The 122,797-nt window shown below is 49.1% G+C and overlaps 2 protein-coding genes across 2 annotated transcripts; one reads left to right on the plus strand and one right to left on the minus strand.

Annotated features, from left to right (window-relative positions):
• Positions 1–896: 896 nt before the first annotated feature.
• CAPN8 (calpain 8) lies at positions 897–53,692 on the minus strand. The gene is given in 23 exon segments (XM_066360142.1): positions 897–920; positions 1,962–2,020; positions 2,290–2,406; positions 2,955–3,033; positions 12,050–12,118; positions 13,229–13,256; positions 13,258–13,297; positions 14,066–14,138; positions 15,458–15,526; positions 16,405–16,441; positions 17,393–17,498; positions 17,501–17,603; positions 19,795–19,806; positions 20,810–20,974; positions 23,862–24,027; positions 25,103–25,177; positions 27,536–27,621; positions 29,136–29,219; positions 30,226–30,394; positions 31,674–31,807; positions 32,323–32,423; positions 49,909–49,978; positions 53,456–53,692. Coding segments are annotated over 23 exon segments (2,103 nt in total).
• A 19,383-nt stretch (positions 53,693–73,075) lies between these two features.
• On the plus strand, positions 73,076–120,339 carry CAPN2 (calpain 2). The gene is made up of 21 exons (XM_066380862.1): positions 73,076–73,456; positions 78,145–78,214; positions 98,203–98,321; positions 99,150–99,283; positions 100,331–100,499; positions 101,569–101,652; positions 103,068–103,153; positions 103,989–104,063; positions 105,016–105,176; positions 106,018–106,187; positions 107,564–107,575; positions 108,169–108,380; positions 109,458–109,494; positions 110,398–110,463; positions 111,470–111,527; positions 114,425–114,489; positions 115,445–115,513; positions 116,000–116,078; positions 116,928–117,044; positions 117,273–117,331; positions 119,405–120,339. Exons 1-21 carry the CDS (start codon positions 73,220–73,222, stop codon positions 119,426–119,428), a joined length of 2,103 nt encoding a protein of 700 aa, XP_066236959.1. The 5' UTR covers positions 73,076–73,219; the 3' UTR covers positions 119,429–120,339.
• Positions 120,340–122,797: the final 2,458 nt, after the last annotated feature.

Consider the following 122,797-nt stretch of genomic DNA (forward strand, 5'->3'; position numbering starts at 1 on the left):
TCCTCGCGGCTTGAATGAACGTCCCTGCGGTAGCTTCCTCCACACCCTCGTCTCTCAGATTCAAATGATAACAGTCCTTTCGCTTTCAGTTTGTGTGGAACTCCGGAATGCTCTGAGGATAAATTTTCCTGTTTCTAGTTGATAAATTTGTTGTGATTTTGGGGAGATCTGTCGGACGCGCCGCTCACGGCGCCATTTCCGTGACGTCACCTCGACATCTACTTTCTTACCAACAAGAAGATCCTTGTGTTCAGCTGTGAGCAAAATAAACCTGAATTGCATTTCCACTCTAGCTATTTGTCAGGTAAGGATTCCCCTCGGCAAGAATTTTCCTTCAGACTCAGCAGATGCTGACGCACATAGCACAGCGGTTTCTCCCGTGTGAATGTGAGGACAAACCTGTTCTCCTGGCAGCCCCCTACACCCCCTTCCCCAGGAAGGCTGGAGTGTACGCCCTTCCAGAAGGCGGCCCCCAGAAGCAGCTCAGTCTATAAGAACCTCCCCTCCAAGAAATTCACCCACATTTTCCATCTTTCCGCAGCTTTGAACACATCATTTCTCAAGAACATCTTCTTCCCTAAAGTACGAAAAGCCCAGGGCACTGCCCAGATGGTCTATCACAAGAGAACGGCAGAAATGGTTCTGGCTCCCAACTTTAATCGATTTCTGTTCCTCCACTGGGCCTCAGGGTCAACTTCAAAGCTGCTGAAAGAGTCCCAGGTCCCTCAAATGCTCTGGTGGACAGGCCAGGATCTCAGGGGACAATGACAAGGCAAGGCAGATATGAATGACCACTGAATGTCATTTGAGGATAAATAGCCACAAAATTGTAAAAATGGGGGAGAAAAGAGGCAGGCAGGCTGGCAGGGAGTGTCACCGATGTCCAAAACCCTAGGTCAGACCAACACACAGCACAGCCACTGCAAAAGAAAAACACCAGGTGAGCGTGCTGCTCCTTTGGGAACTGGTGTGACTTTTCCAGTTGTTCTCCTGCCCCCTCATGAGTATGAGCTTGCTCTATCTCTGTCCCCTAGTAAGCACCTTGCTCAATAAGAGGCAGTCCTTAACTAAGTCACCAACTCCTAAGCCAGAGCACTGTAGAAAAGTGACTTAGGAAAACCTTAGACACAAAGGGACTTTCAAAACCAGGTGTGTTTGTGTGTGTGTGTGTGTGTGTGTGTGTGTGTGTACCATATATATGGTACATATGTACACACAATGTCAGGTTCAACAGTATTGTCCAGTACTTACATGCACCCATAGATACGTTTCTAGGAAGGCCTTCCCTAGATCACTAGAAAGGTGTCAATGGCATTCACACTTTAGAGAAGAACTAGTATCCACACAACTTGGCAGAGCCAAGAGCAACCTGGTCCTCCAGTTCCTCTGCCTCAAGAGCAGGTCAAGGACAAAGCCTCCCCCTTGGCCTGGACCCTCAGGGCATTCCCTCACCTGCATCCCTGCAGGCAGTTCAAGGCTGCTCCCATATAAGGATGCAGCCCCCATGGGGGAGGTGCTATGGTGTGGTTTGCACAAGACATTGTGGAACTTGCACACAGTAAGACACTCTTTTATTTTGCATTTGCATTCTACTCCATTGCAATTAAACATTTGTTTCTGATGTCTTTCTATATGTCAGTCTAAGACATCTGGTCCTAGAAGTCTCACACTTTCCATTTACCCACCACCCACAATTCCATTCAAATTAACAAGGGCTTCCAGCCTTGAAACGATTTGAAATATAGGTGTAGGTTTATAATAATAATAAGTAAATAAAAATGTTTAGAAGATTGCATGACAGACAATCACCCAACCAGCAACGCCTGCCCTAGAACATATATTGTACCCACATGGAAATAAAATGGGTCAATATGAATAAACGCCACTCAGCACCTATACTGTCCAAGAATTTCAAAGCACCATCAGCCAGCAAGCGATTCATCAGAGCTCAAGTCACATACTTCAGCCAGAGAGAGCCGGACGACGCCATTCTGGTCCTTGTCTAGAAGTCAGAACAGTTCTAAAACACCAGAAAAGGAATGAAATTCGATAGGAATGTTCCTGGACATCAGTCCAGTCAGAGAGCTGCCTCTGTCTACCCCATACCCACCTGGTACCCTCTCCCTCCCCTATAGCTGGGCGTGGCCAATGGAAACTTCCTCAGCCCCTACAGTTTCTGCCCCCCCCTGCCCACAAGTGCCACAGTTACCAAAGCCGGTCTGTTGGGCCTCCTGCCCCTCCCTGCCCCTTGGGAGGAATGGGATGGGGTCATAGGAGAGAGTGACTCACTGAACAGGGTCTCCAGACAGATCATATGAGCAACGAAGCCATCAAAGTCAATGCTGAGTTTGCTGCAGGCATACCGCATGGCGATGGTCTGCTGTACCTAGTTGTTGAGTGTGAAACCTGTGGGCAGAGCGGCCTGGGTCACAGCTGGTCACAAGGGATGCGGAGGGCTCAGCACTGCCCCCACTAAAACTCAAGGTGCTGAACTTCCAGGGGCCATATCTGAGTCTGCCTCCCTTCAAGGGACACCAGATGGGTCTAGGAGTCCAACTGGTCTCTTTTGACAGAATTCTCAAAGGATTAGCCTCTTCTCTGGTCCAGGATGAAGTCAGTAGCTCCAACACTAACTGGCTGGGCATCACACTAGCCACAGCGGTCAAAGTAGAGGTGAGGGAACTGTGTCTTCTGCCCTCCTCCTTCACAGCCTAGCTCTCTAAGATTGCTGTCACCCCCAGTGATAACATCCATGGAAAATGTCTAGTGTTTCACTATACAGACCACACAACATTTCCTTCTCCCTCTGCAGGGAAGCTGCTCAACAAAACCTCGTTGTCACACTGATGTCTGGTATAAGGTAACCACCACCAAGGATTACTAGCAATCGTCACAGAAAAACTGAAATGGGCACATCAAGGTCCCAAGACCTTGTCTACAGTATGTGTCCTCACTTGCTTTCTTGAGGGCTGTCCTCATCTTGTGGGCATCTATGGTCCCCAAGTGGTTATGATCAGTTTCCAGATAGATCTCCTAAAAAGAAAGAGAAAACAGCTGTTCGTAGCTGCTTCCAGTATTATCTCACTCCAACCCACCACTTCCTTAGAAGGCCGGGACAGACTCAAGAGGAGACCTCACCAACACCTCCAAGAACTGTTCAGAGCAAAGACAAGACCTTGGGCTGAGGGCCGGTATGCACCCCTTAAGCCTGAATGGTAGGGCTTCCAGTGAAGGCATTGGCACAGTCTCTCATTGCCTAGTCTTAGTGCTTCCTGAACAATGCATCCAGGTTTTATGCTGGTTTTGACCATGATTAAGAACCTACTCAGTTACCCTCCCACAGCCAGTGTTTCAATTGGTTCAAGGGTAGGCCCTGGGCACCGAGGACAGCTCCACTGATTCCAACATCAGCCACAGGTGGGGGTTGTTGGGTCAATCCTAGTCAGGGTACATGTGGGAGTCTGTCTCTCTATCTCCCCTCCTCTCACTTAAAAATAATAATAATAAAAAAAAAGACAAGATGGAACTGGAGTAGGCGGATGTACCAACATCTACCTCCCAGAACCAAAGTGGAATACAAACTAATTTTAAGAACTATCATCTGGAAAAACCAACTTTGGACTAAACTAAGAGGACTCTTCAACCAAGGAACACTGAAGAAGCCACACCGAGAATGGTAGGAAAAGCAGAAATGCGGAGAGGGCTGCCCAGCTCCCCAGAGCGAACGGCAGCAGGGAGAGACTCGCGTGGCGGGAAGTGAGTTTAGCAGAGGGGAAAGGGTCCTGAGCCCCAGGAACAAAGCCCCAGCCTGCAGCCCCAGAGCCCAGAAGAGGCGTAAGGACAGTATTTAGCTGGAAACGAGTCAGGATACTGTTTGTGAGAAAGAGTCTGATTTCTCAGACCCAGGATCCTTCTTAAAGGAACCACGCAGAATATCTCTCTCACAAACACTCACCCGGGGCTCCTGGGGATGGAGGGAGAGAGGAGAGGACCAGAGTAACAGGAAGAGAGTATAATCTAGGAGGCACGGGGAGAAACATTTTGGGAGATAGCCACCCTAACCCCTGGGACGAGTCACTCCCCAAAGCTGAAGTGAATATTTCCCCTGGAAACAGCAATACCAGCAAAGGGAAGCAGGAGAGCAGCCAAACAAGCTCCCCTGCAGCACTCAGAGCAGAGTTGCATAGAAGGAGGGAGCTTTTGGGTCTACAGCAGTGAGTCTTAGGGTCCAAGCTGCAACGCCCCCACCCATGCGGCTGAGGGCTCGCCGGAGGGCCGGCGGCAGCGGGAGACAAAAGCGTGGTTCTGCTGGCAGGGGCGGAAGCCAGCTGGCCACGACTGGGCTCAGGTGTGAGCTCAATCTTGCCTGGCTGGGGGAAGGGGGTGTGCAAAAACGGTCAAACTCAGCTGCCGGCAGCCTGTAATCCAGCCTGCTGGAGAAGGGCGGGAACCCCGGAAAGGGTGGAGACAAGCCCTGGGGCAAGGGCAGAGGAGCACAGCCTTGCCCCGCCCGTGCAACCCAGGCTTGCGGTCTGACTTGGTAGCCGGCTCCTCCCGCGGGGGTGGAGCCAAGGCTAGCAGCCATTCCTCGAGCAGGCTCCTCCTGCAAGGGCAGAGCGAAAGCCCAGAAACAGGCGGAGAACCGCAGCTGAGCAAAGGTGCTCGCCAGTGCCCTCAGGACCGAGCATAACATCACACACGGGGGTGGGGCAAAGGCCAAGGTCACCAACGCTTGTGCACTCGCGCAGGATCACAGCCACTCCCATGAAGAGAAAATGCGGAGGCAGAGAAATACAACACAAATAAACCAAGAGAAATCCCCACAAAAGGACCTAAGTAAATCAGATATAACCAAATTACCAGATGCAGAGTTTAAAATAACGATTGTTAGGATGCTCAAAGATATTAGAACAACCATAGATGGCCATTATGAAAACCTAAATAAAGAGATAACAAATATAAAAAAGGACATTGAAATAATAAAAAAGAATCAGTCAGAAATGACAAATACAATATCTGAAATAAAGAATACAATGGAAGGAATTAAAAGCAGGATGGATGAAGCAAAGAATCGAATCAGCGAGTTAGAGGACACGATGAATAAAGGCACGGAAGCAGAGCAGAAAAAAGAAAAGAGACTCAAAAAGTCTGAGGAAACTCTAAGAGAGCTCTGTGACAACATGAAGAGAAACAACATCCACATCATAGGGGTTCCTGAAGAAGAAGAGAAAGAACAAGGGATAGAGACTTTGTTCAAACAAATCATAGCAGAAAACTTCCCCCAATTAAGGCAGGAAAACATTTCATATGTTCAGGAAGCGCAGAGAACTCCATTAAGGAGAAACCCAAAGAAACCAATACCAAGACACATCATAATTAAAATACCAAAGCTAAGTGATAAAGAGAAAATATTAAAAGCTGCTAGAGAAAAAAAGACTATCACCTACAAAGGAGCCCCCATAAGGATGACTTCTGATTTCTCAACAGAAACACTTGAGGCCAGAAGGGAATGGCAAGAAATATTCAAAGTAATGCAGAACAAGAACCTACAACCAAGACTACTTTATCCAGCAAGACTAGCATTTAAAATTGAAGGAGAAATAAAAAGCTTTACAGACAAAAAAAAAACCTCAAGGAATTCACTGCAACCAAACCAAGGCTGCAAGAAATGCTAAGGGACCTGTTGTAAACAGATCAAAGGAAAAAAAGAATACAACAAAAGAGGAATACAGTTTTAAAGAAAAAAAAATGGCAATAAACTATTACATATCAGTAATAACCTTAAATGTTAATGGATTAAATGATCTGATCAAGAGACATAGGGTTGCTGTGTGGATAAGAAAACAGGACCCATACATATGCTGTCTACAAGAGACACACCTTAAATCAAAAGATGCACACAGACTGAAGATAAAAGGATGGAAAAAAATATTTCATGCAAATGGAAATGAAAAAAAAGCTGGGGTAGCAATACTTATATCAGACAAAATGGACTTTAAAACAAAGACCATAGTTAGAGATAAAGAAGGTCACTACATAGCGATAAAGGGAGCAATCCAAAAGGAAGATATAACCATTATAAATATCTACGCACCTAATATAGGAGCACCTAAATATATAAAGCAGACTTTAATGGACTTAAAGGGCGAGATCAACAGCAATACTATAATAGTAGGGGATTTCAATACCCCATTAACATCATTAGATAGATCCTCAAGAAAGAATATTAACAAAGAAACAGCAGACTTAAAGGACATATTAGATCAACTCAATTTAATAGATATCTTCAGAACCTTTCACCCTAAAACAGCAGCATATACATTCTTTTCAAGCGCTCATGGTACATTCTCTAGAATAGACCACATGTTAGGGCACAAAAGCAGTCTCAACAAATTTAAGAAGATTGAAATCATATCGAGCACTTTCTCTGATCACAATGGCATTAAACTAGAAATAAGCCACAATAGAAAAATTGAAAAACATTTAAACACTTGGAAACTAAATAGCATGTTATTAAATAACGAATGGGTTAACATTGAGATCAAAGAAGAAATTTAAAAATTCCTAGAAACAAACGATAATGAGCATACATCAACTCAAAATTTATGGGACACAGCAAAAGCAGTGCTGAGAGGGAAGTTTATAGCATTACAGGCATACCTCAAGAAGCTAGAAAAAGCTCAAATAAACAACTTAACCCTGCATCTAAAAGAACTAGAAAAAGAACAGCAAGTAAAGCCCAGAGCTAGTAGAAGGAAGGAAATAATAAAGATCAGAGCAGAAATAAATGACATAGAGGCTAAAGAAATAATACAGAGGATCAATGAAACCAGGAGCTGGTTCTTTGAAAAGGTAAACAAGATCGATGAACCTTTAACGAGACTCACCAAGAAAAAAAGAGAGAGGACTCAAATAAATAAAATTAGAAATGAGAGTGAAGAAATAACAACTGACACAACAGAAATACAAAATATTGTAAGAAAATACTATAAAGAACTGTATGCCAAAAAACTAGACAACCTAGATGAAATAGAAAAATTCCTTGAATCATATAATCTTCCAAAAATCAATCTGGAAGAATCAGAAAACCTAAACAGACCAATTACAACAAATGAGATTGAAACAGCTATCAAAAAACTTCCAAAAAAGAAAAGTCCTGGGCCTGATGGCTTCACAAGTGAATTCTCCAAATATTCAAAGAAGAACTTACTCGTATCCTTCTCAAGCTATTTCAAAAAATTCAAGAGGAAGGAAGACTTCCAAACTCCTTTTATGAGGCGAGCATAATTTTGATTCCAAAACCAGGCAAAGACAACACAAAAAAAGAAAATTATAGGCCAATATCCCTGATGAACTTAGATGCAAAAATCCTCAACAAAATATTCGCAAACCGGATCCAGCAATATATGAAAAAAATCATACACCATGATCAAGTGGGATTTATTCTGGGGAGGCAAGGCTGGTACAGTATTCGCAAATCAATCAATGTGATTCATCACATAAACAAAAGAAAGGAGAAAAACCACATGATAATTTCAATAGATGCAGAAAAAGCATTTGATAAAATCCAGCACCCATTCATGATCAAAACTCTCAGTGAAGTGGGAATACAGGGAACATATCTCAACCTGATAAAGGCCATCTATGAGAAACCCACAGCCAACCTCATACTCAATGGGCAAAAATTAAAAGCAATCCCCTTAAGATCAAGAACAAGGCAGGGGTGCCCCCTTTCACCACTCTTATTCAACATAGTCCTGGAAGTCCTAGCCACAGCAATCAGACAAGAAAAAGAAATAAAAGGCATCCAAATTGGAAAAGAAGAAGTAAAACTATCATTATTTGCAGATGATATGATATTGTATATAGAATACCCTAAAGTCTCAGTCAAAAAAACTACTAGACCTGATAAATGAATTCGGCAATGTGGCAGGATATAAAATCAATACTCAGAAATCAGAGGCATTTTTATACACTAATAATGAACTGTCAGAAAGAGAAATCAAGGAATCAATCCCCTTTACCATTACAACCAAAAAAATAAAGTACCTAGGAATAAATCTAACCAAGGAGATTAAAGACTTGTACTCATAAAATTATAAAACATTGATAAAAGAAATCAGGGAAGATACGAATAAGTGGAGGCATATACCGTGCTCATGGTTAGGAAGAATAAACATCATTAAATGTCTATATTACCCAAAGCAATTTATAAATTCAATGCAATACCGATTAAAATACCAATGACTTACTTCAAAGATATAGAAAACATATTCCAAAAATTTATATGGAACCAAAAGAGAACACGAATAGCCTCAACAATCTTGAATAGAAAGAATAAAGCAGGAGGGATCACACTTCCGGATATCAAGTTATATTATAAGGCCATTGTACTCAAAACAGCATGGTACTGGCATAAGAACAGGCACATAGATCAATGGAACAGAACAGAGAACCCAGAAATAAACCCACAGCTCTATGGACAACTGATATTTGACAAAGGAGGTAAGGAAATACAATGGAGTAAAGATAGCCTCTTCAACAAATGGTGTTGGAAAAATTGGACAGCTACCTGCAAAAAAATGAAACTAGACCACCAACTTACACCACTCACAAAAATAAACTCAAAATGGATAAAAGACTTAAATGTAAGTCGTGAAACCATAAGCATCTTAGAAGAAAACATAGGCAGTAAGCTCTCTGACATCTCTCGCAGTAATATATTGGCTGATTTGTCTCCACAGGCAAGTGAAATAAAAGACAGGATAAACAAATGGGACTTTATCAAACTAAAAAGCTTCTGCACAGCTAAAGACAATAAGAACAGAATAAAAAGACAAACTACACAATGGGAGAATATATTTGACATTGCATCTGATAAGGGGTTAATAACAAAAATTTATAAAGAACTTGTAAAACTTAGTACCAGGAAGACAAACAATCCAATCCAAAAATGGGCAAAAGAAATGAATAGACACTTCTCCAAAGAGGACACACAGATGGCCAAAAGGCATATGAAAAAATGTTCAACATCACTAATGATTAGAGAAATGCAAATTAAAACCACAATGAGATATCATCTCACACCAGTCAGAATGGCGCTTATCAATAAAACAACACAGAATAAGTGCTGGCGAGGATGTGGAGAAAAGGGAACCCTCCTGCACTGCTGGTGGGAATGCAGACTGGTGCAGCCACTGTGGAAAACAGTATGGAGATCCCTCAAGAAATTAAAAATCAAACTGCCTTTTGACCCAGCTATACCGCTGTTAGGAATTTACCCCAAGAACACCATAGCACTGTTTGAAAAGAAGAAATGCACCCCCATGTTTATGGCAGTATTGTTCACAATAGCAAAGATCTGGAAACAGCCCAAGTGTCTGTCAGAGGACAAGTGGATTAAAAAGCTTTGGTATATATATACTATGGAATACTACTCAGCCATAAGAAATGATGACATAGGATCTTTTACAACAACATGGATGGGCCTTGATAACATTATACTGAGCGAAAGAAGTAAATCAGAAAAAACTAAGAACTAAATGATTCCATACATAGGTGGGACATAAAGATGAGACTCAAAGACATGGACAACAGGGTTGGGGTTACAGGGTGGGGGGAGGAGAGGGAGGGGGTTGGGGGAGGGGAGGGGCACAAAGATCATGGCTTTTCAGCATTTGCCATATTCCCCTTTAATCTATAGACAGACAGTAAATATTTATTTATGGTGTTTCCACTATAAAGACTGCTGTCTTAGGGACAAATGCTGATGAACTATTTCAGCAGTTCCTCCTTCTTCAAAGACTTATATGTCAACATAGAGCTCCATGTTTCATAGGACATACTCAAGCTCACTCCATGCTCCCTGGAGCTTTAGCACAAGGGAATGCCCCCCCCCCCTTTTTTTTTTTGTAGTATTTTTTCTTTTATTTATTTATTTTTTTTATTTTTCTGAAGATGGAAATGGGGAGGCAGTCAGACAGACTCCCGCATGTGCCTGACCGGGATCCACCTGGCATGCCTACCGGGGGGGGGGGGGAATGCTCTGCCCATCTGGGGGGTTGCTCTGTTGCAACCAGAGCCATTCTAACAACTGAGGCAGAGGCCATGGGGCCATCCTTAGGGCCCGGGGTGGCTTTGCTCCCGTGGAGCCTTAGCTGTGGGAGGGGAGGAGAGAGACGGAGAGGAAGGAGAGGGGGAGGGGTGGAGAGTAATAACACTGTTTTGTCTTTTTCCAAATAGCTCCAGATATATGGAAAAGATTTATATAGGCAGATGGGGATCCTCAAACCCCTCAGCGAGATCTTCTGAGCATGGCTTTTAAGATACCTAGAGGCAGAAAAAGCCCAATAGAGATCAGGGGAACTACCAGCTTTTAGGATACACCCTTAAAGGCTCCAATGCCCCAAAGGGGTCTCCTAGGATGCCATCTGGGTCCTGCTTCAATAGTGGAAAGGAAGGTCATTGAGCTAAAGCCTGCCAGGCTTACATGCCTCTGCTGTGAGGAAACAGGGACACTGGAAGGTAGGCTTCCCCCTCACTCCTCTAAGGGAGGGTTCAGTCTCTTCCAGCCCTGCTCCAGCCACCTATGACCTAACCTTGCCCAGAAAGCTGGGTTTTGCCACTGAAGGCTGAAGGTGCCCAGGGCCGTCGGCCCCATCTACGACACTGTGGACGAGCCTAGGGTATTTCTTCCAAGAAGCAGGTAAACTGATCTCATTTGCACAAGGGCCACTTAACTATGTTTTGCCTGAATAGTCAGGGTTTTTTATCCTTCCCTCAAAGATCTGTTGTGGGTGTTGATAGTCCTATTTTCTGCTGCTTTGCTTAATATATAGTGTTTCCTTTATCCCTCCTATCTCAATGCCCCGCTCATATTTCAGGCTGGGACCTACTCCTAATTTAGAGCTCTCTTTCCCCCTTTTGCCAACTTCTACTATGAATCTACCTTTGCCACCCAGCTTAGTGTATCCCAAGGTTCTCTTCACCATGCCACAGTCGCAGAGCTCCAGGGAAAAGCTACCTGGTCTCATCTCTCCAGGCAGAGGAGAACAGAAGCTCCATATCCACGCATGCTGCAAATGGCTTCTCCAGTCTACCTGAATCATTACCAGCTAGAAGCAGCAGTCACTGGGACTTGGACATGAGCTGCAAAGTATAGAATGGTGACAATTCCGGTGCCATGCGGACTTTTCCTGGATGTGGACTTTTCCTGGACTCCTGCTCCCTGTGACAGATCCTAACAGACTGAACTGTGGTTGGGTTGCCTTTTTCAGGGATTTGGCATGATGATGGGGCCAACTTGGACTTGGTGAACATGTTAAAGACACTACTCTTTTATGGATTCTTGCTGTATTGGCCAAGAGTTTGCTTAAAGGCTTTTAATTACTGTAAAAAAAAAAAAATAGAAGGCTGGATAAAGAAGATGGGGCACATATACACCATGGTATACTAGTCAGCTAGAAGAAATGATGATATCGGATCACTTACAGCAGATTGGTGGAATCTTGATAACATTATGCGGAGTGAAATAAGTGAATCAGAAAAAAACAAGAACTGCAGGATTCCATACATTGGTGGGACATAAAAGTGAGACTAAGAGACATGGACAGGAGTGTGGTGGTTACGGGGGGTGGGGGTAGGGAAGGAGGGAAGGGGGGAGGGGGAGGGGTACAAAGAAAACTGGATAGAGGGTGACAGAGGACCATCTCTCTTTGGGTGATGGGTATGCAACAGAACTAAATGACAAAATAACCTGGAAATGTTTTCTTTAAATATATGTACCCTGATTTATTGATGTCACCCCATTTAAATAAAAATTTATTTATAAAAAAATGAATAAATAAAATCTAAAAAAAAATTAAAAAAAATAATAATAAATAAATAAAATGAAATTTAAAAAATGTAAAAAAAAAAAAAAAAGAACCTACTCAGAGGAGGGCATGTAATAAACTAGGAAAGAGTATTAGGGAGGATGAGAGGCTAGAAGACACAGAACAGGGGAGAGGACCAGAGCCCAGGGGATGCCCAAGAGGGACAGAAGAGTTACCAGGTATCTCTAAATCTTCGACCGCAGCATCTTGAATTCCGCCAGTCCCAAGGTGTTCGTCCTATTGCTCTAGACACGTTAAAGACCAACATGATCGAACCCAAATTCTACACGGATGTTTTTTCTCTTGTGGCCTTGTACAATGTCCTAAGACCTCAGTGAACTTCCATATCTGCAGTAAGGAGGACCACTGGGAACAACGCGTGGGGACCACAAGGCCACTCTCAAGTCTAAATGGGAGTCTAGGTGCAAGTTTGAAAAGAATGATTCAATCAAGGAATCATTTGCAGCCAAGTGGACCCACAGGATCCAAAATTGAATTGTTTACCATGTAGGCCTAATAGGACACAGCTGAAGAGCCCCAGCATTTGAAGGTCTGAAACCAGAAGAATAGCATCGTCGCCCCATTGCTGATAACCACAGCAGAGGTCCACATACATGCGCTGGCTCTCCAGAACCCTCTGCGTGTCCCCACACAGATCAGTCATCCCTCTCATCCAAAGGTCATTAGAGCGCATCATGATTGAGCCCCTAAGAACTGAGGGGAGCCCTCCAAGGCTCCAATTTTTTAAGAAACCGCCTTTGCCATCAGATCTGTGGAGCATGGTGACCTGAACTTACACTAGGCAAAGTGTTCAGGAAGTAACACGGGACTCTTCTCTGTGCCTTTATTTAAGCTGCTCTGTCCACCTAGAAAATGCTGGCTGTATCCTTCAGTGTGGAGTGAGAGTTAAACTGGGCCAGAGGAAACAAACAGGTTTTATCTCATGTGATAATTCTAAAATATTGGAGGGCTGTGTTAAGAGTTGGTGTCAAAGACCAGATAGGGATGGGGACAGGTGGGGGAGGGGGGAGGGGGAGAAGGAGGAAGGTGGGAGCACACCCCAGAAGAAAGAGCACTGTGATTAACCAGAAGGCTGGGCACAGATGCTCCATATTTGCTAAAGTTAAGGTGTTCAAAGAAGTCACTTAAACACTATCCACCTCAGTTTTTTCCATAAAAATGGAGATCATCTTCAGCCTATTGAGGAGCAAATGTGAGATGAGATTTTTCTTTAGCGCTCACGCAGGACACTGACATCTATTCAGCAAGTGCTGGTTCCCTTCTCCTTCCTTCTTTTCTCTGCCCATCCCCCCTCCTCCCTGGGAAAGGTGGAAACACCGCCATGGAAAGGATATATCCATTAGGCTGACCATCTCCCTGCAAGTTGATGTTGAATCCATCGAATTTTATGTCGGTTTCTAAAACTGTAAATAGGAAAGGGGGGTGGGGTGAGGGTCATTTGAAGACAAGGTAACAGGCAGGAGCCAAGGGTGGGAAGGCCATGCAACCATCCAGCTGGGGCTCTGAGCCCTGAGCTGCTCCACCCCAGCTCCGGGGGAACTTGAACTTGGCTGCTCAGCTTTGCTCCTACATTCTCACTCCTGGTCCAGCTACAGAGGGTGAACATGCCTGTCACTCAGCCAGCTGGGAGACTTCCCCTGGCCCATCGCTGGGCCAGACAAGAAGCCTGCTCCATGCCACCTCATGTGGGACTGGGGTTCAGATGGGAGGAACGAGGCTTTGCTCCTGGGTGTGGAAGGAGGACTCGCAACAAAGCCTGAGATGGGGACCTACCTTGTCTAGGACAGACAGAGCATCCCTCCCACACACCTCCCCAAGGGTACAGTACAGAGCACCATCTTCAATCTGCAGTTTTCCATGGCATCGAAGTCATGAGTTTTGTGGGAGAATTTCACGCAGGTCACTCTCAGCCCAGCTTGCTTTCTCCCAAGACTCGAGATTCTATCCCACAGGGCCCAGAGGCTCTAGCATCAGCCTCGCCTCCCACCTTTCCAGCACCCCCTCCCAACCCCTTGCTGGATGCTCTGTCAGCCCAGAGAGAACCTGGACCCCTGGGGTCAGAGGCCAAAGGTCCCTTCTTCCCATCTGCAGTGATTCTGACCCAATACCCACCCTCACACTCACCCCCAACCCAGCATCTCTGTGACTCCCATGGACTTTCTGAGAAGCACCAAGAAAGAACTTAAGTTTGGAAAACACCTCATTCATGCCAGTCCTGAGTTCATAGGCACTGATCGCAGAATCCTAGAAAGGGAACGCAAATGCATGTCATGTCAGGCCCTGACAAGCTTTCCAAGATGTTAAATTAATGTAGAGTCCAACAACCAGTGCACAGGCCCTGTGATTTAAAAAGGCTGTGACGTCTTTGAAAACTCCAGTTCTGTTTGTCTGGGGTTCCCACAGCCTGGGGGGACGTGTGCATTAATGATGTGATGTGAGTGTGGAACACACCAAACAGATGCTGCCACATGGGGAGCTTGCTTAAACTGACAGCCAAGTTCAGTGGGTCTCTGATAATAGAAGTAACAGTGGTGGGCCACACCCCGATGTAGAATAGCCTCAAAATTTCAAAACACTTCTGCATTCACTTTAGAGTTAAATAAGCCGTGATTTTGCAAACTCCTGAGCACCCTGTGCATATGCAATGTAATCTGTCATTTCCATGGAATGTAATTGCTTGGGGTTCACAGTTCCCAAGTGTCTCACCCCTGAGTACCCACTTTTCCCACTGCACATATGGGTGCTTCCCTTCCAAGCAGGGGCTCATCTCACACTGGAAGTAGGCATTTGGGACAAACACTGAACCAGAGAGAGGATGTGTCCCTTAACTCTCAGCTGGAGGACAGACATCAGAGAGGATGATAAGTGACGTACAGAGAACAGGTGTTGGCTGGACTGCGTTCCAATCATTATCCCTTATTTGCCACGTGATGTTAGCCAAGCCACGTCTCCTCGGGAAGTGTGGCTTTATCATTTGCCCCCAGGGTGGTCTCACTTCTCCCCTCCTCTCCACCAATCCAGACGGCAATTCTATTACAATCGAGTAAGATAAGAGCTCCACAGAGCAGTGTCTCCTGGGAAGACAACTGGTCCTTTCAGGCATAAAACAGTCCCAGTAATAAGACCAGAGGGCCCTCTAACAATCCTCCAGGATGGGAATAGCGCTTCTATCAACTCGCCAGGAATGAAATGGGGTGTTGAGAATCTACATCCAAACCTTGGCCTGCACCTCACAAGGCCTTGGACCCAGCCAGCTCCTTAACCGCCCTGTACCTTCCCCTTCACCAGCAGAGCAGGGAGAGTGCCCCATACTGCCCCACACTTCAGGAGAGAAAAGATCAGCTACGTGAAGAATTTGCGTACAAATATGAGCTTTTATTTAGTTAGTTATTTTTACTATTTTTGATGTTCTTAATAAAACATGCCCCCTTGGCAGCTAAGGCAATGGTGGAAGGGGGGAGGGGCCTGACACCTGTGGCCTCACCATTTTTACTCAGACACTCAAGGGATACAGACTAAAGTGACCTGAGTGTTCTTGGCCATTTTCCCACTCATCCACTCACCTCCCCAGTGAGCTTCTCCAGCAGGCGGTGGAACTGGCCATCATTCGGATCCCCCTTGCCGGGATGTGGCTAAGAAGCAGGACAATTGCGTAGTTAATGTGGGAATCATATTTGGCTCGGGCATCCACAGAAAGAGGAGCTTACAAGCTGGACATATGCAAAACAATTCAATATGTCTGCCCACCACCCATTCAGCCAAAGATTGGCAGCCAGGGGGTACCCCACGTGGCCTCTGCAGAGATACCTCAGTCTCTTTGGGTAGACAGAATGGGATGGTGAAAGCTGGACCTGTGCCCTGCAAAGGGAGTCCTGTGCCACCCCAGCCAGTGCCCATGTGGCCACATGACCCTACCCCTCAGGGAGCAGCCACGTGGCCACCTCAATGCACATCATCTGAAGAAAAGGACAGGAAATTGAGGACACGAGGGAGGAGGACAAGAAGTGAGGTGAGTGAACCTACACTTCAAACCCTGTGCATTTCTTTTGCCAAAATCTGCCCTGAACACCTCCTCCAGGGATCCTGCCCAGAATAGGCACTCACTCCAGCACCCCTAGACTGTACACTCACAGGTTTAGATCCACTTCTGCATGAGCGTCCTGTCACCTTTTTCATACACTTCCATCATTTGTCCCCTGAAAGACTAAGAGCAAGGGACTGGATCACTTTCACCCATTGCCTTCTCTGCCTGCATAACTGCCTCAGTGTTCTAGCTAAAGGTCCAGCTGACTGGATGGGGGGGACACTGAGATTCCCCCCCTTCAGAGGATAGGAATGTGTCCCAGTACTGCTTCTATCTCATCTTTATCAAGAAGAGCCATGTGGTCCTCAATGTATAAAGTATAAAGGACCATCCTCCATATATAAAGAACTCTCACGAATCAATGAGAAACCCTGAATAACTGCTAGGCAACAGTGTCAGAGCTCAGTATACTAAAAGGTTGCATACCTCATATGGGTTTCCAGCTACCACATCCCCAATTTCCCTGAAATATAAAAAGAGAAATAAACCAAATATCAGTAAGTAAAATGACAGCTAATGGCTAGGTCCTTTTAGGAAGTTTTTGACCCTTCTGAGATATTGTCTTCCTATACAAGACCCTCATTCTGTTTCTACCAGCACCAAACTGCTTAAACCTAGTATTTAGCCAGGATCCCTCCCCACCTCACCATGAGTTGTTGGGTTTTTTGGTTTTGTTTGTTTTTACCATAGACAAGTACTGCCAAGTTTGGTTGGACCTTGATGGAATCTAGAATATTCTCCCTGGTAGACAACCCTTCTAAAGTACTCTCTCCCTCTTTGCCCCAGTTACTACTGTTCTCTCTTGAGAACCCACTCTGTGAATCTCTGTTGAAGGGCCTCTGGGGAATGAGCCATCAAATCCCAGTGTGCATGCAGACACATACATGATATGTAGTGTTGTGTCTGTATGCAAGCTGTATGCATGTACGCATGGTGTGGGTGGGTGGTGTGTATACATGCCTGTGTGTATATGTGTGTGTGGTATGTGTGGTGTGGGTGGATGGTATGAGTATACACATGTATGTATATGTGTGTGCATGTGTATATGTGTGTGTGGTGTGTGAGTGATGTGTATGTGTGTAAGGGGAGGAGGTGGTGCTCTCTAGAGCCCACTCTAAGGGCCTCAGGTGCCCGCCCTGCTAGGAGGAACACCCTCTAACCAGGCTGTTACTGTTGTGTCTTCTCTCCTGCCTTGACTGTTCTTTAAAGAAAATTCCACAGCATTCTACAGACCAAAGTAGAGGGGCAGGAGGGAGCACCCAGTGACGGCCTGTGGGAACCATGGTGTTCTACACAGTTCTTCTGGGAAGCATCAGCTGGGAGCCAAGGGTGGGTCACACATAGCCCCAGAGCCTGTCCCTCCCTCACCCAGGCATTCAGACCACCCCAACACCACGGGGTGGGGGGCACACACAGGGCCTCGGCCTTCTTCTCTGAGAATACCCGCAGGCAGAAGTCGCCGTCCTGGAAGGGCTCGAAGGTGGACAGCACCACCAGGTACTCCCCCAGGGGCAGCTGGGCCGGGCGGAGACCTCCCTCAGGTTGACATAGGTGCTGGAACGGGTCACGGGCTGGTGGCCCAGGAAGAAGCGCTGGTCCAGGCGCACACCCGTGTGATCCTCCAGCTGCAGAGAGAGCAACGTCAGAGTCAGTGCCACGGAGGCCCCAAGACAGGGGCCAAGAGGCTCGGCTTTGCTCTCCTGTTTTGGGGATGGGTAGTCGTTGACCCTGGGTGAAGAGCCAGCGGGCCTGCGTTCTGCCGTGAACTCACAGGGAGCCAATCAAGTGTATTTAGAGCACCTTCTGGGTGCCAGGCCCTGTTTCGGTCACTGACCTTGACTCTGTGACCTCTGCCAGACCCTTTGCCCTCTCCCTGGTGAAGTGAAGAGTCTGACCGCAGGGTCCCCAGGGAGTGCTCAGCTTCAATCCGGGCATTTGTCCGCACGAATCACCCACTCACTGAATCCAACGCTCCTATTCGGTGGCTGTGCCTGGGGTGTGGCATCGGGCACCTCAGTACAGTCCCAAGGCTAGAAAAGTAACTTTAAATTCTGGTCCTGGAGCAAAAGCAACCAGAGGGGTTTGCCCATCTAGAAAAATTGCTCTGCAGGGTGACCAGGGCCAGCAGGCTGGGAGGGCAACGAGGCAGCCCCTAAGGAGGCAGGAGGGCCTTCGCTGTCCTGGGGGGGGAGAGGTGTCCTCCAGGACCTATCTGTCTGCTGGAGGAAGAGGGAAGCTGTCAGTGTGTGGCACAGGCTAATTAGGGACTGCGGAGTGATTCGACAACACAGGTGCCAATGTTATTATTGCAGTAATTAAGCCTCTCAGAGGACTGTATCTTTATGACCAATCCTCATCAAGATGCCTGTGACAGAATGCAATAAGCCACAAGGGCTGCAACTTCTTTGTGACCCGGAGCCAGAATGGCCACCCCGCAGTAGACAGTGTCCATTCATAATCACTAGATCCTCTTTGGGGTACCAGTCTGCTAAGCAGGGAAGAAATTAGGGCCACCTGCCCCTCTGCCCTGGTCAGGACTCCACGGGGATCCCCAGCCCCTGCTGAGACCTGGGTACAGGGGCAGCCACGGCTCTGGGTATCCCCTTGAAAATGTTGACATACCAGACCGATAATGCTAGGTGTGGCCAGCAAGGCCACGGCCAAGGTCTAAGTGTCATGGCATCACCCTTGCCATCCCTGAGGACAGCAAGGGGAGGAAACAGGGAGCCAGCAGGAGAAAGTACCCATGGAGCTGAGGTAGGGAAGCAAACTAATTCAGGTTGGGCCAGGAAAGGGGCAAAGTGAATTCTAGCAACAACCCAGGGATGGGACAGACTAGAGAAGGCCTGTTCAGGAGTCCAGAGTGGGAACTGAAAGACACAGAGGCAAGACCAGGTTCCCTCCATCTTCCCTCCCTCCCTTCCTGTCTCTCTCTCTCTCTCTCTCTCTCAGATCAATGAAAATATAAATAAATAAACCATGAAACTCTCTTATTGAAGTAATAAAGCAGTTTAAAAAAAAGACCCAAATCCCTACTAATAGTACATATTGGCATAAATGTGAGTGCTGTATACATTTCAGAAAGAGGAATGAATAAAAGCAAGCGAGACCATTATTTTCCAATCCTCTGATTCCAGTTCAAGGTCAGGGTGGCTGGAGGAGCCGCCCTGGGAAGTTCAGGGTGCCAGGGAGGACCCACTCTGGGTGTACGTACACCCACACCTGCTCACACACTGAAAGCTCCCTCCTGTTCTCAGCTTGCAGCCAAGGAGAGGAGGCTCCAGGGGCCAGCGCGACCTGGGACCTGACATTGCACTGGATGCTATTGAGCCATGCCAGTCCCCTGCACTGGGAATGTAAGTATGGCAGTGATGACATGTCTCCCCAACCTAGTTATAAATCAGTGAGGAGGCTCAGGAGAAGCCGGGAGCCCAAAAGATAAGGCAGGTGCTTCCCTCTCTCATCATAGATCAGAGCATTTACTCTGTTGGCTAGATAAAGGGGAGCCCAAGCTGTGCTATAATCATCTTATTCGGATCAGGCCACCGGGCACAGAGTGGGCAGAGGTCACTGCTCCCCCCTTCCATGGTGGCCGGGCAGGTGGGAGCATCTTCGCTGGCTCTCTGGGTGACCAGCTCAGCAGGTCCTGCAAAAGCGGGTCCTGGGTGACCAGCTCAGCGGCTCCTACAAAAAGTGGTCTATTTGTAGGAGCAGCAGCCGGCCGCAGTCAGAGGAAGTGCAGACTGCTGGGTGCCCGTCGTGAAGGCAGCCACTGTCCGAACCAAAAGAAGGAAATCTTTGTTGGCACTCACATACCTCTTTGGGGACCTACAGGGCAGAGGAAAACAGCAGGTCACCTGAGAGTGTCATGTCCCCCCCCCTTCATGCCTTTCTGTCCTTCCCCACGTCCTGCAGACAGACTGTGTGATCCTGGCCCACTAGGGACGTGGTCCGTGCTAACATGAGACACTAGCCAGCGATTGAAACTGGAAAGCCATTGATGAATTGCAAGGCTGTCCTTTTTCTATCAACAACTGCAGTAATTTATACGGAGACATCGGGCCTCCGGCCAGCTCTGGGTCTTCCTAACTAGAATTGAATTTTTTCCAAGAAAGTTCTTTTTACCAAAACTGTATTAAAACAACCACCACGAACCCCTCTGGTATTTGTTACAAGGAGTCTCTTTGCCTATATACAAAGTGGATTCCCATCTGTTCCTGACCAGGCTCATCCAGACCCGGAGGTCTTGTTTTAACATATCTGTGAGGCTATGAGCCCCACAGAAGGGTGTTGACCACTACCAACTGGCATCTTGGCACTGCAGCCTCAGACCAGAGTCAGTCGTGGTCCCCAGTCCAGAGACCTCAGAACTGCAAATGGCCAGGTATGCGGCTTTTCTCCCTTCTACCTATGCCCTGCATGATCCAACAACTGTCTAAGGTTGTCAGAGGAGGAAGGGGTGTTTGTCTTTGACTCCTATGTCCAGCCTTCCTTCCCCTGTTCTGTGTTGCCCCCTCGTATTCCTTATGTTACCTCAAATGCCTTGTGCCCCATGCTCTTGGCTCCTGTCCCCTGCGAAGCCTCTACTGGGAAAGAATCTAATAAGCTCCTTGACACTGAGCCCTCAGTGACAGGTGAAGTTTAATGAATCACATGTCTCCATGTTAATGGCAGAGACTTAGCCACACTGGAAAAAGCATTTAGGTGAGCAAGGAGAATGCTTGATGAGGAATATTCAAACAATAAGAAAGATGTGATTCAATTACTGGCCAAAATATTCCAACCCAAGACATCGAGCGTGCAGTAGAGGCTGGGCCCAGCTCAGGAGCACCTTGTACACAGGCGTAGCCAATGCTCAGCTTGCCCGCCCGAGCCTCTTCTGACGCCAGAGGTTCTTCTGCATCAGCCCCAGCAGCACGGTGCAGCAGGGTTCGCCAGCACCTTCCTCCCAGTGGCTGTCCACCTCATCCAATTGGATCTTGAACTGGGGATTGGTCTAGAAGTCCCAGGAGTGGGTAGAAGTCACCAGGAGATGGTGGTTCTCCCCACAGGGAGTGAGGAGACAGGGGAAAATAAAATGAAAGGGGAGAACCTTGATCATCCCAAGAAAAGCACAATTCTAACCAAACTCTGTCTGGTTTGCAGCCTCAGCGAGTTTCCTTTACAAGGTGATGAGACATTTTCTTCTCTCTCCCTACCCCACGCCTGCAGACATACCCCATAGCATTCGGAAGCTTAGCACATGTCCATTTGACCAACCAGGAGCCCAGGCGTGCTTTCCTAGGGATAGTCAATGTATCCCACAATCCCAGGCTATATTGCCCACCCCCCTAAGAAATAATTTCCAGGTCTTCCCAGAAATATAGTGCATATCTCCTTGGTCTCAGCCCCTGGTCTGTGAAGACAAACTCACCTTCTAGAGGAAGGCAGACATCTGGGTAGCTGGCATGTCCCAGAGACAGATGAGGACACAGTCTGGAGGAGACTAGCTACTAAAAGGCCCCTGCAGACAGGCTCTAAAGACAACTACGCTCGCTCCCCAGAAACTGCCACCCAAAGGCCACGTGCTCTCTCTCAGACAGGCCCCAGCTCCAGATCACAGCTCGAAGCTGTCCTAATTGCCCATCCTCTGTCCACCAGCCCGGGGACCTCCCTTGATTGCTTCAGTGTCACAGCCCACTGATGAAACACACTCCCTTCTGGTGTAAGTCACTGAATAATGCAGGAGAAGTAATAATTGGCATTTAAGAAGGATGCCTGTCACACCACCCAAGGATATTTTAAAAGACTGCTTTGATCCAAATAGATTTTTTTTTTATAATCTCTCAACATAAATGACTACACTACCCCCCTGCGGCTCTGAGCTCCCAAAATGGTCCATGCAAATTTCCTACACATTTTCTAAGAGCTTGCTAATGGTGAGCATATTTTAATGTCTCCTACATGCCACATGAGTGCCATCTCTGCACTCTTTGTTTACTCCTCGACAGAACTGGAGGATGAGAATGGGCCAAGGCATAGAGAGGTCAGATGGGTCATCCCCAAGCACACAGCCATTCTATGAGTCAGGTGTCATAGCCTAATTGTGAAAGACGGGGCCTCACTAATTTCAATAATGATGTGCCCTGTGCGGTGGAGGGGGTGGGGGGAGGAGTGCAGAGACTGGGAGTTCTTACAGCCTTGAAATAAGGGTGTGACTTGATGAAATAATGAGGCATTCACAGGTGACAAAGAGCCACTGATTATTATTTCTTTCTTACCAATCAGGTTGCTTATTCTGATTCACCTGCCCAGAACCTCCACTTCCTGATTCAGGCACAAGGGTGTGTATTTTATAGCCAGATATGTTCAGGGTCCAGAGGAGGCAGAGACAATTCTGTAATCTTCTGTATTCACATGGTTAGCAAAGAGCAGGGACCCTCCATCTCTCCCCGGCAGCTAGTTGGCGGCACAGATGGGCTAGTGATTTGGCGCAGACAGGTGGAACCTCAGGTACCCCCCTGCGGCTCTGAGCTCCCAAAATGGTCCATGCAAATTTCCTACACATTTTCTAAGAGCTTGCTAATGGTGAGCATATTTTAATGTCTCCTACATGCCACATGAGTGCCATCTCTGCACTCTTTGTTTACTCCTCGACAGAACTGGAGGATGAGAATGGGCCGTAAAGATAATGCATGCCATTTGGATAGCACTCCTCGTCTACAGAGCGTTTCCAAAGGTGCGTATTATCACGCCATTTCAAGGACTAGGAAACTAAAAGCTGGGGAAAGGAACCCTTTCAGGGTTGCAGAGCTGACAGGCTGAGTGACAGTAGCAGAAAAGGATCTCGCCTCCTACCTCTCTGCTCAGCACCCATTTCTGCCACCAGAGGTCGAAGCTCAGGTTAGATGGGGAATGCAGGGTCCAACCAGTCTAGACCCAGACCTGCACTCACATGAGGTTTCATGGCAACCTGCTGCCATAGCGCAGCCCCACAGTGAGCTCAGCATAAGAAGAAAGCAGCCAACCCCGCCCTGGAAATAGTCTAAGTCAATCAACACATCACCATAGGCCGGGAGGGAGCATGCGCCGGGAAGGGGAAGGTGGAGAAGGTGGAGAAGGTGGATTTTGCCTTCCTTCATTCTCCTTAAAGATGGAGGGTTGATTTTTTTGGAGTTGCTTCCTGGGGTGCTGCCTCAGCAGATTCGACCTAGGAGGAGCCTATATATGAGTGTATTAGTGATCTCTTGTGAATGGGCAGGCTTCCCCTGTTTTTAGTAAGACGAGGGTTAGTGCAGAAGCAATGGTTTTGCACCAGACTAGCCCCACCAGGGATGGAGCTCCCGAGACTCCCATGAGAGTGGGAAGTGGCCACTCAAGGGCCCTGGGTGTGGCCATGCATGACCCACAAGGTCCAGCCCCTCCACCTCGGACTCAGGCGCTGCTGTGATGGGTGCAGCCCATTGAGACAGCACAGGAGGTACCCGTGTTTCCCTAGCATGCCATTAGCTGGCCTGTCCCAGAGCTCAGCGGGACAGGGACCTGCCACCTAGGTCAGGTGGGAATGGATGGAGGCCTCAGCGCCAGGTGCCACGACATGGTTAGTATTAAGAAGCACATCCTTGGAGGGTAGGGGGCGGGTGGGTGAAGCAGGGCCAGTTTGGACACACAGAAGCTGGAGAAGCTGGAGAATGGTATCACTTGAGATCAGGCCTCAGGGGAGGGGCTGCAGAGGCACTGCCCATTTTTTCTGCCCTGGCCTCCAAGCCCCAGGGGACAGTGGGCCTCCAAGTGGTTCCAAAAGCCAGAGAACAGAGTGCACAGGCACTGCCCAAAGGTGAACCTCTAAGGACACCCGGCTCATGAGGGTAAGTCAGAGGAGGCGGGCCCAGGCAGCCCCTCACCTCACCTGGGTAACTCTGGCAGCCACTGGCAGTGGAGCCCCGTGTCCAGCAGCCATTGAACAAGACCAGGTTCCATTTGTGTACCTCCTCACTGCTCAGGGAATCCGGGGACAGGTTGCAGATCTCCAGCCGAGAGAACTGCCTCAAGAAATCCGAAAAAGACATCCTGGGGCAGAGGGATGGGGTGGGGGGGGGCTCTCGGTTATGAGAGCTGGGCTGGGAAGGTGACAGAAGGCATCCCTACTGGGCACAATAAAAGGCCATGGGCTGGTGCTCCACTTTGCTACAACCCACGTGTACAAAGACATAGGAGCCACCGTATTTCCCCATGTATAAGACGCTCCCATGTATAAGATGCACCTTAATTTTGGGGCCTGAAATTTGAAAAAAAAAAAAATAAATGTATTACCTAAAGTTATTGAACTCAACTTTTACTCATCATAAAATTCATACAACTCCTCATCACTGTCAGAACTCCCTTCCATTAGCTTGTCCTCATCTGTGTCTGATGACGAGTTACTGTCTTCAACGAGTGCAAAAACAAGCGTGAAAAAGCCAGAAATCCAAATAAAATAATCTACAATCACTGTATAAGACGCACCCAGTTTTTAGACCCCAAATTTTTCAGAAAAGGGTGAGTCTTATACATGGGGAAATATGGTATTGTCTAACTTTCTCACTGTTGATAGCTTCTCTGCTTACCAGAGAGCCCTTCAAACTGGCTAAACAGCACAGCAAAGAGAAGAAACCATAAACTAGAAGAGACCCCAGGAGGTAATCTGAACAAAGCTCCTGCCTCTAGGGTGAGTCTCATCTAAACCTAGAAGAGGTTTCATCCTATTTCATTCTGACCGATGTCCAGCAGAAAGATGTTCACTAAGCCACATCGTAGTCAAGGGATGTCCTTATTACCTTCCTTAGCCCACCCACAATGGAAGTTATCTCATTTAGATGGTAGGCTACATCCCGGATCAAAGACATAGAAGGACCACTCTTATTTCATTGTTAAGATACAGAAAGTGAAAAGGACAGATGGGAGCTAGCCTGTGTTCAGGGCCTGGATCTCATGATTCCCAGGCTTTGGACGTGTTGGCATAGAGGCAGAATCATACCAGGGTACAAGGGGGTGAGGAATGAAAGCCCCCCTGGCCAGGAGCCATGTCAGATTTCTGGAACACCCAGAGATACGCTGCCCTACCGAACAGGGGGATGAACCCACAGCTACGGGCCAGCTTGCTCACCAAAACTCTCCATCCTCGGCTCTCCTGTCCAGCTCTTCTTTCTGCCTGGGATCTATGTAATTCCACTCCAGTGCACTGGGGGGAAGAGGGAGTAAATAAATTTTAAAAAAATTTGTTCCTGAAGGGTTTGTTGCTACACAACCTGTTTGCTACAGCTGAACTTCCCCCAAAAGGCCAGAAATGGGGGGGGGGGGGAATCTTGGGGAAATGGCAGGACAGACCATGTAGGGGGAACACACAGTGTGAGGACAGGACACAGGCCAGGGACACGGACTCCGTGGTCATTAACAGGGTGACCCCACACATGTGGCAGGAATATCATGCCCTGGCTTTGCCCAAATTACACTCTCCAGGTGAGCTTCACATTTCTAACGAGACTCCCAGGCCCCTGATCACAGAAGTGGGGAAGTCCGAGAGAGGTGTGAGAACACCCGCCCCAGAATGGCATGCCCGCCCATATCAATTAACAAGCTGTCATTCTGGCTTATCTATAGGTCTGGGGGGAAGACATTGTGGGAGGCTCTGACCATCTCTGGGCACATGGCTCTGGTCCACTTCCTGAGCCCGCAAGAATGACAACCAGGTTTTATGGCAATTTCCCTAAGCAATGTCACCCTGTGAAGCCACCTGCTGATGGCCTTTCCGTGACAATACCCACAAACTTTGTTCAAATGCCATCTTCAGCTACCTGACCTTTACAGAGTTAGAGGTTTCTGAAATATGTATGCATTGCCTAAATGATGGAGCAATATCAAGACCCCATTGCTATGAAAAATCTCTTTCCCGAATGCTTTTGGCAAAATGTGAACACCTCCCTTTCCTTCATAAAAGCAGGGGTACACCCAAGCGCAGCCTCTGGGAGTCCCGAGCAGCCAGGCAGGAGAGCTAGGGCCTCTTTAATTCATCGAAACATGAATTGGATCAGATCCAAGTCTCAGAAGGTGCTTGCTATACACAAAGATTTGGGGACAATTTGCAGAATTCTAGATCGGATTTAAGTCTCCCTCTAATCTTAACTAGACATTGGGCTGAACCTAGAGATGTTACTTTAGTGACACAGCACCCTCCACCCCCAACAGCCAATGCATACATACCCCAGGCCAGCCATCACCTCCCACCCTTGGACCTGTCCCAGCCTGTTCAGGGGGGGCCTTTTACTTAGTTTGGCTTACTATATTTTTTGCTCCATAAGACTCACTTTTTTTCTCCCAAAAGTGGATGGGAAATTGCCCATGTGTCTTACAGAGCAAAAAATACGGTATTTTATTAAATATTTTAATATTTGGTTCAGAATATTTTTTTTCTTATTTTCCTCCTTAAAATCCTAGGTGTGTCTTATGGTCAGGTGCATCTTATGGAGCAAAAAATATGATATATTAAACAGCTGTTGGTTTGAGTAGCCAAAGTTCAAGGTCTCAATTTCATTCGGTCATGACACTTTGGGGGCAGTTGGTGGAACTGGAGTCTGGGGTTTTGCTCAATCTTAGGCAATATAGTAAGAAATATTTAATACAGGAGGTGATCCTGGGCCTTCTAGACACATGTTTCTTCATTGACACCAACCTGAGGGGAAGTATTACAGTTCTGGGCAGTAACAATGTGTGATAAAATATAATCAAGTTCCCTTCAGAAGCCCGAGCTGTATCATAGTTTGAAGGACAGCATGTGGGGTATGCACAGGCATAAGGATACATTAGGAGGGGGGAATTATTATGACTATTCCCATTTCTGATGGCTCTTCATCAATGACATTGACGAATTCTATTTCCTTTCCCAGTGACTACCTGCCACGCCCCCTCCCTCCCACCAGCAGTGGTAACTAGAAGGAAACCAGGGGAGGTCTTGGTGTCCAGTCACCATCTCATACTGACTTCTTCACCCCAGCAGAGAGGCCTGCTCAGGCAGAGCCTCTGGTCATTAAAGACTTTGCTGGACAAGATCAACACCTGCCCCATCAGGAGCTCCCGGAGAGTGCATGCCACCCCATTCATCGCAGTCCGCTGCAGCCAGCTGGCTCCCAGGATAGAGTTCCACTTTCTAAGTGTCATTTCCTGTTGGCACCGAGGGGTTCAGCCTTTGTCAAAGTGACCAGAGTTTGTGAAGTGGGAAGAACCCAATTATAACTGATCGATTTCACCTCTGGATCACCATGGTGTGGCAGGCAGAAAACAGACAGCCCGCAGCGTGCAGCCAAGTCCAACGGAGTTGCCGAACTTGCAAATGCCGAGCGGGGACCAGGAATCAAAGACTCCGGCCACGTGGGTTTTGTTCCCAGCTTGAAGCCATTTACTACCCTTTTCGGAACAGGCTGTGTAATTGGAGGACAGTGAGCACTACCACGCTCACTACACCATCCTTGTCATTGTGACCGAGTGTTTGCATGATGCCTTCCCGCCAGGGGGCAAGGGCTGGGGGAGAGAGGACAGCACCTACTTGTCACTCCAGGCTCCTGTCCACTCCACCTCGCCCCACGGATTCCTGAGTCTGATCAGCTTCTCTGGATGGCCACAGAAATCCACCTGTGAGGTATACACACACACACACACACACACACACACACGCACACACACAATGGCACTCGTGGCCCCTGGCTGCCCTGCATTCATGTCTGCACCTCAGGCTGCCATTTTGTTTTTCAAATGTCCCCCAACTGCCACACTTTGATTTGCTTTTAACATGTGTTCTCAAGCCTTGGCCAGCTGCTCCATTCCTCACAATTCGGTTGAGCAAACTGACAAAATCAAGTTCATGTCTGCTTCAACTTGGGTGTAGAGTTTACAGTTGACTCGGTCCTTAATGCATGAGACATAATGATAATCTCTGCCTTTCCAATAAATACCGATAACACAGCGGTTAGCAGGTATGGAGCACAGACTATGGACTAAGCATGGGGCTAAGCAGTTCAGATGCATTATTCCCTCATTTGAACCTCACGACAATCCTGGGAGCTGGGTCTGTTACTACCTTCATTTTACAGCTCAGAAGTGTGAGACTCGGAGAGGTTAAGTCATCTACAGTTACCCAGCTACTAAGAGGGAAACGGAGCACAGGCACCGAGACCCTCTATCTCCAAAGCCCATACTCATAAATTCACACATACTCCCTCCCCTGTGACTATTGACTGAACGGTCACTATGAGCCCCACACAAATTTGAGTTGTGGGCTCTTCAGTGTCTTACTTACCTTTATTGTCTTTTTCATGCCCTAGCTCAGTGTTTACACCTATTCATACTTGGGAATTGACTTGATTAAAGAACATCTTCATGAAACACAGACACGTGTATTGAACATCCATGCCGTTTTAACAAATACCAAGAGCTGAGACGCCCCCTCATTTCCCCTTTTGCCTTGGCCATTGGGAAACCCAAAGCAAAGTTCATTTGTGTTGCTGCAGTTTTCAAGCCTAGATTTTAGCCTGAATTGTCTGGCGTCTTTTTCTTTAGTTATAAGGTCTTACTGTGTCTAGTTTTCCATTGTAAGCCCCATCAAATCCTTCTGGGGTATAGGCAGAATACAGTAAGTAAAAATAATAAAAAGTACAGCCCACCCGCTCCCCTTGGGTTGGAAAGTGAGGGACACCTGTATTTATTCCCATTACTATACCCCATCCTGACAGTCAGAGCAGGTATCACTGCCTTTTTCCTCTTTGGGAACCTGTGGATTTCCACTGCTTGACCTCCACAAACACACTTCTTGGCATGAGTGTAGAATCTAATTGACAATTTCTCCAACCTTCCTCTATAGCCTTCTGCCTCTTTCTGGCCACATCTCAGAGGAGAGCCTGCATTTAGTGAGAACCCATCTAGCTGTAGCTCAAACAGGTCACACTCCCCATCATGAGTGGGTACAAATCAGTATGAGGCAGAAATGACTGCGCATGTGTAGTGTCAGGGGCTCTGTGAAGCCAGAGAGAGGCCTCAGCCAGGCAGCAAAACTCTTGGTGGTAATCCCCTTTCTTTTTCTCTCCTGGGTGCCCTGGACTTAGGGTCATATCGTGACTTATTACCCTCACGTTCCCCCAGCCCAATAGTACCTCCTCAACTCCGGTGACGGAGTACGCATGACTCTTAACCAGCTTCTGGCTGGTGATGGCTTCTGTTTCGGCTGCACTGGAGACCTGGGTTGAGAAGAAAGTCCACTCAGGGTGGCTGCCCCTGACCTTGTTGGGACTGGTCCTACAAGGCTTTCCAAAGACATGCTACACAACCATGGGGGCCTCAGTGTGGGGCTGGGGGTGCAGGTGCAACCATGGACCTCAAGTAGATGGAGCCTCTCCATTCGACCCCTCTTTAATCAGGCCTATAGTTCCAGGCAGGGTGCTGTGTGACTGCCACACCTAGAATATGATTGCTGGCCTTTAAAATGTCACGGGAAACTGGGAAGTCATTTATTCTCCAAGAGTGACCTCATGCTGCCTGAAGACTAATTATCCGTGATGACTGCCCCAGACAAATGCTGGTTCTCTACTGTTTTCACTGACCGAGCTTTCCAATCATCCTTCCTGGTTCACAGCCTCCCTCCCCCAATGCCCATGTCACTCTTCCACCAAAACCACACATGTCCTGCTGGATTTTCATAGATGCGCCATTCACAGGTCTGAGGGCACCAGGTATGGGCAGGAGAAAGGGAAATAGCAGGTGATAACAGACCACAGGGTTGATGGTCTCCATGCTACCTCGGCACTCCCTACAGCCAACCCCCCCCCCAGGTAGGGTGTGGCCCCTGGCTTCAGAACCTCTTGCTTTTTCAAAGTCCATCAAGTATTGTCAGTCATCACATTTGTTTTCTAAAATCCCAAAATTACTTTGCAAAAAGTCACAGCAAAGGTAAGGGCTAGGATGCAGGGACCAGGGCTATACTCCTAGGACAATTCCTGCAGAACCAAAGGGGCTCTACTGCTTAGGAGAAACTGGAGGTCCTACCATGAGACCAGCCCCAGTTCCCGCCCACTTATTAGGTCTTAACTGGTTCCTATATGCTGGGGGCCAATATGTCACTGGACTTTCGCATTACATCCCAGGCTCTGCTCTGACCCTACACCTTCCTGGGCTCCCCGCCCCCCTGCCCACTCCCTCTCCTACCCCATGTGGGGAAGGGAACAGAGAGAAGCTGTCCTGGCTCACATCAATGGAGCATGAGAGCAGAGAGACTGCGCGAAGAGCCTTCCGGATGGTCTGATACAGGTTGGTTGGTGGCTTCTTCAGGTCAAAATACTCAGAGATGTCACCCGTGAAATCCTCAAACCCCTCCATGGTGGACCCTCCAGCAAGAGCCTCATAAGATCCATTGAGCCTGTTGAAAAAGAAAACAGGCACTGTCCACAGACATTAGCAACCTCGTGGGTTGGGGACAGGGACAATGCTAGGACATGGGGTGGTCTGGAAGGTGTAAGAGGAGCCTTTGCAGATGTTGCTGTGCACGGGAAGGTGCTCAGGCCACAGCTTCGGTGGCCAACTCAGTACTTTGCCAGGAACAAATCTCAGATCACCTTCTACCAGGCCCCCACTTCTAGTATAACCTTTCTAGTGCTGACCCTAGCTCCATGGGTTTCTGAAGGTTGGGGGCCATGAATAGGGATGAGGATCCTTTCTCAAGCCTGAGAGGCACCCTGTGGGACCTGCTATAGGAATAGGATGGGAAAGGAACTGGAGTTACAGAAAAGGGTGCCAGGAAATGAAACTAGTTAAAGGCTTTGAACCCTGAATGCCAATGAGAAGCAGAATGGCTCTTAAACAAAGGGTCAGTAGACTCTGTTGAGTTTAGTATCTAAGTATTTCTTCTTCTTCTTCTTCTTCTTCTTCTTCTTCTTCTTCTTCTTCTTCTTCTTCTTCTTCTCCTCCTCCTCCTCCTCCTCCTCCTCCTCCTCCTTCTCCTCCTCCTCCTTCTCCTCCTCCTCCTCTTCTTATTCTTCTTTCTCCTCCTCCTCCTCTTGTCTCCTCCTCCTCTTCCCCTTTTTCTTCTTCCCCTTCTTCTTCTTCTTCTTCTTCTTCTTCTTCTTCTTCTTCTCCTTCTCCTTCTCCTTCTCCTTCTCCTTCTCCTTCTTCTTCTTCTTCTTCTTCTTCTTCTTCTTCTTCTTCTTCATCTTCTTCCTCTCCTTCTCTTTCTCCTTCTCCTTCTCCTCCTCCTCCTCCCTCTTCCTCTCTCTCTTCCCCTCCTTCTCCCCCTCCCCTTCCCCCTCTTTCTCCCCCCTTCTCCTCCTCTGCTGCTTCTTCTTTTTCTTCTTCTTCTCCTTCTCCTTCTCCTTCTTCTTCTCCCTCTTCTTTATCATTCGCTTAAAAATCACATGGACCTAAGAAATGCCCTTGGGATTTCAAAGAAGAGAAAACTAAGGAACCAAGTAGGTAAATGGCTTGACCCCATTCACACATTCATGTGGGACAGAGCTGAGCTTTTAAACTCCTAGCTCCAATTTTTGTTTGCCTTGGTTACTGGGTTACTGAGGGATACAGCACATGGGGGTCCAGGTACTGGGAAAGACTTGGGCATGATAAACTGAGTTTGAAGGGTGAGGGGTCAGGTGAGATCCTCCAGGAAGACTGTGGGATCTCCTAGTGCCTCAGTACCCACTCACTTGGCATAGGCTTTCTCCAAGAGAGCGCTCCAGAACTCGCTGCCTTCTTTGGAGTGCAGGAAGAGCAGTTCCCCGTCCTTGGTGGGCAGCCAGTCATCCACCACCACCTCCACCCACTCGCCGTACTGCCAGAACTGCCATGGGAAAGCACAGAGAATAGGTTGATGGGTGGAGAGAGCCTCTTTGGGGTACCCCAGAAGGAGCCTCTGTGGTGATCCATGTGCAAGCCTTGGACCTTTAGTGAGTCCTAAGCTCCTTAAGAGCAGGGTTTCTGTCTTACTCATTCATGCATACAGGAGGTGCTGAAGAAGTCAGGAAACATCGAATCCAGGGTCTGAGTTTGTGGGGAAGAAAATTCACCCAGCATCAGGCAGTGGTGACACCATGTGACTTGCACCCACATCTCTTGACACTCACTCCAAAGTACTTTCCTCAAGTACACAGGGGAGACAGCAGGGGGTGGATGTGTAGGTGATTGGATGGGTGCTTAAGACAGTGGTCCTCAAATTCAGGTGTGCATCAGAGCCACCTGGATGAACTGTTAAATCACAGGCTCGGAGTTCCAACCCCATAGCTCTGATGCAGTAGATCTGGGTGGGACCTGACTGTATGGAAAGTAGGGTCAAGGGCCATGAACATCACATAATACCTGAAAATGAAAGATCCCTGCGTAGTTACTGGGCACCACCCGGTAAAGCAACTCTTCATTCAAGGTGAGGGAAGCGATGGCCGCCAGAAGCCAGCAGTCACCTGCACCGGGTCAAGGGGCACACACTGGTCAGGCCAGGCCTTTAGGGCCCCTGATTTCCTTGACCCTCACACCACTCCCTTCTCAGTCAGATAGTGAGGCTCTCTCTTCCTCCCGAGTCTCAAGGTCACAGGCAGCGTCTGCTCCTGCTGCCTCCCTGGAAGCCGTGTCCTCGGATGGAGATTTCTCTGCTCCTCCCTCTTGTGTCCTGAATGCTGACCATTTCACATCTCCAAAGCACTCAACCAGTAGGAAAAAATGGAAAGAAAAAAAAAAATAAGTCTTTTTGGCTCCTTATTAGCTACTCAGATAAAACATTTGGTTGAGGGAACATTGAATCCATTTGCCAGCGCGGGATGTGTGGGTGTGAACGTGTGTGTGTTCCTTGCCTGTATGATAGAAGATGACAGAAAGCTGGCTCTCCGTGCTCGTTTATAAGTCTGCCCTTTGTGTTTCAGAGCTCGCCATGACAGCTGCCATGCCTCACTGCCCATCACAGCCTTGAGATATCAATTAGCATCACATCATCATAAATTGAGGCAGAAGAAATAAAAAGTCGAGAGGTTACAAATCTGAGGATTGAATAACGGTCACTCAAAGATCCAAGTAAATGCAGAAGAAAACAGAAAAGCCCTTTCTGTGCACGGTGGGACCTCCCCGACCTGTGCCGCCGAGCAGGGTTTCCTCGGAAGGCGTCATGCCCTTCCCGGGGCTGACATGCAAGGATGCCCCTTTCCTGCCTTCCTACCCTGGATGCATCCATCACCCTGGAATGGATGTCGACTTTCCTCCCTCCATGTAAGTGCTTGTCCTACACCGACTCTGAGATCTCATTGTCCTTATGTGGGCTTCTCACTGTGTGAGAGTGTTTCCTCTTACTGGCCCAATAGTGGCCTCTTTCTAGTTGCTCTGCCGAGTTCTGCCTCTGGGCTTGGGGTTTGATGAACAAGTTTCTTTCACTCATTCTATCCAAATGCTTCCAAGATCCTAACTGTGTGTCTCAGCTGTCTCTTTTTCCAGATTAAAAAACAAACAAACCCAAAACCTGAATCATTCAACATATCTTCAGATGGAAGCCCCTTCCACCTCTTAGAGACCCTCTGAGGACCTCATCTAGCCCCATATTTTTCTTTAACACAATGGCCTAAGTTGTGCACAGAGTCTGGGTTGTGAACCCTCGGGTTGCCTGAGAAATCAGGAAGGAAACTGAGTCCCAGAAACCCACCTCTAAGGATCTGTCATCTGCTCAGAACAACTCTATGAGCAGATCATCTCGGAAAGCCCTCTGCTCTATCTGCCCTTCTATCAGCAAAGAGATTCATGATTTGGTCACAAATTAATTCCTTTCCCCAACCAAGCTCATATTCATTCATTCATTCATTCTCTTTCTCTCCCCTCCTTTCTCTCTCTAAAAATCAATAAATAAAAAACTTAAGAAAAAACTAAAATAAATAAGCAAATGACCCAATGAGTCAACGAACCATATTTTGTTCCTGTGCACACCTCCAACAGCACCTGACACATTTGCACCTGAATCTCGCTGCTGGTGGAGCCCAGCCAGGACATACAAGAACCAGAGAGAGTCCATCTTCACCACCATTGGGGGCCTTTGCCTGCCAAGCTCTGGGCGGAGGGAGATAACAAGGGAAGACAATGACAGGCCCAGGCCTCTGGGGAATGAATGGGGCCACTGCTCTGTCACGCTCTCTGAGGCCTGTGGCCTCCCCCCCCCCCCCGAGATAAAAGCAGCCACATGGCCCTCATGACTGGGCACAGCCTGCCTCTCATCTAATACAGACATTCTTGCTGCCAGTGCAAGCTGCTTCCAATGGCTAGCCCGCCTAGAACACTCCTTATACATTATAATTCAAGGCACGCCAACAAAAAGTCTCTCAGCTGCTGATAGCAAATGGGGCGGCCCAGCTGCAGGAGATTTTCATTTTCTCTTCATCTGCCTCAGCCCTGGCTTTCCAGCGCCCACCTGGCTCTCACAGTGAGCACAGAGCTCCCAGGACCTGCAGCGGGCACGCACACTCCTGGATTCCTGCCAGCGACTATATGAGGTGCGAATGGTTTGTTATGACAAATGTGCTTTTTCTAAGGAGCACGTCCAAATGAGTGTGTTCCCCTTCAAAGAGTCCTCTTGAGAGCATCAACATTTATTCTGTTGCTTAAAATATTCCAGGAGCTTGTTTTGGGGACCTGCCTTGAAGCCTGTGGCACATGGCTTGGGTTCTTCTCATTGGAGGACAGAGCTTTGATCTTTGAGCATAGTTTTAATTTTCAAAAGCAGCCAAGAGGCTTTTGGAGCCAAGTTGTGTGGTAAATAAGGTGGACAAAAATGCTGGGAAATAATCTTGATGGACAAGTCCCTCCCCGCAGTCACCTCCAACATGGACTGGTCACGGGTTGGGGATTTGGCCAATCAGGGAGTGGTCTCCTGGGTCACTGACTTCACGGGAAATTGGGAAATCACCTGAGCTTTGTTCGTCCTACTCCTTATTTAGGTTACATGTGTAATGGGTTTAATATGTACTAAAATAATAAAATTACATACATTTTTATTCTACTCAAGCAATGATCCCCTAGAACTTGTACCCATTGCATCAGTCAGCTCAGGGCTTCCAGAAAACCAGAGATGCACCCCAACCATAACAATGAAGTCATTGCTCTGCTCTGTCAGGGAAAGTTTTAAGTCAACCAAGACATAATAATTCTGAGTCAGGCTTTGCCATAAAAAAAATCTCCACATTCAAAACATTTCCTATCTATATTACAATCAAAGCTTGGAGGTCTGAACCCCTAGTGTTATCAGAGGCCTCAGGTAGCAAGAACTCAGGCTGTCACTTAAGGGAATTTCCCATACACCAAGGGAGAAAGTGGAGTTGCTCTGGGCTATGGAGAGAAGGGAAAGAAAGAGAATATGCCAGACATTGGAACCCCTTCCCCACCTTGAGGGTGAACAATGGCCAGAGCAGAAACAATAGTTTTCAACTCTAAGAGGAAGCCAAAGCAGAGAGGACTCCTCTTATGCTTCCCAGTGGGGACTCGGAGCAGAATAAAAATGGCGGCATTGAGCACTTAGGCAGAGGGGTGAGGGAAGATGGCAAAGAGTGCCCCCCCAGTGTTCCCTTGGCCATCAGATGGTGACCTGGGGTGGGGGGTGGGAGGGCAAGGAGAAAAGGCACGTCTTCCCACTGCAGAGGCTGTGGTCACTGTGGGGGTCAGGGACAGGATGGAGGGTGTGATGTGTCCGTGAACACTGAGGTGGACCTCAGTCAGCTAGAAAAGGGCCCCTGGGCCCTGGCTGGTTGGCTCAGTGGTAGAGCGTTGGCCTGGCGTGCAGAAGTCCCAGGTTCGATTCCCGGCCGGGGCACACAGGAGAAGCGCCCATCTGCTTCTCCACCCCTCCCCCTCTCCTTCCTCTCTGTCTCTCTCTTCCCCTCCCGCAGCCGAGGCTCCACTGGAGCAAAGATGACCTGGGTGCTGGGGATGGCTCCTCGGCCTCTGCTCCAGGCGCTAGAGTGGCTCTGGTCGCAACAGAGCGACCCCCCCCCCCCCGAGGGGCAGAGCATCGCCCCCTGGTGGGCAGAGCGTCGCCCCCTGGTGGGCGTGCAGGGTGGATCCCGGTCAGGGGCATGCGGGAGTCTGTCTGACTGTCTCTCCCCATTTCCGGCTTCAGAAAAATACAGAAAAAAAAAAAAAAGAAAAGAAGGGCCCCTGGACCCTGACAGTACCAGAACAGACCACACAATCCTCCAGTCCCATCTCCAGGAGACCAGCCAGGACCTAGAGGACAGCTCTGCTCACCCAAGGACCCTCCTCCCATATCCCAGAGGCCATATGCCCTTCCTTGTATCCCCAAGGCACTATCTTGGGGAGGTCAGAAGGGGGCCTTTAAGAAGCAAGAGCCCATCAAATGGAGTGACTGAATGAGGGACATTTACCCAAAAGAGACGAGAGCCTGAAACAGGCAGAGGCAGAAATACCCTTAATTGGCTAGTTGACTGAGCAGTTTTGGGGAATAAAGAATGCTTTGTGGATGGCACTGCTGAATGTAACGTAAAGATCTTGACCCTGCTAATATAAAGCTGTTTTGTAAAAGTCTGTCTCCAATGTCTGATGCAGGACGTCTGAGCAGGCGTCCTTCACCTGCACTCCAGTGTAAGGCTGCTCCCGGGACTTCATGCCCAGGTGCGATTTCAGCTCTGCACATTTGTGCGAAGCCGTCACCACACCAGCCTCCCTCTCTCCTTCCCTTCAGCGAATGGGTGAACATGCCTTTCCAGCCCTCAGCTTACAAGTCCTCCTTTTTGAGATATTAAAACCCCCATGCACCTTCGCAGCTACTTTTGCTTTGCTGACGACTCCCATCTCTCTGGCGAGACAACGCTCACTGGAGGTAGGCGGTGGGCCCCAGACTCCCCACAGAACCCCGCATGAAATGCTCACTTAAGAAATAATGTTGGGCCCTGGCCGGTTGGCTCAGCGGTAGAGCGTCGGCCTAGCGTGCAGAGGACCCGGGTTCGATTCCCGGCCAGGGCACACAGGAGAAGCGCCCATTTGCTTCTCCACCCCTCCGCCGCGCTTTCCCTCTCTGTCTCTCTCTTCCCCTCCCGCAGCCGAGGCTCCATTGGAGCAAAGATGGCCCGGGCGCTGGGGATGGCTCTATGGCCTCTGCCCCAGGCGCTAGAGTGGCTCTGGTCGCAACATGGCGACGCCCAGGATGGGCAGAGCATCGCCCCCTGGTGGGCAGAGAGTCGCCCCTGGTGGGCGTGCCGGGTGGATCCCGGTCGGGCGCATGCGGGAGTCTGTCTGACTGTCTCTCCCTGTTTCCAGCTTCAGAAAAATGAAAGAAATAATGTTGGTAGGAAATTGTCAGGAGTGATTTGAAAATCCATGCCGTGGAGAAGTTCTGCACCTGTGGGGGAAGCCTGCACAGAATTAAGAGAGTGGCGAGCCCCGGAGGACAGGGGTGCCTATCGGCTCTCTAGAAAACCCCTCAGGTTCCTTGTGGCCTCCACAGACAAAGGACAAGAGGCCACCAGCGTGATGCCAGCAGGAGACACAGCAGAAGGCCAGGGGAGGAACCAGGGACCGCACCTGAGTGGACACAGCCAGCACGCACGCAAGGACACAGCTACCCAGTCCTCCAGCACCATCGTGGAAAGGAAAAGAGATGGGAAGTCTCTGGAACAGGCGTCCCCAAACTACGGCCCGCGGGCCGCATGTGGCCCCCTGAGGCCATTTATCCAGCCCCCCGCCGCACTCCCGGAAGGGGCACCTCTTTCATTGGTGGTCAGTGAGAGGAGCACTGTATGTGGCGGCCCTCCAACGGTCTGAGGGACAGTGAACTTGCCCCCTGGGTAAAAAGTTTGGGGACCTCTGCATAACAGGTTACCAAAAAGGACTGAGTGATGTCTAAAAGGACTGTTTCAGAACCCTCCGCAGGGTTCTGCATGGCTTCAAACCTGCAGGTGTACTCTAGGTTGATATACCTTGCCGATCTGGAAGTGGCCCACAATAAATCCTTCTAATCCTAAAGTAAATTAATCCAGTGGTTTCTGGGCAGGGTGAATTCTTACAAAATGGAGAGGAGAGGGGAAAAATGCATTCTAGGCTCAACTCTTCACCCTCCACGAGATGCCCTGAGGTCACATTAGCCACATCCTCACTTACATACAACACAAGAGAGTGACTTCCTGTGTTTGAGTCTTTTAGGCTTTGCACCAGGTAAAGCAGGTATTTAATCACCACTTCCCTGATGAGCAAAGCTGAGGCCCTGAGCAGTTAAGTGACCTCCTACGGTCAGACAGGCAGGACTAGTGTCAGAGCCAGGACTAGTCAGATCAGAAGGTTGGCATCTTTTTCATAAGCTCCAGAGCCACTCAGACGGAAGCCAAAACAAACAGAATTATTACCATTTGAAATACAAGCCCTAGACCCCCGGGGCAAGAGGAACCAGAAATTTCAGAACCTTCTCTCCTCCCCTCAAACCACACATGGCTTCTCATTAACCCCTCCTCATCCTCACTGTCCATTGGCCTTCACCTCCCACCCCACCCCCTTGTTAACATCTGGCTCACCCTTGGACCTACCTCGTAAAATAAGCATCTACTTATGTTGCAATAATGTAAAATCGTTCCTACTTCTTGGAGTTGTTATGAAGATAAAAAATGAGACAATATGTGGAAAGTGCTTAGCCGAGTGCATGCCACACAGAAAGCTTTCAATAAACCTCCTCATTATTAGCTCTTATTGCTCAACACAAATTAACCAAAAACACAGGGGATCCCAAAGTGAATCAGCAAACATCTATTGAGTGTCTACTACTCTGTGGGAAAACTAAAATGGAAATCACGCTAAGAACTTGCTGGTACATTTCCCTCTATATTTGGTCTATGAAGTAGGACATGCCCCCACCTGCCATTCCCCACCCCCAACCCCGTTTTCTCTCTCTTACATCAGCCTGGGAGTCATTTTAATTCCTTTCCCCTCACTCTACTCACTTTCAGTTACTTCCCAAATGCTGTCTTGGTTTTACTCTTAAATAGCTCCCAAATCCATCCCCTCCACTCCAACACCCCTGTCATTGCCTTCTCCCCCTCCCCCACTGACTATAAGGGACCCTCTTCCCCCAAATATTCATTATCCAACAGCCCTAATTAGGAGGCCGCAGAAAGAAACAAACTCGCCATGATGTGAAACTGTTCACACATTTGCACTTGAACATCCTTCCCGCTTCACACCAGTAAGGGCCCCTTCCCATCATGGCCATGCCCATGCAAAAACGATGCAAGGTGACACTGAACATGGGGCTAACTTCGCAAGGTTTCGTGAAGCTGATGAAAGTGACGTTGCAGACCTGCCCAAGGAGACACATGGCAGAATGACAGCAATCACAGCCAAGGACAAAGAAACTGGCCCGACTCACGGCAGGATTGGCAATGGTTTGAGCAGCCAAGTATGGGAAGAGGACCTTGAGGAAAAGTAATGAAATCTGAATATCTTCATGATTCTGCTTCGAAAGTCAAGCGAGAATTGGGAGATGTTGCATGCTTCTGTCCTGTAACCTTTTCAGGAAAAGCATGCCCCTCAAAAAAGTCAACCATCGGTCCATTTCTTATTCAAGACTTATTCTTCTTGCTCCCCACCCATTTCTCTCTCTCTCTCTCTCTCTCTCTCTCTATTCTCTCTAAAATAAATAAACAAAATCCTTTTTTAAGAAAGCTGCAACTATCACATAAGTATTATGACATCATAATTTTTTGGTTTCATTTTTCAGAGACTTGCACTAACCAAACATTTTTAGAAACTGTTTGCTGAACAACTTGGGTCTCTGTTTTGCTTCTAGCGGCCCTCTTCCAACACCAGTTGTCTTCAGAGAAGGAGGATTTCTGTGTTGTGATTGTCTGAGGCCTGGTGTTTCCGTTCCTCCCCATCCTCACCCTCCACCCCAGCAGCAAGTTGGGCTGAACATGGCCCTGCTGACACACCTTCCATGTTTCCACATTGCCTTTAGCTGTAAAGCCCAAAATTCCTCACTCAGCATCAAGGCCCCCATGACCCCTTCCCACCCCTCTGCGCTCCAGCCCTGACACTTCCTTGCACGCCCCCTCCCCAGGGCCCTGCTCTTTCTTGCTGAAGAACCTTTGTTCAATTCTTTCTGCTGCCTCAAGCCTTCCCCCTACCATCTTTACCAGGAGAGGAAAGACAGGACCGGTTTGTTCAAAGCTGTCCCTGAACCTACCACGTGATCCCCACCTCCTGCGGTATTTGAAAATTCAGACTCTGACACAGCTCGCTGGAATCTCTCTCATGTTGTGGTTGCCATAGAGCAAGCTACCATTGTTGTAGAAGCAATACCCCAGACCCTATCAATCCCTGGCGTGGCAGAGGTTCCGAAACTCTCAGCAGGGGATGGCGTATTGGGGTCAGTTAGGAAAAGTGTTACCAATACAGTTTCAAAGATTAGCCCCAAATCTTACCGGTATTTTCTAAGCAATGGTGATGTGACTCCTTACAGCAACTATAATTTTTTTTTTTGCAACTATAATTTTTATATCCTCAAAATTACTTATTTTCAGCTGTACTACATATAATAAAGCACACTAAATAATCCACTTTGGTGGTCCCCCACAGACCGGCTCACATCTCCACTTTCTGGTTCCCATGATTACGCAGAAGCTGCCCACAGACCTGACAGCAGTGAGGGGGCAGCTGGATGCCGGGGCACTTGAACACATCGCAGCATTTGGCTGAGGACAGTTCTTAAGAGATCACCTTTTGAATCAGGGGCCGCCTTGCTTTTCCCTCTAAGTTATTAATGAGGAGAAAAATGAGGGAGGAGACAGAAAACTCTTCACAGCTGACGGAACTGATTCCAATGACTTCCAAGTCTCTTCCAGGTTCTCAGGAAGGCCCCAGTCCACATCTGGTCGAACTTCTGCCACTTTGAAGGAATAAGGCTCAATGGCATGAAACTGCTCTAGACTTCCTACTATATTCCCCTTGGCTTTAAAACAGACATGTTTGGTTTTTTTAAAAAACTGATGTCTGTGTGTGTGTGTCTGTTTGTGTGTGTGTGTGTGTGTGTGTGAGAGAGAGAGAGAGAGAGAGAGAGAGAGAGAGAGATTTATGCACTCATTGGTTGATTCCTGTACATGCCCTGACTGGGGATCAAACCTGCAATTTTGGCATATTGGGATGGCATTCTAACCAACTGAGCTACCCAGCCAGGGCTAGAAGAGACCTTTAATGCTATGGAGAAGGGAAATTTTCTTAGTAGATTTTAAAAAATGGAATTGATTCACCGAGAGAATAAATATCAGTAAGAAAATATATTTGGGGCTCATGTAAAAACATCTGAGAGCCAGTTTCAAAAAAGGGGTGTACTGACTGAGTCTAATTCTAATGCCCTCTGGATGCAAAAATGAGACAAAATGCTGGAAGCCAGGTCTAATGGAGAAAGGAATAAAAAGTTGAGTGCTAAGACCTGTTGTTCACTCTGGCCAAGGCTCAAATCCACATGGTGAGAGACATAGTGGTCCTTCTCTGTTTGTGATGGGGCAGGTTACACAGGATGTTGGCAAACACCCCCTCCAAGAATGACTGAAAATGGTCTGGCACTCCCGAATCACAGCTGGGGCTCCTGAGGCTTCCCAAGGTACACGAGGATCCTTAGAGGACATCCAATATGAAACACACGATGATGGAGGCTCTCCCTGGCAAGAGGAGGGTGGGTTCTCAGCCTCAAACAAGAGACAAGGGACATGGACGCAGATGTAAAATGCACGGGAACCCCACAGAGGGCGGCAGACTGAGAACAAGGTGTTTTTAGGCTGGGGAAACACCCTCCATATAGCACCTAAGAGCAGAAAGATGCAAAAGGAGACAGGAAGGGAGAAAAACTCAGGGAGAGGGGCCCTGGCCAGGTCGGTGGGCAAGTAACCACAGAGAAAACAATTTCAGCCAGCAGCCAGTGCAGGCATGGCTGGGGCTTAGCGACAAAAAGCAAATCAAAACAAAAACACACGCCCTGGCCGGTTGGCTCAGCGGTAGAGCATCGGCCTAGCGTGCGGAAGACCCGGGTTCGATTCCCGGCCAGGGCACACAGGAGAAGCGCCCATTTGCTTCTCCACCCCTCCGCCGCGCTTTCCTCTCTGTCTCTCTCTTCCCCTCCCGCAGCCAAGGCTCCATTGGAGCAAAGATGGCCCGGGCGCTGGGGATGGCTCTGTGGCCTCTGCCTCAGGCGCTAGAGTGGCTCTGGTCGCAACATGGCGACGCCCCGGAGGGGCAGAGTATCGCCCCCTGGTGGGCAGAGCGTCGCCCCATGGTGGGCGTGCCGGGTGGATCCCAGTCGGGCGCATGCGGGAGTCTGTCTGACTGTCTCTCCCCGTTTCCAGCTTCAGAAAAATGAAAAAGAAAAAAAAAAAACAAAAACAAAAACAAAAACACATAATTTCTCCAAAGACCAAAGTAGGGACACCCCACAGTAGTTCAATGCAGATCAGAAGGGTAAGACAGCCAAATAGAGTACAAACTGTCCAAAGGGTCAGTGTCATAACTCAGGCACTGCAGGGCCATGGTGTAGACTGAGGGGGGCAACCCTGGGCACCCCGAGCCCAGGCGATTAGGGGCAGCTCCTCAGTCACTGGTCTGGAAGGTGATGGAGAAACACTGTTTTTCTGAAGAAGCTCAAGTCTCCTTTCTCCTACAGAGCAGGAGGTTGGGGAGCCCAGGGAGCCGAAGATCAGGACCAAAGTTAAGGCAAGGATGCCGGCTGCAGGGATCAGGGGCTGGGTCACAAAGCCCAGGAACAAAGCCAGCACTGCACAGCCATCCTGTGGGACCTCCCAGTGAGGCACAAGAAGACTCTCAGAGCAGGAGGTGGGAAGGAAAACCATGTGCAAAGTGGAGAGGGTCCCACCCCAAGGAGCAGGGCGGGAGGAGGGGAATGAGTAGCCTCATGCAAGTCCCTAACCCAGCAATTTTCAACCTTTTTCACTGCATGGCACATACAAACTACTAAAATTCTGCAGCGCACCAAAAGCTATATTTTTTGCCAATCTGACAAAAAAAATTAGTGTAATTTTGATTCATTCACACCAGATAGCTATTGTTCTGTTGGATGTTGTCATTTTTTTATTTGACAATCTAAGGGGAAAGAGGTCAGTGTCCCTGACTAAATAGTCCGGTACAGCATGTTTTAAAAATTCTTGTGACACACCAATTTTAAAGCACTGCTCTAACCCAAAAAGAAAGTCCAGCTGTTATTTTACAAGGTGACTGTGGGGTTAGAGCGACACTGGGGAACAGACCGTTTCTATTTCTATTGGCTGGCGAGGGATTGCAAGGACAGTGGAGAAGGTCAGAGGGAGGTGACAGGAACTGACAGAGCCAAGAGAAAGTATCTGAAAGAAAGTGGCGTCTGAGAAAGGCTGATAAAATGGCCTGAACCGGTGCAACCAGGACCTTGCTTGTTTCCATTCTTCAAAGCAGTGCAGCCTCTTAGCACAGAGGAGGCTTCTGTCCTGGATCCAGTGAGCTGGTGACGTGTGTCTGCTTCCAAGAGGACCAGGCTCCCATGAGAGGAGGAGATGCAGAGGAGGAGAAGGAAGGAGCTGTGCTTCTATTCCTTGGGTGGTGGGGACTGCAGGGTTACATCACAGCCTTGGGGACTGGGACGTTACATCAACACCACCGTCGGCAGGTGGCCCCTGGTCTCCTTTAGTTGTGCCCTTTAATTAGCCACGTGTGCTGGACTGAATGTGCTGGCTGAGGTGAGGGCAGCGGTGTGCCCTAATCAGTCAGAGAGGGTTGGGGTAGCCCAAGACTCAGCCTGTCCTTGGTGGAGAAGTCAGCCCCGGGGCCCGCGGTGATACCTGCAAGGTGGGAACCTAAGCAGTGGGCAGGCCCTGAGCTATTAGGCATGGAGTCAGTCCCTAATGGCAGGGAATCTTGTTGGGTCATGGAATATGTTAGAATAACTGTCCTCTAGCCCTGGTCGGATAGCTCAGTTAGTTAGAGCATCATCCTGAAGTGCAGAGGTTACCAGTTTGAGCCCCAGTCAGGGCACATATGGAACAAATCAATGTTTCTCTCTCTTCCCACCACCACCACCTTCCTTTCTTAATAATAATAAACATAATAAACATAATAAAATGTTTATTAAACATAATAAAAATGACTGTCCTCTAAAAACGTAGGACAGAAGTATTTCAGCAAGCGCCCCTCTGAGTAGGAATCAGTCACACTCAGAGACTTGGCCTCCAGACCCAAACCTCAGGCTGCTCAGCCTGAGTAGGGCTCAGAGAGCACTCCCTGGCTTGGCACTACTTACCACCTCCGTATAAGGTTATAACCTCAAGGACAAGGGTTAGTCTCCCTGGGGACTCGGGGGCTGACCTGTACTTTAAGCATTTGTCATTGAAAGTAAGCAACAGTCAGGACACCTCTGAGTAAGTAAAATTGGAGAGTGCTGGCAAAATTTCCTTTCCACATGCACACACAAAACATCACCCTGGCAACAGGGACCTAACATTCCTGTTATGCAGGGTTCTTAATTTTTCCTGGGTGTGGACCCTTTGGCAGTGTGGTGATCTCAGAATAATGTTTCTAAATGCATAAAATAAAATACAGGGCTATAAAAATTATATTGAAAAATTATATTGAAACAGTTATCAAAATACATCTTGAAAAATATAGTAAGATTTTTGCTCCTTTATTAATGTTCTATATAAAAGATTTAGAGTAGAGCCTCATAAATAATATAATTATGAGGTAACAATGAGTAGAAGTGATATTTTGAGATATTTGCAACAACTATAATGTGATAAAAAAAATAATTTGTCATTTCTATTACTGTGCTTTGTTACCTGCATCATGCCAAAGAAAATAAGTTAGTGAGGGGTAGTATTACTAAAGATGTAAAAGTAGAATTTTTTCAAGCTCTTCTTGAAACAATGCTCATAACTCTCTGGCTCAAATTCATACTAAAGTGTAAATGGTTGCCTTGGACTTTTTCCTCATAGTAGACAAGACAGTGGTGATAGTGGGATCGAACATAAGGGCACCGAACACTTAGGATCAAGATAGAAGAAAAATATATGCCACAAAGAAGAGGAACCCTCACAAGTAGGATAAGACCCTGTTAGCAAAAGCAAGCTTGCTGCACGTTACATATGATTGGGTAGCAAGGAACTGTCATCTGCTGTTTTTCTGCTTCCTGGAGGTCTGACTCTGCTTTCCAGAATCAAACAGTGGGTCTGGCCCTTCAAGTTCACTGAAGCTTCCCCTGACTGCTCATTAAAAGTAATTCCTCAGTCCTAGTTCATTGATTTATTTCACACCAGCCCTTGAAGGAGGCTACAGACCAAAAGCTTCCCAAAGAGTGCTTTGAAAGATGCCAACACTAGTACCAGATGCTGAGAGCCATGTGCACCGTCCCCTGTTCCAGGAGGGCGGGCCTCTCAGAGGGGGCTGCGCTGACTCAGAGGAAAATCAATACCAGGGATGCATCAGGGAAGTCACCTGAATTTAAGGCATCGTCGCTTGTTCTTTGTCTGTCGAGACATGTGAAATAGACAAACATTCCCTTTTCAAAACAGGAGTACAGAATATAAAACTCTGTTCAGTAAAGGCAACAAAGATGAGAAAGACATCAAGTCTGCAGAAGTGAAGAGAAAGATCAGGTCAAGACAGAACAAAAGGTGAAAGAGAGAGAAGCACCCAGGAGCACAGAGCCCGCGGAGATAACAAGACAGAGAGGGGAAATGGATGGGGAAGGCAGACACAGAGAGAGAAACCCCAATACCCACCAAACCCTTCAAAGGAAAGCTTATCTCGCTACTAATCCCACTCAGCATGGAAAATAAACCATAAACCACTGCTAGATTAAAATTTTGGATAAACATTGTAGCATTTGTTATTCAGAAACCCCTCCCATTGCTGTCTAGATTCTGGAAGTCTCTGTCCCTCGTTTGTTACAGAAGGAAACCTGCTCCCTGTTTCTGCAAGCAGCAAGTGTCGAAACTCATTTTTCAGAGACCAAGGTCTTCCATGGTTGTAGAGTAGCATCCATTAGGCCCATTTATAACTAAAGCAGTGTCCAATCCACACGCATTTTTACAACCGTCGGGATAACGAATACCTGCCTCAGTGTTGCTCTGCAGGTGGGCAGACAGCACAGGTGTGACTTACTGTGTGGGATGTACGAAGCCAGAAATGTGTATTTCATGCACAGGACAGAGTCAGTGTCACTGGCCATCGAAGTCTCAAGAAGTCTGGGAACATGCATGAGCCAACGTGCAAGGGAGAGACAGAATGTGCTGGAAGGAGCAGCAAAGGGACCAGCAAGGTCTCCGCAGTGTCCTAAGTGGTGTGCCAACCATACACACTCTGGAAACGGGCACCCACAGGTGCATCCTACAGGGAGTTGCACACTTACATGTGCTGTGGCCCTGAGATTTCTTCCCACTTCAGTGGGACACTGTATGTATGGCCCTTGCTAGACCTGGTGAATGTGGGTTTTACCAAGAAGACAGAGTGTGGAACATCTAGAGCTGCAAGGTACATTCCCCCTCAATGTGCCAAGGTGAAGAGAGCCACAAGGAGGACTTTGGTTTGTGGACCATTTCATCAAAAGATGCCCATTCAGCCCTGGCCGGTTGGCTCAGCGGTAGAGCATCGGCCTGGCGTGCGGAGGACCCGGGTTCGATTCCCGGCCAGGGCACATAGGAGAAGCGCCCATTTGCTTCTCCAACCCCCACCCCACCCCACCTTCCTCTCTGTCTCTCTCTTCCCCTCCCGCAGCCAAGGCTCCATTGGAGCAAAGATGGCCCGGGCGCTGGGGATGGCTCCTTGGCCTCTGCCCCAGGCGCTAGAGTGGCTCTGGTCGCGGCTCAGCGACACCCCGGAGGGGCAGAGCATCGCCCCCTGGTGGGCAGAGCGGCGCCCCTGGTGGGCGTGCCGGGTGGATCCCGGTCGGGCGCATGCGGGAGTCTGTCTGACTGTCTCTCCCCGTTTCCAGCTTCAGAAAAATACAAAAACAAAACAAAACAAAACAAAAAAAAAAGATGCCCATTCAGTGACCTGGATAGTGGCCAAACCACACTGCCCTCCTGAATAGACTGACCAACCCAACAAAAAGCTATATTCTACAGTAAGAATTATTGGGTCAATTGAATCTTTAGCAGTAGGGCCCTCTCTGTCTTTATTTTCCTATAATTATGTCTCCAGCTTCTGGACACTATGTCAGCACAAACTCTGGTAGGAGCCAAGAGGCTAACACTTTCAGGATGAAGGCCTGGCTTTGTGGAAACAGTAAGGAGGAAGAGTGAGCACCCACTATGACTGCCTCAGCCACACTTCGGACCTGCTGACGTCCCATAGGAGAGAGAGAGAAGGACATTCTCTGTGACATTTTTTGTAATTGAGAAAATAACCTGTGTCCATCAGTAGGAAATAGGATAAATCAACTGTGGTCCAACACACACATTGAAATACAGGGCTCTCTGTGGTTAGAAAAGAATGAAGCTCTTCAGCAATCGATAAGGGAAAATCACCAAGATATTTTCTTAAATGAAATAATAGTAAATAATGGCAAGGTGCCACACAGTGTTTATAGCATGCTGCCCTCAATGCAAGAAAGGGGTAAAAGTTAGAATATGTGTTCAGATCGGCTTGACTTTGCATAAAGGAAGATTAAAACAATCTTTTTAAGTTGTTGCAGGTCAGTGAGCAATGGAGTGGATTTTCACTGTGAACTTTCCGTTCATTTGATTTTTAAACGGTGTGCATTCAGCACAAGAATAAAATATAGTAACATAAAACTATAAAAATGCATCATTTTCATATTTACATAGAGCAACTGTTAAAAATATTTTTACCCCAGACTAGACCCCACTGCCCTGCGTTGTACTCTGAAAAGCCAACAAAGCATTTAACAAACATTTGTTCACATCACGCCCTGGTTCCACAAGTACTACATGACACTGCCTTGTTCTTGGGTGAGGAATTTCTCCCACAATCATGCCACCACCCACCATGATTCAGGGCCAGCTCCGGCTCAGAGCTCACGGCCACACAGGTTGTTGTGACCCGGCCACGGCTCGCTCCCTGGTGCAAGGAGGCACCCACTTCCTACTTGTTCATACTCCTTCTGATCAGCAGGCCCTGAGGGCCAATCCCAAGAGCCTGGCCCCTTCCAGAAGTCGAACTGAACAGCCCCTTTAGCTCTATTCATGGACTACCACCACCTCAGAATACAACATATGATCAGTGATATTGTGACAACCAGGTATGGTGCCGGGTGGGTACTAGACTTACCGCTTTGTAAGTTACATGAATGTCTAACCACTATGCTGTACACTTAAAACTAATATCATGTTGAATGTCAAACAATTTTTTAAAATAATAGATAAATTTTAAAAGAGGTTACAATGATGCTGATTTAAAAAAAAAAAAAAAAAAAAAAAAAACAAGAAGAAACCACCTCCGCATCTCGGCTGACCCAGGGTGGGTGGCCCCCATAGCGAGGCCCCATGGACTTGGGTGGGAGTCAGACTCCGCGGGTTGTAATTGAGAAAACTGAGCACAGGTTCCCTTCCTGCGCTCCCAGCCACTGCCTCTGTCTGTCAGCAGCCCTCACTCACCATGGTAACGCTCAGGCCTCTATTTGGAAACCCTCTTTTCTTCTGGCTTAAAACTGTTCACAGGAAGACCTATCCAAGCGATCAGTTAAAAGGCACTTATTAAATACCTTTTCCAAAGTAACAACGTTGCTAACAAGGAGCTGCTAAAAATGGAGACGGGAAGTCATGCTTCCCGGAGACACTTGTGAAATTTGGTTGGACATTTAGCAGGAAGTCAGAGGCACCCTGCACTCATGGGGACAGGAAACGGCAGGTCGCTCCCCTCTGTGAGCCCCACTGCTGAGGCTGTGGTCTCAGGGACTAGCACACATGTTGGTGTGTGGCACCCTGAGTCATTCTCACTGCTCTGTACTCACCCTCCATGAGCTCTGGCTAAGGGGATATTTGCTGTTCTCACTAAAGGAGAGAACATGGGAGGCACTTAAAATAAGTGCCCAGTGATTTTCAAAATCATAAAGGTTTCCAGCAGGTTGAAAACAGATTTCTGCTGGCTAGAACAAAGAGAGAAATAGGGGGAGCAGGGGAAACCTTCTGAAAGATAAAAGCTGTCGGGTCTGTGTGGATGCTGAGATTTTGTTTGTTTTACTGATTTTTACCAAGTAGTATTTGTCTCCTCATTGCATCCAGGAGGTCCCTATTTTGCAGCTGACACTGGATGGTGGTTTGGAAGCCCAGTGAATTCAATTCTGAGCCATGCTGTCCCCTAAAATGTCAGTATTGTCCAACTCAACTTTGAGGTCCTGGAATAAGGAGGGCTTAGTACCAAGAACATTAATCTGCTACCATGGAGAACCTGGGTCTCTGACCCCTGAGGCTGCAACTTACAAAACAAAACAAATAGCCTGACCTGTGGTGGCGCAGTGGATAAAGCATCCACCTGGAAACACTGAGGATGCCGGTTCAAAACCCTGGGCTTGCCTGGTCAAGGCACAAATGGGAGTTGATGCTTCCTGCTCCTCCCCCCCCTCTCTCTCCTCTCTATAATGAATAAATAAAATATTTTTTTAAAAAAAACAAATAAGTCATTTTTGAAGATTCACTGCACCTGATTGGAGGGAGTATGAAAGGTTGGGAAGGTTGGATCCTTAATTCCAGGATCCCAGGCCTATGAAAGAAAGCTTGGTTAGAAAGATAGGATTCTTGTTTTCTTACTAATTATAAAAGCACCTATTATGACAGTTCCTAATTGTATAGACGTGCCACTTTATAGAGGAAATTATGTCCACTTAAAGGTAACTATGGTAGGTCAAGTCTAACAGCTTAATCTGACGTTATTCATTACACATACACACCTTCTGCCCCAAAACAAATAGGACTGTCCCCAGTTACTCACCTAGACCACTTTGACAAATGTCTGTGCGTGTGGCTCCACCAACGATAAACTGAGGGCTGGGGCACAACTCCTGAAAGCAATTTGGGACAAAATTTGTAAGATATCCAGTGACGGTGGCAACAAGGGTAAAGATGACTTTAGAGTCATTGAATTCAGACCTCAAAGTGACCTAAATCACCTATTGTACACCCTTGTCTTGTTGCTTAAAACTCTTCTTTCTCTCTGCTCCTGTATCCTTACTCACCCTTGACTTTCTCCTCACCTCTCTAAATGCCCCTTCTCAATCTTCAAGGGTTTCTCTACTCTGCTCACCCCTAAGAATCAGGGAGCCCCTGGGCCAGGTCCTCAACCCTCTGCAGTGATCCCATGACAATGGCAATTGCCTACCCTAAGCATTCTTTCTTGGTGACATCACCCACACCTGTGGCTTCAACTCTTAACTATGGAATATGCTGACTCTTCCCAAATCATTCCCCTGAGCCAGATAGTCAATTGCCCACGTCACACTGTTCGTGTGGTATAAGCTCCTTACATTCATATCCGATAAGACTACCAAGTTCTGCTAAAATTTTGAGTTTGGTTTGGAAGACAGATGGTTTGCAAAGGCCAGCAACAAGTTAAAGTGTTATAACCAGGGTGATGCTAAGAGGATTATAAATTGATGGAATGTTCATTTTACTACATATTATTCTTCACATAATTCAAAATGTATGCTCCCCTACCCTTAGGAAAAAAACAACAACCAAGAGATACCATGACTAATATGTCATGAATCATTCAAGGGCCACAGAATGTCCACAGATGTCAGCATCATACCGGAAGAGCACCCCCAAAGCCTTCTCGCCATGGCTAACTTTCTATTGGAACTCAGGTCAGAGATACCCAGTAATCTGGCAGCCAAAGAGGTTTAAAAGAAGCCAACCTCTGCCTGACCCATAGTGGCACAGTGGATAGAGCCAACCTTGAATACTGAGGTCACCGACTGGTTCGAAACCTGAGGTCACCCGGCTCCACTCCAAAGTCGCCAGGTGATCCCCAGTCAAGGAACAGATGAGATGCAATCAATGCACAACTAAATAAAGCAATGCATTTATGCTTCTCTTTCCCCCTCTCTCAGTAAGGAATCCAAGGCAGGAGGTGACTTCAACTGCATGTTCTTGGTGGCCATGGCAACTTGGAAACATGCTCACAGAGCAAGAGACCATAACTGATAGTCTATGTTTGGCATTTTGGGAGCTTTGGCTGTGCATTCAGGAAACCAGGTGACACAACCATCTTCTTCATCATCACCACCCAGATGGCCACACATTGATCCCAGCATCCCATCCCTCCAAGATCCAGCCCCATTGGATATTTTAAGCCTTGTTTCTCTGTTTCCCACAATGCTCTCTGTCCCGTAATCACGATGCACTATTGCTTTTCTCTGAAAATTCTTGCTCTAAATGCACTTTCACAAGCCAGGGCCTCTGCTGACACCTGTGCCTTCCTGGTCTCTGCCATGCCCCTCTCCTTCCACCAACCCCAAGTGCATGTCTGTAGCAATACATCTGCTCCAGTCACCTCCCCAACAGTGCATGGCCAGTACTGGACACAAAACAGAGGTCTAAAGAAAGTGTCTGTTGTGCCTGACCAGGCGGTGCACAGTGGGTAGAGCATTGGCCTAGGTCTAGGATGCTGAGAACCCAGGTTCAAAACCCCAAGGTTGCTGGCTTGAGTGCAGGCTCACCAGCTTGAGAGCAGGGTCACTGGCTTGAGCATGGGATCATAGACATGACCCCATGTCACTGGCTTAAGCCCAAAGGTCGATGGCTTGAGCAAGGGGTCACTGCCTTGGCTGGACTCCCGTGGTCAAGGCACATATGAGAAAGCAATCAATAAACAGCTAAGGTGCTGAAACTATGAGTTGATGCTTCTTATCTTTCTCCCTTCCTGTCTCCCTCTCTCGCACTAAAAAGAGAGAGAGAGAAGCCTGTTGAAATGAATTATAGCTGCCAACTCTTGAGATTAGACTATAAAACCATGATTCCCAACCTTGACTTTGTCAGCCGCCCAGAGAAACACCATATGTTTCCAGAAGGGTGGGAAGAGGGGCCTGGTTGGGAGGAGCGAGGCAGACAGAGGAGTTGCTCTCAGAGGTAGAAACTGCTGGACAAAACTGATGGAATGAAAATGAAGGGGTAGAAACAGCTGGAGTTAAATGATGATTCGACTGGATCCAAAGAATTACTTTCTCATCCTCCCTGTCAACCATGGCCAAGAAAATACAGTGTGTCCGTAAAGTCATGGTACACTTTTGACCCTTCACAGGAAAGCAACAAAAGACAATAGAAATGTGAAATCTGCACCAAATAAAAGGAAAACCCTCCCAGTTTTGTAGGATGATGTGGCAGCATGTGCGCATGCACAGATGATGACGTAACACCGTGTATACAGCGGAGCAGCCCATGGCCATGCCAGTCGAGATGTGGACGGTACAGAGGAAATTTCAGTGTGTTCTGTGGCTCGCTAAATTCGAATCCATGACCAAAGTGCAACGTGAATATCGGCGCATTTATAATGAAGCACCACCACATAGGAATAACATTACTCAGTGGGATAAGCAGTGAAAGAAAACCGGCAGTTTGGTGGAGAAACCCCGTTCTGGTAGGCCATCAGTCAATGATGTGTCTGTAGAGGCTATACAGGATAGCTACCTAAGGAGCCCTAAAAAAATCTGTGCATGAGCCCACATCGCACTGCACTGAATAGGTATGAAACTGGGAGAGTTTTCCTTTTATTTGGTGCAGATTTCACATTTCTATCGTCTTTTGTTGCTTTCCTGTGACCGGTCAAAAGTGCACCATGACTTTACGGACACACTGTAGTCCCTTGACTTGACTTTCCCCTCATGTTCTAGAAGTCCAATGGCCCCCTAGCTAAGACCACTGAGCATGTTCTCTCATGAGACTTTTTATGTGGCAGACCTGGAGCAGGTTATCTTAATTCTCACAACCACTCCACGGAGGGGGCTCCTGTCCTTGAGGTTTAATCACTTCACAAGGGTCACACAGCAGCACGTCATGAATAGAGGTGCTGGGAGGATGGTCCTTCAATCTCTGCCTTTGAGTTTGGGGTGGCACCAGGGACAGCATCCAGGAGCCCCTGCATCCATCTGCATTCACAGACCCAGCCCTCAAATCCCCACCCACCAGCCCTGATGGAACTATGACACCATCACAACTATAAATCACCCTGCATCTTTCAGCAGTGAGGTCACCATTTACCCCTTATCAATCATCACCTCTAGCACCTCTGTTCCCTTGTGCACCTGCTCGGAGCCTATGTAATGTCTACCATGTAGTCTGTGCACACAGGCAGAGTCAGGATCCAAATCTAACTTGTCGGGTCCCAAAGCCAATGCATGCTCTTCCCTCTAACCTCACCGTCTCTGAAAAGATCTCTAAAAGGAGACAGGTATTCCGAAACACGGGATCGAAGAATTGAGGATCCAGAGCCAGGCCTTCTCCCTCAACTGTCTGACACTCTTTCAACAGGCCCGTCTCCTTACCGGAGGCCGCTTCCAGACAATGCCTTGAGTTTGCGAGGAGTATGGTCCAAGGTCCTTGTAGCCCAAGGCTGATGGGCAGGCTGGGAACTCTGGGTCCTTAAATAGGACCCTGGAGTCCAAGCACTGCTGCCTGAGGGTCTCGAAGTCCTGGCTCAAGTACTTCACAGCTTTCTGGTTGGAGCCAAAACCTTTAGCTGCGGCTTGCTGCTTGGAGACTCGGGTGGCCGAGGCTGCCATGGCCGTGGGCGGGCTGGGGCAGGCTCTGTGGGGAGGATAGGAGGGCAGGGCTGCTCTGTGCTCTCTGAGGTCTGCCCCACTGGGAAGGGAGCTATAAGGCAGCATGGAGGGAAGGTGGAGCAGGTAAATATTTCACCTGAGGCTACTCCTGAAGAAAATGAGTCATGGCCAGGAGCAAATGTGTACCCAAGGTGCAAATGAATATGCCCCACCTTCCCCACAAACTTCCCAGGCCCCTCCCAGGCCATTACCCTAAGAAATTCATTAGGATCTCAGCTGTCCCCACCTCTTTGCAGAACCTACCAGCCACCCCTGGGGCCCATGGGCTGAGACAGAAGCCGTCTTGCAGCGTGAGACAAGGGTTCACCCGGTTTGGAGAAGTGATTCTGAGCAGGATAAGGGCAAGAGGTTCGGTGGGTCTCCTTTCCTTCCAGAAAAGTTTGGTTCCACTTGCTATGTAGAAAGCTTAGCTGGATGGGCAGATCTGGGTAAATAGAGAGAAGGCATCCAGGATGAAACATGGTTTCCCAGATTGCACCAGAAAGCCAAGGCCAGAGTGACCTTCAGAGGCCCAAGCATGCATCAGAAGGACTTAGCTATGGCCCTGGATGCTCTGGGGACCCCTCCTCGGTACCCATTTCCCTTGGTTCAGTGTCTGCACCCGCTCGCTATCAGGTTTGTCCAATGTCCACAGCTGCATTTTCACCAGCCCCCGACATTGACCCTGGTCTCACCCTGGTGGCCCATTCTCCTTTAACACCAGAAGCACAGCTCCATTTGATGAACACGGAATCCTCCTATGCACATTGGGTTCCAGGAAAAATCTAGCAATCCTGTGGGAAAGGAAGCGGTATTTATTTTTATCTTTGAATCTGCTGCCTAATTATCTGAAGCTTGTGATTGACTCCCATGAGTCATGGTATTCTACCCAGAGTGATTATTTCAAACATAAATCTGACTGTCACTTCTAAGCTTAAAACCCCGGCTGACCATTGCCCTTAGGGAAAGAAGCAGGGAGAGGGTATGCAGGGAAGGACGGAAGGACGGCAGGACAATGAGACCCAAGCAGACTGGCCCTTCCTTCCCTCTCCCTCCCCCACATGCCTCCCTCTCTGCTCTCCATCTCCTGACTCTCGTGTGGGTCCTGAAATGTGGAACTCTTGTCCATTTCCAGGGTTTTGCACCTGCTGTGCCCTCTGCCAGAAATGTTCTTCTCCCCACCCCCCACACCCACTCATCCTTCAGACCCTGAGTGCCCCTAGCAAAGTTTTCTGGACCCCCTATATGAAGCCATCCCCTCCTACATTCTCTAGAGCAGCCTGCCACACCCTGCCCAGCAACGATTTAAATACTGTCCCTCCACCCCACCAGCCTCTGATCTCCACAAGGACAATTGTCTGTGTTTGTTTTGCTCATCACTGTATTGTTTGAGCCTAGAAATCTCCAGACATGTAGCAGGGGCTGAATAAATATTTGTTGGCTGAATGAACACCCACAGGTATGAGATGCCCTGCAGTTGGATATATGCACACCGGGTAAAGGGACCTGACACAGCCAGGAAGGGTCATTAGTTAATTGGCAAAGACCTCATGGGATATTTTCCCTGCCTCCGTTTCTCCCCTATGCCTCCCAGAAACATTCCCTTAGACGAAAATGAACCAGTCCTTCCTCCATCCAATCTCAGAGGGACTCTACCAGGGTTAGACCCCCTCTCGCCCCACCTGCCTATATTACTTTGCTCCTCACACGCAGATGCTGCACAAACAAGCCTCTCTCCAGAGGGGGGCAGGTCTGAGATGCTGCAAACAACCCTCATTTACCGAGTCACAAAGACCAGAGCCAGCGGAGTCAGGACCGGTCTCTGCTCCCCAACCCCTCCTGAGAAAACGCAACATCTCCCTGTCATCTAGGCAGGCACCCAGAAGGAAGCAGCTTGCACCCACAGATGTCACCCCAGCATCACACCCCAGAGACCCATAGAACTAATGCCAGCTCCCTTCCAGGAAGCCCAGGATCCATGAGAAAGGCTGAGGAGGCTGGGCAGAAACACGCCCAGGGCCAACGAAGTACATAACAAGAATTCTCTGGCAAACAGTGCAGGTGAACGTGGCTCTCTTTAGTGTGCCCACCAGCTGAGCCCCGTCCACAGACGCCTGCTCCTGGCAAGGCTGCCATATCCCCTCGGCAAGGAAGAGAAATCACCCCCAAATCCAAGTGTGCATCTCAGACACTTAGAGTTCCCAGGGCTTGTAGCCATGCATAACTGTAACTTTGGGCAAGGGGGAGTGAAGGCGGCCATCAGCCTTCACACACCTGGGCTTCTCATTTAGGAATTCTGAGGCAAGCAGGGGATACCCACAGCACCTCAAGAGTATCACACAGTTCTCACGTATTGCTGGTGGGAAGGTAAAATGGTGCAGCAGCTTTGGAAACATTCTGGAAGCTCCTCAAATGTAACTCCATGTGGCCTTGACCAGGTTGTTCAGTTAAGTTGGAGCATCATCCTCATATGCCAACATTGCAGGTTCGATCCCCAGTCAGGGCACATACAAGAATCAACCAATGAATGCATAGATAGGTGGAACAGCAGGTTAGTGTCTCTCTCTGTCTCTCTCAAATCAGTATATAAAAATCTATTAAAAATTGTAACTCCAAGTAGCATTCCACTCCAGGGGATTGAAAAAATTGAAACTAAAGATCCACATAAAAACTCAAAGCCTCATAACAGCGTTATTTATAATAGCCAAAAAGCGAAAGCAACACAAATGTCCATCAATGGATGAATGGATAAATAAAATGTGGTGTAACCATACAATGGAATATTATGCAGCCATAAAAAGGAACAAAGTACTGATAACATTGCTGTAACATAGATGAACCCTAAAATCATGATGCTGAGTGAAAGAAGCCAGTTACAAGAGACCACATATTGTATGGTTTGGGTTATAGAAGATAGGCAGAATGGTCAAATCCAAAGAAACACACCAAAACAGGGAAGATAAACAAAAGATCAGAATACTTGTCGTTTCCATCTTGCAGAGGGGTAGATGGGGTGGGAGAGGAGTCCAGAGAGATGTAAGTTTTAAGTAATGGTTTCATTCCTGGGTGGGGTGGTAGACACATATGAGTTCATATACTATTAACAATAAATCAAAGAAATTCATGAAAGCCAAGCATGGACTAATGATGAGAAATTATCCTGAGTCAAAGATTATAATTAATCCAATTTTGAACTTGAACAGTGGGAAAACAATTCCCACACCAGGCAGAGCGGGAGCTATTCATGGGTTGGAAATCCTGCCCAAAGTCATTCCTGTCTGATCACTGTGGTGCCCCGTCAGACCTGAGAGTCAAATGGGATGGGAGGGGAATGTCCACAGCACCACAATCATCTCTGCCTGGCAGACTCTAGGGGAACAGCCAAGTTTCTCCTCCCCAGCTGTCCCTATCACTAGGATAAAGAAAACACTGAATTTTTTACTGGGTTCTCAAAGAGCAGGCAAAGGTTCTTATTAGACTTCTAGTGTCCTGCAAACTTGAAAGGGATGCCCCCAAGCTGAACCTGTAATAGCCAGGTGGTTACTGGGGCACATCAGCAATTTCTCAAGGTTGATTACAAAACATTGATGTAGAGCCTTCCCAGGGTGACTGTTTGAACACATGCCCTGTCCAGTGTTTCTCCTAAATATCCCTGGAGTTACTGCTCTCCTCTCCATCCCATAGTCATAGCTTCGATACCATTCTTTATCCTTCCGAGTCTGGATCATGGCACCAGCCTTCCAAATTTCTCAGCTCTTTGCCATCTCCTGTCTGATTCTGCTACTTAAAGTACTTCAGTGCCTCTCATCTTGCCTTAAAGATGATATTCCAACTCCAGGGCACAACACCATGACCTTCATCCCCTTAGCCTTGCCCCAGCCCCATCACCATAGCAACCCTACCTGCCCATGCTTCCTCCGAGCGCAACTATTAGAAACGCCCCCAAATCCACCACGCCCACTTACATCCCCATGCTCCCTCTAACTGAAATGCCACTCACCCTGTTCTTTTCTGCTTTGCCACAACTCACCTTCCTAGTTCAAGTTCACATAACACTCCTCCAGAAAGGCTTCCAAGGTCAACGTCATCCTGTGCATCATATCAAACTGTAATCATTGATCTGCCTCCTGGGCCCGTATCTCCTTCACTTCTCCCATTAGAATTGAAATCACTTGCATGCGCCTCTATCCTCCATTATCTCCAACCCTTTTCTGTGTCCCACTTCCGGACACCTGACACATAATAGAGGTTCATATTTGATGAATAAATAACTAGCTAAACATGAGTTCAAGTCAGGCTTTGTATCGTGCATCCCAGGATTGGCAAGAGACAGTCTAATTAAGCCCAAAGTGGGTATAATTATATGATTTTAAGTACTAGTGTATCCTAAGGGCTCTTATTTCACGCTCTGAGAAGGGCTCATAGTATCTAAGAGAAAATAATAATTTAGAAGTAGCCACTAAAAGCCCTAGCCCAAGAGCTAGTAGACCTAGATTCCAGCCTCCGCCCTGTCCCATCCTCGTGTCACCTGGAGAAGTCACTTTTCCCACAGGTCTGCCTTTGCTCATCTGACATGGAGGCCCCGAATACAGCTCTGTCATACGCTCAACGAAGCTACATTTGCCTGGAGGTGACGAGCTCCTGGACAAGTTGAATGTATCCATCAGCACTGGAGCTGGGCCAAGTACCTCCCAAAGGTGAGGGGCACGCCTCTGTGGTTACTGCGCGTGCGCGCACGCACACCCACCAACCATCAAGCTGCTGCAGTGACAACCCTGTGTGATAGCAACTATCACCACCCACGTTTTACAGATGCAAAAGCTGAGCTCCGTCACACATTTCATAAGTGGTAGAAGAAGGATTTTGTCTTACTTGAAAGCCTATGTTGTTATCCAAGATACCATGTTGATTCTGTTTAAAGAGACAAATGACCACTTCAAGACATACAGAATGAGCCTGGCCTGTGGTGGCACAGTGGATAAAGCATGACTAGAACGCTGAGGTCGCCGGTTCAAAACGCTGGGCTTGACTGATCAACGTACATGCAACAAGCAGTCAATGAATAACTAAAGTGAAGCAACTATGAGTTGATACCTCTCGTTACCCTACCCCACCCCACCACCTGTAAAACCAATAAATAAAATCTTAAAAGAGAAAAAATCATCCTACAGAGTACACCCTGGGAGTTGAACTCAGTGGAGGCTGCTTTCTTGTCACAGACAGACCCCCACAGGGTTGCTACGACACTCTTTCTGCAGCAGGTAGCCAAGACCAGGAGCACCAGAAAGAGCCCTGCTCCTTCCTGCCACCATGACCCGGATGTTGGCTCTGGGATCAGCTGAGATTCCAGCTAGCTGCCATTAAAGCTGCCGACAGCAACAGTCAGTAGTAAGCAATTTTTAAAGGTATCAAAGCCAAAGAAGCATTTTAGATTTTATTCCCTGGCATATATGATCAGTTTAGTGCAAATAAACTCTTACAAAATTTCAGAAAAAAAACCCAAACCCCAAAAAGTTATCAAAGCCAAGGTGGCCCTGGCAGGATAACTCAGTTGGTTAGAGCATCTTCTTGAGGTGCCAAGGTTGTGGGTTCGATCCCAGTGTCAGGGCACATACAAGAATCAACCAATTCCTGCATAACTAAATGGAACAACAAATCCATGTTTCTCTCTCTCTCTCTCTCTCTCTCTCTCTCCCTCTCTCTGTCTCTCAACCAATTACTACATAAATAAGTGGAACAACAAATCAATATTTCTCTCTCTCTCTTTCTCTCTCTCTGTCCATTCCTCTCTTTCAAAAATCAAACAATAAAAAAAAATATTTTTGGCCCTGGCCAATTAGCTCAGTGGTAGAGCGCCGGCCTGGCATGCAGGAGTACCGGGTTCAATTCCTGGCCAGGGCACACAGGAGAAGCGCCCATCTGCTTCTCCACCCCTCCTCCTCTCCTTCCTCTCTCTCTCTCTTCCCCTCCCGCAGCCAAGGCTCCATTGGAGCAAAGTGTGCCCGGGTGCTGAGGATGGCTCTGTGGCCTCTGCCTCAGGTGCTAGAATGGCTCTGATTGCCGCAGAGCGATGCCCCAGATGGGCAGAGCATCGCCCCCTGGGGGGCATGTCGGGTGGATCCCGGTCAGGCGCATGCAGGAGTCTGTCTGACTGCCTCCCCGTTTCCAACTTCAGGGGGGGAAAAAAAATTTTTTTTTTTGAAAACCCAAGGAAGCCTGGCTCCAGCAGCTGGTGGTCTCTGCTGCCCCCTATAGGCCTGTTTCCTCCCAGCAAGCCTTGTGGGCTCAAAGCAGTGTTCAGTATAACATTGTGTAGTAATACACTACTCACAAAAATTAGGGGATATTTTATCACTTCATATTCATTTCAAAATATCCCCTAATTTTTGCAAGCAGTATATTTTTCCTGTTTTTCACCTCAGAGAGCGGTTGCTGGATGGTTTTGTGAAAACACCTATAAAGAATATTTTAAACACATTTTTTCATGGTTAGGGTGTTCTGAAAATTGATAAAGGAAAACAATCATGCGTGTACCCTGTCTTTCCCATTTGGACTGTATTTCAGGGTCAATGGTTGATACGGCAATGCTTTTCTTTATAGAAAAACTGCAGCTAGTAGGAAAACAAGTGACATAATTAGAAGTCACCACTTTCCAACCCTTAATGATAAACCTATTAGTTAAAAGGCTAATGAGGAATTTTATAATGAATTAATCAGGCTGACAACATCTGAACAGACTTATTAATCTGTGTATCACAAAAAAATGGGATACTATGGCCTTCTTACCTGACACAATAGGATGTACAACATGGGTCCCTGTGAAGCCTTCTACCCTCTCTGAAAAAATGAACTTGAATGGAATTGAACTTCTAGACCTAACTGCCATTTTAGAGAAAATAAATGGTTAAGCATGGTTTCTCAATGTCTGTACTATTGGTATTTTGGGCCAGATAATTCTTTGTGGGGAAGAGGGGAGAGAATATTCTGTGCATTATGGGATGTTTAGCGGCATCCCCAGCTTCAACTTACCAGATGTGAGTAGCACCCCTACAGATATTGCCAAGTGTTCCCTGAGAGGCAAAATCACCCCAATTAAACGCCAGTGGGTTAGAGACACAATTTAAATGATACCATGATAATACAATCAGCCAGTTGGGGCAGCCCACATTCAGTGACTGACAGGGACAAGAGTATAAAGATATTGTGGCCCAACCTAGCATCACCTCTGGGCCACAGATGGCCCAGAGCACCCCAGAGGATTGGCCAAAATTTTGTCACAACTGCATCACATTTTGACTTCTTCCTCTGACAAAGCCTACCTCCTCTCACTTCTATTCTCAGATGTTGGTCCTCAATAAACACTCTGCATGTCAAACTATATCTCAGCTTCTAATTCCAGAGAGCCCCGCTACCAATAGCTGCTCAGTTTAATGCTCTGCTACCGCCATCATGAAAGTGTAGACATTTTGATGACCTCGTATATGAATTTCCCGAAAAGTGAGCCAAAAAACTCTCATAATTATTCATAATATCAAATTAATAAATATCATGCATTGTATTATATAGTTATGACGCTAAAAACAGTATATTTTTGCAATAGGAAAGTTTATATTGTCCTCCTGGACCACTGTTATTACCCTTATTACATCTTACAAGAAAAAAATTTTTAAAGGAAAAAAAGCTTTCTATTTTAATGGATCTTTTGTCCTGAGGTTTTTTTGTTTGTTGTTTTTTCATGACAGAGACAGAGAGAGGGATAGACAGACAGGAAGGGAGAGAGATGAGAAGCATCAGTTCTTTGTTGCGGCTCCTTAGTTGTTCATTGATTGCTTTCTCATATGTGTCTCAGGGGGCTACAGCAGAGCGAGTGACCGTTTGCTCAAGCCAGCAAACTTGGGCTCAAGTTAGTGACCTTGGGCTCAAGCTGGTGACCTCGGAGTTTTGAACCTGGGTCCTCTGTGTCCCAGTCTGTCACTCTATCCACTGCGCCATCGCCTGGTCAGGCTTTTTTCCTGAGTTTTGATGAGTGTGGCCACAGTCATTTTGCACTGAACCCTGAAATTCTGTAGCTGACCACTAATTTGGTTGTCCCATAGGAGTTAGAAGAGAGGAGTACTACTTTAAGCTACGAGCAGTTATTTATAGCTTACTGTGAGTGAATTTTAGATTCTTTTATGAAATAAGGTTTTAAAATGGCCCTGGCTGGTTGGCTTAGTGGATAGAGCATTGGCCCAGCGTGTGAACATCCCAGGTTCGATCCCCAGTCAGGGCACACATGAGAAGCAACCATATGCTTCTCTTCCCCTCCGTCTCTCCCTTCTCTCACTCAGCCCCTCTCACAGCCAGTGGCTTGATTGGTTCAAGCATTGACCTCAGGCCCTGAGGATAGCCCAGTTGATTTGAACATTGGCCCCAGATCGGGGTTGCTCGGTGGATCTCTATCAGGATTCATGTGAGAGTCTGTCTCTCTATCTCTTCTCCTCTCAAATAAATAAATAAATAAATAAATAAATAAATAAATAAATAAAATATATAAGAAGAGATGCTGGGGGCCCTGCATACATGGAAAATAGAGAGAAGACCATAAGATGGGAAAGGATGGTGAATTGGAGACCAGAAACTTATACTCCAAGTTTTGTCCAGAGTTAGTCTTTGTTAGAATCTTATTCCTGACACTAATGTAAACAATATACACAGCCCATCTATTAAAAGCTAAAAATTAGATGTCATTTATTTGACTCAGAAATACAAAAACATTCCCCTTACCACCAGAAGTACACTAAAACTACATATAAAATTGAACAATCAGGAACGTCATTTAACCTCTTGTGTAAGACCAGTATTGAATGGCCCCGCTCTAGAGATCTGGGACAGCTTTTTATTATCTGGGGTCCTTGAGAGGTATATTAATTTCTCAGAATTCTAACTAGAGAGAAATATCTGGGAGTTAATTAAAATGTGGTGATACTGTCATTTTCTACATGGGGAGGAAAGAACTAATGTGTAGTTAGGATATCAGCAAAAGGCTAGTAAAACTATGTTGCTGGTAAATTGAACGCACACCTCCTAGAATATGATCAAAACTCAACTTTTTATATATAGTCTGTTATGTGTATATTTGATATTTCTATTTACATGACCACCTTGTGCAAAAAGGGAGGGCTTGCTAATAACACTCTAGCTAAGGGTAGTGGACTAAACCAAACCAGTCCTATTCTAAACAGATTTCAGACTCAGAATCTCCTGGAAAGGGGGAAAAAATAACTAACCCAAGAAATTTTGCCCATAGTATTTTGAGCATATATACTCAAGACAAAAACAAAAACAAAAATGAAACAAAACTATAAATAAATATTGAACACTGGTGACTACTTTTCAATTTCACCATAGTATGGGTTAGCTATTCAAAACTACTTTCAAAACATTCTTGGACTTTGGATTAAGCAAATGGAGAAATATATTAAGAATGATGAAGCAGCTCTGGCCAGTGGCTCAGTGGATAGAGCATCAGCCTGGCATATGAATGTCCTGGGTTCAATACCTGGTCAGGGCACACAGAAGAAGCAACCAATTGCTTCTACCCCCTTTCAGTCCCGTCTTCTCTCCCTCTTCCCTTCCCACAGCCAGTGGCTGGATTGGTTTGAGCATGGCCCCAGGCACTGAGGATAGCTCTCTTGAAGTGCATCAGCCTCAGATGCTAAAAATAGCTTGGTACTCTAGCATCAGCCCCAGATGGAGTTGTTGGGTGGATCCCAGTTGGAACACATGCCAGAGTCTGCCTCACTATCTCCCCTTCTCTCACCTAAAAAGAAAATTGATGAAAGCAACATTTCTCATTGTTGGTAAAGGGAACTGCAAATATGGAAAGAGAAAACTTTACAGCAAAACATGTGCTGCTACTTTGGAATTGAAGGCCAAGTATAATTTTTCATAAGTTAATGTTTTATTTTATTTATTCACTTTCAAAAAATGACTGTGAGTTTATTTACCTATATTTTAATGATTTTGGTTTTATCCAATTCAGAAAGAAGCAGCAGGATAAAACTGCTGAGAAAATTTAAGAGATTAAATATTATAGGCACCAAATAAAGAACATTAAAACCTCTGCGTCATATACAAACTGGTTAATGTCATACAGGGTAATAAACAGCATAAAGTAACCTTTAGGACTGGGGAGTTTTATTTTCAATTGGTTTGGTTTTCAGTTTTAGTTTTAGTTGTTTTATTTTATTTTATTTTATTTTTTTACCTGAAAAACATTATTTGCATCTGTACCAGACAAATATGTACACATTAACATATAACTTTACAGTCTGGGCCCTATGCAGTAATCAATAATAAATCAAACAAAAGTGCATTCTCCTAAAGCATAATAAAATCCTTGGGCCCTGGCCGGTAGCTCAGTTGGTGAGAGCATTGTCCCAGCACACCAAGGTTGTGGGTTCGATCTCCGGTCTGGGCACATACAAGAATCAATCAATCAATGCATACATAAATGGAACAACAAACCAATGTTTCTTTCTTGCTCGCTCTCTCTTCGTCCAACTCTAACATCGATCAATAAGTAAAAATAATAAAATAAAACCCTTGGTGGTCTTGTTAGCTAGAGTATGGACAGTGTCCTCTGTACAGAAAGACACTGTCTCCCTGAGGGTCTGGGATTGCTGTTACTTCCATAGCAATAAGCACCCAGATCTTCGTTTTTAATCTTCTTCTCCATTAAGAGGAAGTGAGGCCCCTTGAGGAAGTGGCCTTTTCAGGTAGAGATGTCCTTTCTTCAGCTCAGTGGGGATTTTCTTGCTCTGAAATAACAATACTGCATTTTGCCATGTGGTGGAGCCAACACAACACCACATTACCGGCTGCCTGTGACATCCCCCACCATTGCTCACACATTGCCACCACAGTGTAAAGACTTGACTTTGGGCTTATAGTTGTTGTCCAGGAAACCTGGGTGATCTTTACAATGTGCTCAGAGACTCAGAAAAACTGTTCCGGCTCCACTGAAGGGTGGCGAGTATTCCCTGACCGGTGAGGAGAGTCTGCGGGCTGCTGGTGCGGTAATAAGCCCGCAGGCTGTTTCATTGGGGGGAGGGAGGCATGCAAGAATCTTGTCTTCTAAAAAGTCAATCTTGGGGGCGTCCTCTGGGGGGGTGAGCCGGCTCTGGAGAAATTGGGGGAAAGGGTATTTGCAATCCTGGTCAGCTCTCCTTCCAGGAAGGAGCCTTCAGTGTCCTGGGCTTATCTGTGACAGGGACCTGGACATCTCCACCCAGATAGCCCCCCCCCTTCCCTGTCCAGCCTGTCCTCACCTCCCAGCCTGCCCTCAGCCTCCTCTGGCTGCCCTCACTACATCACCACCATCACCCCCACCTTACACGCCCACCCCCATCCCCATGCATGAATTCTCAAGAGGCCAAGGGATTTCCCTGCATAGTCATGGTTCCCAGAACTTCGTGGTTGGCCAAGTGTCTGTGTGTTGATGGCCAGTCTGGCCCCAAGCAGAGTCCCTGGAGAGTCCCCACCCCACCCCCATGCTGTCACTCACACTGCACCTGAAAAATGGACTCATCCAGCACATAGAGTGAGGGGAGCAGGGAGACATCGGGAAATGCTTGCAAGGCCTTTGGCCAAAAACATCCTCAGGCCCTGGCCGGTTGGCTCAGTGGTAGAGCATCGGCCTGGCGTGTGGGGGACCCGGGTTCGATTCCCGGCCAGGGCACACAGGAGAGGCGCCCATTTGCTTCTCCACCCTCCCCCTCCTTCCTCTCTGTCTCTCTCTTCCCCTCCCGCAGCCAAGGCTCCATTGGAGCAAAGATGGCCCGGGCGCTGGGGATGGCTCCTTGGCCTCTGCCCCAGGCGCTAGAGTGGCTCTGGTCGTGGCAGAGCGACGCCCCAGAGGGTCAGAGCATCGCCCCCTGGTGGGCAGAGCGTCGCCCCATGGTGGGCGTGCCGGGTGGATCCTGGTCGGGCGCATGCGGGAGTCTGTCTGACTGTCTCTCCCCGTTTCCAGCTTCAGAAAAATACAAAAACAAACAAAAAAAAATCCTCACCTTTCCCCTAGCGTCCACCTCCCCAGGGCCCCATCCTGGGCAGAGATCTTCCGATTCCCTCGTAAAAAGAGATGACACACCCACCTCACCCTGCACACAGACGTTGAACCTGGACTCTTCAAAACTCTCCATTCAGGGACCCCTCGAGCAGGACATGGGGACTCAAGCAGTAGTTCCCCCAGCCCATGTCAGTGACACAAACAAACCTTAAAGACTCCACAAGTTTCACCTTGGGTAGGCTTTGCTTCTATGACCCCTCATTAGACATACCTTTACCAAGGGCCCGCCAGGTGTCAGTACTAAGCCAGGCTCATAGGTCAATAAGAAAGACACAGTCCATTTTAGCAACTCACAGGCCAGCAGGTGATCACACACATAAATATTTAAGCAACCTGGGCATAACTGTTATAGCAGAAGTTACAGAAAAAGTGCTAAGGTCGAATTACTCATTATTGTGCTTTTCAATTCAGATTCAAATGCACATCACAGCATATACATCAGAGAGCATGTATGTCGTGATGTGACTTGCATTTCTGGTCAGTCCCTAGACTGCTGGAGTGGAAGGAAATTGCTCCTGGACACTCCCTTCTGAGCATAAGTCAGGAAGAGCAGGCGTCCCCAGCAGAGCCTGGCCAGCATGGAGTAACACAGCCCCACAGCTCATTCAACATCCACGCAGAGGCTGGGCATCACCTGAGGATCGGGTGCCAGGACGGGCCCCCCAGTCTGGGGATCTGAGGTTCCATGGTGGCTCCAGCCTCCCCTATGGCCATTGGACCTTCAGCGATCACTGCCCTTCCGTGGCCTCTCCGCCTCATTGTCAGCACTTAGATAAGACAACAGGGCCCTGCCCTTCTTCTCCACCTTGAGCCTGTTGCTTTGGTGAGTCTCATTCTTGCCACGCAGAGCTGAGCTCCATGCTCTGAGTCAGATGAGGTGTGGCCACATCCCTAAGACATGACTCAGACTAGACTCGGTTCCAAGGTCCCTTTGGAAATATTTCCTTTTTTGGACCCGGCAGGTCTCTGTGTTCTCTCTCAGGAGCTGCTGGGCAGAGCCTGTCTTGAAGGAAGGAAGGAAGGAAGGAAGGAAGGAAGGAAGGAAGGAAGGAAGGAAGGAAGGAAGGAAGGAAGGAAGGAAGGAAGGAAGGAAGGGAGTCTTGGTCCCCGACACTTGGATGGTTACAGCCTGGGGTGAGCTCTGCTGACCTGCCCATCAGAAGGACTGATACAATGCAATGTCTTTCCAGGCTTTAAAACCCTATGAAGATTTAAGTCATAAGTCATCTGGACGACAGCTTGGGTACCATTCAGCATCATTAGCTGTGTTTGGAAGCCCAAATTAATACTCTAAAAAAATAAATATACTGAAGTCCATAGAAAAGTTTCCTCTGTGTATATACTGAGAAGAGAAAAGAAAACAAATTTAAAAAATCAAAACCAACCTCCCTGAGGAGGAAGGAGTCTCAGCCAGAGGAAACACCCCAGTTACACCCCCCAGGCACCTGCTGCAATTAGAGGAGGCCCTGTCATTGGAAGTTGGAAACAGAGAAGACATCAAACCAGGTTTGAGGCAGAAAAAGCCTGAACAACTTACACAAAGGTCCAGGCAGAGAAAGGGGAGCTGGTGACAAAGACAGAGGAAGAACAGCTAGGGGACTAGAGAGGAAAAAAAGAAAGCAGGAGAAGGGGGGTGATGTGGAGGCAGACGGGAGAAAGGTTTTCAGGGGGAGGAAGGCCCAGGGCAGCCACAGGATACACAAGGTGACCCGGGGTTGCCCTGGCTGGGTTTAGGACCAGAAGCCATAGGAGGCGTGGCCACTGCAGCGTGCAGCATGCCGATGAGAGATGGTCAGAATGCACATCTGCAGCCCATTCGCTCTGCAAACTGCATTGCCCCCATATCTAGGGCAGAGGTTCCCAAATGCAGCCTGGTGTCCAAATTCCAACTCCACTATTCACTGACTGAATGACTCCAGGCAAGTCATTGAAACTCTGGGTGCCTACTTGTCCGTAAACGTGGGGGGAATTAGCAAGAGCTATCTCGCTGAGTTATCATGCGGCTTGGATGACTGACCATGTGCAGAGCATTCAAGATCCTCCAGAAAGCCAATGTCAACTCACAGTTAGAAAAGCAAGAGACCTCTTGGGGGCAGTGCCTATGAGAGATCAGGGGGAGATGGAGTAGTGGGGTTAGGGGAGTGCTAGACCCCCAGGCAGGTCTGACACCTGGGAAAAGAGAGAGGAGGAAAGGGCGCTGGTGGAAGTCATGGGTGGTGTGGACAGCTGCGCTTCTCACTTCCCCTTGAGCGGAGGAAACGCGAAGCCCTAGACAGGCAGTGCCAGGGCAGAGGGAGGGCGCCTAGGTGCTTTTAGAAGGAGGATGCCGGGGCTGCTGATGACAGGACCCCTGAGGTTCTGCAGGGCCCCCAAGCTATTTCACATACGTTGAGATCCCGCTGGGAACAACTCCCAACTCTGCAAAATAGATAGGATTGCCCCCATTTTAAGGGATTAGAGACCTGATGATTAGTATTTTGAAGACTGCAAAGGACCCTACAAATACAAGATATAATTTATTACGAGCAGAGTTGTGATTGGGGGAACCTGCTAGGAACAACCCTCCCAGAGACGGTGTTTAGTGGGCATTGCCGCCTCTACCTCTCGACCAGGGATGTGCTACCCCAGGCCCTACCTACTAGCCTGAGAAGTCATCAGGGGCCCAGGAAACTGCCTGCACTTCGTGAAGCCTTCTTTCTGGAGTTTTCCTCTCTCCTGCTCTCTGGGCCTCTGGCTTTTGCAATACCAAGGACAAGCCCAGCCCATATCCTACTCAGTCCTGGATTCCAAGGAAAGTCCCTTATTCAACAGGACGGTCTCACCCCCCACGCTATAGTCACAAAGAAGGCATAAGCCCTGTCACAGCTCCAAAAGGGAGAAATCTCTAAAACAAAACCATCTGTCGTAGTAACACTGTGAAAACCATGTTTTCTCGGAGTCCTCAGAATTCAGCTCTCAGACCTGAGTGAGGGAGAGGAAGAAAGGCCTGGCTTTTCTTCAGCCTCAGCTGCAGTGACAAAGTGGGCCCCTGCCACGGCCTTCGCCCTCCTAAGCCAGGAAGACAGTGGGACAGGGTTGTGGCCTACGGTATTGGGCCAGGCTTGCTCTGCTGCACTTAGTAGCCACTTTGCTGGGCCTCCATTTTTCCAGCTGTACAATGGGAAAGTAAGATCTTCCTAGACTGATCGGCAGGTGAAATGAGCATAAAGCAGGGAGCTCAGGGTCCCGCACAGGGAGGTGCTCAATTCAAAAGGCGGCTTCAAAGGGTGTCTCTAGCACCTTGCAGATTGTGCCTCCGACATCTCACAGACCTCCAGGGCAAAGGAGGAGGCATGGCCTAGATGGGTTCTTTTCAGTTGAAGGAAACAGTCTAGAGATCGCCTTGCTGTGGTCCTCTGAGACATGCTCATTCCCCCTCTTTCTTTCACAGACACATGCAGCTGGTGGCCCACACCCAGGCAGCTCTGGGTGACCCCAGCTGCTTCTGACTCACCCACTGCCCTCAGGGCTGGGGACTCACCCATATGGGGTGAGGCCACTGAGAGTGCGTCTGTCTGTGCCCCTGTGTCCCTGAGAACAGCATTGTTCAGTCAGAGAGATGAGATGTTCCCTGATCCTGTGGGACAGCATTGTGTGAGAGGCTTTGAAAAGTTTACAGAGCATGTTTATTCAGGCTTTAGAACTGGATCTTGTCCAGTGGTGGGGGAAAGCAATCATTGTGTGCTGCTGCAAATAAATCTGCATAGTTCAGGACAACTAGGGGCCTTTGTGAGCAGAACCCTGTGTGCACAGAGGCAGAGAAGGCTGGTGAGTCAGCTGCTAGAGCTGCAAGGAAGCAGGTGTTCCCAGCGCTGGGCAGAGGCTGTCCCCTGACGCTCTCTGCCCCAGGGCTGCATGGAGTTTCTGACTTGATTGTGATGATAGAGCTAGTCTGCCCAGTCTTTGTTGTTAGAGGCCTGGGAAGGGGAAGCTGAGCTACCTGCCTGGGAGGAGTCACATCTCCCCAGGGATGTAGATCTTCCAGAAGACTGGCGGGTAGAGAAGTCTGGGCATTCCCAGCCACTGTGCCTCACTGGGCAGGTGGACAGCCTTTCTCCCAAGAGCCCAGTGCCCAGAAGGACCACAGGTGAAACCAAAGGAAATTGAACAGTGAAACAAATTAACAGCTTCCAAGAAGAGCTATCTCTTTCCTCTGTTCTCGAATGTGACGGTTTCATTAAACCCTTGAACCAGAAACCTAGGATGCCCACATCCCCATGCGTCCAAAGTATAGGAAGCAGAGCCTAGTACCTGTTCAGAGGCAGTGTGCCCTGACTTAGATGAGGATAGAGGATGTCAAATAAAAACACAGCCTGACTTAGATAAGGAAGACCTTAATTAGAAGAAAGACAATTGCCCTTGGCCAGGTAGCTCAGCTGGTTAAAGCATCATCACCATGCATCAAGGTAGCAGGTTCAATCCCTGGTCAGGTCACATACAAGAATCAACCAATGAATGTGTAAGTGGAACAACAAATCGATGTTTCTCTCTGTCTCCTTCTTTCTCTCTTTCTCTCTCTAAAATCAACCAGTCAATAAAATTTTTTTTTTAAAGAAAGGAAAGGAAGACGAAGAAAAACTATTGCAGTAGGAAGAACTCTCCAGTCTGTGGACACATGAAACATTGAATCCTGTAGAGAATTTTTGAGTTCACTAAGGCAAAACTGACATGTGCCAGTGAGCGAGATCTCAAATGCTGCAGAGAATAATAGTTTTGCAGCTTCTTTTATGCACTTGAAATTAAGGCAGGGACCAAAAGGAAGATTCCACGAAGGTGGGAAGAAGCAAGGCCAGGCAGGGATTGGATTATAGGACAGTTAACAAGATTATATACACAAGGGTGGTTATGCCTTCAAGAGTATCTCACAGGTACATTACCCTAGATGCATAAGAACAATGGAGAACAATGGACAGGGCTAGCTTAAAGCGTTTCACTAATGAAGTGTTAGGCCTGGGGCTTGACTACTCACCATCACCGGTCCAGTTAGAAAGTAATGATTAATTAGACCACCCTGTTTTCATCCACAAATCTCAGAAACCTGCAAGAGGCCCAAAATCAAACAAAAAAAGGGTTTTCTTTATGGGGTTAGCATCAAGTGCCCCCAATATGCTCTTTTGCAAGAAAAGTGCCTCCATCTTCTTCAAATACTTCTCACCCATTTATTTATTTCTCCACTATCAATTAAGTGCCTATGATATACACATGACAAAAGCTAAGGCATAGGGCTGGTCCACACATCTGCATACAACAGAGTAACATCTCTTATTAGAATACTGTCCACCTGAAATTTATATAATGCTATTAACCAATGTTATCCTCATAACTTTAATTTTAAAAATACTGTCTTAAAAGGGCAAAATAATGACTCTCTTACAAATATAAATGAACATGTTAAAGTTTTTATTTAACTCATTAATGGAGGAGAGAACCAGTAGGTGTTCTTAAAAAAAAAAAACAAAAAAAAAACAAACATAATTCAAAGGAGAATCTAAAAAAAAAAATCAGCCAATTAGGAATGTGGAATTGAAATTTGTTAATAGATGCAAAACCAAGGAAGGTTGTTTGATTACACTTCCACCAGACAAAATTCATTTGGATATATGTAGAACAGACTTATTTGCATTATTATCAATTTTCTACAACTTACAGAGCTGTAAATAGCTTGAAAACTGCAAAGCACAGACCATCACAGACCTGGTCCCCTGACAGGTGTCCCAGAGTTCCATAGGACACCAGAAATCTTTTACATTTTTTTTCTGGAAGTGAGAAGGGGGGGGGGGGCAGACAGACTCCCGCATGCACCCGACCAGGATCCACCCAGAATGCCCATCAGAGGGAGATGTTCGCTGCAACTCGAGCCATCCTCAGCGCCCGGGCCAACTTTTTGCTCCAATGGAGCCTTAGCTGTGAGAGGAGAAGAGAGAGACAGAGAGAAAGGAGAGGGGGAAGGATGGAGAAGCAGATGGGTGATTCTCCTTTGTGCCCTGGCCAGGAATCAAACCTGGGACTTACACACGCCCAGCTGGCACTCTACCACTGAGCTTACCAGCCAGGGCCACATTTTTTTTTAAGTTCCAAAGACTTTTAAGTTTTTCCTGATGGTCATTATTTTGCAAAAAAAATCCTGAATACTCACATCTTAAACCATCCTTCAAGATCAACTTAAATGCCACTTTCTCCACAAAGCATTATCTGGCTAAAAGATAATTTTCAAGAAAAGTAAAATTATTACTTTTCTGGAGATATAATGAATATATTTTAAAGATTTCCTTTAACTCATTAATTAAAGGAGGCCATTAAGCAGGTGTGCTAACTGGTTCAAAGGAAAGATCAAAGAAGCACACATTTACATAAAGTAAAGAATGTTGAAATGAATGTGCAAATGGACTCACCTGGCTTCTGGGGCCAGCGATCCCTCCACTGGGCAGAGCCATTTGCATACTCTGCAGAAAATTCTTTTGCATTGCTACAGTTATCTACAATTTAGATTGTAAAATAATTCAAAAACAACGAAAGGCTGGAATCAGTCTGGAGGGAGGTTACTCAGCCTCAGTTTTATCGACATTTTGAACCAGATAGTATTTTTATTTGCCAAAACTGTCAACCCTATGATCCAATAGCTGACCAGCAGCAGGGTAGCAGGGTGATTATAACGAGCCTTGGTGATTTCAGTCCTTGTTCTGTTTATAACTAGTTACCTGACCTTGAATAATGCCATTAAACCTCCCTGATGCGCGGTTGCCCCATCTGTAAAATGGGGACAATCGCAGAAGGGCAACTTTCTTACCCAGTTGCTGGAAGGATTTAATGAGATCACCAATGACCTGTTAAGATAGCTGTTAAGACAGTGGCACAAAGTTGGGGCCCAGTTGATGGCAGCTAATGTCTCCCTGACCTCAATCCCTGATCTACTGAATCACAGGGTGTTTCCTGGAGAGCCAAACTGTCCGAGCCTCCAGTTCTGTCCAGCTTTCCCGCCCAGGAGGTGGGAAAGTGGCTATCGGGTTTGGGTGAGCGTCCCAACTTTTCCGCCCGGGAGCCACTGTGTCCAGGCGGCGAGGTGAACCTTCCCGGGGCCGCCCATAGGCGGCAGCAGCAGCCCCGCGGTCCCTGGGCAGTGCTCTGCAGGCGCGCGCAGGCGGGCCGATCCCGAGCCCGAAGCCGAGCAGGCGGGGAGCGCGAGGCCACACCCCGCCGGGCGGAGGACGCTTCCCGCTGGTGAGTCATTGCCGGCAGCGGAGCCCCAGTCCCGTTGCCCAGCGCCGGGCCCAGCCGCGCCCCTGCCACCCGCGCGCAGCACCGAGACCCCGAGCTCGATCACCGGGCCGCCGGGCACCATGGCGGGCATCGCGGCCAAGCTGGCCAAGGACCGGGAGGCGGCCGAGGGGCTGGGCTCGCACGAGAGGGCCATCAAGTACCTCAACCAGGACTATGAGGAGCTGCGGGACGAGTGTCTGAATGCCGGGGCGCTCTTCCAGGACCCCTCTTTCCCCGCCATCCCGTCTTCCTTGGGCTTCAAGGAGTTGGGACCCTACTCCAGCAAGACGCAGGGCATCGAGTGGAAGCGACCCACGGTAGGAAGCGCGGGCGGGATGCGGGGCAGGGCGTGTGGGGGGTCAGCGGCGCAGGTGCCCAGGGCCCCCAGGCCGCCGAAGGAGAGCGAGCCTGCCCTGCCCGGGAGCCGCGGCCCGCAGCCACGTGATCCTGCACATCCCGGGGCTGCCCAGCCCGCCCGTTACCCGGTGCAGGCGCGCGGGGACGCTCCCAGGTGGCCTGCGTCCACAGAGGGTGCCTGTTGGCTTTTCCACCCACAGTGATTCGCTGGGCACTGCCCTCCAGGGGAGCCCCCTACCGAATTCACAAAGACAGGTGACAGAAGGGGGCCTGGGGACAACTTTTATTGAACTCCAGCGGAGAGATGGTGGAAGGTGAGGAGAAGGGTCTGGTGGAAAGGAGGGTGGAGGACAACATCTGATTAGAGAAGTCAGTCTCTAACTGGGGCTGCTGGCTTAGGAAGCCGCAAGTCCACAGCCTGCCCTTTTGTGACTAAGGAGTGTCTCATACAGTCCTGGTTAGATTTAGCCAGAATTCCTTGTTTATTTTAACAAATGGGAGCTGAGAAGACCTACCCATACCATTCATGCTAGTGATAAACAAAGGACAGGGAACATGCAGTGAAGACCTAGTTCCTCATCATTCCACCGGGCCAGAATCCTCCGGGTAAACCTGGCGGACCCCTCCAAGCTCCCTTCTCTTGCTTCCCAGTGTCTCTGTCCTTGCCTTGGCAGACCTAAGGACAGCTTGTGCTGTTGTCCGAGTTGTCCATCAGTTTCCCTCGGTACCCCTGCTGGTTCTACCTCCTGTGGGACCAGACCTTCACACAGCTTCCTGGGAGGGCTAACCTCTAGATTTATGTTATGAGAACAAGCATTCCTGCCCATTTCCACTCCTCTGAGCCTCTCAGGTCACCTCCTCTGTTACCCCAAACACAGGCCACAGGCAGCAGCAAGTGCAGTAGGAAGTGCCCTAGGCCAGGACATGAGCAATGAAGTTCAGTTTTTGCTAACCTGCTCAGTGTCCCTACCTGAGACATGCAACCTCTTTTTCAGTTTTTGCTAACCTGCTCAGTGTCCCTACCTGAGACATGCTTTTCTTCTAAAAGCAGAGGCACTGGTTTCATATTTTCTTCCCTTCGCTGATCACGAGGCCCTGCCACCTCTCAGCTTCTCGGAGGCATAATCCTTTACCGCCTTCTCACCTGCTGGGGAGAGGGACACTCCTTCCTGGCGTCCTGGAGTCTGGCTCACTCTCATTTTTGGGGGATGTAGTCATACATCCCTTCCCTGAAGTCATCTATTCTGACCATTCTTAGCAGTCCCCTTCCCCAACTTCTTATTCTTTCTTTTCTTATTCACAAACCCTGCTGATTTCCTTGACAGCATTTATAAGTATAATTACATACATTTGTCTGTACTTCCTCTCACCAGCAGGAACTATGTGTTATTTTCATCAAGATATCCTCAGTGCCTAGCAGGGTCAGTGCCTTTCCACAGTATGCATGCGCTCATTCATTCATGCATTCATTCATTCAGCAATATTAACTGAGAACCTATTATATGCCAGGTACTGTCTTAAACACGTGGGATACATCTGTGAACAAAAAGACAGCGGCAATTTGTGGAATGAGTGAGTGAGTGAATGAATGAATGAATGAATGCAGGATTGCAGCAAGCCTCAGATGAAGTTATGGTTGTGATAAATGAGAGACTGTATTCACCTTACATGTATACAGCATGTTACAGTTTGCAAAGTGAATTTGCACATTTACTTATTCTTTCATTCATTCAATAAGCATTCATCGAACATTTACTCTACACCGGCCCAATGCATATAGTTCCTGCCTCTAAATTATTAAGAACTCTAACTGTATCTATGTACTGCCTTCTCACAGTGCATATAGTTTCACCAGTGGCTAGTGAAGGGAGACAGACAGGTCACCCAATAGTTGGAAATGCCTGTAGGACTTCCAGACAGGGAAACAGAGCTGGAGCCATGTCATGTTGGGGCAGGCTATGCACTGCACAACCAAGGTGGGGTGGTGGTGTTATGTTCCCATTCATCAGGTGAAAACAATTGGGACTTGGAAAGGTTAAATATTTGCTCAAACAAGTGTCCAGGATGGAGCCAGAACTGTGCCCAGCCTGTGCTGTTTAGAGCCCCCAGCCCACAATGGCCCTCAGTGGCCCTCAATGCCTCAGTCCTGCCTTCTCAAACCCTGCTGTGGTTGGGGTCAGCTGGGGAAATAAAACCATGTCCACTGGGTTGGGACATTAGCAAGTCATTGGTGACTTAACAGAGCATTGATGTGGGATAGAATTTCAACATAGTAGCAGCCAGATTGTTATGGACTCCGGAGTAAGGCACCAGAAATAAAGGATGGGGTCTGCTCATTTCAGAAGGCTGCCTATGGAAAGAGGAAGGGGAAACATCGAGGGAGAGTAAGACCTGGCCTTTGAGAGGCTGTTGGTTTAGATGAGAGTGACTGGCATGTGTTACATATTGAGTCACTGGACAGAAAGGGACCAAAGACAAAGGCAGGGAGGAGATAATAAGACAGGGTCCTGGGGAAGTGAGAGTAGGGATGTGGGGACTGCGTCTTCTCAGAGAGGGGGTATCCTCCACTGGTAACAGAGGGCTCCAGGGACAGGAAGGGGACTGAAGGGGAAATGGCTCGGGTCACTGGTGCAGGGGCACAGTGAGGAGAAAGCCAATGTGACCCACTGATGGTCCCAGACAGGACCAAGCAAGGACAGGTTTTCTCCTGAGACAACCTAGCCTTTGAGAGGTCTAGGACTTGCTGGCTGAATTCAGCCTCAAACCTGCATCTCCTGTCTCCAAGTTCATTGATTATCCTCAACTTCTTCAGTAATAATAATCATGATAGGTAACTTTTATAGAGTGTTTACCAAGGTGCATTTACACCGTTGTCTCAAATTAACCCTTGTAACAACCCTAGCTGGCAGGTACACGTGTCTTCCCCATCCCCATTTTACAGATGAGGAAACTGAGGCTTAAAGAGAAGTAACTCTCAAGGTTGTAGAACCCCTATAAGAAGCGGCTGAGCCAAGACTCAAAGCCAGGTTGTCTGAGTTCATAGCTCAAGTCCTCAGCCCCATTCCTCAGACTGTTACATCCACATTCAGTTTCATACCCTGCATGCTGTACGCACAGTTCAGTTTTCTGAAGCCTGTCTGAGCACCACTCTGAACTTCACCTTCTTTGGAGAGGCTGCCAAAGATGTAGGAAAGTTTCTAAAACATCATGGAATAATCACTGTGAGGTAAGAGCTTGGTGCACTCAGGATTATCAGTACGATTCTTGGGCTCCCAGGGCCAAACCCGGTCCATTCCATTAGCTGCATAAGTGCTTGGCTAGCAGGCCTCGGGCAGAGCTGGCCTCATTTTCTCACTGTCCCTGTCATCTGCCAAGCAGACCGCCTGGAGCGGGGTGGGAGGGGGGGGCGGGACTGCAGAGACGTGAGAGGAATGTGCCCCGCTGCAGTGTGGTTCCGGCACGGGCAGGGCTAGATCCAGGTCTCGCCCAGGAAAGTCTTCAGCTTGACCGAGAGGGGCTCACCGAGGATGTGGGGTGGAGCTTTGACAAGGTGGCCCAGGCTGAGAGGAGCCCAGATTGATGCCCTGACTTCCGCTGTGGCTTTGGGTGGGGTTGTGCAGAATCAGGAAACAGACTCCAAGGGGCTGCTTCATGTTGGGGCCCGAGTTGTGCACAGTTGACTTCCACCAGGCTCCTTGTGGGACGACCCTGAGGTTTTAACACCCTGAGAGGTGTGTTGCTAATCAATTAGAGGCAGCATGGGAGCAGAAAGAGTTTACATTGTACCCCAGGAAGTTCACATCTGTCCCACTGCTGTCTGTCCCTTGTGAGCACATTGCTTTATTTCCTTAGCCTGTGTCCTCGCCAGTAACATAGGGACAATGCCCAGCTTGTCTTCCAAGAGGGCCTCATCAGGAAAGCACTGAGCACTGAGTATTGACATTCAGCAGGTTCACAAAACATGGATGCTTCAATTACCATGGCCTAATAGACAAATTCAGAAAGCAAGATATGTCCCCTGGCCCTCAAGACATGTTTGAGTGTTAGGATGACAGAGGGATGCCCATCGGCACCACCAGACAATGCACAACTAAAAACTGAATTGCAGAGTAGAAACATTCTGGAACTCAGAATCAAAAGGATGAGTGAGGGCTGGACTATGAAGGAGGGCTTCGTAGAGGAGGTGGCAATGAGTGTTGAAATATGGTAAGATGTAGAAAGGGAGAGAAGAGGTTGGGAAAAGGAGGAATTCTGTGCAAGTAAAACAACTGGCGTTCAGGGACAGAGGAGAGGGGCTAGTGTGGTGGGTCCCCAGAGCCAGCGTGTGGACGGGCTCACCGCCCTGCGCTGTAGGCTGAACTCAATGCTAATGGGACCTAGGACACAGCATGAAGATGAAGGCTCTAGGCAATTCAGAGCGTTGAGCAAGGACTCCTTCTCAGCCAGGAGTGTCTCCTACCACCCACCAGGACCATGAAGCAGGGGTCAGAAGAGGACCCCATGGCAGCCAAACTGTACCTGCAAAGCTCTCCCTAGGGGAGAGGGGAATGGGAAAAGGGGTGCAGTGCCCCAGCTGGGAAAGGAGGCGCCCTAACTGCAAAAGCACGTGCCTGGTAGGTTGACAGCACTTTGCGGGTCTCGTTCCCAGGAGATCTGCGATGATCCCCAGTTTATTGTTGGAGGGGCCACACGCACAGACATCTGCCAAGGAGCCCTGGGTAAGTGATGGCCACCAAATCAGCCGCGGGGTCTTGTCTGCAGGGCTGTGGGTGGAAAGGGTAAGGGATGAGCTATGGCTTCTCTACCTTCCCAAGCAGCTTGGCGATTTCTGTTTCCAGAAGCTTCTTGGGATTTCTTGTCCCCTGAGGGCCTCGTGTTGAGGCACACAGATGCACAAATGTACCCTGAGGCCTCCTGTGTCCCTGCACTGGGCTAGTTGTTGAGGTTGCAAAGATGCCCCACTGGAGGATGGAGGGTCTTCCAGGTCACCCAGGGTCTCTGCACCTCCTGGAGCTGGTCTTACGAGTGGCCCAGAAACAGGCAGGCTCAGGGCCGAGGGCCAGGTGGAGGACATGCCCAGTCAGTGACAGCACTGACACCTCGGTTTCTCTGGGGTTTGGGAGCAGGGGGTGGTGACTCAGTGTGAAGGAAGAGGAAACCCTACCGAATGCCCACTGTTGAGAGGAGGTGAACGTCCCGGGGGTTCTCAGTATTTGCGAGACATATCGCCATGGTGTCACAACAGTGGGATACGGTGCTTATTGTAGCAAAGGCAGCTGGAAGGTTCCTTTAAGTGAGTCCCTGGAGCCGCTGACTGGTGAGGGTCTGAACCTGTGCTCGGAAGCCGGGCTTTGACTTCTCGCTGGATGCAGTGAGCACCTCCCGAGACTGGACCCCATGGTCCCCGGTCCTGGCATACCAGCCACCAGGCTCCTATGAGGACGTCTCAAACAAGGCCCTGGGACCATTAGGCAAGATTCTCATAAAAGCCACCCCCAATTTTTTGGACTGACTCAGAATAAATATGGCCTCCAGTTGTCGGATCACCTATTTGCTCTGATACACCAGGACCTTGTTTGCTGCCACCAGCTTCAGCCCTCTCCTCTAACTAGTTCATCAGTAACAAAACTGATCACCTAGAAAAGAAAAAACAAAAAAACTGATCACCTTGAATTACACCTCCTTTCCTGGCCTAGTGGTTCTGATACTCACAATAGTAACAGCTCACATTTATTGGATAAATGCTACGTCGAGACATTAAGCTGCAACAGCAAAATCTCTAGGGTGGAGTGATTACAGTTGACTCTTGAATAATACAGGTTTGAAGTGCTTGGGTTCATTTATACACAGATTTTTGTCAATGAATATGTACAGTACTATAAATTATTTTCTCTTACTTCTGATTGTTTTCATAACATTCTCTTTTCTCTAGCTAACTTTAAGACTATATATAGTCTATAATACATATAACACAAAATATAAGGTCTCCCGGAAAGTTCTGTTCGTTTCTAACACAAGTTTCGACACGTAAGCACATGTTTATTTGGCACATGTGTGCCTCTCTATTTTTATCACTTAATGTATACATACTGATGTAGCAAATTAACTAAAACAAAGTTGATTCACGTTAGTCTTATGTGTGAAGCGATAGTGTACCCATGGCTACTGATAAAGTTCATTTACGCCACTGTAATTTTTACGAATTTCAACAAGGAAGAAATGCTACAGAAGCATATCTGTTGCATCCACCATATTCCCCGGACTTAGCACCCTCGACTATCACTTGTTTTTGTCCTTACAAAATTTTTTAAAGGACAAAAAATTCAAAAATGAAGAAGATATCAAACAAGCACTGGTTCAATTTTTTGCATCAAAAGATAAAACATTTTTCAAAAATGGGATATACAAATTGCCCTCACGCTGGCAAGAAATCATTAATAATAATGGCAATTATATTATTTAATAAAGTTTATTGACGGTAAGAAAAATTTGTATTTTGTTTTAATCCAAAAACGGACAGAACTTTCCGGTAGACCTTATATGTGTTAATTGGTTGTTTATGTAATAACTAAGGCTTCTGGTCAACAGTGGGCTATTAGTAAAGTTTTGGGGGGAGTCATAGTTATACACAGATTTTCAACTGCACAGGGGGTCAGCGCTCCTAACCCTGGAGTTATTCAAGGATCAACAGTATTCTCATTTTACACGTGAACTGGGGTCCCGAGAGTAACTCATCTGAGGTCCTCCTACCACTGAGGTAGGGGCCTGGGAGCAGCTGCAGACAGTCCAGCTCCGGGCCGGTGTTTAACCCCTGAGCCGGATTCCATAGCAGGGGGCCTGGAAAAGTTTCAACTCCTGAGCAATGTCAGGGTGGCTGTGAGTCACCAGGATGGGCACCCCGGGGCCTCATGGGCAGTGCCTCTCACGGAGACCGGAGACCGTGACCCAGGGCTGCGCAGGCAAACGCCAGCTCTCTGAGCTCACCCTCTGAGTAGATTCTTGAGATACCAGAGCACATTCTTGCCTGAGAAAACATCTTCCTCCATTTCCCATCTTTTCTACCCTCGGAAGGTAAAAGCGGGGTGTCCTGGGGCACCTAAGCTGGGTGCTCCCGGAAAATCCACTTAACTGGTGGATTTAGAGGTTAACAGGGCTGGAAGCTGATGTTGATGTTGACCAGCCCTGGGGGCTTCATCCCATTGCTAGATTCCACCTGTGCTAAATTCCACATCTGGACTAAACATACACTTTCAAGTCTTATGTCAGCTTAAGGGCCAAGTTGCAAGTAACAAATAGAGGATTTAGGTCCTGTTTAAATACTATCAGGCCATTTGGAGAGAAGACAAGCAAAGCTGACCTTCCTGGGTAAAATTCCCCAGGATAGGCACCAAATCAAATAGAAACATGATTAAATGTAAACCTCTTTAAAGCGTCTCAGTAACCGGTCTGTCATTCCTAAGGTCTTTTTACGCCACGTGGACCATTTCTTTTAGCAGGTCTGATTAGATTACAGTCTGCGAAATGTGGTTGACTGAACTCTCCCCCTGATTCTGACATCTAGGCACAGGGTCATTTTGGTGGGTGGTGATCGTCACCAAGTCCCAGAGGCTCTGGAGCATCAGGAACAGGAGATGCAGCAGCAACACCTGTCCACACGGCCAGAGACATGAGCTGAGGCTCTGCTTTCATTTGGGAGACTGTGGTCAAGTCATTACCTGAGCCCTCAGTCTCTTCTGAAAAATAGTTCACAAGATGACCACAGAGATCCCTAAGATATGGCACTGAGCTATTCTAGTCTTACCTTGTGCCTGACACTGAGTGCAGACCGTGTAAAAGTGGACAACTCGTAGAGCATTTTCCATTGCTTTTGCTCATGTAATCATCACAACTCTGAGGTCAATGTTTCACCCCCACTATGCAGATAAGGAACCTGAGGCAATGGGTGGGGTGGGGGAGGTACATGTAAGGCCACACTGCTAGAAATTGCCAGAAGGAAGAACTCCGGTCTGATTTTAAATCTTTTCCCTTTTTTTGAGAGAAAAATCAAGGAAGAGAGAAAGAGAAAACAAGGGAGGGAGAGATAGAGAAAAGCATCAACACATTGTTCTACTTAGTTGTGCTATTGATTTACTTCTCATATGTGCCCTGACCTGGGCTGGAACCAGCGACCTCAGGGGTCAAGTCGGTGCCATTTGGGATCAACCCCATGACCCTGGCTTGAATCAAAGACCTCAGGGCTCCAGGACTTCGCTCTATCCACTGGGCCACCTGCCAGGGTTCTGATTTTAAATCTTTCTCAGCCCCTTTCATATAACCCCAGACTCACTCCAAGTTGCCATAACACTGTGACGAGGGAATGTGGAGGTGAAATTCTCAAAGCAAAATTCATCGTCTTACCTACATTTTCTGCCCTGGGCCTCAGTTCACCAGCGAGCACTCCGCGATGCAGCCCCGCATTGGCTCACCCCCAGCCCCCACTCTCTTTCCCAGAAGGCTCGAAGCCTCACCAAATAATCCAGTCTGTGTTTGCCAAACTGCTCTGACAATGAGCCCCACCTGCCCTGCAGACCGTAGAGTCAGCAAAGAAACCTGCCATCCAAGGGAGGGCAGGAAACTCAGGCTGGCCCTGCTGCTAAATCTGGCTCTGTAATTGCTGGTGACAACCTGTCTTTACAGGTGACTGCCACTTGGAAGGCCCCTGGGGGCCCAGAAAATTCAAAAGCTGAGCTCCTCCTGCCTTGGTTTTCTGGGGCCCTGCTGAGATTTCTGCACTCCCTCACACCCCTGCAGCCCCCACAGCTGCCCGGGCCTGGTGCCCTCTAAGGTTCCTGGCTTCCTGGGGCAGGGCTGGTGGCTGCCAATGCTGTCAAAGCAGTTGAAATACACTGCTCACAAAAATTAGGGGATATTTCAAAATGACTATGAAGCGATAAAAAAAAGCATTTGATTTTTTTTTTATTAAACAAGAACATCAGAAAAGCAAACAAGTCAAAGAAAGTTGTTCGATTACACAAATGAGATACAAAACCAACTTTTATTTCATTGGTGAAAATGCACTATACAAAAGACTGAAGGTACTGGACTATCTGCACGTTCCAACCCCCTGATTTTTGTGAACAGTGTAGCACAACTCCATTTCATTGTAACCTGGCAAATGCCTTTGAGGCCCCCAGAGGTGGGTCACCCTGACTGTACCCCCAGGAGTCACATGGGCCCCAGAACACCTACTTGGACGTGTGTGGCTCCACGGTGTCGGTCCCCACAGCCCAGCTCAGCAGAGGAGGGACAAGACCCATGGGAAAAGCCCACAGAAAGAGTGACCTCAGGAAGTGTCCACTTCCTTCTCCCTCCACCTCTTCCTTACTAGCCTGTGTGTCTTTGGAGAGGTGACCCAAGCTCTGTGAGCCTCAATTTCCTCTTCTGTAAAATGGGAATAACGATGATACTCCCTTCCAGGGCTGGGCAAAAAGAAAGTGAGATTTAATATAGGCAAACACATCTGGCCAATTGTAAAGTCCCTTTGCCAAATCATAGGAGAGAGAAAGGGTGGGGGAGAAGGGGAAAAGGAGATGAGCTGATTGATGGGAGGCAGGTCCTGGTCTCTAAAAACTCATCATCTGAGAACGGCAGGGCGCAGGAGGGCGGAGGGGAACTCAGTGTGTGTATTTGGGTAACGCACAGACCACACACTTGGAGAAGGGGACTTTATGAGGCCGTTCATGGAAAGGGAGCAGAGGCACACTCTTCAACTTTAAACATTGTTTTAAATCATTTTTAAATGATTTTTAATTGTAATTTTTAAAAATCCTTGTATAACACATGTTTTGTTCAAATTTTAATAGACTTTATTTTTTAGAACAATTTTAGATGTACAGGAAAATTGAGATGATGGTATAGATAATTCCAGCCACCCCACACCATTCCCCTGTTAACATCCTAGCACGTGGTGACTCTGTTACTATTAATGAACCAATATTGATGCATTATCATTAGCTAAAGTGCATAATCTGAGGGTACAAGGGCCAAGATTATTTAGATTTCCTTAATTCTTACCTAATGTCCTTTTTCTGTTCCATGAGCCCACCTAAGGTACCACATGACAGCTACTCATCATGTCCCCTTAGGCTCCTCTTGTCTGTGATGGTTTTGAGGCTCTCCTTGTTTTTGATGACCTTGACAGTCTTGAAGATTACCAGTCAGGGATTTTGCAGGAGCTTTTTATAAAAATAAGTGCACAGCCCTGGCCGGGTAGCTCAGTTGGCTAGAGCCCTGGTCGGCAAACTGCGGCTCACGAGCCACATGCAGCTCTTTGGCCCCTTGAGTGTGGCTCTTCCACAAAATATCATGTACAGGTGCTACCTCGATAAGGAATGTACCTACCTATGTAGTTTAAGTTTAAAAAATTTGGCTCTCAAAAGAAATTTCAATCGTTGTACTGTTGATATTTGGCTCAGTTGACTAATGAGTTTGCCGACCACTGTTAAGAGCATCATCCTGATACACCAGGGTTATAGGTTTGATTCCTGGTCAGGGCACATGCAAGAATCAACCAACGAATGCATAAATAAGTGGAACAACAAATTGATGTTTCTCTCTCTCTCTCTAAAATCAATCAGTTTAAAAAAATTGTTTTAAAATAAAGAGACTAGAAAGTAAATGTGATGGAGAAAGTAAACGCATATGTTTCTCTTAAAAGCGGTCGCCCCACCCCCCGCCCCAGTGGTGGCCCCTCCCAGCATCCTGGAGCAGATATAGGGTGGCCGTGAGTCATCACTTCCTCTGGCTCCTTTTCTGAGCCAGAGTTATAAACTCAGCGGCTCTCCCCTGCGGCTGCTGCCCTGCTCCCTCTCCTGCTGTAAGTCCGCCGGTCTCAGACACAGGGCAGGGCTGATCCGCCAACCCTCATGTTTCACCCCAGGCTCCCTGCCACCCTGGCTGCCCCAGGCTTGATCATCACGCAGATGTCATCAGGCAGATGTCTCCTGGGTTGTCGCTGACCTTCTCCAGAGAGTTAAAGCGGTGACAATCTGCCCTAAAGACTTCCCCACTGTCCCACAAACTTTCCTCTGAAGCCACTGGGTGTGGGGAGACTTACGGGTTCCACCTGCCCTCTCCCCCATGGGCAGATTGTAGTGTGACTCTGGCTTGTTCAGAGTGTGACCCGTGGCCAGGAGCTGGGCCACATCCCTGATGGACTCAGTTTCCTGTCTCTGAGATGAGAGGGTTGGAGCAGACCTTCCTAAGGCGTCACTGTTGTGATGTTCTGTGACCCTGAAATCGACCCCCTCCCCCGCCGCAGCTCCCCTGCACCTGTGTCCCCCACACTGGGCTTCAGCTCACGTTTGTGAGCTCCAAGGGCTCAGATCCTCCCCTACTTTCATTATATTAGGCCCATCAATGTTGTTGCCTGCGTTTTGCTGCCCTGGCCACAGTGAGACTTTTTTCCGGGAAGCCAGGAAAATAGGTGCTGGCCCGTTGGAAGGAGAGTTCAGGGGAGAGGAGGAGTCTCACACCGGTAAAGGCTCCCCCCCCCCCTCCGGGGGCCTGTGAGGCTCTTGGATCTGGGGAAGAAGGATGTGCATTTGACTGTGTCCGGCAGGAAGGTGCTACGTCAGCTGGAGCCCAGGCAGATTGAAGCTGGCATCAGGCAATGACTCTGGGGACCTTGGCTACAGAGAACAGGGGCACAAAGATGAAGTCTGCCCCAGATGGCTTCCTCTTGGTCCAGGGCCTGACTGAGGACAGGACAGGGCCTCTGCTGCCTGGTGGGACACCCTTCTCAGCATCCAGATGTTGCGAGCCAAGTCCAGAGTATGTGAGTGTGGACCGTGGGCCTCAGCACCCTCATCTCCCTCCTTCCCTTGGGTTTTTAAGACTCTGCTCCAGCGGAACAGCAGGGGACAGGAAGGGACACGTGGTTTGGCTCGTTTGCTCTTGCTCCAAGTTCTGTGTGAAGTTCACAAACAGAGGCTGAAGGCCTCTTTAGGATGTGACTTGGGTGGGGCACCGCCCCTCCCTCCACAGCTGCTGATACAAATGCGTCATGATAGTGCGCGGGGCAATTCCAGTTTGGGGTCCCCTTTTCTGGGCTGCTGCCCAGAAATGACTCACCAGCCACCATCTCATGTGCCCGGGCTCCTGGCAGGGTGTGCACTTCCTCCAGAGAGGCCCTTCCCCACCAGCTCCCAGGGGTGGACCTCAGTTGGCTCCTCGAGGCTTCTGTCCCCTACCAGCCACAGCTAAGACTGGTGACACAGTTGGCCTCGTCTTTGGGTGAGAGATATGTAGTCCCCAGAGGAAAGTGTCAGGTCTGCTGGAGACTGTCAAATATCAGTGTCTCAGGAAGGATCAAATTTGGCCAGAAGCAGCATGGATATCTTGGTCTGGTTCTCATTTATCTGGCTGTCCCCATGGAAAGTGAAGGAACAAAGCTCTGACAGAATGAGACATGGGACAAGCAAGATCTGAGACAGAGCAGGGTTTCTGACCTTGGTCCTTTCGATGTCTGGAGCGGGTAATTCTTCCTCTTACGGGTGTCCTGCGTGCTGTGGGCCATGTGACCACGTTCATTTCTGGCCTCTGTCCATGACAGTCAAACAGGTCTCAGACATTGCCCCCAGTCCCCAGAGTGGGGTTAGGGATGGCTACAATGTTCCCCGGGAAAACCCCTGATAAAATGGGGCGAGGAAAAGAGGGTATGGAAAGGTTAAGTGCCGGGGAGGGCAGTCAGTGGTCACTGGGGCACAGTGCCCATTTGGACCTGGTAAAGGGAATGGCCAGTGAGAAGGCCCCTCTGTGGGCAGGGGTAGGGGTAACTGGTCGTGGTAACCAGTCTGGCTTCAGCCACAGTTAGGAGTAACCATCGTAGAAAAGGAGAAACGACATTGACCGTGGGAGCCAGAGCGCATTGCTGGCATCGCTGGCCTAGTGGGAGAGGAGCTCAGCCCTCCCCCACGGGAGCTGCCGCCTCAGGGAGGGGATGGGCCTCCCTGCTTGTTGGAGGGCACTACCCTGGCACAGATGTCTGTCTCATCTGCTTTCGGACCAGGCATGTGGAGCACACCCTGGGTCATGGGTGTCCTGGGGGCCACGTCAGCTGGCACAGCATCCTGACGTTGGCATGTCTCCATGCTGCCCCACGCTCTGGCTGGCACCTTCCAGAGGGGCAGGTGCAGCTTACATCCCAGGCCAGACACAGGTTTCAGGAAGGCCCTGTCTCCTTACACCGGCAGCGAGTGTGTGACATGACAACACACCCAAAATCAGTGGCTGAGACAACAGTAATTATTTTGTCGTTCACCCTGATGGTTCTGAAGGATGGCTGGGCCCAGCTGGGCACCTCTCAGGGGCCCTCGCGCAGTCAGATGGTGCCGGAACTGAGGTCACCTGAAGGCCCCTCTCCCACATGTCTGGTGCCTGGGCTGGGGCTCTGGGCTGGGGCTCTGGGCTCTGTCTGTCTCATGTGTGGTCTCTTCTACGGAGGCTTTGGGTCACTGAACTTCCTTCACAGGGATGCACGTCCCTAGAGAGAGCCTGGGATGCTGTCTCACCTTTTGTGACCTAGGCTAGGATGTCACAGAGCATCATGTCTGCCATACCTATTCATGGAGACAGGTGGAGGCCTGCCCAAGTGAGTTCAAGGGAAGGGACACCGGTTCCACGTCCTGGCGGGGAGGGGCAAGGTTCTGGAGGAGCATGTGAAACCAGAAATATTATGACCGCCCTTTTGGAAGATGCCACAGGTTCTCATTCTTCACCGTTCCCTTTGAACAGTGACCTCCTTCCTCTTTACCAATGGCGGCCTGAGGCTGCTCAGACACCAGCTCACCAGGGTGGGGCGGGTGTGTTCTCTGGGGCCTCCCAATATGAAGGGCAGGGAGGCACTCGGTTAGCTGGGCCAGCTATGCCAGCGTCAGGGCTCTGTCACCCGGCAAGCATTCCTGAGCCACCCAACACTATATAGGTCCAGGGGCACTGACCGCCCAGGCCAGCCTATTGCCTCTGCTGCCTCCAACCAGCTCAGCTGTGGGCACCCCCCCCCCCCATAGCAAGATAAGTGGGCGGGACTTCAGCCAGAAGAAAAGAAAACACAGTCCTCTCTCTACACAGGACTGCTGCCTCTGCCTGCTCTCCCCACACCCATCAGGTCCTCTCCGTTCTGGGCCTCTAACACCTCTCCTCTGAGCCTCCTTCTACCCCTGTCACCTGCTGCTCCAGGTCTGGCCTTAATTCTCACCTGGGCTCCTGCTCTGGGTGCCTGCCTGCCTCCAGTCCACTCTGGGCATGACTGCAGAGGCCCTGTCTTCAGGGAAGTGACAGCCCTGTGGTGGAAATAAACAGTGAAATGAACAAATTATCTATAAGTGTTGATCATGAGCCCCATCATAGAGCTAGTTGGGGTGCACTGTGAGGACACAGAAGGGGAGCAGCAAGGGGTTGGGAGGGGTCCCCCAAAGTCTGGGACTGAGACCCCACAATGACAGAGGAAGCTGGGAGTGGTTCATTCTGGGAAGCGCAGGTATTTTCTTGTGCCTGGAGGGCCTGGTGCAGAGGGGAAAGGGTGAGAAGGAACCGTAGCTTAACATGCCCGCAGGGCAGTTCAGAGTCCTGCAGGGAGGAGGTCTAACCTCGTCTCTCCAACCTCAGCCTGCTCCTGTGCCCAGCACCCTGTACCCCACCTGTCCCCTGCCCCCGTCCCCTCCTGCGCTACCCCCACACTTTTGGATCTTTGCACTTGACCTTCCCGCCCCCTGCAAGTGCTCCCCGCCCACCTCCACCCTGCCCTCCCTAGCTCAGTCCAAGCTCCCCTCCTCTGAGCCTTCCCTGCACCCCTCCCCTCCGGCAGGTCTTCGGACTTGAAGCCTAGTGCTCACCTCTGTCTTGCCTTCTGCAATTGTCTGTCTCGTGGCTGTCCTGTCCCCGTGCTGGCTCATGAGCCCCCGAGAGCGAGGGCCTTTCTCCTCCACACCTAGCACAGGCCTGGCACAGAGGAGAGAGTGAGCGAACAGGAGCCCGAGATCAGATGGAGGACAAGACATGTGGATGCCAGAGTCAGCCGAGGGCAGGGGCTCAGAGGCTGTCCAGGTGACAGGGCAGGTCAGGTCACAGGAGCGGGAGAAGCAGCAGTGAGGGGTGCTGAGGCCTGGAGGGCTTCAGGTAAGTGTGGAGTCTGGCCTTAGGCTTCTCATTCTGTCTGCTGTGTGCGTGTGCATGCATGTGTGTGCGTGCTATGTGTGTGCCTGTGTGTGCATGCATGTGTATGTGCATGGTATGTATGTGTGCATGCATGTGTGCGTGCTAATAGTGTGCCTGTGTGTGCATGCATGTGTATGTGCATGGTATGTATGTGTGCATGCATGTGTGTATGGTGTGTGTGCCTATGTGTGCACACGTGTGTTTTAATTCACAAAACGCGTGCCCCACTGTGACATGGTCCCTGCCCTCACGGAACTTGAGCTGTCCGCAGGCTGCTGTGCAAGGCTGACGAAGCTATGGCAGGGCAGGTGGGACTGAGCTGGAGGCCAGGTCTGCAGGCTCTCTGCCTCGCTTTCCTGTCTGTGACGGAAAGGCCTTGATAGTGGGCGGGAAGGGAGAAAGCACACGACAAATATGCTCTCCTCTTGGAAAAAACCTGCAACAGCCGCCAATGTTAGCAACCCGGCCACATGCCACTCCCCGCCCTGGGCCCCAGGTGACTGGGCCCTGTGCATAGGATTGACCTTCAGGACCTGGACTCAGAGGCCCGGGGAGCACAGCTTGGAAAGTTACTGCCATGGCTCTGCATGAATTTGTTTTTTCAGAACAGGGCTCTGGGGCTTAAAGGAGCTATTCATGAGGTCTGCTAGGGAGCACGGTGTCCTCAGAGGGGGCCTGGGCGGGCCCCTGGGGTGGGCCCACGGAGGAGTCAGGGGCAAGAGGAGGCCTCCTGCAGACAGGTAGACCTTTCATCCAGGTAGGCACAGGGGGCCTGAGTCCAGAGGGGAAAGACTGCTATGCTCACGACCCCAAAGTTCAACTCAAACCTCCTTCTCTCAAGCAAATTAGAAGAGCAGGGACCCTTCAGCACCCAGCTGGCCTGCAGCCACCAGGCTGGCACTCCTGGGGGGCAGAGACCCCGCCCGTGGTCTGACGGCCTCCTCCCAGAGGGCTCCTAGGACCCTGCAGAAAGCCAGGCACATGGCCACGAGGGTTGGGGGAAAGCGGGAAGGGCCATCCCTAGGGGCCAGGCTGGGGAACAAACCCAGCCAGAGGGCCTGCGAAGGCAGCCAAGAGCCCAGAATCCAGATGAGGAACCTGGAGAGGTGGGGTTGCCCCTGGTTCTTCCCGACACCCACAAGCAAAATACTGTGGGCAGGTGAGGCAATGGATCACCAAGCAGGACATGGAACAAAAGAGGGCAGGTCTTGGAGGGAACAGAGTATGAAGCAGCCTCAAGTGTCTGGAGGGCAAGTGACTGGATATAGACTCTGGGGCATGTGACTGATGGCCACAGCGTGGTCTCTGTAGGGGCCACACCCAGCTCTGGCTCACCCACAAGGTGGCAGGGTGCCCAGCCCCCCACGGCCTCTCCAGGTGACCACACGTTTGGATCTTTACCATCCAAGCAGTGGAAAATGACATCCCAGAGCAGTTTGCTTTCTGTTTCTTTTAGGAGGAGTGAGAGTGTGCTCCTTTAAAACGTGTGAGACATTAACTTTTCCTTTTCCCATTAACTCTGCTTCAGTCTTTGCCTGTTTTTCTACTGAGCTCTCAGTTTTTCTATTTACAGACTAGAAAGGTTTAGATATAATCTTTGGTCTGGGATCTGAGTAACAGATATTTTCCAAGAATTTCTTAGTTTGACTTGGCTGATTGTGATTATTTTACGTCATTATTATTATTATTATTTACTTTAATGTAGTTAAATTTACCATTTAAGAATTTTCTGGCTTCCAGCTCCACCCTGAGATTGTAATAGAATTCTCCAGTACTCTGTTCTAGAATGTTTGTGGATTTATAGAAATAATTATATTTATAATGTTATCATAATATACATATATTAAAATATGTATAAGTTAAATATATATCATCTCAATACATAAATAAATAATGAATAGGAAAATGAAACAAATGGCTAGATTTATCATATTATATATGAATATAATAAAGTATATGTTTAAGATCTATAATGTTGTGTTTATATATAAATATCCCATTTAGAATTAATCCCTGTGATAAGATGAGCTATAGAACTTGATTTTTTTCTAGATGGCTACTCAGCTGTTCTGATTCCATTTGTGAATAACTTATCTTTACTAGTTCCTATGTTTAGAACTGTTTTTTGTACACTCTATTCTGTGCCATTTATCTAGCTGTATACTTATGCACAAGTTCTATACTATTTTATTTTTTTAATTTTTATTGTTTGATTTAATTTCATAGAGAGAAGAAGGGAGAGTGAGAGAGAGAGAAACATTGATTTGTTATTCCACTCATCGATACACTCACTGGTTAATGCTCATATGTTGCCCTGACTGAGGATTGAACCCACAACCTTGGTGTGTTGGGATGATGTTCTAACCAACTGAACTACCCAGCCAGGGCGGTTCTGTACTATTTTAATTTCTGTAGCTTTAAACATGTTTGTAGTATCTGAGAGTGGTAGACCCCCTTCCCTTTGAGATTTTATTTCTGGCTATGCTTTGTTTAATGTTCTCTTATTTATAAACTTGAGACTCAGCTAAGTTCTAAATTTAAAAAAAATAACCCTCTTGCTATTTTTATTGGGATTGCGTTGCATTTATAGATTAACTTAAAAGTAAGTGGCATTTTTATGATAGTGACTCTTTCCAGCCAAGAATATGATGGGCCACTTTTCAGTGGAGTAAATGATTGCCTAGCCTCTGCAGGCAGGACGGTGCCCTTGGAGTTAGTTTATAAGGGCGGACAGCCAATGGAGCATAGACTACACCAGTGGGAGAAGTCTGGAACACTGCCGGAGGGAAGCAGCTATGTTGGAAGCCTCATGGAATCACATGGGAAGGACAGCCACGCCCCTCCCAGGAGAGGACCCTGATCTGGGCGTCACAGGCCGTTGCCAGGGTTCTAGAACTGGCAGTGGGGCCTGTGCAGATGCCACCTTATAGGAGCAGTGCCCTGCAGTCAAGATGACACAGCTTGAACTGAGCTCAAAGGAGCCGGGAAGAAATACCCTAATCACTCTCCCTTCCCTTCCTCTGATCTCCAGGGCTCCCCCGGGCCAAACCCACCAGCAGCCAGAGGCCCTGGGAGCTCAGGATTTCATCCACTGAGGTCAGCTCTGGGGCAGAGAGCAGGATGCACAGTGGACAAGGGGAGGTGACCAAGAGGGATTGGGTGCTCACCTCCAGCTCACTGCAATCCAAGCACTTAAGTCCCCAAGACCATGGCTCTGAGATACACGCAGGAAACAAGTTTTAACAACAGGTAACCAGATCTAAATGGACTTTATACTTGGATAAGAGAGCTAAAAACACAGGAGAACGAGAAAACCCACCAGGAGAGGAAGGCAGGAGTTTCAGGAAACGCTGTTCAGTGACAGTCCCTTGAGGAGTCTGTTACCCATCCCACTCACTGCCAAAGTTTCTTCTTGTGTGACTGCAGGAAAAAAAGAGAGAGAGAGAGAGCAAGAGGCAAAAATATTTGTTCACATCCGGAGTCTCTTATAGATACATAATATAAAAACCTAACACAGCCAGACCTTTCTTCTTCAAGCCCCATCCACATGGCAACATTCCAGGCGAGGCATTGTCACCGGAAGGCACGTTCTGGGGCCTCCTGGAGCTCCAACCAGTTAGAACCACAAGCGGTTTGCAGTATCGGTTGTCTGCCCTGCCCTGTTCTCACTGGCCTGGATTCATGCAGACTGAACGTAAAGGACCCAAACAGGCTGTGCTGGGAGGAGACCCCAGGGACCTCTCCAACCAGGTCATCTCTATAGGAGCCAGTCAGTGCAGGATTGTCCAGGGCAGAAGGGAGGGCAGATTTGGACCTTGATAGGGAGAACTGAGGATCTGAACCCTCGGCTGGGAAGGGTGGAACCGCATGGTCGTAGAACAGGTTTCCATGTGGGAAGAACCATCATGTGGACATGGCCATCCAGGCAGAGTGAGCAGGAAGGTAGTGAGAGAACACTGTGCAACCCAGACACTGAAACATCATCGAGTCACCTCTCAAGGACAAAAGTCCCCAAGGCATGTCCTGTGTAGGTTAATTAGAAATTGGCACCTGTTTTGCAAGGGAGACCATTGAGGTTAGACATTAAAAAGCACGTGCTTTGCTCAGACAGACCTGACTTGTCCCTCACTAACTGGGACCTTTGGGTGAGCCACCGGGCTGCCTTAAACCTCAGATTCTTCAACTATGACAGAGGGTGATGATAGTGCCCACCCGCCTTGCATTGTTTTGTGACAATGAAATGAGGTAACACAATGGTAGGCAGAAAGCTCTGAGCTCAGGGCCTAGCACACGGTCAGGCTCTGTGAATGTACACCGTTGCCATCTGTGTTCAGGTCTTCGTACTGAGAAAGCTTATCTGAGCAGATAATGAATCAATCAAAGAAATGGGCTGGCCCTAGCTGGGTTGTTCAGTGCTTAGAGCACCGTCCTGGCGTACTGAGGTCATGGGTTCCATCCTGGATCAGAGCAGGTACGAGAAGCAATCAATGAGTGCACAACTGAATGAGACAACTAAGTGGACCAGCGAGTTGATGCTTCTGTTTCTCTCTTTCTAATTTATTCATTTTTAGAGAGGAGAGAGAGAGAGGGAGAGAGAGAAACAGAGAGAGAGAAGGGGGGAGGAGCTGGAAGCATCAACTCCCATATGTGCCTTGACCAGGCGAGCCCAGGGTTTTGAACCGGCAACCTCAGCATTTCCAGGTCGACGCTTTATCCACTGCGCCACCACAGGTCAGGCCTGTTTCTCTCTTTCTGACTCTCTCTCTCTCTCTCTCTCTCTCTCTCTCTCCTCTCTCATATTTTTTTTTAAAAAGAAATGGGCTATGTCACAGAACTTCCTGACTTAGTTAAAAATATTTTATATGCCCTTGCCAGGACAGGGAGCATTTCCCTATAAGCCAGGGTTGTGGGTTCTATCTCCAGTCAGGGCACATACAAGAATTAATCATTGAATGCATAAATAAGTAAAACAACAAATCGATGTTTCTCTCTCCCTCTCAATCAATAGATTAAAAAAAAAATGCTGCTCAGGTGAGAGAGAAAGGTGAGGACCAGATGATTTTGAATGCTTCCACCCTGTTAGAAACCTAGACCTTCTTCTAGTGAACTCTGCATCTCCCTCAACTCCAGCGTTTGGAGGGCTAATGAAAAACTTCTTGAATCTTGGCTGTGTGATCTTAGTGTCATGATCTCAGCTGTGCAGTCACAGGCCACCCACCTGTTGCCTTAGCACATTATGTTGCATTGAATAGATGACATGTTTTAATATTTCATGAGCCAGTGGACATTAGGGTATTAAAATACAATATAGAATTTCAGGAAGTTGTCGGCTTGTCACCCCTTATTTGAAATTTGAATTGTAGTTGGATATTCCTAATGGGATTTCTCCCTAGTCCAGGGACTCAGACACTCCTAACCAAAAGAAATCTCTGGGCAAGTATAAGTTTGGAATAAAACCCAGCACTTGGATTCAGAGGGTTTGCCTGTGAGACCTGCTGATGATCCAGAACAGTGATTTTCCACCTGTGCACCGCGAGAACCTGCCTGACCAGGTGGTGGCGCAGTGGATAGGGCGTCGGACTGGGATGCAGAGGACCTGGGTTCGAGACCCCAAGGTCACCAGCTTGAGCACGGGCTCATCTGGCTTGAGCAAAAGTTCACCAGCTTGGACCCAAGGTCGCTGGCTCGAGCAAGGTGTTACTAGGTCTGCTGAAGGTCCACAGTCAAGGCACATATGAGAAAGCAATCAATGAACAACTAAAGTGCCACAACAAAAAACTGATGATTGATGCTTCTCATCTCTCTCCATTCCTATCTGTCTGTCCCTATCTATCCCTCTCTCTGACTCTCTCTCTGTCCCTGTTAAAAAAAACAAAACACACATACACACACATTACCTGACTCTTTAGTCAGGGGCACTGACCTCTTTCCCCTTAGACTGTCAAATAAAAAAAATGACAACAGCCAACACAACAATAGCCATCTGGTATGCATGAATCAAAATTATACCTATTTTCCTTTTGTCAGATCAGCAAAAAATATATATTTGGGGGGCATCAGTTTATATGTGCCATGAGAGGGCAAAGGTTGAAAATCGTTGACCTAGTATTTGGACTTCCAGAGCTCCAATTTCTTCATCCCCAAAAGGCGGTGACAGGAATAAGGATAATAGTCTCACAAGATTTCTGTGAAGCTCGAATGTAATGGGTAACGTGTTCTTTGTAAACTGCAAAGTATTTTACAGAATGTTAGCTACCTGTTTTGTTTTGTTTTTTTATTCCTGCTGGTGGAAAGAGCATAGACTAGACATCAGGAGTCCAGCTTCTTTTTTGGTCCCTGCTCTGTCCCGTCCAGGATGTGTTACCTGACCTCAAGCAAGGAACTTTATCTCTTAAAGCCGCAGGCTCATCCTCTAGGAAACAGTGTAGGATTATGAGCCCTTTCAAAGGAAACACGTTAGATTAGAATAGCAAGGATGGAGAAAAACAGTTCTTTCCAAATGATGGGGGGGGGGCAGGGAGCTTGCTCCCACCTGGGTGATCAGAAGTGCTCTGACACGCGAAAGAAGAAGACAGCGCAGGAACTACCACTGTGAACAATCAGAGAAGAGCCACATAGCCTCTATGCCAGGATCACACGTGAATCTGTGAAAACTGGAAGCTGTGAGGCGTGGCCACTGATTTCTGGGATGTGACGACAGCATCCAGGTCTGGCAGTAAGCAGTAATCTGAGATAGGTTTGCGGTCAGCACTAACCGAGATGTATGACCCACACACTCACAAAAATAATAGCACCATTACCTGAAGCCAATGCTTCACACATGCAGTCACTGTCCCGTGAATAGCAGCACAGTCAGCTGTGACCTCCACAACCACACAAGCAATGGGCCCGTCCTCCAGAGGTAGACCTGTGTGATGTGCACACACATGCACAGCATAAAAGCGGCTCTTGGGACTGAGGGACACAGAGCAGGGAGGGCGTGGAGATGGCTTCCGGGAAGTCGGACAGACCCGAGCGGTGCTCCGAGGGCACTCCGGGACCAGACAGGAGCTCTCAGGAGTGGCAGGGGTGACTGGCTTCAGGACTTCTGCCACTGGAATCCCCTCCCTTGGACCCACATTATCCACAAGTCCTTTCTGCCTTCGTGTGTTGACAGACCCAAAGCCAAGTGTTTTTGCAAGATTTCTAGAGAATCTCCAAATAAGCTCAAGGAAAATAAGAACCATAGGCATCTCCAGGTTCCCAAAGAAGGGCTGAAGCCATGAGAAGACCTGAGGTCAGAGGAAGAGGGAAGGATTGAAAAGGAGGATCCAGTGACCCCAGGATCGTGGTGAATTCATTCTCCGGGACAAGGTTGAAGTGGGAGACCGGTGGATGCTCAGAAAAGGCCTGGGGGTCATCTGTGTATTGATCGCCTGGTCCACATTAGGCGGCATGTGGGATCAGCCCTTTCAGGTCCATTTCCATCCCCACCAAGCAGAAGCTCCTCTGCTCCTTTCCCATGGCCAGAGCTGAAAAAGCTCACTGCCAAATTTCTCTGCAAACTATTTATTTGCAACATGTTACAAGGTCTAGTTTGTTTATGTAAAGGTCAACTTGACCCAAAAGGTTGGCTGGGAGACTGACAGAAGGATCATGCCTTCTAAACTTGTTGCTGTTTAACGGTTGGTGGTACACTTAAACCTTGTTGTCTCAGTTTTAACATGGAGATGGTCACGGTGCCATCCTCCTAGAGCTGACATGAGGGATAAATGAGATAATGAACCTAAAGGCCTTAGAATGGTGGCAGGCACGTAGGAATGGCTGGTGCCCAAATACCCTTGGCGGTCAAGTTGCAGAAATTTGTAGCCTGGCATAATGGGTAAGGAAACAGGAAAGTGATCAATGCATGTTAACTACAAAGTCCAAGGCAGGGCTAGCTTCAGGTACAGCTTGATCCAGGAACTGAAGTGATACCATCAGGACCTGGTTTTTCTCTCCCCAGCACTCAGCCCCTCTTCTTCCAGAGCTGGCTCCATTCTCAGACAGGCTGTCCCTCCCACAGGAGCAAGACGGCCACAACAGCTGATGGCCATGCATCAGGATAGAGCCGATGCAGTAGAAGAGGACCCCTGTTCTCTCTTCCCAAAGCCCCAGTAACAGTCACATTTCACTGCATGGGCTCTGGCTGGGTCACAGCACTTTCCCTGAGCCAACCGTGGAAGCCGGGCAAGGCCCTGGGGGTAGGAACAGGTCCTGGAATTGAGGGCAAAGGCAGCAGCACTGACACTTTACAGATTGAGAATGTAGGGAGGCTGGCTTCTCAGAAGGACCTGGTGTTACCAGTTGAAAAGCAAATGCCTGGAAAACTACAGGTAAATCATAGTACCAAGCACACACCCCACTGGAGGGGCAAGAGGATTTGTTAGCTTTCCTTTGGCTACTGACTCACTGGGGAGGGAAGTGTCCCCACTGACCACAGAGTTGTCACTGGCATATATGGACCTCCAAGAATGACAGCCATCCTTTCTGAATGTTAACAGAACAATCCAGTTCAAGGGCCATTGGGATGCTAAGTAGCTAACTGGAATGCAAAGAACTTGGTGAACTTTAGTGGCATTTTTCATTAGACTGCCGATTAGAAAAAATAACTCCAACAATGAGCATTCAACTCATCAAAGGCTATTTCCTATTATTGTCAGGTAAAGTGCACATTTCTTAAGAATGGCTGAACTTCTTCATCCTCTTTTCAGAACCCCCACAGGCAAGCTGTTAAGCATGACACCTTCCTGCACAGCATCCTGGGCTGTTGCTGGCACCGGCTCACTTCTAGTTAACCATATGACATGGTCGTGGTGCTGGGCACCAGTCCCGGGCACCAAATGGACATGAGTGCCTCACACACGTGCTCTGTTATGCCTCACACAGTTATCCAGGTGTTACAGAGGAGGGCTGGCAGGCTGCCAGATCAGCTGCCCCTCTGGCTGTGCCCCTCCTTGCCCACCCCACGCATGGTGCATACAACCCAGAAGTGATCTGTGCCCATGCCCGTGCCCTCGCCTCTTCTCAGGGGACAGAGCCCAGCCCCCGTGCCTCCTCTGACTCCGGCCTTTGTGTCTCCGGATACTTCCTGCCCCCGGAGCACCTGCTGGTCTCCCTTCTCTCGCCTCGGCAGCCTTCTCCCAGGAAACATACAACATTAGACCACTTCCCACCCATCATTATGTTTTCTTCCTCTCTTTAAACCCCATGTTCTCACAGCCTCTGCTGAGTGTCTCTGGGGCCCGGGCCCAGGCCCAGGCCAGGCCTTGAAGACATGGTCCCACCATCGCCTGACCACTATCACAACAAAAACATCTCAGCCTCATCATTCCCCTCAAAGCCTCAGCCAGTCCCCTTCCCTGTCCCCCACGGGAGAGTCACCTGAAACATGGCTCTTGTCACATATGGCTTAGACTTCAAGCTTGCAGGGGGGTAACATCCCCTGGTGCTGAGACCCCTCTGATGAGAGCTCACTGTGCTGTGCTCACAGGTGACTGCTGGCTGTTGGCGGCCATCGCCTCCCTCACCTTGAATGAAGAAATCCTGGCTCGAGTCGTCCCCCTAAACCAGAGCTTCCAAGAAAACTATGCCGGGATCTTTCACTTCCAGGTAACTCAGTGGTTGGCCCAAGCCTCTCCTCACACTCCAGGTCCTGAGGGCTAGGAACAGGTCCTGAAAGCTAAGAATAGGTCCTGGGGCTAGGAACAGGACTTGGGAGCTAGGAATAGGTCCTGGAAGATAGGAACAGGTCCTAGGGGTTAGGCTCAGGTCCTGGGAGCTAGGAACAGATCCTGGACTCTGGGAACAGGTCTGGGGACTAGGACCAGATCCCCTGGCTTGGCCAAGCTCATCGCCTCCCCCCCCCCCCCCCGCCCCGTGTTTGCAGATGACTACCACCAATGCTGTTCTCCAAGGACACAGAGCAACAACAGAGAGCGGCCCAGCCTGCTCCTGACCCAGGACTCTATAAGGCTGGCAATGGGGGGCCCCTTGGGACAGGCAAGGAGGAAAGTAGAATAGCGTGCTTAGGAAGTAATTTCCAGGTGTTAAAAAAAAACAAATTTATTATTTGAGGTCTGTGACAAAATGTTCAGGGACTGCTCACTCTCCTCCCTTGACGCTGGTAAATGAGAAATAGTTTTAAAGGCACAAGGTACAGGGCAGAGTGCGGCGAGGCCAGCGTGGATTCAGAGGGAAGGACACGGGCCTCTGTCATTGACTTCTCACGAGCACTGGCCTCCCAGATGGGCTCAGGAAAGCTGCATCAGGCAGCTGATGCCCAGGTGGCCCCGGGTGCCCGTCTCCCACCACAAACGGTTTTGTACAGGAAAAAAGGCCGAGGGGGCCAGATGCAGCCGAGGCTGGGGGGTCTCCCTGCTGCCACCGGCTGCTCCTCCAGGCACCCCATGCCACCCCTTTTTCTCCTCTTGTCCCCAGTTCTGGCAGTACGGCGAGTGGGTGGAGGTGGTAGTGGACGACCGGCTGCCCACCAAGGACGGAGAGCTGCTCTTCGTGCACTCTGCGGAGGGGAGTGAGTTCTGGAGCGCCCTGCTGGAGAAGGCATATGCCAAGTAAGTGAGGATGCCTTTCCCGGGACAGCCTGTCCCCAGCTGCCCTGGATTCTAGGGGAAAGAAAAAGGAACTATTCAGACTACTTTGAGTAGAAGACCTGTGCTGTAGGACTACTTTGGCCTAAGTTGGGCTCAAGATTCAAGATCATGCATGCAGGGGGCCTGGCCTCGTTTTGCACTGACAAATGACCACGATGGCAATTTTAACCAAATGCACAGGATCAGATCATGATCCTGAGTGCTGGCTTTGAGAAGGACCTTGGCAGGTCAAATTACATTACTGTCGGATAAATCTAGCAAAGAGTTTCTGCCAACGGGCAAAACCATCCATTGCAGAGGTATGAAAATTAGGGAAATTTACCAAGAACATATCATGTCTCTGATTAGAAATGGTTTCCCATATTCTTCCCAGCTGTGTCCCACCCACGTGGCCCAGAATCCAGTTGTCCAGTGCTCCACATGGCCCACTGTCAACAGAAAGGCCCTCATCAGCCCCCAGCCCCAGAATGGCCTCATCCTGGCCACACTGCCGGGGTTCAGTCCATTAACATGAGCAGCTCTTAGGCATTGGGGATTTCTGTTCTCACAGCCCCTGCCAGGAAGGAGGGCTAGGCGCGAGAGCTGGGCCCTGAGAGCCACTTCTAAACCCCAGGACGCCCAGTTCCCCCAAACATGGCCTTCGGCTCCTGGAAAGTGCCTTCATTATGGAATTGTTTCTTTTTCAAAGCTATAAATGCCAAATAGCACGCCTCCCCTTTCTTGTCACGAAGCAGGAAGAATCAATATGTGAGGTTGGACCAGATAATCACCTAGGGGCTTCCAACTCTCAGGTTCTCTGAGATTTCTAAAAAGTCATTCAAAGTACCAGGGAAATGGTGACTATGGACACATTAACTTACCCTTGTGGACACCCTGAGTTGGAGACAAAGGCAAGGAGAATCTGAGCAGAGAGTCCCTGGAGTGTCCAACAAAGGAGGCTCAAGAAGAGGATGTTGAGAGGCTGGAGTGTCACACCAGGTGGCGACATCATCTAGTCCTGTCCTATAGGATCAACGGGTGTTACGAAGCGTTGTCAGGGGGTGCCACCACAGAGGGCTTCGAGGACTTCACGGGAGGCATCTCTGAGTGGTACGAGTTGAGGAAGGCCCCGCCCAACCTGTTCAAGATCATCCAGAAGGCTCTGCAGAAAGGCTCGCTGCTGGGCTGCTCCATTGACGTGAGTGCCGGCCTCCCCACCCCCACCCCACGTCCGGTCTGCTCTGGCTGAAGTGAGTCTCCACAGTGCCCCAGGAAACCCATCGCCCCAATTTACAGCATTAGCCCACCTTTGTCCACCTTATTGAGCAGCATCTGGGACCCAGGGGTTGCTAGGCAACAGCCAGGCGTTTGGGGTACAACTGAAGGGGTGATGGTACCTCCAGCCCTTCCCTCTCCAGCCTGCTTTCCACCCTCAGCCTCCTGTGAGTCACCACCCCAGACCAGAGGCTCCCTCTGAGGCCCCTGGTCCCAAGGGAAGGACCCCTCATCTTTCAGGCCCGTGCCCAGAGCCCAGCAGCCTCCCCTCCACTGTTTCAGGTTTCATGGCCATGGGGAGACTTCAGAAGGCATGGAAAGCACCATGTCCGCATCCTGGCCTTACTGGCAAACCTCACCAGGGGAAGGGCGGTGGCCCTGAGGTCTGTCTTCAAGGAGCCTCCAGGCGAAGGCTGTGCTCCCTCCCCAGCCCTGTCTTACCCAGGACCTGCTCCCTGTGGGACAGAGAATGGAAACCCTGGCTCTTGGGGCCCATATCACTGTCCAACTGCAGGCAGGAATCCGCAGGATCTTTCTGCAGATCACGTTGAGGCAAAAGACCCTTTGTACTCATGGCCCATCTTCCAATTTAACAAGACAACCCATGCTGGGCCACCTGAGGCTGGCTGGTGTCTGGGCCCAGGCTCTTGCCAGCCCTCCTACCATGCGGTGCCCTAACACCGCCCTCCCCAACCTGCAGACATTTGTGAATGCTCCATGCACCTGTTCGTGAAGGCGCTCACTCGCCCAGAGGGTGATTGCGGTTAGCTTGTGCTCTGGTTGTCAATGGCCGTTCAGCATCTGAGAGCGGTAGCAGGAGATGCTCCAGATGCAGGGATGCTCCGCGCGCTCCCCGAGGCCACGCCCCGCAGTTGTGCGCCCCGCATTCCAGCTGGGCTGGTCAGATCCGGATCCGAGCAAGCGAGCAAGAGAGGGAGGTTGGAGGGCAGGCAGGGCGCGACAGCCCGGGCTGATCATCCCTGCGTTTCCAGATCACCAACATTGCGGACTCAGAGGCCGTCACATTCCAGAAGCTGGTGAAGGGGCACGCGTACTCTGTCACCGGAGCCGAGGAGGTACTTCTCAGGGGTCTTTCTCTCTGTAACACGATGGCCTAAGCGCATTTTTGCCTGTGATTGACCGGCGTTCCCACAGCTGTTTCTGTAATAGGCCAGGCATTCCTGAAGTTCAGCAAGGACTCCCGGGTCTGACTCTTCCGGCCCTTTCCGCAGCCTCGGGTCTGCAGGCGCGCGCTGCCCTCTGCTGGTCGCAGGGTGAGGCTGCAGGCGCTGCTGTCTTCCTTCGTTTTAGAACTACGTTACCCTTCTGGACCAGCTAGAGATATAGAAAGGATACTTGACGTCCATACGGCGTTTCATATTCTCTAGCGCTGTAGAGTCTACAGCGCTTCCACGTTTGACCGAACAAAAGGATTAGTGCCCAAATTGGTGTTCAAATCTGACTCTGCCTCTTGCCAGTTGTGTGGTCCCAGCAAGTTACTTAAACTCTGCCACTTCCTTTCATCTTTAAGTTTAAAATAATACCCATTGCAAGGTTGTTGTGGTGATCCTATCAATATACATAAAGTGCTCAGCCTGTGCCTGAAACATTGTGTCTAAGTACATAACTGTACTTCCTGTTGTTGTTACGATTATTATAAGTATTATTAAGCAGCCCCAGTTCACTGTTAATTGCAAAACCCAGACCAGACCTCAGGCCTTCTAATATGCTTTGTGGTTTTCTTTTTACCTGGAATTTTTGTTTTATTCTCCCACTGCCCACACATACATCTTTGTATTTTGGAAAAAAAAAAAAGTCAAATCTATAGAAAAGTTGAAAACACAGGACAGTAAGCATGCAAATGCTATTGCCCTGAGTTCACCAATTATTGCTGTCCTGCCACATCTGTGGTGTCCCTCTTTGTGTAGGTACTCTTTTTTCCAAGCCGTTTGAAAAGAACCTGCCAATGTTACGACACTTCAGTTCTCTTCCATAATCCCAGTACACTCGTCAGGCCCAAGAAAATAAACACTAACTCAATAACATCATCTCATATATAGTCCATGTTTATATTTTCCCCAAAAGTATCCTTTACAGAGTGCCCGCCCCATCCAGGATTCAATCAAGAGTCATGCATTTGCTTATCACCAGCGTTCCTTTGACAGGTGCTAAGTTTCCCTGAGCTCCTACGACAAAAGTACATCATATAATAGTCCACTAAACTGAGGGTCAGAGGTGAAGGGTCAACGCAGAGCCTAGAATAAATGCATTTGTGCCTCAGGCTCACAGCAGAGGCTGAAGAGCCCAGGTCCTCCACGGGGAGGGTCCTGGGAACCCTCAAAGCTGGGCAGCAGGGAGGCTCTGCTGTTTTTGTGATTTTCCTCCTTCCCCCTTTTAACATGGACTCGACCCCCTCGGCTCATGCAGACAGAGGCTTTGGGCTGAGACCCTGCGGGTCTGGTTTGAACACCACCGGCCTCCCCTCCTGCAGGTGGAGAGCAGAGGAAGCCTGCAGAAACTGATCCGCATCCGAAATCCCTGGGGAGAGGTGGAGTGGACCGGGAAGTGGAATGACAAGTGAGGGGGTGCAGCTGGGGCTGGGGGGTGCCTCCTGCCAGGAGACCCTGGGGAAGTGAAGGGAAGGCACGGGGCACTGGCTGAGGAGTAAGCTCCGAGAGCACAGGCCGCCCGAGTGGGACCTGTGGGGCAGGTGGCCCCCTAAGACTTAACCAGTGCATTCCAGCCTTGTCATAAGGCCCAGCCCTTGTGGTGCTCATTCCTCTCATCCCTCATGCTTCATCCTTCCCTCACTACGATACACCTGCTATTGGACCATCAGGGGAAAAATACACCTTTCTTCTCCCAAGTACTTGTTCTCTTCCAAGGATGTAAACTTTGTGCCTAAGACCAGAGAAAAGCCTTAGCGCTTTCCAGGGCTTCCTGGTAGGCCTGTTTGTTATACCTGGGTCTGGGGTAGAATCTCCCGTGACCCTCCCCTCCTCTGCCAGGGCCAGCACCTACAGCGCTAACACCTCTCCCTGGCCCGCTCCCATGACAGAGAGACCCAGCCAGGGCCCCCAGACCAGCAGCAGCGGCCAGGACGAGCTGCTATTCCTTGATTTCAGCGGCCCCTTAAAGTTGCTGCCAGCCTCGCTCAGTTTGGGCAGTGATGCTCCTTAGTCTCTCTGATGGACTGTGTTCGTTTTCTGGACTCTTCTTTGCTACAGTCTTCCCCAATGACACGTCCTCTCACCTTGCCCCCTGCACCTCTTAGCCACATGTGCATCCCTTCCCTCCCTTTCTGGGGTCTGGGCCCTCAGAATGAGACAGAGTGTCCCTGGTCCTCAGTTTGGGGGAGGAGTCATCACCCAACAGTAGTTTCTAATGCCCCGCCCATGACTTGGTTTTCCAGCTGCCCAAACTGGAACACTGTTGACCCAGAGGAGAGGGAACGGCTGACCCTGCGGCAGGAAGATGGAGAATTCTGGTAAGATTATTAGAGGCTTCGGGGGAAAAGGTGTCTGCCCCTGATCCCTACTAGAAAATTAGTGAGAGTATTGTGTCCCGGGGGCATGGGATTGGGGTTTTGTTGTTGTTGTTGTTGTTGTTTCCTTTTTTCCTGTACTTTTCTGAAGCTGGAAACGGGGATAGACAGTCAGACAGACTCCCGCATGCGCCCGACCGGGATCCACCCGGCACGCCCACCAGGGGGCGATGCTCTGCCCCTCCGGGGCGTCACTCTGTCACGACCAGAGCCACTCTAGCACCTGGGGCAGAGGCCAAGGAGCCATCCCCCGCGCCCGGGCCATCTTTGCTCCAATGGAGCCTTGGCTGCGGGAGGGGAAGAGAGAGACAGAGAGGAAGGAGAGGGGGAGGGGTGGAGAAGCAGATGGGCGCCTCTCCTGTGTGCCCTGGCCGGGAATCTAACCCAGGACTTCTGCACGCCAGGCCGACGCTCTACCACTGAGCCAACCAGCCAGGGCTTGTTGTTGTTTTAAATCACTGTAAGACCCTGAACAAAAACGTTCTCAGAGCTCTTAAATTTGTCCATCTCCACCATGGGATTTGAGAGCTGAGCAGCGTCCTTGCTCCTTAGCGCAGTAGACCCACGCATGCGTGTGTGGGTGCCACTGTGGAGCACCTCCCTCTGTAGACTACCTGCCATTTACCAAACCAGTGCCCCGTATGTTGTCTCATTTCACTCTCGGGGCTCCCATGTTTACAGAGGAGGGTTCTGAGCTTCAGAGAGATTTAAGTAACTCACTCAAAGTCACCCAGCTAGCAAGTGGCAGCACCAGGACTGGACTCTGTGCCTCCCGATTGCGGGTCTGGTGACCTGTTCAGCCCCGTACCGTCTCCGGGCTGCTCTGCCCGGCCTTGGTCAAGGCTCCTCGGTGTGCCCTCTTGTAACCTGGATGCCCGTGTCCCTGCTTTGCCAGGATGTCTTTCGGTGACTTCCTGAGGCACTATTCACGCCTGGAGATCTGCAACCTGACCCCGGACACCCTCACCAGTGATTCCTACAAGAAGTGGAAACTCACCAAGATGGATGGGAACTGGAGGCGGGGCTCCACAGCCGGGGGCTGCAGGAACTACCCGAGTAAGGCCCTGCCCTGAGGGGCTGCACCCCAGCCCAGCAGCCCAGGGGAGGCAGCGCCTACCCACTGGGGCCTCTGCCTGCCATCTCCCTGAGCCTCCATCTCAACACCACTGTTTTCTCAGCCCCTCCACCTCCTGTACTAACCTGCCTCCCCACACAGGCTGCACCCAAGTCTGCTGTCCCTGGGGTGTCTTCTCCAGGCCCCAGGCCCCCGTCCCATGGCCCCCCCGCCATACCCACGGAGGCAGTGCTCAGTCCTTCTTCCCGCCCTGGGCCCCGTTATCCACCTGGGCCCAAGCAGCCTCGTCCTGCAGGGGAACCGCAGCCCCTGGGCCTCCGCATGTCCAGGCCCTGGCTGTTGCCCAGCAACCCTAGTGCCAAATTCAGCCCTTGGCAAATGCTGACGGGCCCTGCTCAGATCAGAGTGAAGGTTTATTTCTCCTCTGGTCCATCCTCCATTGCCTCCCTGACTCTTCTGTCTGGATGGCCCTGGGGGTCGCAGCTCTAACCACCCTGTTCCCGGGTGACCACAATCTCCGATCTCTGAGACTAGCCGACCTGGGGCAAGCGAGAGGGAGCTACAGGGGAGTTTCTAATTTAGGTCCCATGAGATTCAGAGAAGTGCAGGCCATCCAATGTCCACAGCTCATTGTGGCCTCTTCCCACCCTGCAAAGCTGCTGACCAGTTCGCATCTCGACTCCACCTTCCTCTACCCCAGGGTCGCCATCGGCTCCCTCCTCCCCTCCCCACCCCCAGAGACAAGGCCTCCTCCCCCTGCCACCAGCTCCGGCTGGGCTCCTGTGTCCCCAGTGACGGACCCCAGCCCCTCTCTGGCCTCAGATACGTTCTGGATGAACCCTCAGTACCTGGTCAAGCTGGAGGAGGAGGACGAGGACCAGGAGGACGGGGAGAGCGGCTGCACCTTCCTGGTAGGTCTCATCCAGAAGCACCGGCGGCGGCAGCGGAAGATGGGCGAGGACATGCACACCATCGGCTTCGGCATCTATGAGGTGAGGGAGGGGCCGCCATCCCTTCCAGCGTCCCTCCCTCAGCCTGCCAGCCAGGACACCCCCAGAGGCAGAGCTGGAGAAGGGACCCCAGACAGGGAGTGTGGCCAAGGAACACAGACACAGGGAGGTCCCTGCAGTGGCACTGTGTCACCGGGAGGTCCCAAGCCCTTGGCTGGACCTCTACAGCCCACTGCCCCCCCCCCAGGCCTGGCACTCTCATTGGCCCACCAATGTCTAAACAACAGAGACAAGTTGAGCTGAGAGCAGGGTACCCTGGACCACATCAGGAAATGTCGTGAGGACAGGAACTGAGCCAGCTGTGCCGCAGGGCGGAGCCCAGCACAGGTGCTGGCCTGGACAGGGAAAAATGGGGCCCGGCTGGCTGGGGCCCTGTTCCCACACAGACACGTGCTCTGCTCGCATGCCCTCCTTTCTCCGCACCCCTTAGAGCAAAGTCTAGCTCGGCATAGTTTGAGGACAGCCACATGATGGTCACCTCCCTCTGGGGAGTGTGTGGGGGGCGGAGACAATAGACTGACCCAGCATGCTGGGCCCCCAGACGTCCCTCCCCCACTCCTCTCTGTAGCAGAGAACAGAGCTTCGCATAACCTTGGGTGTGCAGAGGGAGAAATGGGGACAAGGAAGACTTCTGAGCGGCTGGAGAGGGTGCACTTGGCCGTGACTGGTGAACCTAGTGATGCTGGAGCAGCTCTCGAGGCTCATCTCCTCCCAGCTTCACATCTAGAGAGGCCACCCAGTAGCCTGAAAACAGCCACGAGGGGAGGGGGGTTCACACCATGGAAATGAGCATCTACCAGGGCTTCCGCCCTCCCCCAAGCACCTGGGTGCCTGCACAGCACTCACAGGAAAAGCCTCTGAGAAGAACCTGTGTGCTCATTGGCCCCATTATAGAGATAAGGAAGCTGAGGGCAGAAAGAGGAAATGACTTTCCCAGGGATATACAGACTGGATGTGGCCAACAGAAGCCTCGAACTGAGGCCACTGGCGCCCAGGCCAGAGTGTGCCCGCCTGGCTGGGCGGCTTCCTCCTACAGCAGGGCCGTGCGGTCCAGGGTGGGAGGTGGGTGTAGGCTTTGCAATGGCCAGCTGGGTGACCTTAGACAGGTCACTTCAAAGCTCCATGACTCTGTTTTATGCTCTATACCTTGGGAATGATCAGGGCTTATCCACATTATTGCCCAGTCCATTGCCCTGGACACTTTAGGTTCCTTGGGAAATGATTACTGTGTTGATTTAGTTAATATCGCTGAAGCTACAGAGAAAAGGGATACCAAAGGCAACAGTCACAATGGCGGCATTCTGCCCACATCCTTGTCCCAGAATCAGAATTAAGCATGTACTCCTTTATCTTTGCAGGTTCCGGAGGAGGTACGTCTGAGGGGTGTCAGCCCCTGGTCCCGGGGCTCAGGTTTGCCAGCATGTAAAGGCTTAGACTGTCAGCTCGGGCTCTTGTGACACGTGGGCAAGGGCTGGTGGCTAGGAAGGATGAGTCCCGGCCATTCCAGGCCCTGGCAAGCTTGCTCAGATCCTGGATCCCGCTGGTGCGAGCTCTGGGCAGGGTATCTCCCCGAGGCCTGGCGAAGGCCGTATGCCAGTTAGTGCTGGGTAGACAGTCTGTGGTCCCAGGACCACAGAAGGCTCTTCGCTGAGTCCTGCAGTGCTGTTAAAACAGACGAGCCCTGGACCCAGTTCTCAGCTCTGCCATCTGAACAGATTCCTGCCATGGGGACAATAAATGTCCCCGAGAGTCCCTTAGAGAAAGGGACATCTCAGCAGAGTTGGCTGAATGTGGGGCCCCCTGTTGCATGTGCCTCTGGGTTTGTTGCTTTGGTAGAAAGTTGGCTCTTTACCTCAATGATGCAGAGTTGTCCCTGTCATCCTTTTATCTCTATGCATGACAATGGCATTGATGTGGAGCTCTTCCCGCCCTCCACTCGCACTTGTTTCTGTTTGTTCATCAGTTGATGGGACAGACCAACATCCACCTCAGCAGAAATTTCTTCCTGACCCACCGAGCAAGGGAGCGGTCGGACACCTTCATCAACCTGCGGGAGGTGCTCAACCGCTTCAAGCTGCCCCCCGGGGAGTACATCATCGTGCCTTCCACCTTCGAGCCCAACAAGGACGGGGACTTCTGTGTCCGGGTCTTTTCTGAGAAGAAAGCTGACTACCAGTAGGTCCTTTTGCCTTCTTGTTCCTGTCGCTAGCCTGTCCCACACAGAGCTTTTACTCTCTGAACGTCGGTATCTTTTTCTGTGATACCTGCCTGCTTCAAAGGGTTAGCGTGGGGGTTTGCTCTATGGGAGAACTTTTAGTGCTATCCTCAGGAAAGCAAAGGAAATAGCTACTCAGAGTATGTTTTGTTAGAAACGGGAACCAATGGCAGAACCAAATTTCATTGAATGATCACATTATTTTCCATGTAATGATCTATATATTAGACCAGATGTGAACAGTCCCACCATTTGGAGAAAGCTGGGAAGCTTCAACCCCTTCCACTCTCCTGCTTCCCAGGGTGAGATTCCTACCATGACGGGGCATCTCCGAGTCCTCAAAGGTGTCTGACTTCATTGTCCCAGGATGTTAATTCTGACTCCAACTGTCAGCACCTACAGGTCCTTATCCTTTCTTCTTTGAAGCACTGGGACTTCTGACAGGACTCTTGGGGGCCTCGATTAAGATCCCAGAGGGCCTAGGAAGACCTTCCTAAGCTTTAGTACCCCCTCTATGGAGCAGAAGGACCAGCCCGCACACAGGATGGTGCACGCGATAAACTAACCACAGCCCCAGGTCCAAGTGGAATCACACACAGGCCTCCCTCTCCAGCCCTAAGGGCAAGTAGGCAACATGTACATTGCGTGGTTCTCAGTGTGAAAAATCTATGAGGCCCCAGGGTGTTTTTGAATGGAACTGAAAAGTGACTCCTACAAGCCAGGTAATGAAGTGAGCTGTCGGTAGTACCAGCACAGTGCTGCAGGGGGCGCTGTGCTGGCTGATGACCAAAACCCAGCAAACGCACAAAGAAATCTCTGACTCCCCAAGTTGTTTGGCCATGACTCTTTCTAGGATAATTTCCTCCCTGACTTCTGCTACACAGGGGACATGAGGGAAACTAGAGACACAGAGAAGTCCATTCTGCCTGCCCCACACTGGACCTCACACCACACTGCTATTTTAACTCTGATGTCTGCAACCTGTCCTTCACCCCCCACATCCCTTCCAGTAACACACGATTTCCTTCTGTTTCCAGAGTTGTCGATGATGAGATCGAGGGCAACCCTGACGAGGTACTTGGAGTTCCTTGAATTCACTCACTTGTCTGGGACCACCCCGAGAACAGAGGAGCAAAAGTCATCCCCAGGGTTTAGGAGGCCCCCGGGACTCCGTGCTGGAGACTAAGAACACAGCCTGCGCTGGGCAGCCTCAGGGCGAGTGAGCCTGTGTGCACGTGGGGTATTGGGTAGGACAGGCCACAGGTGCTGTGCTGATTGGTATAAATATCTCTCCACCCCCCTCTCTGGGCATCAGTTTTCTCTATAAAATCAAAGTGCTGGGTGCCCAGATTTCTGAGGTCACCCAGGCATTGTGACTCAGTAATCAATCCTGAAGGGCTGTGACAGACACGACTCAGGAATCTCAGGCAGGGCTCAGTCACAGCAAGTCCAAAGTCGAGGGAGGCAAACCCCACAAACAGAGGAGGGAACTCTTACCACTGTCCCAGAACCCAAAGGGCCTTGGGCCTTGCTGACGCCCCAGCTGCTGAAGCCCCGTGCTTGTCCTGTGTCCTTCTCAAGAGACTGCATGGTTTCAAAGGTCCTCATGGGCTGTGCTCACCAGCCACTGTCAAAATCCTTCCAGAACATTCCAGCCAGTCTTCTGCTTCTGAATCCCCATTAGAGATCATGGAAGGCCATGTTGGTTGAATGTTAGAGAAGCCACATATGTGAGAAATTAGAGAACTCCTTCCCACGTAATTTATCTTCCCTCTCATGGACTTGAACCAGGAAAAAGAAATATTTATGAAGTCTGTACACTTTCCTTTCCCTCAATCCCAGAAACCTGACTGTTCAGGCCCACAAGTGAGGTGGAGAAGGGGGCTGTGATGGGCGGGGGCTGCCCCAGGGAAGGGCAGAACCCTGCCTGTCACCCGCTTCTGATCTGTGGTCTGTCACTTGTGTCTCACCTCCCAGATCGATGTCAGCGAGGACGACATTGATGCTGGTTTCAAGAAGCTGTTTGCCCAGCTGGCCGGGGAGGTAGGTGCTCCCAGATCTCTCTGTAACGCGCCCTGGTTGATACGAAGGGAGAGATGGTTTTGTCCTCAAGGGGATTTCAGTTTAAAGGGGAGAGAAAACAGACTGAACAGAAGCCAAGAGAAATCGCAAATGGGACTCTGGCCCACGTCCTCCCCAAGTCTCCTGCCCGTCATGGACCCTTCCGTTTTCATGGTCAGCTCTGGCTCTGCTCCTCCTGCCTTAGGATTCTTGGCCTCACCCTATTTCTTTCTGTTCCATTCAACCTTAAACATGAAACTCAACCCAGTCCTTGATTTCCACAATACTTGGGGAAATGGAAGGGTTTTAAATTTTGAGAATGCAAGCAACTTAAAACACAGTATTAGACTTCCCTGTTCTTTAAAAAAAAGAAAAAGAAAGATCTCTCAGCCATTTAGGCCTCAGTTGGCTACAAAGTTATTACGCCTACCTTGCTCTTAAACTATGGGGCTCCTCCCACAGTTATACAATGTATAGGAATGATACAATGTACTGGAGTGAATAGAGACCCGGGGACAACTTCTGAGAAGCCCTGGTGTAAGGGGCCACAGAGAAAGTATTGGGCCCGTTGTTAGGACAGCTGGTTCTAACCAGCCCTGCAGAAAGCCAGATCTGACTTTTGAAGGATGAGGAAAGCATGCTGGTGGGAGGGATGGTGTGAGAGAACTAAGCCAAGACCACAAACGTGGGGAGAGTGGAGAATTTATTCTTTATATTCTCTCCTGCAAAGTCCTGTTGGATGAATTCTAGCTGGTGTGCATTATACATGAAGACACTGTGTCTAGACCACAGGGTCTGGGGACAGCAGCAGCGTCTCCTGGGGGCTTTGCATTTGTTAGAAATGCATATGCACAGACCCCCCCCCCCCAACCAGACTTGCTGAGTGCATGGCACACAGAGCTTGGCCAGAGCGGGCATCCAGTACACAACAGCTCCGTGCACCATGCGACCTAGGGGCTGATATGATGCTCTGGTTGCATGTCCACAGGATGCAGAGATCTCTGCCTTTGAGTTGCAGACAATCCTGAGAAGAGTTCTCGCCAAGCGTAAGTACCCTCTCCTTGCAAATCCCTCATCCTGCTCCTTCCCCTGCAGCCGGGAGGGAACATGGGAGTCCTTCCCTTGCCACATCTCAGCTGCTGTGGCTGAACCATCTAGCCCTCCTCCCCTGTGAATGTCACCCACCACTGCCACCGCCACCACCAAAGAATTGGATGAAAGAAGTTCTATGTGATGTGCGTTTCAAAAGACTAGAAGTTCCCGAAGTCTAGACGTCAAAGTCACATCCAGGTTTCCATTGCGTACTAGCTCTGTGATCTAAGCCAAGTCATAGAACCTTCCTGACTTTGTTTCCTTACCTGCAGGATAGTCATGTTACTACTTCCCTCTTAAGGATGGCTGGGCCTTTTATGAGCTAACATGTAGAACTGCCTAGCACAAAGCCTGTACCCCAGAAATGGTGGCTATTATGATGAGTAATGGTAAGAAAAGGTTGAGTCACCCCAGAAGATGAGAGCCGGGAAGCATCCCCACGTCCCTGTGTGCCCTGGCTGTACTTAGTAGGAAATCCTTAAGAGGGTGATGACACCTATCTCTCAATAGCCAAAATGGACAAAGAAACAGACCATTGTATACTCAAACCAAGGGAATGACATTAAAAAGCTTCATCTCCCAAATCTGTGTTTAAATGAGCCTAATCTGACCCACTCCTCACCGGGAGAAATGTCACTTCAATTGAGCCAACGGACCAGGCAAGTGACGTCACAGCTCCAAAAATGACAGCTCTGGGCCCAGACAGTGGGGCTCCCACAGAGAATGAACAAAACTGGGCAGAGAGAAGAGAAGTCGCTGGAGAGCCGTGCTTCTCATGGCCTTTCAGCGTGGAATCATTTCTAAAGCAGAAGATAGCAGAGGATTGATTGCTCGTCTCTTGCTGTTAAAGACCACAAGGGGGAGACACACACACACGTGTGTATGTATAATATATATATTATGCACGCTCACATACTCACGTACACACTTACATGTACACATGCATACATACATGCGTACACACACTCATGCCCACACACACACACACGACAGATATATTTTTTCCCCTCAGACTGTCAGAAGAGCTGCCTCTGATGGATGGCAGTTCACCAAGCAGGGTTTGTACAAGGTCAGAAGTTACAAGCCTGGCTCAGAAACAAATCGGTATGCTGTCCTGTCCTGATATCAGCCCTGCGGCCATCTCTAGAAGTCCCAGACTTCACAGGCGGCCTCCGGACTAACCCCAGGAGACAGAGCAAGTCCTCTTGGGGCTGAAAGGGGTCCAGGACCAGCGAGGTCTCCCGGACCAGCGGGCATGGCCCCTGCATACCTCTCAGGTGCCATAGATAACTGGGTAACTGGTTCCTGCCCTGCAGGCACCAAATGGCTGTTAGCGCTCCTATAAGGCACAGAGCTCCCGCCAAGGCATTGGCATGGCCAGCCCCGGGCAGGGCTTCTCCTGAGCAGGCCCTCCCTGGCCCTTGCCCTCCCTCCTCCAATCTGGGGTGCAAACAAGAGGTGGCGTTTGCCCCTGAGGCTGCCAGGCACAAGTGAGGTCACAGGGGTCTTCAGCTGTGTGACTGGCAGAGCCCGAGCTGACTGAAGCCTCACTGTTTCCCCGTTGATGGAGGGTGGGGGTGGGCAGACTTGGATTCAGCTGCTCTCTGCTACCTCCGTGCTTGAGCTTGGTGCCCTCCCCCCTGCTGCCTGGCGATGCCTGCCTGCCCACGGGCCCCACACACAGCCTCCTGCCTATACCCGAGAAGGAGTCGGGCCCCAGACTGGCAGCTTTGACACGGGTCAGGTTATAACCTCTACAAGCACATGCTAAAAAGGGTGGGCTTCTCCCGAAGTCTATGGGAGGCAGACTCACATTGTGACAAGGATCTTACCACAACCTGCTGGACACCAATGAGACAGGACTCACTTGGGAGAGAACAGTGTCTCCGGTCATCAGGTGTCTCACCCAGCGGGGACACAACTCCATCAGTGCCTGCAGTCAGTTGAAGGGAGCCTCTTCTGCTGGGTCCTAGCCTCGATGGACTCACCTGCCCCCACTTTTCATTTCCCTGCCTGATAACCACAGGTGATTTTGCACCCAAGAGCACTTAAAGACAGTCATTTATCACCCTTTTACTTACAGCTAGTGCTCGACTTAAGACCACAATTGGTTCTGACAGACCGGTTGTAACATGATTTGGTCGTAAGTTGAGTAGGCTATATGTATAGTACTGTGAAATGATGTTATAAAAATCTTTAAGTCATATTTTATCATAATTTTCTTTCATTATTGTTATATATCATAATTTTCTTTGTTCATTTTATGCCATTTGTATCATCTCTACACCATTTTGTTTCTTATTTTTACATTCATCAGGTTTAAGTAAAACACTGCATTACCGGTACAACTGGTTTAATATTTGCAAAGACAATTTCCTCTTGGTAGACATCTTGGGAGGGGTCTGATGAAAAATATCCAAGACACAAAACACAAATTGCTGTACCGAGTCTGGGATAACAGTTGAAATGGTGCACGCAGAGATGGTAGTGCTGCCGGATGCTGGTCTGCACTGTCATAGGCCCAGCTGGGCAATGCTTGCACTGCCAGATGCGGAGCAGTCATGGCTAGTGATTGTGGTCGTAAAGTCGAATGGTTGTAAGTTGCATAGGTCGTAAGTCGATCAATATTTGTATTTTGAAAGCACTTAAGAAAGCCCTGTTCATCCACGATGAGTGTGACACCACTGCACTGTCCCAACACCGTAGCCAGTAGCTAGATATGGCTCTTTAAAATAATTTAAGTGGCTACCATATCAAAAGGTGCAGACATTACCCTGCCATCATCGTAGAAAGTGCTTTTGTATAGTGCGGCTCTGGAAGTCTTTCCTGTGACACTTCCCTTGTCTCCTAGGCCAAGACATCAAGTCAGATGGCTTCAGCATTGAGACCTGCAAAATCATGGTTGACATGCTGGACGTATCCTTTAACTTGCTCCAGCGAACACGGGCCGGGGGTGGGAACTTCACCCTGCCGAGGTTCAGACACACTGCCCTCCAGAAAGTCCAGGGCTGACCTCCCTTCCTAGGGAACATGTGTCGCTTCAGATGAGAGAGAGCCACATGGCACACGCCCTGGTTACCTGCATGGGCTTGGAGGGCAGCTCAGCCCGCGATCTTGGGGCTGGAGCAGGAAATTCTGACAGCAAGCCCACCATTCTCTGCCCTAAGCAGCTTGGATTTGTTCCCTGGGTGACAGTTTCCACTGCTTCCTGTAGGACAATACAGTTGACCCTCCTACATAGTCGAAAATCCTTGTATACTTTTGACTATCCCAAAATTTAACTACAAATGGCCTACTGTTGACCGGAAGCCTTAGTGATAATATAAACAGTTGATTAACATATTTTGTCTGTTATATGTGTTCTAGACTATATTCTTACAGAAAGGTAAGCTAGAGAAAATGTTATTAAGAAAATCATATAAGAGAAAATACATATATAGTATTGTACGTATTTATTGAAAACATTCCACATATAAATGAACCTACACAATTCAAATCCATGTTGGTCAAAGGTCAACTGCATTCCCTAAACTACGGTTTTCTGATACGAATCTGTTTCCTCTGGCCAAGAAAAGGCCTCTTAGAAATGCACCCAATGATACTCCACAAATTGGCAAGCCACTAGGGGTCACCTGAAGCCCTCTCTCTGCGTGTCATCCGGCAGTTCCTTTTTAGCAGGATCTGGGTCCCCACGGCACGCAGGGTCTCTGGGAGCAGGAGGGCTCTATCTGGCCCTCCCGCCCACCTTTAGCGGAGGGCCCTGCTGCGGGCGTTCCCCTGCGGCTACCAGAACATCCCGTGGCAAGGACCGGCCAGCGGCACTGCGCCTGCGCTAGCTCAGACCGCGGGAGCTTTCCTTGACCAAAGGCAGTCCGACGGGAGCGGGAAGCTGGGCCTGAAGGAGTTCTACATTCTCTGGACAAAGATTCAGAAGTACCAAGTAAGACCCAGGAGGGCCCGACGGCACGGGCGGGGATCAGTGTCCAGGGTCCGATGCAGCAGCTCTTTGGGAGGGGGAGGAGCACTTACAGGGGTGGGCCTTCATCACCATGGCGCTCAGAGTGAAGACAGAGAACAAGACAAGAGACTTGGCAAGTTAAGCAATCTGCTCCTTGCCTTCATCGTATGGACCAGAATTGGAGTCATTTGAACAGCTTGAGTGTAAACATACATAAGACAATAACATGGGCCCACGGTAGCTGCCTAGTTGATGTGATGGGCAGACTTACAAACCAGCTCACACAGAGAGGCCAAGTACTATATCAACTATTGAAGGTGATTAGCTATATGGTGATTCTTCCAAGGCTAAACCAGAAACACGGGGCTGGAAAGATTCCATCCCAGCTCGGCAGAAGGCCACAGAGGTAGCCCACCACCTGCCTTGCTTTGGAGTCATAGGTTCTCATAACTATTTCACATGTTCCAGAAAATTTACCGGGAAATCGATGTGGACAGGTCTGGTACCATGAACTCCTATGAGATGAGGAAAGCACTAGAAGAAGCAGGTAAGGCTTTGCCACCGTGTTCTCTTCTGTCTTACTTATAGAGTGTGTGACACACACAATAAGATACAGAGTGCAGCAAGCAGGTGCTGGTTCAGGAAAAACACGTCCTCTTCATTCACTATTGGCTGTGGCAAAGACCCCAAATGACTGGCTCCAATAAGATATCTTTTTCTCACTGAACAATCCAAGTTCAAGAAGTTCAAGTCTGGGATGGTGTCTTCTGCTGCCAGACCCAGCTTCTTCTGTCACGTTGTGTCACCAGCCCTTAGAATGTCGTCCTTGTCCAGGGGACCTAGGACGGGTTGATGAAGGAGCAGGGACAAAGGGGCTCCTTACCTTTAAGGGCACACGTCACTCTGCGCACGTGCCACTGCTAGAGCTGAGTCACAGGCCTCCAATGGCTGCAAGGGGTGCTGGGAGATGCAGCCTTGATTCTAGGCAGCCCACATCCATCAAAAATTCTATTACTATGGAAAAAGAAAGAAATAATATTAGTTGTCCATGAACAGTTTATACATCCAAGAAGGATCTAGTCTCCAAGATGATGCAAGGAAAACAAGGAGAACACGGGTGGTTTGTCACCTGCAGTGGTGAGACCACAGAAATGGGAACAGACAGGACAAGTCTTCCATGTTGGCCAGTAAGGAGCCAGGCAGGGTGAAGGGGGACAGTTTGGAAACAATGGCAAAAGGCCCTGGCTTTACAAAATAAATCAGCCTCACAGGAGAGCAGCCAAGGGACAAAAGCAGTCTATATCTGTCATTTAAACTGCCACAGTGGTTACCTGTGACCCGAGCTCCAGGGTAGTCTCACCCTTAGCAACTGGTTTGCCTGTTCATTTGTCTTCAGGCTTCAAGCTGCCTTGCCAACTCCACCAGGTCATCGTGGCTCGCTTTGCGGATGATGATCTCATCATCGATTTCGATAATTTTGTTCGGTGTCTGGTTCGACTGGAAACACTCTTCAGTAAGTGGCTGTCTGGGGAAGACCTCTCGGTCCTCTTGGTTGCAGGAACCAGAGGCATGCCTGTCCGGTTGAAAATGGGGATCCTTCCTCTTTAATTTGGGGAGGCGGGGAGGGAAGAAATAATTGCTTGTGCCATTTAATGAACCAGCCACCCGACAGGGGGATGAGATAATGTGACCCCTGCAGCAGCTCACTCATTTGTGACATCCTGCTCTTCTTCCTCCACAGGGATATTTAAGCAGCTGGACACCGAAAACACTGGAACGATAGTGCTCGACCTTATCTCTGTAAGTCAGCAGCTCACACCGCCCTCACTCCTGCGGGGACAGGGAGGAAGAGGGCTGCTACTTGGGTGACAGAGACCTGTGGGTTTACTGACATCCTCTGAAACTCTTTTGGTCTATTGGGGATAGGCCCATCGATGGTTCTAAGATCCCATGACGTGTTTTTATGTGGAGTCTTTTCCCAGCTGAGTCCGAGAAAACATTCCTGGTCTCCCCTCCCAGGAGCTCGGCTGAGTATAGCACAGGGTTAAGATATGAAGACAGTGGCCGCCGACCCCCTTAGAAACACACACTGCTAATTACCAAACACAGGAGATGCTGTGCACAGAAGGAAACCCCTGGGGTGAAATGCAAGTGGGTTTGGGGAAGATCTGGCATTCTTTCAAACAGGTCTTCTTTAAAAAGCTTCTGAGAAAATTGCTTTCCTCTCTTTCTTCCCCCTTTGAAATAAAACTAACAATAGTAAAGAAGCTCGCCTTATGGGGCTCACATATCTGGAAGCCCAGCAGTGCCCACTTCTGAAATGCTTTTTAATCCAAATTACATTGGATGCCAGTTCCACAGTTCCACAAAAAGGAAAGTGGAGAATGTTCTCTTGTCATCCTGCTGATAGAAAGTTCTCCCACATCAAAGAAAGGAGCGAGCTAGGGGAACCCTTTCATTATCCGCCTGCTTCGGACTGCGCTTCCTCTGTCCTCGGGGAACTGCGCTTGGAGCAGCAGCACGGGCGACAAAGGGCTGGGCCAGGTGGCAGTGCTGGGGCGGGCGGGGGGGGGGGGTGTGTGATAAAGTCCCCACTTCCCAGAGAGGAGCCAAGTGGTAAGAAGGCAACACTTTCTCTTGAATTTTAACTCAAGAGAAAGTCAGTATCTATTATTTAAGTTAAGTGCCTCTAGCCAATTGGAAATATACTTTAACTGGTTACAAGTAACAGGAACTTGCTTGATACTGTGTAGCCTAGGAGTAAAGGCAATACAATTGTGACATAAGCGTGCCATCTGGTAAGTTCTGGAAACTCTAGCCCCTTTATCATCCTTGTGGGAAATCCTATTCCTCCCCAGCTCCCACCAGTCTGTGATGGCTGGCCACCTCCGTCCACCCTCCCATTGCCTCGGACAAACATCTTACCCACTGACCTTCCCTCCTATTCTGAGCCTCCCCTTTCACAGGTCCCTAGCGATCCCACACTTGAGTCTTTGCTAAGGACGAACAACGTCCAGCAGTCCCTCTCAGTCTGCAGTGATTTTCAACCTTGGCTGCAGGTGACATCACCTGGCCAACTTTGCCAAAGTCCTGCTGTCCAGGCCAACCCAATCCAAATCGGACTTGAAGCTCCCAGATTACTCCAGGGAAGAACCAAGGTTGGAAACCACTAGCTTAAGGGATACCCATACCCCAAACTAACTTCTGATGAGATGAATCAGAGAATGAGGATGATAAAGTGTGAGTTTCACATCTCACGCATCTCAGTCAACCCCAAATGCAAGTCATGACCACCTGATTCCAGTAACAGCTTTTCACTAACCTGGAAAAACCTAGACTCTAGAAATCAGGTAGAGGCCCTGGCTGGTTGGCTCAGTGGTAGAGCATTGGCCTGGTGTGCAGGAGTCCCGGGTTCGATTCCCAGCCAGGGCACACAGGAGAAGCACCCATCTGCTTATCCACCCCTCCCCCCCCCTCCTTTCTATCTCTCTCTTCCCCTCCCACAGCCAAGGCTCCATTGGAGCAAAGTTAGCCCGGGCGCTGAGGATGGCTCTGTGGCCTCTGCCTCAGGCACTAGAATAGCTCTGGTTGCAACGGAGCAGTGGCCCAGATGGGCAGAGCATCACCCCCTGGTGGGCATGCCAGTGGATCCCGGTCAGGCACATACAGGAATCTGTCTCTCTGCCTCCCCACTTCTCACTTTAGAAAAATACAAAAAATAATAATAATAATAATAGAAATCAGGTAGAAAAAATGAGTTAGCACAATTATGTCTTAACCCTTGCTCAGCTTTTCAGGTTCAATAGTCCTTCAAAATAAGCCTTTAATTTTAAAAATAGTCACTGACCTGATTTATTTTTTCCTTCCTCCCAGTGGCTCTGTTTTTCAGTACTTTGAAGTTATAACTAATCTGCCTGAAGACTTCTCCTGAAAGAAAATCGTCCACGGACTAAGCTTACACAGAGAAACATTTTATATGGACCTTGATTATGGGAACATTTACTCAAACCAATGGTTGTAGCTGAAAATTTGAAATAGTAAAATATTTGCATATCATTAGACTAAATGCCACTTAACCCTCAAGGAGCTCAAAGGAAGCTTTGAATCTATAAATAGTATACACTTTTTACTTTACACAGGGTCCTATTTAGAACAATATTAAATTAGGAAGAAAAAAAAACACAGGGAGGTATTTAACAGCTGAGCAAACATTCGGCTAATCTCGAAGGACACAAGGTCCCTGCTGGGAATGTTAAAAGCAACTTCAAGTTGAAAGATGCAGCTGTGGCAATTACGACAGCACAGCTCCGGGCTCACATTTTTTCTTGAATAAAATTGAAAACAGGGTCATGAAGTAGTCTTGTCAAGGCATCTGAAGGAGTCAGGTGAGCATGCTCACCTATCACCCGGGTTCAACAAGAGACAGGCTTTCTAGACTACTGATTGGTTAACAGTAAATCTGAAATCGGGGTCCTTGCATATGTCTGGCCTTATGCACCAAGCGTTATGAACACTGAAGGGCTCCTCTCGGTCAGCAGAACCAGTGCTCAGGAGCCAGGCATCCAGTTTGCAAACCAGCTGTGATGAAGACACAACAAGCCATTTGTCACCTGCCTCTTCCTCGCCGAACGTGGCCACCTCCAGCGCTTGTACATGGAGTTGGGGGGACATGGTGCAGGAGTTCCTATAAAAACAACAGCTTGTTCCTTGGCTTTACCTTGGGAGTATACTAACATTATAGAAATACTGCCTTGTTGCCTTATCTTCTGCCTACAGTACTGTTCAATAAAGGAGTCCCCTGCCACCTGCGTGGCGTGCCGTCCTTCCTGGAGGGGCCCTGGCCGGGCACCCCCGTGGCAGCCTGTTTCCTCTCTAACAAGGCACCTCTGAATTCCCATACTGAGAGGAAAAGGCGTCTGGCTCACCATTTCAATGTGCATGTTTATAAAAAAACAATTCAGGAGCTCTGATAATTGACCTTAGAATGGGTGTAGTGCTAACTTCCACTGCTTCTGTCTCTCTTAAGGAGGTACAGGCATTTTATCTGCTTTGCCTGCCCTTTAAACCTGACTTTGGTTGGCTCCCCCTGGTGGGAGCTGAGGAGGCACGTAGATACATCACCGGGCATCCTGGAGGAATGACAGGAAATAGGAAGGCTGTAATGTGACTTGCAATAGGGAAATACTAGCTCCTATCCAGGGAAAGATGGGAAGATGGGCAGCCCAAATTCAACTCGTGAGCTCAGTTCTTCCTTTCTGCCACGTGGTGTTTGAGGGCCCAGGAGACCGTGGATAGGAATGAAGTGATGACTATGAATGCGACCATGAACATGTGGTAATCCCCGGGGGATGTGACTTCCTCCCATTCAGCAGCAGTGTGAGGACAGTTAGACGTTCGCAGTGGACAAAGGAAGTGCAGCCAGGGGACCAGGGAGTGGAGGACAGTGACCAAAGTGGTTGGAAAAAATTAGACAAGATTGTCACAAAGAAATATGCCCCAATGTTAACAGTGGTCTCTCCCCTGATGCCTTCAGAACTTTTCCTGTACTTTTAAGTGTTTCTGCAAGGAGCTTTGAAATAAGGATACTCTGATAATCAAATAAGTAAAAAACCAAAATGAGAGACCAAAAGCAAATGGTGTTCAAACTTTAGTACTAAACACAGAAAAGCAAGGTGCCATTTTCGAGCGTTCACACCCGCCCTTTAATACATTTGTGCACGTCTCTAATTACTAAGTACCTTCACTACGGTGTTTAGGGTGGTTCGCCTCAACTGGGCGACGTGCACAGAGGCAGCAGTACTGAAGTCCATTCCAGGTTAGGAAAACAAGCCTCAGTGTGGTGAGTGCCCCAGGCATAGTCATATGGTGGACGTGTGGGTGCCCCAGCCCAGGACTGCAATCCTGTGGTATGAGTCAGCTATTGCGGCAATAACATATTAGCACAAACTAAGAAGCTTGAAAAACACCCATTACCGCACAGATCTCTAGGTGAGGAGTCCAGTACCTGTCTTATCAGATGAACTCGTCCCTTCCTGGAGACCCAAGGAGGATGCTTCCAGGCGCACTCAGGTTGGCTGAGCGCAGTTCCCTGGGGCTATAGGGCTGACATCCCCATTCCCTTGCTGGCTGTAGGCCAGGAACTGCTCTCAGTGTCCACATGCAGTGGGGCATGACCCCCTCCATTGTCACAGCCAGCAATGGCAGGCTGAGCCCTTCTCAGCCCTGAGATCACTGGAGTCTCCTTCTGCCTCATCACTCCTGTTCTGAAGGACTCGTGTGACTACTGGATCCACCAGGGTAACCTGGATACTCTCCCTATTTTAAGGTCAGTTGGTTAGTAAAGTTGATTAAATCTGTAAAGTCCCTCACGACAGCACGTAGCATTTGATTGAAGGACAATGTGTCCCAGTCAGCATGGGCCACTCTAATACACTGCCGCAGGCTTGATGGTTTGAACAGGCATTTATTTCTGGCAGTTCTGTAGACCAGAAGCCCAAGATCAAGGTGCCACCAGACTCGGGGTCTGGTGAGGACTCTCTCCTGGCTTGCAGGGGGCAGCTTTCTTGTAGCCTTGCATGGAGGAGGGAGGGGTAGCTCTGAATCCGCCTCAGGTAAGGACACTGACCTATCATGGGCCCCATGCTCATGATCCCATGTAAACCCACCCCCACCCAAGACCCCACCTCTAAACACCGGTGCCCTGGGGACTAGGGCTTCAACATGAATTTTAGGGGGACACAAACATTCAGTCTATACTATAGCACCACCAGGGTACAGGAATTGTGTATGTGGGGAGGGATCTATAGAATTCTGTCTACCATACACATCTGACGTTTATTAGTTCACATCCCTATTCCTCCATTACTCTGAAAGCCATGGATGTTTCATCTTTCATCTTTTCTTGCTAGAATAAAGTTACTCATAAAAATGGATAAGGAGGCCCTGGCCGGTTGGCTCAGCGGTAGAGCGTTGGCCTGGCGTGCGGGGGACCCGGGTTCGATTCCCGGCCAGGGCACATAGGAGAAGCGCCTATTTGCTTCTCCATCCCCCCCCTCCTTCCTCTCTGTCTCTCTCTTCCCCTCCCGCAGCCAAGGCTCCATTGGAGCAAAGATGGCCCGGGCGCTGGGGATGGCTCCTTGGCCTCTGCCCCAGGCGCTAGAGTGGCTCTGGTCGCGGCAGAGCGATGCCCAGGAGGGGCAGAGCATCGCCCCCTGGTGGGCGTGCTGGGTGGATCCCGGTCGGGCGCATGCGGGAGTCTGTCTGACT

The sequence above is a fragment of the Saccopteryx leptura genome, chromosome 1, assembly GCF_036850995.1.
Source record: "Saccopteryx leptura isolate mSacLep1 chromosome 1, mSacLep1_pri_phased_curated, whole genome shotgun sequence".
NCBI classification, from domain to species: domain Eukaryota; kingdom Metazoa; phylum Chordata; class Mammalia; order Chiroptera; family Emballonuridae; genus Saccopteryx; species Saccopteryx leptura.

Excerpts from the sequence above, each read along its gene's own strand:
- CAPN2 (XM_066380862.1), top strand. The coding sequence starts at position 73,220 with ATGGCGGGCATCGCGGCCAAGCTGGCCAAGGACCGGGAGGCGGCCGAG. Across the intron at positions 78,215-98,202 it reads CATCTGCCAAGGAGCCCTGG|GTGACTGCTGGCTGTTGGCG; the intron begins GTAAGTGATGGC and ends CTGTGCTCACAG. Across the intron at positions 108,381-109,457 it reads GAGAAGAAAGCTGACTACCA|AGTTGTCGATGATGAGATCG; the intron begins GTAGGTCCTTTT and ends TTCTGTTTCCAG.